The 144,179-nt window shown below is 36.2% G+C and overlaps 4 protein-coding genes and 1 long non-coding RNA gene across 10 annotated transcripts; 2 read left to right on the top strand and 3 right to left on the bottom strand.

The window, feature by feature from the left end:
• Window positions 1-50,333: 50,333 nt before the first annotated feature.
• On the bottom strand, window positions 50,334-58,085 carry LOC127956879 (F-box only protein 8-like). 2 transcript variants are annotated; one of them, XM_052555137.1, is made up of 6 exons: window positions 57,871-58,085; window positions 55,286-55,634; window positions 54,315-54,441; window positions 53,642-53,760; window positions 53,147-53,343; window positions 50,334-52,119 (listed from the first exon to the last, which is right to left on the bottom strand). In XM_052555137.1, exons 2-6 carry the CDS (start codon window positions 55,624-55,626, stop codon window positions 51,932-51,934), a joined length of 972 nt encoding a protein of 323 aa, XP_052411097.1. In that variant the 5' UTR covers window positions 55,627-55,634; window positions 57,871-58,085; the 3' UTR covers window positions 50,334-51,931. The 2 variants fall into 2 exon arrangements, with proteins under 2 accessions (XP_052411097.1, XP_052411096.1); XM_052555136.1 differs by lacking the exon at window positions 57,871-58,085 and adding an exon at window positions 57,681-57,793.
• A 420-nt stretch (window positions 58,086-58,505) lies between these two features.
• On the top strand, window positions 58,506-63,444 carry LOC127956878 (centrosomal protein of 44 kDa). Of its 2 annotated transcripts, XM_052555135.1 has the most exons (11): window positions 58,506-58,636; window positions 58,810-58,900; window positions 59,660-59,807; window positions 61,115-61,261; window positions 61,541-61,639; window positions 61,724-61,897; window positions 62,093-62,305; window positions 62,708-62,768; window positions 62,863-62,957; window positions 63,047-63,081; window positions 63,197-63,444. In XM_052555135.1, exons 2-11 carry the CDS (start codon window positions 58,812-58,814, stop codon window positions 63,243-63,245), a joined length of 1,110 nt encoding a protein of 369 aa, XP_052411095.1. In that variant the 5' UTR covers window positions 58,506-58,636; window positions 58,810-58,811; the 3' UTR covers window positions 63,246-63,444. The 2 variants fall into 2 exon arrangements, with proteins under 2 accessions (XP_052411095.1, XP_052411094.1); XM_052555134.1 differs by having other exon boundaries at window positions 58,516-58,900.
• Window positions 63,445-72,527: 9,083 nt separating this feature from the next.
• LOC127956137 (15-hydroxyprostaglandin dehydrogenase [NAD(+)]-like) lies at window positions 72,528-79,942 on the bottom strand. Of its 2 annotated transcripts, none has more exons than XR_008153501.1 (7): window positions 79,822-79,942; window positions 79,494-79,617; window positions 78,801-78,907; window positions 78,264-78,360; window positions 74,202-74,278; window positions 73,805-74,003; window positions 72,528-73,130 (listed from the first exon to the last, which is right to left on the bottom strand). XR_008153501.1 is itself a non-coding variant. In XM_052553870.1 (7 exons), exons 1-7 carry the CDS (start codon window positions 79,912-79,914, stop codon window positions 73,007-73,009), a joined length of 786 nt encoding a protein of 261 aa, XP_052409830.1. In that variant the 5' UTR covers window positions 79,915-79,942; the 3' UTR covers window positions 72,530-73,006. The 2 variants fall into 2 exon arrangements, 1 of the variants encoding a protein (XP_052409830.1); XM_052553870.1 differs by having other exon boundaries at window positions 72,530-73,130; window positions 73,805-73,968.
• Window positions 79,943-81,175: 1,233 nt separating this feature from the next.
• Window positions 81,176-138,961, bottom strand: LOC127956206 (glycine receptor subunit alpha-3-like). Its single transcript, XM_052553995.1, has 9 exons — window positions 138,578-138,961; window positions 116,748-116,872; window positions 115,968-116,035; window positions 104,114-104,337; window positions 102,934-103,016; window positions 101,266-101,403; window positions 85,283-85,497; window positions 84,680-84,829; window positions 81,176-82,392 (listed from the first exon to the last, which is right to left on the bottom strand). The coding sequence occupies exons 1-9, from the start codon at window positions 138,646-138,648 to the stop codon at window positions 82,117-82,119; spliced, it is 1,350 nt and encodes a 449-aa protein (XP_052409955.1). The 5' UTR covers window positions 138,649-138,961; the 3' UTR covers window positions 81,176-82,116.
• LOC127956207 (uncharacterized) lies at window positions 88,309-91,699 on the top strand. 3 transcript variants are annotated; one of them, XR_008153511.1, is made up of 6 exons: window positions 88,309-88,463; window positions 89,139-89,238; window positions 90,253-90,368; window positions 90,512-90,596; window positions 91,103-91,230; window positions 91,351-91,699. It is a non-coding gene; the product is annotated as an uncharacterized LOC127956207 (long non-coding RNA). The 3 variants fall into 3 exon arrangements; XR_008153512.1 differs by having other exon boundaries at window positions 91,086-91,230; XR_008153513.1 differs by having other exon boundaries at window positions 89,139-89,564.
• Window positions 138,962-144,179: the final 5,218 nt, after the last annotated feature.

Genomic DNA, 144,179 nt, shown 5'->3' with positions numbered 1-144,179 from the left:
TGAGATTATATAATTAGTCATTGTGAATTATTTGAAATTGTTGCACTCATGATTTTAAAAATGTGTTTGATGTTTTGGTTTTATGAATCCCACTTATCTTTCAGACCGCTTCAGTGTCCCAAACATTTGCTGTGTTTACATCTGAATCCCTTTTTCCAGGATTTGATCCAACTACATGTACGGGGACTGCTTGGTCAGAGCCGAAAAGGGGAAAGATATATTTTTTGTTTTGCCACAAATCATAAAAGTTCGAGAAGGCTCAGGATGTGGAACTGAAAAGACAAGCTCCAGACTCTGATTATTTTAGTGTTGTCACCACAGTAAAGGAATGTGCTGCTGAACTTTTAAGATAACAATAGATGTCTCATAAATAAGTGTTTTAACAGGGTAGCGGAATGTAAAATCCTTCTTATTTGAGAAATAAATAAAGGAGCTTTCATAGATGCATAAAAATATATTTATTGTATAAATTCTCTTGAGTAACAGGTCTTAAAGTAAAATATTTTAATGTTAATACAAAATGATAGAATCTTTTAATATCACATTATTTGAAAATGAGCAGATGGTGCATACTACCCTGATTAATGAGACTTTTAAATATATTTAATATAGTCCACAATGCTCACAGAGTATGCAATTATAGGTGTAAGTGAACTTGTAATTGCACAGGCTTAATTTTGTCTTTATCCATGGCACATGTGGGAAACATTGATTTAGGACTTGGTGTTCCTCAAACACAATTTGGATTTATTTAAGAGCATCTTAGTTCTTAAGTTCTGGAAAATCAAAAAACATGACTTGGCCTTTAAGAATGTAGTAAAGTTTTTATCACAGCAGAAACCTCTCCCAGTTGAAACAATCCCTGAAATCTAGTCAAACCAATATGCCAAGAGTTTTTATTGCTGACTTTGCATCTAAGAGCATTTTTTAACTCCGTAATCATTGTAGGTACTAGAGGTAGAGTAAACGGTTTTATGTTAATATGTTTTGCTTATCTTATTAAATAATATATATTTTTTATTGTTGTTAAGGTAATAATTTACAACTAGCATCATTTCAGTGGAATTGGTTCAGTGAAATGTAAAAACTATAGACCATTTATTTTATTTTAAACCCTCACAATTGGTTGGTACTTTCGCAGGGATCTGCCATATTATATAATATTTTTGAAACCATACTTAAGAATTATTTTACAACTTTACTTATTTTGTGAGCTTATATTTTATTTATTAACTTAACTTATTTTACTTCCTTATAAATACCAAAGAATGATTTTAACTAGTTATTTTGGAAAGCTTGAATGTTTAATCTTGGTAATAACTGATTTATTTATTTTTTTCTCAAATCATGTTTTCTGTCCTCTGTAATAACTGTCAGCATAAATGTACTGGCTCTTGTTAGGCAGAAATGTCCTGTTGGAACCTCTCATATAAGAATTCTCCCTTCCCCTTTTTGGCGATGAGCAGATAATTCCTTTTGCTGATGATGCCTTAGGATGCTCCTATCAAGGATGTTAGCAGTTCAATTACCAGAGCCTCTCCCTCTGTACATGTTTACGTTCACATGGAAGTTCATGGAGCCATTTGAAAAATGTCAGACAGATAAACCAGTACGCTACATTCTGGCATAGTGTGAGAGCCCTAGCCAACATGTCAAATTTGTAAACAAGGCGGCCCATCTTTTGAGGATGAAGAGGGAGTACATTTCCCTCTTTCTTTGTCTCGCTCTGTGAATGAACTTTTCTCCTTTCCTTGGAGGGCTGGAGTCATCTCCAGCAAGCCTCTGGATGTAGATTTCTTTCTATCTGGGAGATGGATGGATGGCCATTCATGATAACTGATAAGCTTTTATTTCTTTGGAAGTTTTAGAGGTTAGGGAGGCAAACGTGACCTCTTGAATCTCTCACACACACACACACACACACAAACACACAGAAAAGTTTGAGGTGCTTGAAATGATTTCAAAATCTGTGAAAGTTATTTTGTCCCTTTTTGGGTTTGCACTATAATGTGCCGTTCACTTGTTGAACTCAAGTTTCTTAAGGGCCTACTTGTCTGAAGTAGTTAATTTAGGCAACGGTGGTTTTGTAGGCAAACATAAATTCTTATGTGATATGCACTATTTTCGGCTCATTAAGGACTTATTCTGGATTAGTTGTAGAGGTTTGATAGAACTGGCTGGAAAAACAGCTAAGAGAGCATTGCAATAGAGCACTGGCTAGTATATCTTGGACAGAACAAGAGCTTGAACAAGGAGTGTATAGCATTTTCTGATAATCAAGGGTCTGATGTTTTATTAGGCAAATCTGCAGGACCAGGCAGCTCTAACAATATGGCCTCTCATCATTAATTCTGCTGCAAAAGAGCATTGTTGCTAGTTGGGTGTTCTTTATTTGGCTGCCAAAAGATGAAATGAAGATTTTCACAACTCTAGGCAGGATGTATTGCTCATCTGTAGCAAGAGCAAGAAATAGACTCGGGCACTTTTCAAATGCTGCTTTAAACCTTGGCGCCCCTTGATTTATTAAAACTTCTGTTCTTAGAACACTGTCCAGTATGAGCCAAGAGGCCCATATAGATACATTTATAATGTGCTTGTTATATACAGCAGTGATTCATATCACGGTATATGCAGTCCTTTAGGTGAATGTATGTCAACCTCATTGGGTGAATGGCGAAAAATGGCACAGAGAATTCCAAGCCCCAAAAATCAAAGGCTCATTCAAGGTGCAGTCCTACTGCCTCTTTCTCTGGAGCCGGTCAATCTCTATGAGTGCAGGGATCCAAATGTTGTTGTTTGCCCAGGCCGAGAGGCAGTCATTTTTGTCTTGCAGGAGCAGTTTTATGATGACTTTATTTCTAATGACTTATTTGGTGGGGGTTTATAGAGGAGCGGTCGGCAGAAAGAGGAAATTAATTAGCCTCTGCACAGATGGCTTTTAAGGCAAAAGACTGCATGACAAATGTTCCCTGCCCTCCAGACCCCAAGCCTCAGTATAACAAATTGAAAACGACGATGAAAAAACAGTAACAGGACACTGACTTCACAGTGCCATTGTATCTCGCGTCTCGCTACACAACATAAATATATATAGTAATAGTAAAAACTGGAGCCTTTAATCTTTAAATACCCCAGCCCTCCACCCCCTACTGACTTAGTGTAGTTGTGTCGATATGTGTCAAGTCTGCCTCATGCTGAGAGAAATAGTGAGCAAGCTCAGGAAGTTACTTACAAGATTCTTCTATGGTGCTTTCGACGGTTTCGTATAGAAGGAGTTCTTGTCCAGGTTCATAAATTCAATGGTAATGTTTCATGTGATGTTGACACGGCCACTACGAGCTTGGAGATAAAATTCATGTATTTCTATGGAGCCTTCCCTTGGAGGAGAGGTTTGAGCCTGGGGCTGTGTCCGCCGGCTGGTTCTCATTTAGAATAGTGATGGAATCCTCAAACCTAACAGGTTCGGCAAAAGTAGCCTAGTGGTTAGAAAGTATGACCCCTAAACCTAGGGTTGTGGGTTCGAGTCCCGGGCCGGCAATATCATGACTTAGGTGCCCTTGAGCAAGGCACTGAACCCCCAACTGCTCCTCGGGCGCCGCAGCATAAATGGCTGCTCACTGCTCCGGGTGTGTGTTCACAGTGTGTCTGTGTGTGTTCACTGCTGTGTGTGTGTGTGTGCACTTCGGATGGGTTAAATGCAGAGCACAAATTCTGAGTATGGCTATGGGCACTATACTTGGCTGAATGTCATGACACTTAAACTTAAAAACCATCCACTGCAAGGTGCAGTCACCATTTACATGGACTTAAAATGTTTGATTTCTTTAAGACTTTTTTAAAACAGTTCAGTTCTGATATTGGAGGGCCAATGTCCTGCACATTTGAGCTCCAACCAACCCCAAAAAAGTCTGAAAGTTTCTAGAAATCCTGAAAAACTTGGTTCCCTGATTCAAGTTTGTTTGATTAGAATTCAAACTAACCTCCGTGGGATAGTGGCCTTCCAGGCACAGGATTTGACACCCTTGTCAAGGTAATGCTTGTCTGAGTGAAATCATACAAGTCCAATATTTGGTGACAGACTAACATGACTGATGTTGATCTCACTACAATTGTCCTTCACTTTTCAATTATGATGAAAGATTGGTTGACAATGTGGGGACCGCCCTTCCCAGACTGTGCGGTATAAACCCACAGGCCACTTCACAGAAGCATCCAAACACTGCAAATCATTAAGATGCCTAAATGTCCTTCATTCACTAGTTTCTTAAGGAATGTTCATCAGCTCTGATGTTGCGGTTCATTTCCCTCCTGCTGGTCTCTGGTGGTGGTCCCAACAGGGTTGTGAGAGTGTTGGATCTGTTCGGGACTGTAATGCTCCACTGCCCAGGAAGAGTCTCTGATAATGGCTCTTGATCTGTGAGGCTGTCTCTGCCTTGTTATCTGGATGAGAGGCCGACTGGAGGCCGTAGACTTATCCTAATGACCCAGTCGCTCCAGAGGGGCCACCCCCTCGCTTTCTCTCTCCCTCTACCTTTTGTGGGTCCTTTCAAACTCTGACTAAGGCTCTTTCCACTTCCAAATTCAGTGTAACCAAGCAAATGATGACATTATGTCAGAAATGGCTTGTTGTTCTTTCTTTAATCTTGTTGTGGATCCCCAGGATCAATCTTTGCCTTCTGTGGTCATTGTAGTATGTGGCTCACCATTTGAGAGTGAAGGAAAGAATAGGTCAAAGACTCACCATATCTTTGCTCTGCACAAGATTTGATGACCATTATTATCGTATCAATGGGCTATCCTTTGGTGCTCAGCAGGGCTACATTTGGGTCTCTAACTCCTGCTGGGACTGTTAGCAGAGTCCTGCTGTTCTGCCACATGCCAGGAAAGCACCATAAACCCATAAACAGACTTTCAAAGGCATTTCTGTGCCCATGACACATGCTCAACCTCAAAAAGGGGACAATGATGGATGAGAAGAGGATAGAGAGGGGTTGAGGAGGGAGAGGGAAGAACGAGGTATTCATTTTGACACGTTGTGATGTGTTAAATAGGCTCCAGTGCTCCTGCTAACTGCTACACAAACACAAGGTGTAATTTTTAACACAGATGCTGTCAAATTAGCCACTTGTCCAAATTAGCACTAAGGCTAGGTAGCATTGCTTAGGCAAATGTTGATTGAGACCCGTCTAAAGCATCAGTGGCCTCATTTACACCCTGACATTTGGTCAGTCAAGTGGCCAGAATCCAAAATATATTGTGATCTGAAACGCATGTAATCAATTTGCATTTGTAATGTGAACACGACAGCTTCCTGGAAGTCCTTCTTACCAGTCAGTCCTCCATTTCCGGTTTTAAACCCTTTCCTGGTTATGTGGGGTCTTACCCTGTAGATCATAATATTTTCCAAATTTTTTTTTGAATATAAATATATTTGCATGTAAATAATTTCTAAAGTGTATGTGTGTGTATTTATATATACATAATAAATATGCATAGTACATACACATATTATGTAAACAAAAACGTATATTTAGGATGCAATTAATCACAATTTGACAGCACCACTTTACAAACACACACACACACATATATATATTTAATATTATAATAATTTTTTTTTTTGGGGGGGTTTTCAGATTTAGCGTACATGTTGAATGGCCCTTTGAACAAAATGTAATAAATATACTGCTTTAAGTATCAACAGAAAAGCATGAACACACATGTACTTGGACACATGTATTTGGACACATGTACTCTATAACTCACAGTGGGATATTTCAGCAGGATTCTAAGGAAACTGAAGGCCTGGATTAAATGACCATCTGACTCCACAGGGTTCCATGTTCAGGCTTGTAGCTCATACTGTTTTCCAACGAACCATAGGTTTTATTATGATTATTACCTGATCTTATTTTTAAATGTGTTCTCTGTTAAGTTAGTTTATTGAACTGCACAATTTCAATTTGTTGCAAAATATTAATCATTTTTTTAAATGCAGAGATAAACTGAATCTGTAATTTGTCTGTAGGTCTTAGGCTGTTTAGTGCAGTGATGGGAAACCATAAAGCCCCTCTTGACTTACACAGCTGCATTACAACTTTATCAGATTGTTCTCATATATATGATACAACATTAAACATGCAATTCCAACATTGTAACACTAAGATATATCTTAATGTGTTACTATATGAAAAATATTATATATATATATATATATATATATATATATATATATATATATATATATATATATATATATATATATATATATATATATATATATATATATATATATATATATAGAGCAAGTCATTCTGATTTTAGGTATGTTAACAGTACAATTACTTTTTGCACGTATTTATTATTATTATTATTATTCAGGATTGTAGTTTAGTCTGTGATTTATATGTTAAGTCTGATAGATTTGCATGCAGATATCTGCAAAATAGAACATTTCAAGTGCATTGTGCATAAATAATACTTTAGTTACAACTTGGTTCATGTTCCACTGTACAAATGGCAAGTCAGCAAAAACACATTAAAGTCACCATATGAGATATGTCAGATTCAGCAGGGCCTGGAGCCAAGAATGTCTAAAGAGTCTTAAGAGCGAAGTTAGATTATTAATTTGAAATTCAAAAGATTATTTATCTAAATGTCTGGCTAAGTATACGGACCATAAATTACTGCAAATTTATCTTAAAATAAATTGTCAGCAGAGATCTTTAACTACATTTATGATGTAATAGTATGGTTGCCACTATAGTAAATCTATCATAACTGTGAATGGGGTTTTGTATAATTTTTGTAATTGTTCATTACTTTGCAGAGTCTAGTATTGTTACATTCTTCTTTAAAGTTGATGCTCAGACCTTGGTTCTCACCTTTGACTAGTCTGGAACATGTGAAGTGTTTCCAGATGTGTATCTTTGCCAACAATCCTGGACCCGGAAGGTTCTATGCTGACATATTGCGAAAGTCCTTGTTATTTTAGGTACAAAACAAGTTTCATTACTAAATATGGGAAAAGGAAAATGCTGGAGCATCATTATAGTGTCACTCAAGGGAACTAAGCAATTTTAGTGTTTAATATATAGGGCTTCAATGAGCATTACCTTATATATTCATTCAACTGAATTCAATGCTCTGTAAGATTTGCAAATATGTCCCAGCATTCATAGGTGTATAAGTCTTTTAGATGATGGCTAGATATTGTGGAGTCTTCTTATGAGCTTTCCCATGGACAAATATAACTAACCCATAACAATATTTTTATTCATTTAATATGTTTTTAACAAACTTTAGGACAAGTCTTGTCCTGATTAGCATCACTGTGAAACAGTGTTTTTTTAATTTTGACAACCAAATTAAGAAGACCCAATTATTTATTGAACTCAGAATGAAATCTAATACTCTTAGACTTGCGGTACTTTACCATGCTCTTGGTAAGGTAAGACCTACTTTATTTTTAACACTGTGCATCCCTTTGCTTAAATAGACTTTTTCAGCAAGAGTGAGGAAGTCTTTCATCGAGGTGCAACATCAACAACATTCCTATAAGTTGGCCTGCTCCACATAGTTCAACATCTCTTGATAAATCACATGCAAGACAGTTCAAGTTAAACTGAGGTGAAAGTTTGGGGTAAATAATCCACGTGAGACACCCTCAAACCCTCCCTTTTTAACTCTTTGTTGACTTGGCAGCCAATGTTTCTGGGCAAAAACATTACTGAACTGAAAGGTTTTCACCATTTCATCCTTTGACTCCTGCTGATTTTATTGAAAAGCATTGCTTTGCATCCAGGAACATCCTTCCAGAATCAAAACATGGTAAACTACTTTTGGACTATTTGAGACTTTTTGTATTATTCTATTTTCGTGAAAAATAGCTACAATGGCGACCACTGCAAACATGATTAGGTACCAGGATGTCTTTCTGAAATGCTCTGTCCCTTTGAGGGCCCCCTGAGGGCAAACAGTGTTCTGCTGGTGGATAGTTAGTCAAACACTCATACATAGTCTATCATAAACACTACACCAATACCTGTCATGCACGCCCATCATTTCCCCCCCGGCTGCTCCATTGTTTATACTACACAATTCTTACATATATTCAAACATTTGCTTTTCAGTAAACACACATGAATAGGCAGAGACCTGAGGCACATTCATTTATAATTTGTCACCTGATATATATGAGTCCATTCAAGTTTTACTTTTCGGTCCTTCTCCTTCTTTCTTTTTTCTCTCTCCATGCGTTATGCTTCATTTTTAAACTCTCAGCCCCATGAGGGGCCTGTATGCTTCAGTTCGCTCGTCACATTCATCCATGCAGTCAGTGAATCAGTGAATGCTGCCATTTGTGGGATTGCACCCAAAACCAAAATTAGCTTTAAAAGCAGTTCAACAAGAAGTAACTACTTATCTGTGTTTAACATGCGTTCAGTTAAATCTATTGGGGGGCATAAACATCCCATTGATAAAAAGTGCTCAGCGGACAGATTGCAAAATAATTAAAGGGAGAGTTTGGTACGGAATGTAAACTTTACAAGGGTCTCCATTTCTGTTTATTTTGAAACAGCTGCGAAGAGCCAGCCCGCCTGCCAAGTGTAAGCAGCTGTTTGTCACTTTCATTTTACCAAAGAGCCACTAGAAACAGAAAATCCACTTCAGCTGTCTGCCGCTCTTTCTTTTTGCTCTCGTCTCGCTTCAGCGCTTGCTTTCTGTCACTCCCTCCACCTTCCGATACAATGGAAAGCTTCTTGCTGGGTACCATTAAATGATTTGTTTTTGTGCTTGACATGCACGACTCTATCCTTTTTACACTTTTGTCTTAAATTTTGGAGCGAAAAAAAAAGATAGAAGCATTAATACACTACAGAGTGTGCAGCAGCAATGGAAGATTTGTTAGCTTTTGGCTCAAGGTCTCAATAAGAAATGAAAATGGATTGCGGGAGAAGTTGAAAAAGCGCAAGAAAGGGGAAAAAAAGGGCTGCAGACCAAATAGTTTCCCTTTCATTTGTAGATGTATCTGGTGCTGTGTGATTCCACAAACTCACACTAATCCCCTAAATGTACTTCTCCACGGACTGTGCCAGCAGGCCATAAATCAGCCCTGCCAAGACAACACGGAACATCGGGGCTCAAATCTGCCGTAACGAGTTATAACTACAGTAAACTAGATAAATCTTGTGGGTGATACAATCTAATCGTGGAGTGTCAGAGGAAACAACCTGGTCCAAAGGGAAGTCAGTCTATAATCTGCAAAGCTCAGTGTGGAACAAAACCGCCTGAGACTGTTTACATACCTGCCCGCTGATTTATTTTTGTATATGACGAGCGGTCCTGTGACTATCACCCGCACATTTTATTACAGCTCTGGAATGTTCAATCTCGGAGGGAACAAGGTTACCGTTTTATCTATTTGTTTCCAAATATGGTCTTTCGCTTTCTTTCAACCCTGTAATCCATCATAACCTTCTTCTAATGGCTTTAGACATGGCTTTTACAAGACAGCGCTCTACAACTCTCAATGCATGCAAGAGCCACTTGGAAATAATTCTTTTTAGTGTTTCTAATTTGGAGCAAACTAGGAATAAGACTTTTCATGTTTTAAAAAGATATATTTTATGCTCACCAAAGCTACATTTATTTGATAAAAAAATAAAAAGAACAATTCAAATGATCAGTCAGCATATTAGAATGATTTCTGAAGGATCACGTGACACTAAAGACTAAAGTAATGATGCTGAAACTCAGTTTTGCATCACAGGAATAAGTTACATTTTAAAATATATTCAAATAGAAATTAGTTATTTTCAATTTTTGTAGATTTTTATTATTATTATTATACAATATTACAGTTTTTACTGTAATTTTGAGCAAATAAAACTTTGGTGAGCTTAAGAGACTACTTAAAAAAAAATAAAAAAAAACATTATTTTTATTTTGTTATATTCCAAACTTTTGACCAGTAGTGTAGATTATTAGTAGTGATGGGTAATGGTTAATTGCGATGAATGTGTACATAATATTTTATATATTGTGTACATAATATATATGTGTGTACTGTGTATTTTTATTATATATATAAATACACACACATGCATGTATATATTTAAGAATATATATTATGTTTATATATTGAATAAATGTGTGTATATATAACAGAAATGATCTGAATATAAATAAATGTAAATACATATAAACATTTTCAAAATATTTACCATATTTGTGTGTCTTTTATGTAGCCATACATCATAAATACACATTGTACACACACATATTACATAAACAAAAATGTTTATCTTGGATGTGATTAATCACGATTAATCATTGCCCAGCACTAATTATTAACATCCTTAGCATCTCATTAAACGATGTATTATCCATTTCTGTAGTGCTTGTGCAAATATTAGTATCATTCTTCAGAGTGTTAAGCTAACATCATCTGCTTCTGCTTCAATTCTCTGAATGTCCCAAATTGCCAATGCTAGCCCTAGCTTACAAACACAAGGCATGCGTACTGTATATGTGGTAAGCTCCAAAGGTCAATCTGTGGTCCTCTAGCTTGCTGGAGCCTTTTAGCCCTCTGCCCTGTCTGAGCACTGAACCCTCCGCTGGGCTGGGTCACAGCGGAGCCAGAGATCTAGTCATCGATCAGCTCTTATCAGCTCACCACTGACAGTTCAGAAGCGCAGCAGAGGGGCTGAGTGAAAGAGCCCTGAGAGAGAGAGGAAGAGAAAGAAAGATTATGCCCTACGCTGTCTGCACTGTCAGCTGCCGGCCTGAGCTGCACTGTCAAGCCAGGGCCTAAGTTATGGGTGCCTCAGGGCTCCCTGATAAGTCTGTAGGGGTCTGGGTAAGACTGAAAGAGGGAGAGATAAGCACTGAGGTATAGCTCTTTCAGAACAGATGACAGGCTCTAGTCTATGATTTTATGTACTTCTTCTAACTTTATTTTAAATAAATTAGAGTTTGAGAGCCTTGCAGAATAATCAGTTGTCTAGGATTTGTACCTACGACGTTGTACTTAAAAACACATTTCCCACACGGTGTTATTATGTAGTATAGTTCATCTGAATGCTGGCCATGGTGTATATAATTAGCCTGTAATGCATCATTATAATTTACATAGAAAGGAAGTGCTGAAAAGCATGATAGTGACAGTACTATAATCTTACACTGAATAACAGAAAATAAGCATATTATTGTTTATGTATATAAGTGTATATATATATATATATAAAGAAAGAAAGAAAAGAAAAACTTGGATCAATGTGAATCATTCAAGATTCTTGAATCAGATCACTGTTTAAACTTCGGATGAAGATGAATCCACTGTTTTCCCTTGACCAATGATAACTACAATGGCTTCACATTGTTTTCTTTACCACTGCATGCATACTAAATAAATGTAATAATACAATGTTAGTAGAATACTTTATGTATGTTTAAGATTTATTGCAGCATTTAAACAATAGATTATACAATGAATGCCCTCATGAATCTTCTGAATACTATTTTTAGGGTGCCTTTCCATCAGTGGCAAGTGTTACCCTTGGTGGTCCTGTCCATCCCCGCCAGCGATATACAGTTCAGGAACAAATCCAATTATTCTCTGACCCTGTCTCAGCAGCAGGCCTGTGCCAGCAGAGCTAATTAGGAGCCAGTGTCCACAATGGGCAGCTCAGACAATTTTGAGTCAGTGGCCTTGCTAGAGAGAATAAGTCATTTGTTTTAAAATGTGCAGGCTTTTTTTGTGGCTGTTTGAATGAGAAGAGATGGAGATGGTTATGGGGGGGGGGGGGGGGGTTGGTTAGTGCCTTTTGTGATGAGGGTTTGCCCACTTGAATCTATGAGTAGATAAGTTATGTGTGGACTGATGGATAGACTTATCACAGGTCTGGTGAGGAGGGACTGATAGGCCAAACAATCAGAATCTCCAAGTGTCTTCCTTTAAAAAAATAAATACAAATAAAATAAAGATAATTACAGAGAAATGGCAAGTAAGTAGAAGTAGAAGTCTGAAGCAGATAGACTGCAATTAGTTTTTCTTGTAAAACATACTCCATTTTTTTACTACTTTAAAAAATCATGTATACAGTGTAAAATTGGCTGCTCAGGAACAATATTTTATCATATTTATTTTCAATATCAGACATAGAACACGTTTCTGAGTACTATTAGGTGAGAAACAATAATGCACTTAAACATATTTACATTTACAAATATAATGTATGGAAATGTAGTGCATTTACATGCATGAAATATATTCTCATATGAAGTAAACCTATTGGACATAGAAAAAAGTTCACATACAAATCTAGTATGCATAATACAGTCATGTACATGTATATCTATACTAAATACATTTTTAAATCACATAAGTAAATACAACAAATAAACAAAAACAATATATAAGAGCAAAAACATAGAAACAAAGATAAAAATATTTTTTATAAGCCTCTATGTTGTTTTAATAAAGTTGCATATTTGAATAAGATATATTGTTGACATATATGGTTGCTACATCTAATACCATGTAATAAAATCGTCATGTAGCTATTATTAACATATATACATATAGTTTATAACTCAACAATCTCCATAGTAAAATTTGTATACCTTCATCTAAACAGAGAATGTACACATGTAAAAATTATATATGGACTTGAAAGGAAACATATCAATATCACTCTTGATTTGGGACAATATATGCCATATACATTACATTCATGTATGGTAGCTACTATACACAAATAAGGAGCAGAATTTAAACTATCATATTCTGTAGAAACCAACTGAGACCTTTCCAAAGACAAGTGGAACGTAGATCTTATCAAAGCTGTTTGTCCTTAATGGATAACACTGCATTCTACTGTTTATAGAGACCCAGGACAACAAGTGGGATGAAGAACAAAGCAAATCATAAAAGATCAGTCTTCCATAGAGAGTCCATTGCAAATCCAAGTACCTCGTTATTCTCTGCCATTCTTAGCCTAGCTCGCTGCTTTGTAGCCCAAGGCTAACTGTAAATCCTAGCTTGTGTATAGACAAGTGCATGTGTCAGTAGACAGATGAGAGAGCTAATCTGCGTTTGAACCTCTTTCCTGGCAGACAGACAGACAGAAACTAGAAAGGATGGCTCCCCTTTGTGAGCTTTGCTGTGATGTGTCAAGTGAAATTTGACCTTTATTCCTTAAATGAGATCCTCCACCCTTTATGATGCCGCAGCCCACATCACACTCTTTATGATGAAAATGAAACTATCACACGTAATACACAACTCAATTACTGTAGAATATCATTGCTTCTGATTGAACATGCCCATTTTGTGTTCAGTTTAAAGTGGCATAGCATTTGTTTTTTAACTGTTTGGCCTGATATAGCTTATTATTGACTGTGAACTACTCTAGATTATCAGAGTGTCTTTGGTTCCCACAGTCGCGACTTTGCAAACCCCTGTCTCTCTCTGACTCGCTCTATTCCTAGACGCCTTAGAGCCAAACAATGCTGAGACAAAGTCCTCAGTGGAGCCAGACTGATAAAGCTATCCACAACTGTCAATCAAATCACTAACAGAGTGATAATGAACACTTTAGCTCTGCCACACCAGCTCCAGTGAACCTCTGTCATTCTCCCACCGACACTCTCTTGTGAGTGCCACTCCTTCTCTTACCTCATTTTCCTCTTGTCATCCATCCCATTCACTGCGTCATGATAGCACACTGGTATCAGACAACAAAAGCAACGAGGACTTGTGGATCATTTTTTGGAATTAGGAATGCCATTCTTTAGAGGCATTATAGACTTAAAGGCCACTTCGTTTGCTGGAGAAGCTGAATGAGTACCGTACATAACAGCTGCTTTGGTATTTGCAAATGATCCGTTGTGTAATCCACATGATGAACCTTCATGTAAACAGTATCTTGAGTGAGATTTACTAGTTTGTGCAGGGCTCAAAAACCAAGATGGAGCCAGTATGTAAGATTTTTGTGTTAGTTGATGGAAATTTTTGCGGTTCACCTGCCTTTTCAATTTAAATTTTACATGTGTTGATCTTATACTTCCACTATAAAAGCTTTTTTTTTTTTTACTCCTTGACTTCAACATTCTGGTGATTTGTCACTTTAATAATGTTATTTAGCTGGATAGCATTTTTCTTTCTTAATTTGCCCGAATTTTTGGTCATACTCTTAAAAGAATCAATCATAATGTGACAAACTTTAAAGCAATCAGTTATCATGTTTTTCAGAAAAAAAAAACAAAGTATTTGCAAATTTATTGTTACATTATTTGTGCACATAATTTCCATCATGATGCAAACCGGGAAAAAATATTTTGTAAAATATATTTAACATAGCCTAAATATAATCTTAATTCTAAACATAATAAATAAAAAAAGGTAAATGGTATTTTAATGTAATTTATTAGCAAAGCTGATTGAAATAAAGTATATATATATAATATATAATATTATTATTATTATTGGTGCTCAATAACACTTCTTATTATTGTACATGCAGATGGAAAAAAAAGAGCACATGAAATATCCTTTGTTTCATGGAATATCTTGTTTCGTAGAATATCTTATTAATGCTTTCCCTTGCAGAAATGAACTCCGTTCTAATTTAAACAGTACTACGTTCTAATTTAAACAGTACTATAACAACTGTCCATTTCCGTTGTGCAGAAATAATGAGTTCCCAAGCTTGCACTGCGTCAGGTCATGGCCTAAATTGACTAACAAAGATCCAGGTCTAATCCAGGTTTGAAAAAGACTAGTCTAATAGCTGAAAGCTGCGCTACTTTGACTTCAGACGAAAGGGACACGCATTCTTCAGAATAGGTCCGGAAGGTCCCGTGTTACCATTAGGGATAATAGCACCCGCACAATTACTGGAGCTGCCATCTTCTTTATATATCACCATCGGACACCCCGCACAATCTCCAAAGACAAGAGCATATTTTGAAAGCAATTAAAGTTAGGGGAAATACTGTGGTTCGCCTCTGCTGACTTGACACTTTGGGGCTGAGTTTGTGCAAGACACACCTGGTGGTCAAACCAAGGCGTCTTTGGTCTCAGAACAGCTTCATAAAGGAAAAATATAAATAATTTTTTTTGGGAGGGGGGTGGATGGGGGGGGGGGGGTGGTTCAACAACAGTTATTTATCAGGATGTCCAAAATGCTCCATACAGCAAACTTCATAAAAACAGCAGTCTGGAATTTCTGCTGAATAACTCTAAATGCTAAATAAAATAAAAAATGAAAGAGCATGGGTTTAACTGTCATGATGGTAAGTTATTTTGGGTGAACTATATCTTTGTCACACAAAATGTGTTGTTTTAGCTTTCAAGATTGATCTCATTGCCATGCACCTTGTGAGAAAAAATACATTTTTTTGCTTTATGAGGAGACTTTTAAAAGGTTTAGATTTTGAGGTTTTGGTTGCGGTTGATAGACATCTTTGCAGATAGCAGAAGAATGTTTCTCTAGTCCTCCTTTCTCACCGCAAGCACACTCATTCACAGCTGTTGTGATTCTAAATGTCTCCCAAATGAGGAATATAAAATATAATACATGGGAGTTTTTTATGAGTTCATGTAAGAAGTATTGCTCATGAAGACTAGCACATTTACATTGGTTGAAAGCCCACTGATAACGTTTGGAGGAGGTTAACGAAAGGATTAGCCATCATTTAAACCTTGTGACCGCGCAGCCATTAGCACAGGACTGAAATCTTAATTATCATAAAGTATTACTGGTAACAGAACACAGACCCAATTGAGACACTAATTGAGAAACATCAATACTTTGGCTCCAAAAATAATGAGAACATATGTTCCTTCCCGATATCTCTGTTGAGTCAAACATCATATCCTGTCTTACTCCCCCAGAGGAACTCGCAGAGGATGGGTTAATCTGCTTATTACAGAGACTTTGTTCTTGAGCATTTATACTCATTTAATAGGAAACCTAGATTCACTGTTAGTGAAATTCACATTGTGAGATATTAAGACTCAATTCTGGAGATAAAAAGTCAATCAAGAAGGTATAACCATCATTCATTCATTGCTTCATTGATTCATTGATTCATTGTTTCAATATTCATTGAATCATTGCTTCATTGCTTCATTGATTCATTGCTTCATTGGTTCATTCAAAGCAGAAAGAGGCTACCATAGTTAAATAGTAAGTGACAGATACATTAGAACTTTCTCCATGTATTTCAAAAACTTAATTGAAAGATTAACTTGTTATGGAAACATTTTGATCCTAGAGTGTCCTTGAGATGGTGATGATCATAGATGATAGAGATGAGTGTTTTACTTAGTAATGGGCTAAGTGCCAGTCATTGGGTCCATTTTAGGGCTAAGTTTGACTATTTCCTATCATTTCTGTCTCTTTTTCTGTGGAAGGTGGCTGATCAGACTTCAGTGAGAGCCTTAAAGAAACCCCATAAAACTGCTTTTATGGATACTTCCCGACCTCATTCCTTCATCTCTTTATTAGAGGAGACAGTGCACCGATTCAAGGCCACATTTTCATTTTAAACAGCAGTCCGCCTAATGGACCCAACAGCAGCAATAACTGTCCTGTGAAAACAAGGCCATGTAGCCCTAAGACACATCACACTTGTTGTAAAAACACATATGTAACTAGATAGCATTGTGTTATTTAACCGCATAGTAAAATTAGCATATTTTTACACAAACTGTTCAGAAAACATCACTTTACAATATAGTTGCATTAATTAAAACGAATGCAATAACTAACAGCAATACATTTGTTACAAAACGTATTCATCTTTGTTAACACAAGTTAATAAAAATACAACTATTCTTTATTTCATGGCAGCTCAGGTCCATAAAATAATATTAAAAGATACAACTTTTGATTTCAATAATGTTAAAAATAACGGCATTGTTAGTTCATAATGTTAACAAAAAGAGCCTTATTGTAAAGTGTTTCAACATTACCAAATGGGTTATATAAATCATAACAGTTATTTTAGGCATGCCATGCTTTTAAAATGAACTAATGAATTACAAATGGGATCTTATCTTGATATGTACCTCTGCCAGCCTTACTAATGATGCCAGCAGCATGAAATCATTTATTTATTTGGGCATGTGAGGAAATCTCTGAACCCTTCAACGTGGCACAATATCATTATCATGTAACATTATTCCAGACAGAACATTATTTTTGATGTGCGTTATCAAAAATTTGAATAAGCATTAGATAATGCGTTCAGACATGACCTCAATGGTAGTTTTTGTCGTGACGTGAAATTACAGGCATTCACTGATTGGTTTAGTTAGTCATTTATTCAGCTCTCCCGTTTTCTCCCGCTCGCTTTCCGCCTCCCCAAAGCCCTACACTCCCACAAAAAATGTTCTATTCATTGTTTCCAGTCCTTGGGAAACAAGGGCGATCTTTAGAGCAAATTATATGGATGCATTCCACCTCATATATTTGTCAGGCATTTCAGCAGTGGAACACTCATTAGGAGAGGCAATAAGGAGCTCTGACAGGCAGCTTCAGTCCACCTCAAAGCACAGTCCATTTACGCAGGCCCTCAGGAGTGCACATATATGCTGCTCCTTAAAAAACACACTCTCGTTACACTCTCCTCACGCCGGTGTGTGTATATTGTGACACATTCGACACAGATGTGTGATTTAGATGAGGTGAGTTTAGGGAGGTGATTGGTATAGTTTGACAAAGGTCAGCAGAGTTGTCTCCGGTGTGTGTTGGTGATTTATTTCGGGAGTACTGTGGTTTGGGTGAGCCGGCCTGAGCTGTGAGAGAAAGACATATTTTTTTGGATAGGAAACTGGTTTTATTGGTTGACGAAACCTCAGACTTCCAGCTGTTTCCGAGCTATGAGTAAAGGCGGACAATGTTACTTCGACTCCGGACAGATTTAGGAGAGACGGAGAAAAGCTGGGAAATGGAAAATGATTTGGCAAATCTACTTGAAGATAAATGCTTTCAGATCCTGTAGGTGTCTCTTTCTTAAGACGTTCGCTCTCCACACTCGTACAGTTTATCTAATCACCTGATTTATAAATAACAGCTGCAATATTTCTGTCAGAATGGCAGGTTCAGCAATTTTTTTTAATACCTCTGATGTAAACATTTCACACACTATTGCGTGTGTAACTGCATATCGACGCCAAAACAAAGACAAAATGGGCCATTTCACATTGCATTCTCCCAATGAGCCATCGAGCTGCATTACAGTTCAAAGGTTTAGACCGTATCATTGAATAAATAAGTCTGAAACAACAGATAAAGCATTGATAGACTAGGGGCCCTCAGTATTTCCACTGGTAAACAAACTCAAGTCACCAGTCCTCGCTCAACTTTTGGTCATATCATGGGAAAAGTTGAGTCAAGCATTGTTTGAGCTTGTTCTGCTATCTCTGTCTTGTTGGTATACAGCAGTCATGTCTATATTCAGTTCAGCTGTCACACTGTTGCCACAGAGGAATATTGTCTGCTTATGTGATTACAACATATCAAAAGGCATGTTATCAGGTTGCTTACCTACTTCAGGAAGAAAAACTGTGTTATCTAACTTCTACTCTGGACATTATTGCAAATTACATAATCTATATAAATTATTCTTAGTTATAAATATAAAGAGTTCATATATGTCATCTGTGTGTGTGTGTGTGTGCGCATGTGTGTGTGACCCTGGACCACAAATCCAGTCTTAGGTGTAAAGATTTCAAAATTGAGATTTATACATCGTCTGAAAGCTGAATAAATAAGCTTTCCATTGATGTATGGTTTGTTAGGATATTTGGCCGATATACAACTATTTGAATATCTGGAATCTGAGGTTGCAAAAAAATAAATAAAATCAAAATATTGAGAGAAACGCCTGTATAGTTGTCCAAATTCAGTTCTTAGCAATGCCTATTACTAATCAAAAATTAAGTTTTTATATATTTATAGTAGGAAATGTACAAAATATTTTCATGGAACATGACCTTTAATTAATATTCTAATCATTTTTGGCATTAAAGAAAAGTCTATCATTTTGACCCATATGATGTATTTTTTGCCTGTTGCTTTAAATATACCCCAGCGACTTAAGACTTGTTTTTTTTGTTGTCCAGGGTGACATGTATGTATGTATGTATGTATGTATGTATGTGTGTGTATATATGTGAGTATATATGTATAAACTATCTTTTTGTGTTCTATTCTTTGAAACACCTGCTCTCCAGGCATTCATGTTTTATTGCTACCAATAGGACATATACATGAAGTGTGTGTTTGTTTGCATCTATGTGAGTCTGAGGTCTCTCCCCTCCTCAGGCAGTGTGTCGGGGAGAAAGTGCTGCTGGTCATCAGCTAATGCTGACATCTGCCCCTTGCCAGCTGACCGCCCTCTGGGACAGAGATCTTAACATGCACCAGCCACACACATACAACCTCTTTCCCTTTCTCTCTCTCTCTCTGTTTATCTCTTGCACCGTGGCTTAGAGCAACAGGTGGCTATGCAACTCTTATTAAATTTAATCTCCTAACCTGTCCTCCTATTTTTTTTCTCTGTGATCTTATCTTTGTTTCTTCTACCGAAAACAAAGAACTAAAAATCAGTACACAAAGGCTAGATGCTTAGATCCACATGTGATTATGGTAACAAAGTTTCAGGCTACGGTGTCTGTAGGCGCGTGCCGAATCAGAGGGTAAAGAGTCCTGGAGCCGACCTTTTCTTGAGCATCCCACGGCCCCTGAGGGCTCCAAGGAGGGGTGGCCTCTGAGCCAAATTAACTTATCTTGTCCATTTGTTTCTCCTAAAACAGATTACAGCGAGGGAGCCCACACTGGATGCACTTGGGCCCCTCACTCACTCCCTGACTGAAGCCCATGGGCGCTTGACCAGCTTTTGTTCATGGTGCATTAACTCTGTCACACATTAGCACTGACCACAGCTAATTGACTGCACTTGAGTCAATTGCTGTATAGAGTCCATATTATCAGCTTTAAAGGGTCTTTAGCTTCAGCTCCCTTTAAACTAACTGTGCTCCTATGGAGTCGCTCTGAAAGCTCCGTGGGAGTAAATATTTTAATGCAGACTTCCAGATTTTGGTCACTATATCAGTTTAGTACAAAAACACAGAAGTGTGGTTTATTTCAGGGAGCTTCCAGAAGTTTTCTTGGATAGCGCTGTTAGGAGAGCAAACAGTTTTGGAAGACTGCTGGCAGGGAATCAGACGTGGGCCTAGGAAAATTGATGAGTGTCAAGGAGCCTGAGCTCCAGCACGCAGACTAAATGGCCATATTTATTAGATGTTACAACAACAAATGGATGCTTATTGCTCTAATGGCCCTGATTTCCTTCTTGTCTCAAGGAAATCCGCAAAGAGCAGATGCACAGTGCCATTAGTAGTCAGTCATCTGACCTCTAAAACATTCAAGTCACTTAGACAAAAACAAACCACAAACTTTCACATAAAGATTTTTGCCTGTTATAGCATGCATATTTATAATTCTTTGTTCATATATATTGCAGTTGTCAATGTAATATGCTAATTTGGTGCAAATGATAAAAAAAATGTGTTAAAATACATCTGAACACAGCAGGATACACAAGCCAAGCATGTCCATCGCACATGTACATAGACAATTTCTAAAATTGTGCAGGTGGAATGCAATGTTTCAGAGTAAATGGTTCAAAACATCTCTAAAATCGAGTGCAAACCAAATGGATTGTTGTGAACTGTAGGTTCAGTTATGGAATTTTTCATTGAAAAAAAAATTGTGAAATTTTTGGTCAATGCATTGACTACTTGTGCAACATTTTCTGCATTGTACTTCTCTTTCAGATAACAATATTCATGCAGTTATTCAAAGGAAGGAAGATTTCTGCTTTCAGGTTTCTACTTTTAAGGGGATACAATACTTAGCACTCAATATAATGCTAACAATTTAAAAATCTGTGCAAACAAAATATATATTGTTATATGATAATATAATGTTGTTGAATTATATTTGGGGGGTTTTCTCAGAAAATATTTTCTGTATTTATGTATGCATTTGTTTCTGCTTGCTTTGACGATAGCAAGTAATTCATTTAATTTAAAAATGCTAAACAATTAACTGCCCTAATTCACACTGTTTTAAACATCCATCCATAGCCAAAGCATCATACAAACATAAAGATTCTTTGAAAGAAGAGTGTGGGTGTTTACATATGTGTTTGCAGATAATGCTTATTAGCCTCTTGCGAGTTTCTCCGTGTTCTATAAACAGCTCAGTGCTATTTAAATCTGGGTGTGACTGAAAAAGCCTCGCAGCACGTTAAAATAGAGGCCATTCAGTGCTGTAATTACTCCCAACAGGAGGGATTGTTTGACAAGGCACAAGCCAGGGGTCAAAGGTCACGCCCTGTCTGCCTCCCTTGTTTGCCAACATGGACACAAGATCACAGCCCGCCAAGGCGCTGGATGTTCTGTCACATTTTGCCTTCTTGCAAACAACAACAACAGCTCTCAGGAACCCTGCGTCATCTGGAAACACAAGTCTCAGACCTCCACATTCTAGTTCTGTCATGAAGTTAATCCTATTTTTGCCATTCTCTTAGTCGGCCTCACTGAATGTGGCTGATTAGTAATTATGATAAAGCGCTTGTTGCCGCGAGCAAATTGAGTCCTGGGAGTCGGCCGTCCAGTCTGTGATTGATCAGTTGTCTGCAATTGGCTGTGTCTCAAACCAGGGGTGTATTTTTAAAGCCGATCACTGGTAAAGAGAAATGTGGCGTGAGGCATGGTGCCTGAGGCCTTAGTCACTGAAAAGAATGTGTGTACCTTTATCTGCTGGTATGCTGACTGTGGAATATGGAATACAAACATGGTCTGATAGATAGCAAAGAAGTAATTATGTAAATGAACAGATGATGGACAGCATCTTCTGCATCTTCTGCATTTCCTTATTACTCTTTTATATATATGTAACAATATTTGGATGCACTTTATTGAGGTGTACTTGTTACAGTAATTATACATTTAAATTACATTAAAACTATATGTACCTACTATGTGGTTAGGGTTAGGAATAGGGTTTGGTTTAGGGTTACTTGCATGTTATGCATAATTTATTGTTATTATAATAGTAAGTATATGCAACATGTGTAACAAGGACGCCTTAAAATAAAGTGTTACCCAATGGGAAGGCAGATTTGTTTTAATTTGAAAACTGGCAGTTCAACTGACCGATTTTTTTATATACTGTATGTTCTTTCCAAATTTAGTGCATTACATAAATTATATATATATATATATATATATATATATATATATATATATATATATATATATATATATATATATATATATATATATATATATATATATATATATATATTGTATTCATACTTGTGTGATTTTGAATGACAATAAAATGCTATACTACTGAAAATTACATTACTTTTTTAAAAACATCCCAGAGATTTGGTTTATGAATCAATTGACTATCAAGAAAACTTTTTCTTTTCTTTCTTTCCATCATTTACTAATGGGGGTTTCAAAGGCAAAATTTATTTAATGAATAGTACAGTAAAACAGTTATATTATTATAATGTAAAAGAACTGTTTTCTATTTAGCACAGTTTCAAAATTCATTTATTCCTGTGATGGCAAAGCTGAATTTTAAGCAACCATTTCTCCTGTCTTCAGTGTCACACGATCCTTCAGAAATCAATCGTTTATGCTGATTTGGTGCTTAAGAAACATTTATTGTTATTATCAATGTCGAAAACATTTGTTTAATATCTTTCTAGAATCCTAGAATTCCAATTTTCTGAATTTGTGATAGTTGAAAGTTTTTGTAAAAATTGAAAAGTTTCTTTACTTTTAAGCAATTCAGTGGATCCTTCCTGAAGATATAATCAGATTTATCTTAAAACAGCAGTTTATTCTTAATAAACCTCACTCTCTATCTGTAAGGTGTGACCTTAGGCAGCCCTACTTTTTCTACATACAAAGAACTTCCATTAACATTTCAACAACTAAATAGTAAAAGAAAGAAAGAAAGAAAGAAAGAAAGAAAGAAAGAAAGAAAAAGCTAATGAAACTATGCATTTTTAGGGGTAGTTTTTGTTATTAGTGAATTTAACACTCTCCAACACAATGGAGCATTGCAGTGTTTGAAGGGTGTAGCTGTTTAACTGAAAGGGCGCTGGCACTAAACCATACACTAGTCTCCTTCAACTCTTTGTGATTTGTTGTTCAAGCTAATCTGTGGTGAAATGTCTGCTACTACCAAAGGGTCAAAATTTGGCTGGTTAGCAAAATCCAGTTAGCCCCTGCTGGTACACATGGGTAGTTTCACCCATTTAACTAAGATATTTTTCCATCGGAATATCTGTATGAGCAACTGCCCTTGAGATGAATGGGAATGCTAATGGATAGCTTTCTTCAGATAGTATATAGCCCTTTAGCTACTAGACTTTCCTGTGAGGAGAAACAGTGAAATGATCTGCTGTATATTTACTGTACCAGTCACTATACTTTCTCAAATTGCATGGACTGGAAATCTTGAAAAAAGTAATATTCCATCAGGTTTTAAAGATCCTGCACACAGCAAAGTTTCTTTTTCTGTCATTGAAAATGTCTGTATATGAAATCTGCTTACAAAAACTCATTAAAAGTGGCGATTTGGGAACTAGGTAACTGCAGCAGATTCTAAACACACATAACCAGAAACAAGTGAGCCGCATTATTTCAAATTGGATGTGCGTCATGAAACCCACAGCAAGCAGTCTATTCAAAAAAAGGGCAACGGCATAATCTGGTTCAGAGTTCAGAGTGAAATTTTGCAGAAATTGATGCACTGCTGTTTCCTAGATTTTGACATGGTGGAGAAATGGTGTTATCTCGCCAAACAATTATTGTAACAGATAGTGGACCTTATTCATAAAGCACAACCAGAACATATAAATTAAATGCTACTTAAATTGTGCCCATATGCATATGTATTTGTATGCATATTACATTTCCATATATGAAATATATTGCCATTGTAAAAACATATAAAACCTGTCAATTGATATTATATTATATTATATTATATTATATTATATTATATTATATTATATTATATTATATTATATTATATTATATTATATTATATATTGCATTTGATGACATATGATTGCAACATATAATACCATAGATATTATTAACATACTGTATGTCTATATCTACCTGGAGAATGTACATATGTGTTAATTTTATGCTGCCTTATAGATAACATGTATAGCATGCATTTCTGAATAGTTACATTCTGCTTCCAATAAGCAATGAAAAATTTTCAGTATAAAAAGGGGGCCCACTTGTAAATCCACAACACCCATCAAATGGACTGCCTGCTGACCTTTGCCCACTGAGCAGCATTTGCGTGCACTGAAGCTTTGGACTACAGGTGAGAAAGCTCTGACCTGTCAGCAGTGTTAGACCCCTCTTCCCTGCGCTCTTCAGGGCGCCAGAGCACATGTGAGGCTGAAGGGAGGAATGTTAACAGTCGTCATTAGTATCTGTGCTTCTGAGGGGGAGAGGGGCCCACCGGCCCCACTGCGAGTATGTCACTGGCTCTCGCCGCTATCTCTGTTTGGGTTTTCCCACGTTATGTCATGCATAGACACGCATGTATGCACGCACACGGAGTCGTGAGAAGCAGGTAGGGATTTTATTTAGTGTTTAGAGTCCATGACTCCAACTGAGATTTATGGTTGCAGCAATGTATAGATTTCACAGGGGGGTCTGTAGTTCATGTTCAGTGTTTAGAAGCCATGCCCTTTAAATTAGTCATTTTAAATTTGATTAAATAGTTCAAAATAAAAAAAAAAGTAGTTCCAATATATTGGATAAATATCCAAAAGCATATATAAACATATTAAGAGTTCAGATGCAAAAGCCTCTAAGTGCCATTTGAAATTTTCATCTAAAATATGGATTTTTATCAGGCTCCTATATTATGTTCAGTTATTTCACTTTAATAGCCTGGAAAAGGACCTGCACATTGCAATTAAAGTAAAATGACTCAACCTTAGCATAGCAGCTTGATAAAAATCCAAATTTTAGATGAACATTTCAGATGGCACTTAGAGGCTTTTGCATCTGAACTCTCAATATATAGTCAGTAAAATGTATTTATCTCTTATATATATATATATATATATATATATTTAGGTGGCCTTGACTACTATTTATTTACATTTAAATTAAACATTTAAAACAATTTGATACAATGCACTTATTGTGTACATACATGGACGTACATACATAAGTTTTTGTCTGTGCACTTAAATTTTTTTTTTAATACCTCTATGTAATTACATCTGTAATTGATTCCTGTAATCTATAATTAGTGTTGAACATCCCTTACAGCTTAGCCCACCCTTAAACCTACCCATATCACCAAACCTGTCTCGAAACTTACCCTTATCCCACCTCAATAACAGCAAAAGTGTTTTGCAATACAATATGAACACAATAAGAACTTTGTGTTAAACTTTATTTTAAGTGTCCAAGGTGGAGTGTAATTACACATTTAAGTACTGAGTAAAATTAATCTACATGTACTTACTGTATAATTAGTGTCAGGTTTGGGTTTTAGCTTGGGGTTGCTTGAATGTAACAATGTATAATTTACTGTTATTACAATAGTAAGTACATGTAACGTGTAACAAGGACACCTCAAAATAAAATGTTTTTTTTTTCTTTTTTTTTTTTTTTATGTAAGTGCATTGTAGTTCAATCCACCTAATATAAAATGGGACCTTATTTATTTATTGAAAAATTTTATTTTTGCAAATTTTATTGAGAAAGGTTAAATGCAACTGCAAAATACATTTCTAATGTTAAAAATTATATTGAAAGTAATGTGTTCATAAAAGAATACTTGGGAAAAATATCACAGTTTACACACAAAATCTAAAGCAGCACACTTTTTAAGCAGTACATTTATTAATTTCTTTCTGAAACATTTCTTAAGCATCTAATCAGCATATTAGAATTATTTTTGAAGGATCGTGTGAGACTAAAGACTGGCGATAGAAATAAATGAAATTGTAAAAAATATATTCAAACAGAAAACCTTTGTAAACTCTAATATTATTTGACGAAATTACATTTTAGGATCAATGAAATACGGCCTAGGTGACCAAAAAAAAAAAAAAAAACTGGTGTTTGTGTCCATATAATCTTCTTCTTTGATCAGCTCTAACACAAATAAATATTAGTTTTGTAGAATTTTGGTTGTGTTTACTGTATAAACTATTCAAACTGCAAATTCCAACCCCACTGCATGTTCACACAAGGGTTTAGAGAGGTATTAACCCTAAAGTGAACACTAACAAACAGAAAATTTGTCTTTATAGTGAACATATTACCCCATTACCCTTTGTGACCACCTTCACGAACAGCACCGTCTTGATTAGCAAATGTGTAACATTCCTTCGAACACTTAATGGACACTTGTGCGGTGAAGTCTGAAACCTGGCTCCCAGTTTGCAACATTAACAGCATGTAGAGTGAATTTATGGTGTGGTACACTGGAGGGTGAGATGGGCTATCCTGGAGGTCAAGCTGACCAGGGCAGATAACACGATCTGATCCAGGGCACCGCAGGCCACTGTCCCCCCCTTCATGGATCTCCAGCCCCATCCGTGGCTCTTTGAAGTACCTGTGATTTAAGGTTATGAGAGTAGGAATCTGGCAAGGCCTCATTGATCTCAGAGCGTATCAGCGGCTGTGACTCTGCCACGCTTTTGTTGTGAGGAGATTGACCTTATTTTCATCTCTCCGTCAACGTCTGATGACCGGACGGTGGATCCAACCTCTGGCATCTGGCTTCTCTGAAGTGATGCTGTAGAGTGAAATACTGAGTGAGCGGGATAAACATTTGCTTTTATGCTGGAGGTGCCGGAATTCGGCAAGCAGAGCTCGGTCATCGAGGAAAGCACATGTGAGCTCTAATGGATGGTTGGTTTGAAGATGATTGCGTGCTTATGTGATGAATAGGATTCTGAAATGGCATGAGATTCCACAAATCCTAATCAGAGACTTTTGAGCAAGAAACCCGCTTGCCAAATTGTGGCAGATCTAGTTACTCCAATCAGGTTATTATGGTGATAAATGTAGAACAAGTAAAGCACTCGCACACGTCAACATTCCTGGCTTGCTTGTTGTTCCAGCACCACTCACAATCCTAAGCGTGTGAGGATGCGTGCCATTGAAAGAAAAATGGCTGCGGTAGTTGTTCTTGTCTAATCCATAAAGCCAAGCTGCTTTGAAATTTAACAAGCAAAAGAATTACAGCTCCCGAATGTCAAGTGGTTTATTTTGTTTTAATGCTACAGGAAGCAGCTGCCATCTACTGTATGTACACAGCTGAGCCTCTATCATCCATACTAAACACTGCATTACATTACATTAGGTCACAGTATAGGAACACTATGATGATCATTCTCTCTTTTTTTCCTCTTTAAAAAAATACAACTTTCTTTGTTTCTTTTTTTGTTTCTTTTTTTTTGCAAAATGTCATGCTGTCCTCTTGTTAAATGACAGCATATATAACAATGTTCTGTTTTTATATGAGTCAGTGGCAACCAGATATGTATAACACTTGTGCAATGTAATCTTTGGTTTCGTATTGCTTTATTATTATACAATTTACAATAAAAGTATACATTTAATAACTCTAGAAATGTCATGTGGTATAACCATCAAGTAAATAAAGCTCAAGCAAATGTAGTCAATGTTTAATTTTCTTGGTAAAATGTTTTGTTTGTTTGTTTGTCTTTAAGGAATTATTAAATCTAAAATATCATGAATTGTCACAGCGGTGTTAAAAATGTCAAAATGATATTTTGTGTATATATATATATATATATATATATATATATATATATATATATATATATATATATATATATATATATATATATATATATATATATATATATATATATATAATTTTTTTTGGACACAGTCGTGAGGGTTTGCAGATGCCCTCTCTGCTTTATGTTGGTTGCACTAGATACATTTAATTTGACAGACAAAAGTTGTATCAATACGCAGTAAATACGTTTTGTTAAAATATTGAAAAAAAGAAATTAGTAGTAGTAGTAAAATAATAAGCCAAAGTAAATAATAATTTCTTTTCTAAAATGTTTTTTTTTTAATTATATAATTAAGACACTCTGTATTGTAGCCCTCTGACATCTTATACTTTATGCACTCCCCTAAAATATGAAAACTTATTATAATACAAAAAAAAAAGAAAAACATTAAAATGGGGATTTTTAGCATATTAAAGGAATTTGTTAAATATTATTATTTTGTTCTTAGTACTGCATGCTTGTACTAGCTATGTTGCAAACACTTGAGCTTTAGACGTTGAGCTCTGTGTTCGCTTTTCCAGGAAGCAGTCTTTAGTTATTGTTGTGACTGGATGTATTAAGCTATCAGGCTTCACAACAGTTCTCTCAGGTAATTGCTTGTTCATAAAATAATTGAATTATGAAGTCACTTACCACACAAAGCTCTGCTAATTCCCCTTCAACTCGGAAATAGTTTAGCTTGTAGCAGCACAGCAGTCTGTCATGGCCTTTGAGAAGTCGCTATTAAAAAAAATGAGTTATAATTGTGGGAAAACATAAACTCTTCGTGACCAGATGATCACAGATGGGGTCTCCATGGCAATATTTCCAAGGAGCTGGAAGTTGATGCAGAAACAAGATTCAGTGTGTTTGCTTTTCTCGAAACGGATTTTCACACTGGTGTCCTTGGTGTCACTTCAATGTTGAGATTCCATTCCATATAATGTGGAAGGCTGCCCTAAAATGATTATATACTGCATATAGCAATATGACTTTCCAGAACAAATATTTTAAAGGACATATTCCCAAGGCCTCAGAGCTTAGAAAGCACTCCACACTGACATGATCTAGCGGTTAAGTTCTGTCACCTTTCAGCAGAGCTCTAACCACTGCAATGCTTGATTTAACTGTCAGTAGCACTTTGCAAATTTGGACCGTTTCACTGGATCCTCCACTGCAAATGTTCTGTTTCATAACAGCACTTCCTAAATCACAGTTGTGAATAGAAGGGCCCGTACCAACCCCTTGTATCTCTCAGTCTCAGATCAAGGTCCGTGATGTTGTTTGAGCTTCTCAAAATTGAGTGTGATTTATATGTCATGGGGAAAAACTGTCGGTTTTTGCAATTTTGACAACGATGACCTTATGAGTGGGGAATGGTGGACTCCAATGGGCCTTTTGGGAGACAAGCTGCTGCTTCATCCAAGACAATGGAGCACTGTACTGCATTTCTTGATTATTGCCTTGGATCGTTTTTAAACGTATTAGGTCACTGTGATGCGGTCGTTTCATATCGCTGCTCTAAAGCTGACCCTCTGATCGGATTCAAATGAATGATCTTTTTAAGATCAAAAGATCATCTGTTTTTCAGAGAAGGATGCTCATGTGAACAATTACATCAACTGTGTAGAATAAAAAATAAAAACACAAACGAATGATGAAAGATCAGCCCCAGGTTATCCACTTATGAGCTCTGACCACATTCCCACAAAATTTCCTTTTGGACTACAACTTTCTAGGATTTTCATTCACATTATTTTTCTTCTGTTTGTCCGTGTCTAATAGTTGAAACATATCTCTCTTGAGTAGTAGTTCTTGGCAGTCGCCACTTACTGGTCTGCATTGGAATGAATTTGGAACAGATTGCAGATTAAACGTGAGGAGGTAATTAGGCCTAAAGAGGAGATAATTTTGCTCCGGCCAGACTCCTGTTGTTTTAAGTCCTTCTGGAAAATGTGGATTTTCCAATGATGGCCATTTAAAGGTGTCACTGTGGAGCCACGGTGAATTAAAGGGAGTCACTACATAGTCTAAACAAGCAATCTTCTCCATGATCAACAGCCTGACAGGATAATAGAGTACAACTGGTCATGTGACAAAGGCTATGGTGACAAAAGACCGGCATCTATCATTTAGACGTCTGCATAGGTGCCCGCTTTTTATCAGCACAGTTTGATTTAAATGAAACAACAGGATAGCAAAAGAAAAGAGAGTGATAAAAAACCCGATGTTAATTTGCTAATATCAAAAACATTTCATGACATATAAAACAATATTTATTTATTTATTTCATAAGAAAGGCTTGGAGTTAATATGACAATTTGAAAAACATTTCATGAAATAATAATAATAATATAATATTTATTTATTTATTTTTATTTATTTATTTAAGTGATAAGCAAGGCTTGAAGTTAATATTCTTATGTATAAAAAAAACATGTCATGAAATAAATGAAAATATATTTTTCATTTATGTATTTATTTTACTTTTTACCTCTATTCTTTTGTACAGGTTTTGCTATTATATTTTACATGAAGTTGTTCTTGTTCTTGTCATAGTCTTTTAACAACGCTAATACAGCATCATTACCTTGATGAACAAAGCGAAAACTACCACAAAAGTTCAAGAGGTTATAAAGGTAAATGATTTCATCTGCCTGGCACAAGCTACGGCAACAAGCACGGGCCAATAGCAGCACAATGAGCCGGTCCATTCCTCTCTGAGGTGAAAACGGCTAGTTAGAGTCCATAATCTCCAGAGACGCCTCCAGCTCGGCCCATTCCCGAACTCCCCCGCCAGCAGCTTTTAAGTGGAACCTTCTGAACATCGAGCCAGCGTTTGCTGGATAGCAGGCAGCTGGACTTTGTCATGCATGACCAGGGACATTCTTGTTAGTGTAGTGTAACCTTTTCTGCACTAACACAGATAACACTGGCACCTAGCTGGGCCCTAATCTGCGTGCAGTGCCCAAGCAAGGGGAGGGAAACCGGGGGCAGCTAAGAGGTGGTGCTTGTGGGGGGGTTCAGTTATTCCAAACAGCAGGCCAGCAGCGGTGGTTTGGGACCCTGGCACCCCCAACGCCGGTGGTGACCTCACCACGCTGAGAAAACAGAATCCCATTCAGGGACATCTACTGCATATCTGCTTGAGATCCTGAAGCCAAACTCCTACTGTAGAACAACAGTGGTGCCGTTCCTCAGCCAAGAGCTTGACATCCGCTTCCCTTGTTTTCCTATCATAGTGCTCAGTTTGTCAATTCGCATCTGCTTTATGCTGTCTCAGAAACCTTGAAAATGCAAACCGGGGTTGTTTTGCGAAAGCTGGCTCGACAGCGTGCAATATAAATGACTTGTAGACACGTTGGCGTAGTCCGTGTATTTAACTCCTCGCCACTCATGCAGATGATCCGCTGGAGGATCAAAGCATCGAGAGGGTTCTCTATCACATCGCTAAAATGTTCATCTAATCTCAATAGTGCTGCAAGGGATTCGCTGTTGGTGTGGAGAGCTTAGCTGCTTCAGGGAGAGGGGCCTTCAGACAGAGAGAGCAAACATGTGTACTCCAGATGCCCAAAAGCCGAGGTGGGTGTGAGCCTCGCTAGTGCTGACAATAATTCGGGGACAGCGGGTGTCAGGCTGAGAGAGGCCTACACCTCATCACCCCCCCCAGCTAATTGATTTCCAAATGAGCCGCGGTATTTCTGCACAGTAATCTTGAAAGGGAGTCATAAAAATGTCCGGGGATACAGGGTGTGCTGCGCTTTTATCTGAAAAGCTAAAATGTCTCTCGCTTTCCTCTCCTCTCTTATTTCTACAACCGCTAGCCTTTCTCTCTTCAAGTCTCATGCTTTTTCCTCTTTAGCTCTATTTACTGTTTCTCTTTACAAGCTAACACACCTGAATTCTTTGCTCGCATTCAGCCCTTCTCTTTAAGAGGGAATGTCTGAGAGGGCAAGAACATCCAAATCAGAACCATATTGGTGCTCTCCGAATAGAAATATGTGTGTGTGTGTGTATAAGAACAAAGTGAGTACACTTGAAGAATTCCAAATCCTAACAGGGTTCCAAAATCAATGATACATTGTTTTTTCCCATTTAGCTGCTGATTAGGTGATAAATCAGTATGGGGTTTGGTGTTGTGACATTGGCCATCAGTCTCCAGCATTTTGTGGTAAATGCAAACCAGGAACTGTGAAAAACGTACCTCTGACATCTTTATCTTTTGTTCGTGTCATCTTTACTGTGAAAATGTACTTTCATTTTATCAAGATGCTTTTTTACGTTTCTTATATATACCTGATAAAAAAAAAATTTTTAGAGTGGGGATACAGCTGTCAGGGTACAGTGGAAATGTGGGAAAAGTTAGGAAACATGATCAAATACCACCTGTGGTGTAAAAAAGAAAAGCGTTTCAGTGTTTCTGCGACTGTTTGAAAAAGGGTCATTTAACACTGTTTGCAAAACTCTTTCCTTCAGTGAATTCCACTGAGTATGAGAAACAGCAATAAAACACTAAAATATAATAAAATGCAAGTCAGCATTATAATAAAGCTGACTCTTTTTTATTATTATTTGGCTGTTGTGTTGGGGGGACATTGCTTAACTTTATTTTTGGGGATCATTTTGGGGTCAAAAATAATATGAAGACAGAACTTTCCCTAATATAAAAGTGTGTGTTGTGTATTTCTATTTATATTATCTTAATATTATATATTTAATATTCTCAAAGTAAGAACATTCGTATTTCCAACAACTTTTGCATTATTTCATAGATTATACATTTTTAAACCTTATGGTCCGTGCCCACACAATATACACAACAATAATATTATTCGATTAAACAACCACAGAATTTAACAATGAATATCAAATAAATATATAACTTGTATAAATGGTATACCTTATAATTTTCACAAAATCAGAATACATATATTTGCAAATTATAATTTTGCACAGTTCTATAAATTTGACATTATAATACAGTGTTTGAAACCGCAGTACATTGGCGTACAGAAATATAAAAAGAGATGTAAACAAAAGTATTCATAAGACTTATTGCCTTAACTAAAGTTAAACATAATTTGTTACAAGCTCTTATGATCTGCCATGGTGTAGAATATCTCAAAGCAAATGTTTCCATGGATTACTCAGATCTGCTGTCCGCACTGTTGGAAAATTTCTACTCTGCAGTATCTTTGGGCAGAGACATTATACCTGGCAGAGCTGACAGCTAACTGACCACTTGTGGCTTTGCTGGCACTTTGCCTCTCTCCCTATTATAGCCATCCAAATGTAAATATTTCCTTAGTTACCTTGCTTGTTGATCTACAGACCATTTCCATATTTATATTGGACTCAAAACATTTATTGGAGACATTGTGAATGGACTAAGGTGTTGTTCCATTAACGGTAGCAAACAGTTTGCACACAACTCCTTTTCCTTTTTTTTTTTTTTTTCTCTCAACAAGGAGCTACTGTTTCCTACCCATAAGTAGCACAGGCATATTGGTAGCAATAGCCAACGTGGGTCAAAATGCTCAATTTTTCTTTTATGCCAAAAATCATAAGGATATTAAGTAAAGATCATGTTCCATGAAGATAATATGTACATTTCCTACCATAAATATATAAAAACTGATTTTTTTTTATTAGTAATATGCATAGCTAAGAACTTCATTTAAAGGCGATTTTCTCAGTATTTAGATTTTTTTTGGCACCCTCAGATTCCATATTTTCAAATAGTTGTATCTCAGCCAGATATAGTCCTATCCTAACATGTCAAATGTGAATGTAAATATTAATTATTCAGCTTTCAGATGATATATAAATCTCAATTTCACAAAATTGACCCTTATGACTGGTTTTGTGTTCCAGGATCACAAATTAAGCAAACAAGCTGCAATAAAAGAGCATTAGTACAAGACAATAGTAGTACTATTAATAAAAGTATTTTATTACTTGTTATTATTTGCAGTCTAGTACTATCGTGTTTTTTCTTCTTTTTTTTTCCTTGAGAACTAGCCCCCCACCCCCCAGACACCACCAAAAAAATAAAAAATAAAAATCTGTCTTCATTCTGTGAACCTTGTTTCCTGTTTGTCTTCATGACACGTAATACACAATCCAGACCAAACGCGCAGTTTAATCAGCAGCTTTCTGGAAACAGAAACAGTTCATCTAATGACTTACATGAAGCACTACGACTACACAAAATTATAATAACTCTGATAATAAGATCAATAAACAATAAGAGATTTGACATTCAAAATATATTAACCTTTTGATGGTTGATGGTTTGCAATGCACAGTTAAATACAGTATGTTTACATTTTCATTTTTAAGATTATAAGAATGAAAAAATACATTTCAAATGTCAATCAAAGCATAAAAAAAAAAAAAAAAAAAAAAATCGGTATTTTAGAGTGTAAATTTTCTTTATCTCTGGACTGATGGTTCCAGAATACGCAGAGCTTGGTGGCTCCTTCTTATCAGAGCCTTGCTGAGCCTATCATCACTTTTAGGAACTACAAGGTGAACTCTGACCTCTGATCCCTCTTTTGACTAAGATATGGATAAGAAACCTAGCTCTCCCAAAACTACTGATAATTGCAAACTTTTAAAAGCACATATTCACAGAACGAGAGGAGTCTGGAAATGTGGAACTTTTGCCTCCTCTTAAAAGTCAAGAAACACATTAGAGTAAATGAAGCAGAATTTTAAGTACAAAGGCATGGATTGCTATTGTATTAGCCAAATGAAGGATTTGAATGAAAAAAAAAAAAAAAAAACATTATGAGATTGGTAAAAGCAACATTATGCCATTGATTCAATAAATCACAGGCAGACCACATCAAACCATGCGGAATGGACAAATAACAAAGTCAGCTAAGACACTATGTCTGTTTCACATTACGATTAATCGTTGCGTATACAATATAACCATGTTATCAACTCTCCCTCTCCTGTTCCAAGAACAACCATACACGCTGGCATCAATTACCCATCCCAAAATTCGGTTAGCTCTTCTTTTCATAAAGCCAAAACAAAAGCCAATGGCTATATGCAGAACCACAGTGGGGCCGAGGCTAAACGGATTAGCACCGGGGCTGCTGGGTATCTGGTGAGTGTCAGCGGTTGCCTGGCCAGGGTTTGATTTTGCGAGCGTGTGTTCGTTGGACTGGCTTTGGACATCCTCTCTCAGTCCCGAGGCTTCATTCACTGGTCTGTTGTTTTGCGGAGCCAGTTTTGAAATCGGGTTAGGGTGACAGGGAGAGAATTCAAGCATTTGCTCGCTGATTTGATTTAGCGAGGGCAATCAGTCGGGCAGTTTCTCTGATTTATAGCTTCCTGCTTCCCTTTTGCTCCTCACGTTGCCCTCTCACATACTGTATCATGCTGCTAGTGGAAGAGGGCACTCATACTGACCAAAACATACACGCTCGGCTACTTATCAGTGGTCACTTAAACACTGGGTCAGAGCTAAATGTATTTATTTAAAGATGAAGAAATGCTTCCCACACAGCAGTTAGGGAAATCCTCAATGGCTTTCTGGCAGTCGGCATGCAAGACTTTTCGACTCAACAATATCATTTATTTCTGGCTCAGCAGTTGCGAGGCTGGATAATGGCGGTCTTTGACAGTGCCACCCGCAGACTGAGAGGGACAGTGGAGATGAAAGCTGGCATGCTGCTAACCTTTGTGTTACAGAGAGATGATTCTCCTAATTGCTTGTGACTGCACGAACTGCTCTGAAGACGATTGCAGTGCGGACAGTGTTATTAGGGTGTGCCCGATGCCTGTGTGCCCACACACACAGAGCTGTACAAAAGGCCTTCAGAGCTGCAGAAACCAGAGCGGCCATTGTGTAGAACCGCTATGCTTTACACATGGAAACATGGAGCCTAGAAACAGTTTCCAAGGTTTTCAGTGATTGCATATTTTTCCCACAGATACCACAGCATTGCTAACTCCAGTGTTCTCTCTCTCTCTCTCTCTCCCTCTCTCTCTTTTTTTAAATCATGGAAATTGCTTATATTTATTATGATAATAATACTATCTATATTTTATATAGTGCAGTGATAAAATTAATCATTGAGGCTGTAGGTATAAGATTTGTATTATATAATCACTTATATGAATATTAATTTAGTGTTTTTTTTTCTTTTAGTCATATATTGAACTTATTATCTTGAGTAATCTAGAGGCTTTGCAGATGTTTGTTAAAATTTGTGTGTGTTTAAATTACATTATATATATATATATATATATATATATATATATATATATATATACATATATATATATATATATATATATATGTATATATATATATATATATATATATATATACATACATATATATATATATATATATATATACATATATATATATATATATATATATATATATATATATATATATATATATATATATATATATATATATATATATATATATATATAAATATATTATATTTTCTGATAGATTTGTGTTGATGCAGTGAACCATTTAAACATTTGATGTAATCAAGAAAATAATAATAATTGAAGTCATGTCTACTTTAATATTAACACAGTAAGTTATTACATTGTATATGTTCACCTATGAACATGGCCAAGAAGTGATATATCATTAATGATTAATATAATCATAAGGTGTTTGAGAGCTGTGCTTTAATATTTTAAAAAAAAGCAAAGAATGAAACAATGAAAATGTAGAAATCCTGCTCTATAATCAAAATGACTACTTATTAACCAATTTATTTATTTTTCCTCATTATTGTGTAGCCATTACAGAATTACACATTTTAAATAATTATTAAATATTATAAAATTGTGGCCATATTGATAGAAGAAATCTCATTTTGTTCAGTAAATATAATAAAATACTAACCTGTAATTAGTGTTGAATTTTCTTTGCTAGTTATTATATGGTTTCTGGCAGAGAACTAGTTGTTAAAATGTTAATGTTTTAATTAAAGTAACATTACACCCCAAAATTACAATTATTTTGATCATTTACTCATCCTGTATTTTTGTCCATACAGTGGAAGTCAATGCTCAACAAAATTTTTGATTACCAACTTTCTTCAAAATATCTTATTTTCAATGTTCCACAAAAGAAGTAAACTCATATGAGTTTGGAATGAGTTTAGGATATATAAATGATGACAAAATTAGCATTTTTTTGGTGAACTATAGCTTTAATGTGTTGATCATTTTATGTCTGAATTCAGTTAACACACTTAATAATTATTTCTGCATTATTACCCGTGAGAATTCAATTAGACGGTAACCTGTTCAGTGTTACTCATAGGCATACGAGCAATGGGTGGCCCAGTTACGGCCCATTAAGAGCCTCTTATTTCCATCCACAGCTGTCCCCAGCCCAGCCTGCTGTCCGAAGTCCAGCCACCTATCTACCAGCTGGCCTTCGGTGCCACTAAAGCCTCTGGTTTTAGGGTATGTGGCATAAAGGCATCAGCGCAAAAGCCTAATCACGTTAACATCCACAACCAGACGCTCCGTTCATTTGACTAATCAAAGAGAACGGCTCGTTCAGAAAGAAGAGAGCACTGTATGAGGTACTTCCTATCTCTTTTTCTTATCTGTTCAATCCCTGTACAGCACCTATGCAGCATGCACTTAATGTGGTCTGGACTTTCTCATTAGCTTCCACATGTTACCTGAAATGCTCTGCAGTGGGGGAAGGTTTGCATCGCATATAGTGATGGTTTTCTAAAGGCAATGGGTAAAAAAAAAAAAACACTCCATAGAAGGTATTGTTAATTTTATTAATGTCGATTCTCTAAAAACAACTGAATGCTAAAAATAAAGTCATTTACAAGCATATGCATTTTTAATCACATTAATTCATATATAATACGACAGATTTAATCTTCATTTAAGTAAACATTTAAAAGTTAAAAGCAATAAATTTTAACATTAACATGAGCATGTTCTTTCTGTGTTTATTTTAATGTATTCTACATTGTGTTTTTGCAGAGATCAAGTTGATTTATTACATTTCTGAAAAGTCCATATCTACTTTGTGTTTTTATCAGTGCTTCAGTATTATTTATTGTGCCTATATTATTTTAAGTCAGTGTAAAAAGAATGAAAACAAAATCTAAATTACTATTATTGTTACAAAATAATCAGTCTTAGCAGAACATAATATGATATAAAATAATAAATAAATTAATTATTTCCCATAATTTCATTAATCAGTTTTGCAGCATGGACACCATTCCAACATCATCAGCACTTATCAGAGACTTTCCAGCAGGAGCCATTTCTGCACAGAGCGAAGATTGGCCCTATCCTGGTGGTGAACGATGTCTATAATGTTAAGCACAACAAATGACAAAACCATCCAGGCGCGCACATCAGTGTAGGGGTCAGGGAAGGTAAGGAAAAAGAGGCCCCCGTGACATATCTACTGTGGGAAACGGGCTGCAGAGATAACCGAGCTTTAGTGTTTCATCTCTGCTTCGTCCCATACACATTATCACTGACCTTTCACCCTGCAATAAGAAAGGCTATGTAACCCAGAGTAACACGCAGCCGTAAATCTCTCTATTCAGAGCTGTAAAAAATGCAGAATATTCAAATGATGTGAAATGTCGAACAGGAAAGAATAATAAAAAAAATAAAACTTAATTTGCCTTTGTCCCACTTAGCAAAAGTACTGTTAAAATGGAGAAGCCATGCAGCCACAGGAAATCCTACATAACTGCTTACATACACACCAAACAGCGATAACGGAAAAATGTGATAACTAGATTGTTTTAGTTGTTGGCCTAATGAGTCAGTTTTCCATGAGAAATTATCCCACAGTGAGACAGGGACGTCTCTTAATTGGTACATACACAATAAGAGCATGAAGTACATTTATAATTGACACGGTAGCACTTTATTTTACAGTCTTGTTCCTCATGTCCATAATATGCACTTATTGTAGTAATTACAATAACTATGTAATAGCTAGGTACTAACCCTGAACCTACTCCTAAACCCCATGTAGTTACCTTGTATTACCAGAACTTTCTTAGATAAATTCACTGTAATTACACTATAAGTACCTGTTAGTACACGTACTGAAAAATAAAGTGCAACCATTGACTCTTTGCATATCATGATTGCCAGTAAATAGATATATCACTTATGCCTACATAATAGTATTTTAGGAATATTCAGTAATATTTTATTGTTTATTTGTGTGACTTTTGCTAATTTTTGACTTTAGTTTCTTTTTGAAATTTAAAGCATAAAAACAGGAATAGAAATGTAATTGTATTTTTAGAAAAGGTGGGTTTGCCGTGATGCCATAGAAGAACCATTCCCCAAAGAACCTTCCCATAAAGCATACACACCACACAACGATAAAGGAAAAATAAAATAGCGAGATTAATTTTGTTCTGGGTCTAATCAGATTCATTCCTTTTTCCATGCTTTTTTATGTTTTAAGTTTCTTATAAGTGCAAATGTTGGAATACTGTCTATGCAGCAAAAACCAATAACCAAAATTATGTGGGAAAACTTTAATTTTCATTATATGTAGTTTATTTAAAACATAGCCTGCAATAGGTTCCAGTTTATTTTTTTTTTTTTGCAATGATACCATAGAAATCAATTTTTGTTCCCCAAGAACTTTTCATTGAACAGTTCTTAAAAGTACTTTAGTGTGAAGAATATTTTAATAATCTAAATATGCTTTTCCACTATAAATAATTTTCTGTGTAATGGAAAATTACATTATTATAAAATTACCATTTTGGGGTGAACTATCCATTTAAATACAAACATTAATTAGGTTTTAAGCTTTAAAAGTCAAAGCTGGGACATAAATTTGTAATACACAAAACATACTAGCTTTATTATTCCAAAGGCAGGTAAAAATGTCCTGGCCTCACTTGTTCTAATGCTTGGATGGGTTTTATTTCAGCTAATGAGGTGTGAAGCCTTACCCTGAGTGTGTGTGTGTGGTGCTGCCCATAAACCAAAAGTGAGAAACAGCTTGTTTGGTAGGAATTAGGGGTTTACGTTTCCCTTTTTCCACTCACTGAATGGTTGTCCGTCTTTACATTTTATGCATTAATTTGAATTACTGATGGTTTTTCAAATATACTATTACAGTTTTGTGTATACGTTATGTTAAGCACATCAAAACAAATTAGAATGGAATTAGAATTTTGTGAGTCAAGTTGATGAAATGATTTCATAACCATCTTGCTTTCTGAAGCTTCTCTTTAGCATGTCTATTTTAAGAACGTATCACTCTTAGTGGTTGATTAGTTGCTTGGGCCTCTCTTATTGTCATCTCATGCCTGTCTGTGTCTCGCAGACATGGGGCCCCTTAGCAATGCAGCCATTAACTAAGGTCATTACAGAGAGAGGCTTTGTCATTAAGACCACAAGGCTTCCCATGAGTCATGCTAATGACTTTTTGCATTTGTAGTTTTATTCTGCATATTCTCCTTCACTATTGATTTCCTCAAGGGTTTAGGCAAATTTGAAGTGAACATGGTATCACCTTCAAGTGTCTAGAGAGGTGTCTGGGTCAATGTCATCCTCTCAGACAAACATCTTTTTAGTGGCTCTTTGAATAAAGCATGGCTATTGTTCCGCATTGACAGCACATACTTGGACCTGTCAGTCAAAGTGTCACGAAGGGCATATTGACGAACGCAGAGGTTGCGTTATCGCTGAGAGTAATAAATCTGATGCCGTTTAATGCAGTGCATTTCAAGTATTTTAACAGCTATGTAATCGGTGTGACAGAAACTGCCAGAGCTGTTATGACATGGGAAAGTTGCCTTACCACCCAGGTGCTAACACCCTTTTGAGCAGCTCTGCTTAGCATTGGCGTCTCCTCCAAAGCTTTCAACAGCACTGTTACTCAGTGGTGCTTTACAGACTCGCAAAGACCTCTGGGAGATGTAGTCTTTTGGAAACCCTCATAAGAATCCTGCTTGTACAACATTTTCCTGTTGTGTTCGGAGCTTTGCCTTGAGCACAATCACAGGCTGGAAAACATAACAGATTCCTCACGTTCATTGTAGCCGGGCTGGTAAATGCAAGCCGCCATCTGTTTTTTTTCAGTGAATGCCAAAAGTAACCCAAGGGGATGGGCGAAGCCAGTGATTGGGTCGGCACCCTGTTGCTTCAGAGGCCTGGTCTCTGTATCAAACAACGCCATGCTGGAGGAAAGACCCATGGCACAGGGGATACTGTTGTGGAGGCAGTGACCTGGATGTGTGTCAGTAGGGAGTGTGGTTTATCTCCTCTCTATTTGTCATTTGTTCTTTTCCTTTTTCTATCACTCCTCCCCCATTTCAAAAGGGCAGTTTTGCTTCCCTGCTCTACGCCTTCTTGTTTTCCCTCTGTTTTTCCATGAAATCACTCGTCTGTCACTAGATCCTGGCCATCGAACGCAATTCAATTGTCTCAAAGGACGTCGCACAATGAGTTCCTTGTCCTCTTTGATGCTTTTGTCTCGAATGAGACCTGGAACAAAAGCCGCGGTGCCTTTAAGCATGTTTAGCCTCTGTTTGTTTTATTTTAGTCTGAATTGAAAGTTGACCCGAGTCTCATTCGTATCACAGTGCGCCATAAAAAAGCCTCATGGACTCCCGGATTTACAACTCACCGTTTTCCTTCAGGGCTTTGGAGGCCATATTATACCTGACTCGACTGATCCCCCCAACCCCAAAAAAACTGAATCCGATGCATTCTAAGCCACTATAGGCGGTCAAGGCCCATAAAAGCCTAACAGTCTCTGCTGTGGCTGTTGGTGGTCTTCCTTGTTCCTTGGCCTTTAGATGGCAGAAGGGGCCTTTTTGACTCTGTGTGTGTGTGTGTGTGTGTACGTCTTTTGCAGGGACGTCTGTGAGAAAAACATCAAAAGGCAACATAATCCAGGTACAGGGATTCACTTTTAACTTTTCAGCAGCTAGTGTCTGAAGCAGCTATAAAACTGTGGCCAGTGGAATGAGAAACGTGATTGATGCTGAGCACAGCTTGATTACTATGAGATTTATCTGCCTGTTTATAATATAGGGGTTTGGTCAGTACTGATATTCACTCAGGGTTGGATCTTCATAATTTAGCTAGTTATTCACACACACTGGTGTGTGGATTGAAACACAGGATTCTGAGAGCCAACCATAGATACATTAAGGTGGTTTATACTGTAAAAATAAAGAATGCTTAGGTTAGCATTCAGTGGATTGTTGCCATCTCTTCATTTCCTTTTTGAATTTTAATTAACTTTACTTTTTTTTTTTTTTTTTTTTTTTCGTTTGGCAGTTGTACATTGTACAGTTTAAAGAGGCGGGGGAACACAGCCTTCATGTGGCCACCTGGGTTCTTCTCAAGTCTAACCCACTCGCAGAACACCCTTAAAGGTCTGGGTTATTAAGAGAGTTTCTTTGGGACAGTTTTTTCCTGTAAGTATACAAATCTAGTTGGAAAAGACATACAGAGGGAGCTGTGAGGGGAAGTGAAAGAGTACACTTTGGGGGCTTCTCGGGCTCTGTCATAATCTTTATTGCATGATGTGATAGAAAATGAATGTTTCTGGATCATTGAGATTGACATGAGCTTACAGTTTAAGGGTGTATGACTGCATAACATCCAATTTTATTTTTCTCTTTCAGTGTCATTCACATGCATGTGGTTTTATGGTGACCTGCTTTTATTTTGAACCTAAAGGGATGTTAAAGACGGCGCTTGAAAGCCTTCCACTAAACCACACGGTTGAAGGGTTTTTTATCTCCACCTAGTGGTTTAAAGGGTTAAATGCTACTGGTGAACGCTTAGCCGTGAACATCCTCAGTGATCCATTACTGCATGAATGCATGCGCTTGAAACTGCTTTTGTTTACGGCCATATTTCAAAACAATATTTACACCGATACAATACTGAAAGCAACAATATATGTATAAGGTATTATATAAGGTTTTCCAATAAATTAGAAAATTTAATTTAACGTAAAATCATAAATCTGATGCAAGAGGACAGTCGGCTATTTATGAGGGAGCGTTGGTGTCATTTTAATTGTAACGGTATAAAATCTAATTGTAAATGCATTTTTTCTACTCCTTAAGTAACAAGTGAATGTTATTTTCTGTTTCTACGTTAACATTTTCTATTCATAATTAATAAATATTAAAATAAATAGTTATAGCGCTCGATTAAAGCTTCGAAATTTGAGAAAATGTTTTAATATCAATTTTGTAAAATGAATAATTGTTATCAGTGCAGGTTATTTTAACAGTTATACAGTACAAAGCGTGCAATATATTTAAATAAAGAGAAGATTACTTTCCAAGACACGGGATTTATGAATAGGCCTATATGTGTTTTTTTTTTCTACCCAAATTTACGGACTATCCGAAACCAAATACATATAAAGTGCATCGACATTATTTACATAATTTTCGATAATGTGCTGTTATTATATTTTCATTTGTCCTGGTTTTGGTCTTTTTTGTTCTACCTTTTTAAAAAATGCACGCGCACATTGCACATTCCTGAAAACAATAAAATTATTTTTAAATCAATTTGTAAAAAAAGAGAAGAAAGAAAGAAAGAAAAAGAAAAGGAAAGAAAGTTTTTACAATCACTTGATTTAATTATTTTCATTTAATTCTCACGATACGATATGTTAACATTTTTGTATGAAAATGAATGTTGCCTATGTTAGTTTTTAGCCCTTTAAACACTTTTTTTTATTATTTGTTTGTTTTAATCTAACGTTTGTCATTGGCCGTCTGTGCATGGCATTATCGGTGATTACGGAATGATCTTGTAGTCTAGTCTTCATATTTGGTGATAAATGTTTTAGACAAGCCACTCTTGACATTCTTACTCAATATCCTCGATGAAGCCATAAAGGAGAGAGCTGGAGCTACAGCAGAATCTGTTCTTTCTCAGTGCACATTTGAGTCACTCTGACTGCACAATGATGGATACCCACTCCAAACTTCTTCCCTTCACATTGCGTCCCGAATATAGATTTACAGGTGCAGCCTGCAAAAAGTAATGGAAATAGTACCATTTCGCTTTTTTTATTTTTATTATTATTATTATTATTATTATTATTATTACGAGCAGTTAACTATTATTCACCCCAAAATGTATCTGTAAACAATTCATAACATAAATTAATAATGTATTGAGTAAAGTAAATGAGCGACTTAATTTGTAATTGTTTTTCGTAGCAACTTTTTCTATTGGTTTGTAATGTTTAAAGCATTTTTATGTAAAAACGAAATGAAGACTTAACGCCCAACACTAGGCTATAACTTCACACATTAATGTAGACTAATCTTTTATGTCAGTTTAAGGATAAACACCATGACAAAATTTCGTTCTCAAGTAGGCCTATTCAACACATCACATTATTATTACTGTATTTATTTTGAATAGGATGACAGTAATCATGATCAAACGTGAAAGAGAAATGGCTTGAGCCATGTGTCCTATTGGCGCTCTGTCCTCTGAAGTCAGTATGAAATGTGCTTTCCGTGTATAATGCACACATACCTCTTGAGTTTTATGAACTTGGTTTCTTTTTTTTACAACGTAGTAATGTGTGAAAATGGGGAGGGTTCATAGTCAATTAAGACTAGAAGCAAATCTCCACAGCGTTGCACCGAAGAACTCTATGAGGAAGAAGATGATGCTAATAATAAGAAGAAGAAGAAGAAGACAAACCATACAATCGCACTTAAATTAAACTGTCAAAGTGAAATCAGTGCGCTGATATTAGCAGATGAGATAAGCATAATTATGATCATCAACATGATGAGAAAATTGGATAGGCTATTAAATTAAATCCTTATTAGAATCAGCTACAACGCTAAAGACTGAGATGGAGCAGATAAAATAGTAAACAATGATGCATCTGCAGAAGTCACGTTGCGCAATATTTATGGTCAAAAAGAAATAGGCTAAATAGGCTATCACATATCGACAGGCATGCAGCTAAGTTATGTGCAAAACAATGTAACTGTGGCGATTTTCCAAACAGTGGAGTTGCAAATGTAGTATGTTTCTCCAGCAGTGTTGCCACCAGAGATCAAACAGTTTGACACTGGCACAATGAGTGCTGCTCACAAAGGGGATCCGAGTGCTGGGTTGGGTGCTGGCTGGGGAAATGTTATGATCTTGTAATTACGGGTCTTGGACAGATGCATTATCCAGGCTCAGCGTTGGAGCCACTGGATATTATTGTAGCCAGAGAGCCGGAGGGCCAGACACCTACCATCGGTGAAAGGGGCTGACCTTGCTGGCCCTGCACTACGGCTTTTGCGCCATATTGCACATTTACGCACGAGGGTTTTCCAAGTTCACCGGCGTTGTTGATTAACAGGCCAGCTTTGAGGTGAGATGATGTCTGCATTCTCCAAACGAGTTCCCAACAATACACACGCGGTGAGGTCATGCTGATCTATAGGTCATGGGTCACTGGAACGGAATTATCAACCCGTTTTGTTTTATGTTGTTTTATCTGTCTGTAGAGGAACGACCTACATTACTATTCCATTTTCTTTCTTTCTTTCTTTCTTTCTTTCTTTCTTTCTTTCTTTCTTTCTTTCTTTCTTTCTTTTCAGTTATTATAGTAGTGATTGATTAAAAACATCAGTTAATTGCAAATGCTCTAATTTTGGCTATATGTTGTTGTTGGATTAATAGGCAGATATAATAGGCAATAGTATAGCTACTGCAAGTCTTAACACCAATTATGAAAATGTTTAAAAGTTTGCGCATGAGTCTTGTGGTAAACAAATCTACTTCAAAATAGTGAATATAGGCATCACCTTAAATATAGTAAAAAATGAAGCAATTAAACAAATACGCAATTAACAACTAAATGCGCGGCCATACAGCTGTCCAAAATCATACAGTTTACGTCAGGGGCTTTACAGAACAAAGCCCTAAAGATATTACATAAGAGAAAGAGTTATGAGAATGAATTTGTGAACGTTTCTTCATTTTAAATAGCTGATCCTTACACTGCCGGACATCTTGTTAATTCCGTGCAGATAACGGAGCTAGCCATATTAATTCAAATCCAAGAGACAGCATGAAGCAGTTGAGCAGTGGATGGTTAAACCATGGGCTATATAAAATGTCATGCTCTACGTGAATGTTTTCCATCGGCTTCGGGGTCCTGGAATAACTCTTTTCTTAATCCCACAAGTGTCCGACACCGGCAAACGTCAAGCGTCATCTATGGCATGATGTGACAGTGGACAGCCCCTGTCAAAGAGATACGCTTCATGCATAAACAAACCGTAAAACATACCTCTGCGATCATGGCCTCGGTGATATTTAAAATGGGCTTCAATAACTCTACTTGCTTGTGAAGAGCGCTTGCCTGTGTCTCACATGAAAAGCTCACCTCAGACAGGTAAAGAAACAGCTCTCAGGAGCACAAGCTCACAGCTGTGGCACACCTGTGGAGAACTGCATGGACAGAGTTCGTGAAGGCCGTTTATAGCGTGAGTGATAGAAGACTCTGTAAGCATCACGGACCTGAGACAGGCAACACGCTCAGCTCGTTTAGGAAGCTCATATCATCTCCACTGTTCTGATCTTATAAGGTGCGCTCATAAACAAGACGAATTTTGATCAAAGGAACACGACTTTAATACCCATATGAGATAGTCCTACCCTTTGATACTGCATTTATATAAGCGCAAAAGACTGCAAATGCGCTGTTTTGGAGATTTACCTATTATTTTATGCTAATTAAAAAAAATAAAAATAAAAATACAAATAAATATATTGCACCATTTCTATCACATAGCATACTCTTTTTCTCTGCATATTTATTTATTTGGACTATTTGTTTGTTAAGGCTATATACTGATTCATTTATTTTGAAAATGAGGATATCTAGAGTCATTTCTGTAAGGTCTATTTCAATCATGCATTTTGCAAAAGGAAATGATGCAGTTCCAGGCGCGTCCATCATCAGCACCACATTGATTTCATACTGGCCTAAATTCCTGCATCCAAATGAGCATGACTATGAAAACATGGAGTAGGCTAAGGCATTTTATTAAGCTAAAACAGGTAGACAGTATACTGTAGGCCTATATTAAATTCTTATGAATTTCAAAAGCGTTACCATATGCTGAAAACAAATGAACAAAATCATCTTAAGCCAGCCTAAGGTAGTTTACTGGTTTTAGCAGGTTTAAATTAGTCTCACAGCGTAGCAAAACTGGACAAACAACCTTGCAACGCTTATTCAGCACGTTTCTTAGTTTAACGGGCTTAAAAGTGACCTAAAACCAGCCCACAGACCAGTGAGGTGGGGAGACCAGCAAAACAGTTTTGACTAGTAACCTTTAAAAATAAAGTAGACTAATGAATCGCATTGTCTCAGGCATAATGTATGACTAAGGAAGCCAATTAATCTAAATAATCACTCACTCAGATATTCTTGATTATTGAGTACAGAAACCTATAGGCTACATTGCGTTTGAGGCGGTGGTCGCCGGGTGATGGTGGGGTTGGTTTTCAGGAAACAATTAGAAACAGGGGCACTCCCGTCCTCAGGACAAGGTCTGGGTTATACCTGCATTATAGAGGAGGACACATAGAAAGAGGACCAGCCTAAACAACCTGCCGTCATCTCACAGAACAGCTATACCCCATATCAATATTTGTATTTGCGTACACTATAGAACTCACACAGGTGTAGCCTACTGGCAAACTGCGACATCATCCAGAATGCAGTAGCGCATCCACAAGATCGTTTTTTCTCCCCGGCAAAAAAGCGTTTGAAATCAAATTCGTTTATTCGAAACTAATTTAGACGATATCCAGGTTAAATCAGGGCACAAAACTGGGAAAAGAAAGCGAGAGGAAGGGGGGAAAAAACAGACACACTCCTTGTGACCTTGTCTCCATTGGATCTGCATCAACGGCCCTGCCTTTCAACACAGACCAAAAAAAAAAAAAAAAAAAAAATCCAATTTATCGACTTCAAAGAGAGCAGATCGAACTAGCCTCTTCCATTGCACCGACAATAAACGTTAATATTAAACTAAAACCAAAAATCCAATTACTCAAGACATTTGCTATAAAAGCGGAGACCTTTGGGCTTGCAATTGTGGTTCCTTTTTTTTTTTTTTTTTGAGCATCTTGACGTTTGGCATCTGCTTGGCATTCATGCCGACGAACGAATTGCGTGAGAGAAACACTATTAAAATGCACCAAAGCACTTTCCCAGCAGAACCAGCATTTCCAAAATAATAATAGCAGAACATTCATGATCTGTTATTCTTCTTAATGTTGCGCAGATCAGCTCCTGCTTCCGATATTATTTTATAGGCCCATCTATATAACAATTCTCGGATGACTCTTTATATCATTTATTTAGATTTGATTTCTTTCTTTTGTGTAGGCCTATAAAATATATACATATTAGCATATTATTATTATTATTGACGTAGCCTATTTAAATAGCCTAGTTTAACAAGGCCACGGTTACCATTTCTCCGTCATCCCAGAAGTGTCAAAATCACAAGGTCTTTGTATTTTCTCCACGGTGTCAGGTAGACCAGACGCAATTTCAGGCGTCAGAGAGGCTCGCGCAGTTTTTGAGACAGTATTGATGGAATGCAGTCATAGCGAAGGCAAGGACTTCATCAATCATGCCAAATTATAGCCCAAACTCTTCCATTAGACCTGAGAAACATAACGTCACCACAGATAAACAACATTTTAACGGACGAGCCTTTGATAAATCCATGGACAAAATCGAAAAAGCATGTAGGTTATATAGCTATTTGCAAAAATAACGAATGAATTTTGAATGAATAAATCTTTTATTGTTTTCACTATTTAACTTGATGATTACATATTCAAGGTCAAGTATCATGAATCATTTAGTTTGTTTTATTATAAGAAGTAAGGGGAAGTGGTCACAATTTTTACACCAATGAATAGGCCTATATTTGTCAGAATAGGTTTATTTTTAAAGGTAATTTATGGGTGTATACCTAAAAGTTTTGGCTAAAAAAATAAATAAATAAAAATAAAACAACAGATTCTGTTCTTTTAAACAACAACTTGTTTTTCTCCCAATCGTAATGGCATAAATGTGTAGGCTATTTAAAACGCATTTTATATCCTTGCATTCAGTTTAGTCTTATAATATAGCAGCAAATATATCATACATATACACACACACACACACACACACACACACACACACACACACACCATACCTGTCAAGTATCCCGTTTTGGCCGGGAAAGTCACGTATTTTACCCTTCTTTCCCGCCGTCCTCCCGTATTAGTATTTTCCCGTAAATCTCCCGTATTTTTATTTATTTTATTTTTTTACCTGCGTTATTAATAAAATAATAATAATAAAAACATTCCCAATCTGAGCTCTGTCACTAGTCTCGCGATAACTCCCACCTGTAGTAGCCTGTCGCGAGGGGTGTGTGAGGTCAGGTGACATGAGTTATAACGTGGGAAAAACAACAACAACAAAAGAAAAAACAGAGACGGATGATGGATGCTACAATAGAGAGTGAAGGCACACCTGCCAAAAAACCAAAACCCATGTGTAAATACCGTGATAAATGGGACAGCGAATTTACTTTTTTAAAGAATGCAAAGTCTGCAACAAATTGGTACAACAACTCACTAAAAGAGTAAAAGAAAAGTTATGTGAAATGAAAAGAAAACCTGTTAAAGAAAAGCAATATGAAATGAAAAGAATGTGTGGAATTAAAATAAAATGTAAATGTAAAGACAAGCAATGTTAAATTAACAGAAAATATGCAAATAAGCCTTTAAATAAATGCTCTTCATATATACCCTTTTGTGTTTTAATTTGGGCTATAACACCTGTCTTAAAATGTAAGGGATACTGGAGCTTTGTTGGGGTGGTGGGACTGCTCGCAATGGGCGCTGGAAAATTTCCCTTATTTTCAAATCCAAAACTTGACAGGTATGACACACACACACACACACACACACACACACACACACACACACACACACACATATATATATATATATATATATATATATATATATATATATATGTACTGTATATTTAAGCTAAAATATAATAAACGAACATGTCTTAATAATCATATACTCTTTTGTTTCAAGTTCAAATTGGACTAAAACGACAATTATCTTATGTCGATGCCTTTCCTATGCAAAATAATCTAGGAATAGTCTAAATTAATAAAGTAGCTACATAAATGGCCTCTCATACAGATTAAATAAAGGTAGTCGCGTAATTTATTTACCTAGTTGCAATTTACGGAAAAGCATTCTTAACTTAACTGGGCATTTATATTATACAGAATATATTCCACTCAGTGAAAATAAAAGTAATATTTAAACGTTTTTATGCTAAGGATCAGACACGTGACTATGCAAACAGCGCTTTGCAAAGTTTTATTTATTTTTTTGATACAATCTATAAGTGCATTAGTCCAGTGTTATCATTCTGAAATTAATATTAAACAAATCTTTTCTGCAATTTAACTACAGTTAAGTAGATTTGTTTAAACAGAATTGCATTTGCTGGATACATACCTACTCAATGCAGAGCATAGTAAAAATAAAGATAAAAAAATCAGAAACAGATGAGCTGTAAAAGGTTATTAAAAATACAGTTACTTCAGCACTGGATAACAATGGTCAGGATTATGTAGTTATTGGTATGACATTTCACAAATAAATGCATTTTAGTTTTCTGAGTGGTTGAGTGCTCATAGCATCATGACATGATAAATATGCCAAAAAAGTGCAAAAGGACAGAATTCACTCTTTTAATTCAGAGAAAAAACAACTCTTAGTTAAAATACTCCAAAATAAAATTTTATGTTTATAAATCTCTATACTTCAATATATACATTATGTGCAAATAAAATGGCTGACATTAAATTAAACTATGCAGAGTGTGTGAAAAATGAATTTACATTATTGTGTATATATTTAATATTTAATCCTCACTATTGGCACCCAATTGTAGTAAGTCAGAATAAAAGAAAAATACCCACATTTATGAACTTAGAGTAAATATATAATTAAAAGACAAGATGTCCTATGAATTATTAGAGAAAAAGGAAATTTCTCTGGCTGAACATACTCAAATGTTTATATGAAATGGATAGCTAATTTCTTTTGCATTTGTGTGTATATCATTTATATATGATTGGAAAACGGTCTAACAGAATGTGATGCAAAAAAAAAAAAAAAAAGAACATCAACAACCTGTAGCAAAGGAAGATGACAAAAGGTACCAAACCTATGAAAGATATGTAGTAAAAATTCAGTGCATACAATGTCTCACAGGGTTTTACTCTTCTCAAGGAAGAGGAGTCATAAGTGACAATGCACCAACACAAAGCCCCCTAAAACAAGTGTGTACACACAGAATTAAAAAAAAAAAAAAAAATGCTTTTGTTCATTATCAATATTATAGGTTTACTGTTTTAGTCAGTCAATGATATTACAGTGACCGTAGACTGAATGTCTTAGACTTGCCTGAATTTTGTAGATATGGCAAAAAACCTGACATTCATTTGATAAGCACGAGAGGTTTACAAATTAGAATGAGAAAAAAAAAGAAAAAAAAGGAAGAAAACAAGATGTCTTTGTATATATGACGCAAGCCCAATAATGTCTACATTCAGTTTTAACTGAATTCATAGCTTATCTCATATATCTTCATGTACATGGTTTTGCATGTTTAATCGGTTTGTAATAGAGAAACCTAGTGGCTACCATTGCTAGCCTCCCAACAACTGACTCGCTTATGCAGCTTCTTCAGATTGTGGCTGTCCTCCACTCCTTTGCAATGCAGCCGATCGTATCAAGAGCTTCATTCATAAGAGTTTAAAGTTTAAAATGACCTGCAGGGTTCCCACAGTGTTTCTTCCAGCTTCAAGCAGAATCCTTCCTAGTGCGGTCGCTAATGTTCGGCGTGCCAGCAGTCTCTCTAACGTGTCAAGCGCTGTAGTGCCTAGGCCGCCACATGGCCGATCAGATAGATGTTGTCATAGAGGTGCCCTACAAAGTCCTCGCTGATGTTCTGAGCAGCCCGCCGTGTATTTCGGATAAACTCCCTCTTGGACATCTTGTTCTTTACGTGAGGGCTGGTCAGGTCGATGGAGAGAAGGATCAGGGAGTAGCACAGCACGTACACTGCATCTGCAAAACCAGAAGAGAGAGGTGTGCTGTTTATAACGTTCAGCACAGTTAACATTGTAACCCCTTCATTAAAAAAAATGCCTGCATTACGCAGAAACATCTTTAATAAAGATGAAAATAGAATGAAGCTGGATGTATATGGATGACATTTTCCGAAATTTTTTAACCGCCAATTTATAAAGGATCCATCTATCACTGAGTTAATTATCACAAAGCAGTTGCTCATCTGTGCATATAAGAATATTAATGCATATTGTGATTTGTCCATTTATCTTTACATTTACAAGTTTGCACATGCTCTTTAGTTGCTGTACTTTTCACTTCAGTTTTTCCCTTTATAAATCCCAAATTACTCCTCACTTTTGACGTAGGATGGAATTTAAGATCAAATTTAGTTGTATGTGCGTTATATATATTATGTCCCTGCTTGGCATTCTTCAGAGAATTTATCCATAATGTCTAATATCATTAATGCCTTTAATATTACGTAGAGAATCTAAAGGTCAAAAAAATCTTGACTTGAAGTGCGAGTTCTGTCAGTAATTTATAATAAATCTTCATGCTTGTACAGTAGCACACACACACTACAAGTCACATGTTATTGCAGAAGGTAACTGTGATTGGTTGATCTCAAAGCAGGGTCGTCTTTTGCTAACACTTTAAGCCAGCAGGCTTTGCTCGGCTTTAGAAACAAACGACGGTGTAAATACAAGGACTTCTCACATGTTGCTCTGAACAAAGATGAGATCACGCAGATCTGCAGCTATTTAATTATGGTTGACAAATCAATACACTACAATACTAATCCTGCAATCTGTTACTATGTATGTACCAATAGTAGAACCAGTATTTCAGCTTTCATTTTCTCTTAAGGCAAAATCAGTGTACGTCACTTCTGATCTGCTGACTCACCTGACAACAAGCAAAGCAAATCACAGTGTTCTTGATGTCACAGTTACACACTAGATCACTCTGTAGTATAAGTGCCAGTCTGGGATCTTGTATGACCGTGTTGTACTTCACTTACCAGGACTTAAGCCCGCATCCCGCACCAGAGTGGGGTTACAGGCACAGAAACGATGAGAAAACTTAGTGATGAGGGTCTCCAGGTACTCGCCCCTCTCCTCCGGCGCATGAATGTGTCTGAAGAAGTCTCTCAGTGCATTAGGGAGGAACTGGTTACTAAAGTTATGAAGTTTGACAAGCTCATCCAAGACATCTCGCCTGCAAACACAGTAGTTTTGGTTGCACTTTATTTTACATTACGTGTACTTGCATGTACTTATAGTGTACTTACAGTGTATATATATATATATATCCAAGAAAGTTCTGGTAATACAAGGTAACTACATGGGGTAGGGTTAGGTTTAGGGGTAGGTTCAGGGTTAGTACCTAGTTATTACATAGTTATTGTAATTACTATAATAAGTACCTAGTATGTAAATGAGGAACAGGACTGTAAACTAAAGTGAATTAAGTTCTACATTAATAAAATACATTAATGGTATACATTTAAACAAACCGTTCATCGAGATAAATCCGCAGCATCTTCCAATTCAGCATTCTGGTATAGAATATAAACTTGGCAATTTCCTTCGGGTGGTCCACAAGAATACCTCTGGACATGAAGTAACTGATACCCTGAATGAAAGAACCCACATAAAACAGGGTGTGGGGATTAGGAGGAAAAAGAGAAGGAGGGGGCATGCTTTTTTACCAGACACCGCGATTTGGTCCGGAGCAAGGCTATCGCATGTCCTTTAAGTGGACAGCTAAAGCTTTGCTAATCTAACCTAAGACACGAGCGAGGGGGAGCCAAGACATACGAATGCATCTCTGAACAGAAATGATGTTTTAAGAGCAGCTTGCATGAGAGAAAAGCCATCCATTTCGTTTTGATCCGGGTTGTGGTCTAAAAGCCTATGTCATGCACCATTATTCATTCTAGGTGAGCTTGTAAAAATTATATCTTTAGTCTGCAGTATGAGCATTTCTGGGTCATGTGGGAATTTACAGGGTGGAGGAGGAAACCGTCATATTAATCATAGCTAGCTGGTCAGAATTGTATTTCCAAAGCACGTTGTGGCTATGATCATTTCTCTGTTTATTGCCCATTTAAACATTAAACGGTTTGCCCTCTAATTAATGAGACGTTATTGTGGCGAGGCAGAACAAAAGCTTGTATTTTTTTGTACCTCTTGCGGGTTGGCGTTGAAGGTTAGACTTCCTTCATCTAATTCCAAGTAGAGTTTTCTGTATGAAAATCCAGATGGAAGCCTTCGGTTGTATATGGAACAGTGACCCCAAGTGGACTTGCACAGGCTAGAGGGCAGACAGAGAAAAACAAGAGATTGAATTGGACAAATGCTTATACACTTTCTATAGTAGTGAATATTTGAAAAATAGGTCATATGTTTTTAAAAGAATTTATGTATTGATTTATTGAATAGCTGGACATCTAAAAGCATAAATAATTCATATCATTTACTTTGCATAAAATCCATTGAAACCTTACACACTTTAATTTAAAGTTTAGAATATATTTTTGTTCTTACACTAACCAAAGCTGCATTTATTTAATTATGAATTTTTTTTTTGAAACTGTGATACATTAATATTCAAAAGTTCAATAAGGGAAAAAAAAAAAACATTCTTTTATTATTTATAAGTAAAAATATAGACATTTATAATGCTATAAAATATTCCTGTTTCAAATAAATGCTGCTCTTTTGAATTTTCCAAGCTTCAAGGAATCCTGAAAAAAATATTTATTTCGACCTATTATTAAGAATTAAAAAAAAAGAAAAAAAATTGTACTAATAATAACATTAATAATATTAATTCAGCAGCATTGGAATGGTTTATGAATGATCATGTAATACTGAATATTTTAATACAAATAATTTATTAAAACAGAAAACATTTATTTAATTTGCCATGATATTTCACATTGGTGTTTTACTGTACTTTTATTAAATAAATCCTTATTAAATGGAGCCTTGGTGAGCATAAAATATTAATATCAAAAACATTATTATTCTACACTTTTCACAGGTAGTTTGTGTTTCTTGTCTCCCTTATGTAGTTTTCCCTTAATTATTATTTAAAAAATATATATTTCAATAAATACTCAAGATTTTATATGGAAGCTAAACCCCTCACTAACCCCTGCCACAGGTACTCATCATTCCCCAAGTCCTGCCACACGCAGGAGGCCAGGCACAGGTCGGTAGCATTCAGGTAGGAGAGGATAGTGATGCTGAGTTCGGGCGGCAGCATCTCAAGATCGATGAAGCCCTGCTCCTCTCTGCCCTTGCGGACGCGCAGCAGGTAGCTGATGTCGGCGCCGGGCACCTGGCACTGCGGTGTGCGGTGCTGCTGCAGCGGCTCAGCCAGCGGGGACCCCATCCTCTGGCCCTGCTCTCCGTCCCGCTGGAGGAAGCACTGTTCACTGTACTGCTGCTGCAGCTGCTGGTTCCTCACCACCCTCCACAGACCTTGACCCATCTGCAGATCTAAAAAGGTTACATTTGAGTGAAATTCACTATACATACATACATCTGGCTTCAGCCCTCAATGCATTAAAATAGTATACTATAATAGTAGTTTGTGTGTAGCTTGAGAAAAAATGTGGCATGTATTTAAATAAGCATTTACAGAACACTTAAAGAGGTCAAAACTCAAAAGTTTGGAATATTAGATTTTTTTTTACTTTTTTTGGAAAGAAGTCTCTTTTGTTCACCAATGCTGCATTTAATCAAAAATACAGTAAAACAGTAATATTGTGAAATATTATTACAGTTTAAAATAACTGTCTTTCTATTTTAACACATTTTAAACGTCAAATTTTAATTTGAATTGAGAATCCTTCAGAAATCATTCTTATATTCTACCATTATCAGTTATTGGTGTTCAATGATAGTTTTTATTATTATCAATTTAGTATGCTTTAAATGCTATAAAAAATGTCTTTACTGTCACTTTTAACCTATTTACTTATTTTTTCTTAAACCAATCTTATATACCCCAAACTGTGGAATGGTAGTGCATGATGGTTTCAAAAATATATTAAGCAGCAAAAACTGTTTTCATCATTGATAATAAAAAGAAATGTTTCTTGGGCAGCACAACAGCATATTAGAATGATTTCAAAAGGATCATGTGACCCTAAAGACTGGACTAATGTCTGCTGAAAATTCAGCTTTGCCATCAAAAGAATACATTTTAAAATAAAATATTCCAAAAGTATTCCAAACTTTTGACCAGAAGTCTAAATACAATGTTTTTAAAATGTACATTTCTATTTCAAATGGATTAAATAGAGTTCCAGCATTACTGCTGATCTGGGTACTGACTACTGATGTGATCTCAGCCATATGAGACATCTGATATGGACAGGCCAGTCTGCTTTTATTTCTTGTATTGCTGAAAGCATTTGTATATCATATCATCTCTTTTTTTAGCATTTATTTATAATAGTAATATTACAGTAATGCTTTGTGTCTAAAGCCTTTTATCTCTCTGCCTTCTGTAAAACTAAACCAGAGTAATCCAGAGACCTCAAGCTCTCAGCACTTTATTCTTGATTTAGATCATTTCAGTTGGGTCCCTGAATCCTTACCTCATCAGAACAAAACAGCCTCTAGGAAACTGTTTTCAGTGCTAGTGTGCAGTAGTAAGCTAGGAAATAAAAGCCCTGATGGCAGGTTTATCTCCACTGCAGTAGCACTAATCCTCTCTTGGAGATATGCATTAAGCCTTTTTATGTGGCGTCCAAGGACCTTCCTTTCTAAAACATGATTCTATTTATGAGAAGCATTGTTGTTCTTGTCTCTAATGGCCTCTTGAATGCTCTCTGGTTGCTCTCCTTGTCGCAGAGTATCTAGCATGACAGGCTTTCTTATATGAAATTGACATATACATGCATGGGTCTGACGTAATGCTACTGCACCTGCTCTCTGGCATTCTGTAGGAGGAGCTTGGAAATTCTTAAACCTGCTAAAATCATGGACTGGAAATCTGAACAAGGTCAATTAACTCTTACAAGCAATTTGCCTCTGCTTTGCCTAAGAGCAGGAACAGCTCTTAAATCTTACAAAAAAAAAAAAAAAAAAAGAAAAGCTTATAATGGTCATTTTTGAACTTTCTGTTGTTGTTGTTATGTTTCTATTAAAAGTGAAAGTGAACAGGTCTGGCAACCCCATGCATGTTCTAATTCTGGTACTCTTGACAAAAAACTGTTTACTGTAAATAGAAGAGCAAGATATAGCACACAATCCTATTCACAGTATCTGAAAAAAAAAAGTTTGTTATGCAAAAAGGACTTGGAACGTAATATAAACTCTGACCTACATTTTTGCCTTTATTTGCATATCAGTAGCCTTTCAGATTTCAGTCCTAACAAAGAAGAGCTCATCTGACACATTACTCAAGTATAAAACATAAACTTAAGCTCTAAGACGTTATATATTAAATAAACATTTCTTATTTAGAGCTTCAGACTACTAAACTTGTGAGTTGTAGTGACTGGCACACACAAATTGAGGTTTTCTACAGCTTACATTTTCTTAGCAAAAGGTCTTCCATCATGTTTGGCTGAAGCACAAAGTCCCGCCTCTCTCTAAAACGATTGGTTGAAATGCCAATTTGACACATAAACTCGAACTCTGATTAGATGTCGCGCAAAGTCACGCATGGAACGCTACTGTTTTAATTTTCGTAGCGTCAATGGCTCAAAGCAGCACCACCCACCTCTGTGTGTGTGTGAGAAATACTTCTACCGCCGCCGCGACGAAATAACTTGCTGATCTGCCACTGTCTCACGGATGAAATCGTCGCAGTCATTTAACAGGAGCCCAGGACAGACATCATGACAGCTCCGACGCCGCAGATCGAGGTGAGACAATCCTGTGACACTCACTATCATTCATCAGTTCACTCACTCCTCCTCCTCCTGTCTCTAGCTCCGCCTCCTTCCACTCTGGCCAGACTGACGTCCATAGACTGACGTCTCTTGTTATTGGTGGAAGTGACGCAAATCTCTCAGAGTAAACCAACCACAGGTACGCATACATGCACTTTCGATTGCAAGTTTTTTTTTTTTTCATGTTTGTCAAATTCGTATGCTTATTTAAAACAAAAGAAAGTTAAATAAAATAAATTGCAAAAATATATAAAATAAAATCCAAAATAAAGACACTGACTGAACCAAGTAATTATCAAATCAGCCAAATAAATATATAAATCAGGATTTATTAAATACGTTAATTAATGAAATAAATACATTAGTAAATAAACATTTTCATTAAGTTACAAATTACCAAATTTGTAAACACGTGCTTTAAATTTAACACAAAACCCATTAAAGGGAAAATATCTAAAAGACGTAATCAAAGGCATGAATGTGTAGAAGTGAAACGCTGGGTTGAACCGCATAGAAACCTATCACAACAATACCGAATATTTCAGCGGCAAAAACAAAAGGAAATTAAAAGTTCACTATAAAACTCAGCCATCGGTAAGACACAGAATTGTTATTAACGAAAATCGAGTGCGACATATAATGAAGTAAAACAAAAGATGTACAGCATGCCAATATCGTTTTTATACATGGTCAATGAATGGTTAAAATGACAGCGGTACATATTACTAAAATATAATTCTTGATGAAATCCATCCTGAAAACGACAGAGATGTCCACTGGTGATCTGAAGGGATGTCTGAGAAAGCTGGAAGCGTCTCTCCGTTCTCTGAAGTATCCCAGAGAAGTGGACTATCAAAGGTATTTAATATGATGAATGTTAAAGGAATAGTGCTACCACAAATATCAGTTCTCTCATTATTAGCTGGAATCTAATAGTAAAATGTGACCACGGGGACAAATCCTAGATTTTGAGTAGATCCAAATCTCCTTCATTAAACAGGACTCAATCAAGGCTTCATGAATTCATAGCTCTTCTGAATGTCTGTTTCATATGCAGTCAGCGGAGACAATATATGTGGGATGTTATTCATTAGACACCAACGTCCCCAGCTCCAACCTCACTTTTTTTTTTGGCCTAGGCTTTAAACATCTTGACTCGTATAAACATCCAAAATGGGGCTCTGCCAGTGTTTCATGTCCACATTTTGTTTTGAAGTTTGGAAAGTTAAAGACTTGTCCAGAGCCTCTCCAGTGCTGAGATATCTTGTAAACAGGCTTTACAAAAACCAGCTCCGTTTCTCCACCAGGAACCCAAGCTGCACATCAGATGCTCGGTGAAGAGGTTTTGATGTGAGATGCATCAAACACAACATGCTTCTCAGAAAGACAGATCCATTTGGCTTGTATGTGCTGGAGATGATCCAGAAATATGACTTAATTTGTCTCCAGCACGACACTCAAAATAGCTTGCAGACAATTTCGAGAGTGTTATTTTGTGCTGTCGTGTTATAAATAACTTTTATATTTGATTTAAAACCTTTATGTGGTGTTGATTTTGTGATTTAATGTGTGGTTTGTCAGTGCTTCGTAATTTGATGTTGGGTTTTATGCTTCCAGACTGGCTGTGGGAGATCCATCAGCTTGTCTTCCTATTGTGAGCTTCGCCTTCACGTCCTTTTCCCCCTCACTCACCGAGCGCCTGGTTGATTATGGCGTGGAACTAACTGGATTGAATGATTTACGATTTATTGAGAATGTTTACAAGGTGCATTGCATTACCTTATATACCACTATATATTATTTTTGACTGTGTGGCTTGTTATGTGTTATACGTCCTTTTAACTGAACTTTGACTTAAATAATTTGAACACAAATTTAAGCCAAAAATGTATTTATTTAATTATTTATTTATTTATGTCCGGCAGATCACAAGAACATATTTTAAAGAATGTTGGTAACCGAACAGTTTTGGTGTCCATTAAAAAAAAAAAAAAAAAAAAAAAAGAAGTTAATTTTATATTCCACAGAAAAAGAAATAAAGAGACTTATGTAACTATCCCTTTAAAATATATCAATCCAATTCATGGTTTAGGGTCCGAGTTATTGGATAATGTTTATTTGAAATCAACTACAGATTTTTATTACAGACTTTTATAAACTGTTTGTAATTTCTTTCAAGAGCTAGTGGTTTTAAGGAGTTGGTTGTTTTAAATGGATCAAAGTGGTTGTAGTCATTAATAATGCTTTTCACTCCGCCTTTAATGAGGTGGATTTCTATTTAAAAAAGCAATTTCACATGTAATTAAATTTACAAAGCCAGTCTTTGTGTTGCCTTTTTTATTGGCACTGTCCCTGATCTGGGAGGTTCTCGCCCCACATCAGAAATGCAGGTCTCTCCAGAGCTCTGTGATTCACAGCATCTGTAGCTCTGTTCTCCAGCAAAGCATTCAGATGTTCAACTGGCAGCTCTTCTTCACCAAGTCTTGAGTAATTACAATTCTCTGCTCATGTCTCTTTCCTGCTGTGAGAGAAAAAAAAAAGGAGGCTGGCCTTCATGTTGGTCCAAGTCATGTGATCTCAGATTTACTCCAAGCCGATTCTGTACATTTAGCCGTGGGAATGAAAGTTCTGCTCTGTCTTTCGGCACTTCCTCCTGTTCGCTGACCTTTCGTGCAGTTCTAAAAGAGATCTGGCCTTCGTCTCATGATAATGTGCAGCTCACGTGAAATATTCTGGGGGGAATTAGTGCTTCCATCATATTACCTTGAGGACCCTGTTGGCATTTAACAGGAAAGCGGTGTTTGGCAGTTTTGTCATATTTTTCCACTCGTCATTTTCCCTTTGCACTACAGCTCACTGTTTACATCTGGCTTATCCCTGTGATTAGTCTTGGTGGTTCCTCTGGAGTACCTCCTGAACCAGAAATTCTACAAATCAAAAATTGTAACCCACTTAGGGGATAACGTCCTTCCAATTCTTCTAATACATTAAACCCCTTAAATAAACCATTTATTTTATCACTGTTTTTTTTGTTGTATCTGCATCTTCATGGGAAAATCTCTTCATATGTAGGTCTTGCGAGATGTTTTCAGTTATAAGCCACTGTTAACCAAACAGCAGTTTCTTCAGTTTGGCTTTGCTGAGAGGAAAGTCATCATTCTCTGTGATATCATTGGCCTCGTTCTCAACAAACACAAAGAACTCACTAAAGAGAGCAAGGTATCTGAGAGATTTACCCACACACAGTTTTTCTTATACAGAGATATGATCAATAATTGACCTATATTAGTTTGTTAGTTCGATTGATTGTTTGTTTGATATGGTTTATTTTAATTCTTAGTCTTTTTTTTAATCTATTTAGATATAATATTGCAATTATATAATATAATTTATTGGTTATCGGCCATTTTGTAATACAAATAATGTATTATCATCTTATTATATAATATAATATCATATTGCATAAGTAGACTCATTGTGTGTTCTGTTGTCTTACAGCATGTTAGTAAACCAAAGAGAAGGCCTCAGTTTAAGAGCTGCACTAAAAATGAGATGTCTTCTGCTGAGAGTGCATCACTGGAGTTATCAGCCCTGACAGTAAGCAATTTGATAATAATAATGATTATTATTATCATTATTATTATTATTATTATTATTATAGCTGTTTCCCTTCCTTTTTAGGTCTCTCGGAAGCAGCCACTGGTAGAAAAGCATCTTGGCAGCAGCTCAGCACCAGCTCCTCAGAAACTCCTCAGATGCTCCTCAGAAGAGCATCTACAGCAGGGCGAGGAAACAGAAAAGAGGGGCTTAGACTGCGAGCGTTTTGAGGACTCCTCTCAGACTGCAGATTCAATTGTGAGAACGTGCATCCTGCAACACATTTACACAGAGGAAGGGGAACAACTAGTCAAGCATCCATTATTATGATTATTTTTTATTTAGCCATTTCATGTTAGAACTCCACAATTTCTCAAAATTCCAATTCCTTCTCTTTTTTTTTATAGTTTTGAACTTGTCAAATCCAATCTAATGCACATGCTGTCTTGTTAGGAGTGTGTGTTCGAGAGCAGGCTGAGGGGTGTAGAATCAGGTCTTCTGGAGAGTGTTGGCAGACTGGAGCAGCGGTTGGCCCTTATGGAACACAGGATACATGCTCTGGAGAAAAGCTTGGCTGGCAAGATTATCATCGAGAGCAGCCAGTGGGAGAACTTGGAGAGTCGCGTGCTGCTGCTGGAGACCAGGCAGGCATTGACCTCAGCACAGGTACAGGAGTGTAACATCTGTTTGGAGGCTTGGAACTGTAAATTATAATTTCTACTGCAATTGTGACACAATTCTGCTTTCTCCCAAAACTCACTTTGATGATCAAGCTTGCGTTACGTGATGAAAAGCAGTGACATTCTCCAGCGCAGATACACATGCACTAGCAAAGCTCTCACATGTGTTAGTTTAAAAAATGGGTAATTCATTTGGAAAGTGCAGGTTTTTAGGAAGACTGCAAACTGTTTAAAGGTCAAATAAATCCTTATGGTTCATGAGCGTGTTATTTTAGGATTTGTTTTAATGTTAAGTTGACATTTGCAGAAGTACTGAATATATGAGTTAATGTGTTTTTTGGTGCTTACAAAAAGTTTTCAAAGTTTTTACAAAGTTCTACTTCTGTAGGATCTAACTTCAGGAGATGGTGTCCTCAACACAGACAATGGTAGATTCAAAGAGGACACAGGTACGTTGAAACCTTTTAGCCCTAAAATTGCATTACATTCCTTAAATCTAAAATAGTTTGATTAATTTTTTCCCCATTTGTATCCGTGTTAAAGTATCTGCGAGTGGTGTTTCAACTGTGATTCATCCACCATCTGACATCAGTGATAATGGACGCACTCCAGCTAGTTCTTCTCCGACCGCTCCCCAGGTGACCATCCATCCATCCATCCACCAAATTTTCAAGATTAGTTTGTTTCACAATATTTTTTTTTATTATTATTATTTTCTGTTTCTTAGAATTTTAAAGAAAGGCTGGACAGAATAGTTCACATGTAAGTGGTATTTTTATATCAATAGCATTTCTCTTGAAGGGTTGTGTTTTGGGTGTCATTTAGACAAAGGATTGCACATCAATACTTTGTTGTTGTTTTTTCTGTCCCATTTCAGGATGAAGGATACATCTAAAATTCTGCAAAACATAGAACCCACAATGTAAATGTAATCTTTTCCCAGAGAAATGTGTATTTAAGGACTAAAATCTGTCATTTAAAAAACTGACAAATTCTCATATTGTACTAAAATTAGTGTAGCAAAGACTTTCTGATAAACAGACCAAAACTGTAATTCATTAAATGTATTGCCCAATACCATATGGTGGCAAGTGTATTTCAAATAAATCGAATAGATACTTTTTATTAGTCTTCACTGGTTCTTGTGCGTCTCATGACAAAAAATATTAGTGCTGCATGTGGCACCTTATTTGCTTGTGAAGTTTCAGAAGTGGCAGATTGAGGTAAAACTGCTACAGTTCAGCCTGTTCCAAACATAAAATTTGTTTATCATTATTAATACATTTGTCAATTTGGGAATTGTATGGGAAAAAGCTGTGTGAAGGGTTCCACTGGGGGAAAAAAAACATCGTAGAAGACGTGAGGGTGAGTAAATGCCTTTTTTTTTTTTTTTTGGATTCATCAGTGTTTTAATATGCCCTCCCACTGATTCTGCAGGTGTATTAACATAAGTGTCTTGTCCTCTAGATGTCACTGCTACCCATGTAAAACCTAATGGTAAATTACTTTATGGCGCCCTCTGAAGTCAGTTTTCTGTATTGCACCCAGTCCTGAATGCTGCATCAGTCCAGTGCCACACAACAGATGTGCAGTCACTTGAATATTAAAGTAAAATGTGTAATCACTGGATGATGTCTTTTCTTTCTTTAGCACATGCTCCAAAATAGAGAAATAATTCTGAAGTTAAGGTAGAAATCCATCCGTCCCTCCTGTCCAGTTATGACACACTTGTGTATGTAATTGGGATACTACAATCATTTCAAAATTCCCAAATGCCCCCCCCCACCACCATTTAGGTGCTATGCTGGGTTTATTCAGATGTATATAAATTTTAAATAAATTTAAATAAATGTAAATAAATTTTGAAACAGTGCTTTGTTTGTTTAAGCATCCTGAATAGTTTATGGCATAGGCTTTACCAGTGGCTTGAGTTTTGGATGTGACTCTGTGTTTGGGAAACTTAATGATTTTTTTTCTGTTTGCTGTTTTGGTAGCACAGAATGGTTTCACCCGAGAAACCATCTCCAGTACTCATCCAGCACCATTTTCCTTCTACCTGGAGTTAAATGTAGTACTTTAGGCGACAGTGATCACAGCAAGGGATTGGAAAGGGAATTACAGTGAATTTCCAACTTATGGGTCGCTGTTAGCAGAATTCAAGAATCCTCGACTCCTGATATAGGACAAACTTGCAATGTATTTGCATGTCTGAGGTCAAGTGACCTTTTGGATGGTCTCTTGGTGTTGGTCGTCATTGTTCAAGATATAACATTTATCAGATTTCAATTTGTGTAAAAAAACAACAACTTGAGACCTGGCTTTGACCTAGCAATGTCTCAAAACAAGACATCAGGGGTCTGACTTGTTGGTCTCACAGGACAGCTTTACTCTTCTCACATTTCATTTTCGGTACGAGGCAATGATGTAAAACTGTTTTTCATCAGTGGATTTTCTCTCTGCAGTTGACAACACCGAGAGGGTCACTGACCTCTGTTCGCTCTTCCAGACGTTCCCTTCAGTGCCCTATGTACTACAGAGACTATGAGAATCACTCTGAGATCAATTAGACATAAAGCATTCATGGAGAGGAAAAGAAAGGTCAGATGACCTCTGTAATTATGTTGAAGGAGAGTGTGTGCATGTGTTTGTGTGGCTGGTCAACAGAGAATGCCTGTGACTGTCTTGTATGTATGTTTGGTGTGAGTGTGAGTGTGAGTGTATTGAATAGGAGTCAGAGAGAGAGAGATGCTCAGACAGATTGTTTGGGAACTTACCCGAAGGGGCTGAACATTGTCTCCACTAGACACAGGGTGTTGCTGATGTCTGTATATGGGTCAGTGATGTAGTTTTAGTATTATTAGTGAGAAATATATATAAAAATTCTATTTTCTAAATTGTTATATATATTTTATTTTTAAATGTCACAAAAATTTTCACTTAATATATAAATGTAAACTCTGCGAGCTAAAGTCAATCTTAATAAGTTATATATATTTATGTGTGTGTGTGTGTGTGTGTATATATTATATATATATATATATATATATATATATATATATATATATATATATATATATATATATATATATATATATATATATAGTGTGTGGGGGGGGGGGGGTGTACATATATATGTGTATATGTATAAAATGTTTTAATATCTGAAAACTTTTAAATTCAGACATTTCCAAGAACTTGGCAGACAACTACATGTTAAAAAGTTTTGTTCCTATATGTCTTTGACTCATATCCTGACCTTGCTACATAACATCATAACTTGGGCCCCAGAAACCCCCTGTGGAATCAACAGGCCTCTGGCAGGGGCCAGATGTGAATTGGAAACTTTGCTTTGCTCTCTTTGACACTGCATGCAGGTTTTCTCAGTAGTTGCATCTTGTGGGACTAGACGTTACAGTTGTTTGTTTATTTTATTTGTGTATTTATGTGCTTTTTAATGAGTTTATACAGAGAATTAAAGAAATCTGGATTTGTTGAATTGAAGAGCCACTTTGTAGCAAGTTAATTAGATATATTAGAAATACATTTAGAGTTTATTTTTTCCTCTGGTTTCTGTACGTTTCTTCACCTGCTGTTCAAAAGTTTAGGGTCGTTTTGTTTTCTTTTTAAGAAATTATTATTCAGCAAAGACGCATCAAATTGCTGAAAAAAGTGACAATTAATACATTTATAATGTTAGGAATGAGATATAATTTTTCTAATATATTCTGAAAAATTATTTTGAACATTCTATTCAGCTAAGAATCCTGAAGAAACCGTATCACAGTTCCCATAAAAATATTAAATGGCTCAACTGTTTTCAACATAGATGATAATAAGAATATTTCTTGAGCAGCAAATCAGCATATTAGAATGATTTCTCCAGATTCATGTAGGCCTACTGAAGACTGGAGTAATGGCTGGAGTAAATAGCATTTTAAAATATTCAAATAGAAAAGTTATTTAATTTGTAATAATATAAAAAAATATGCTTTTACAGCCTTGATCATAAAACGTTTCTTTTATAAAAAGCTTCTTTCAAAAGCATTAAAACCCCTAACTTTTGTGAGACTAGAACACATAATCTCATAATTTTATTTTATTAGGCTCATCAAATCTCCATTCATTCCATCAGCTTCTGGAGTCAGTTTGTTTAGTCTAAACTTAAGAGCACAGGTACAGGAAGCACACCTAATCTGAAATCCGCTCAGCCACTTTGACATGAAAGCTGAATTAAGAGAAAATAAAGTGTCCCACAATGTTCAGTACAATTAGTCTTTTAAACTAGGACGTTTGCTTTACTTTTCGACTGTAACTGGATCGTCTGGAGCTGGACCATGATGTAATGTGTTGCACTGATGGTTCTTAGATTGCAATAATAATCCTGCACAGGTCTTTATTTAAAAAAAAGGAGAGAGTGAGTGAAAGATGAGAACAGGGGTCCATTCATAATGACTGTGTCATTAAGTTTTGTTGATTGGCTGTTGAACGCACGTCTCTGTTGCTCTCCGCTGCTGCTGTAATCCCCTGCTCTCATTAATCATTGTCCCGAAAGAGGGGTGGGGGAGATGAGAGAAACGACTTGAAGTGAGTGAGAGGGAACACTTTTTGCATTCCTCCTCTGTCTTAAAGCGTGTATGTTTATGCAAGCTCCACTCATTCCATTCCACCGGCCTGGCCATTCCAGATCCCTCCACATTAGGTTCATTTTCTCTCCTAATTAGCAGGACCTCATGCATGTCTATGAACTCTTTACCTTCCTGATTAGTTTGTCGCGGCCATGCAGGCATCTGCACCTCTTGAGCAGAACAAGGCTAATTGAGCTAATCGCTCAAGTTAATGAGCATATTTTAAAGGTTGGAGGGCATAAGCAAACGAGATGAAGAGAGTGAAATGAGAAAGAGATATAATTAGAATCACGGATGAGTTTACTTATTATGTCCTTGACTTTCAGCTATAATAAAGCTGTATTTTGGTCAATCTGATTTTTTTTTTTTAAAGCTACAGTTAACAAGGAACATTCTTATAACTTTCAAGGTTCTCTCAAAGCCATGAAAAAAGAAAGTTGTTCCAGTAAAATCAATAAAATATTTGATCAAAGTTATCTAATCTTTAAGTGTTCTCAAAGGTTAGCGCAAAATACATCATTCATTAAAGTTATTTCATGAAATGTTTTAGTTGGACATTCGTCTAACATTTATGTTATACTGCCACTTGTTTCATTCAAAAATATTGTTCCCATATTATATGCAAAATGATAAAATGCAAAGTTCCCTTTACGTTTAATATAACATTCACTTAACCAAGAAAAACATTGTTCAGAGAACAGTCAAAAATAACATTTTCAGAATTTAATGAGAACATTAGCAGAAAATTCTTAGAACATGTTTTATATTTATAGAGTATTTATTGTGAGACACTTTCAGTTTAAATGTAGAATATTTGCAAGAACATTTACGATATTAAGCACATCAAGCTAATTGCTTTACATGTTTATGTTGCCTTATGGGCTAAATATTTGTTCTCTGGGAGGCTCTTTTGCTAACCCCTTAAATTGGCGTTCATTGTATTTCATAGTTTTGTTCCGAAAAGAATTTCCTCCAAGTCACTTGATTACAAATTTACACCACTCTCAATGCTTATTTTCTTTGCCAATAGGAGGCGAGTTATTATCCTTGGCCAGCCGCCAAGACCTCATTGCCTGCCAGTCAAAACAGTTTTCACATGCTCATGGGAAGCCCTACAATAACATCTTATCATTAGAAACGAGCACATAGGCAAGTATTTGGGCCACTTGGATCCCCTGATGTAAAATAAACATAGGGGTTCTCGGTAAACCTGTGAGCTGATTGAGTCTCAAGCCCTTAACAACAGCAGTGGGAATGTACACAGTTGCTCTCCATATACGGCTCATTCTGTACAAGTCGTCTTTCAGATGTCAAGTCTTTGTCTTCAGTTTTAAGGTCTAGATCAACTCAAAATGCCCTGTTCAGATGTCAGGCTGCTCATGCAGCATTTGGCAATGTCTACAGACACAATCCCAAGAGACTGTCCATGTTGTGTTTACATTGAAGATTTCTCCTGTATGCACTACTGGAACTGGCAGAAAATAGAATATTGTGTTTGATTTTCCCACCATAGTCCGTAAAGAATATATGAACTAAACACCTCTTGCTTATCTTAGATTTGTCTGCCTTTCAGCCAACAATAATGGAATGTTTGCACATTTCCTCTTCCCTCTGACAAGGGACGACACTTTTGGGTCATCTAGATTGTTGCCTCTTTAGAAATCATTTATATGTTCGTTCAGCTACTTGCAGAGTAATAGAAATTGTCTGAAGAAAGTAAAAGTATGTGTAAATATGAAAGTGAATATGAAAATACTGAAATGCTAATCGGGAAAAAAAGCATATATTTTAATATAAATAAAAATAATAAGTATTACAACAACGATTGTTGGCTTTATGGTGAATCGCTTTTTGTGTACAGGTAAGTCACTTTGGATAATTTAATCTGCTAAATGCATAAAGGTATAGAAAAATGCATAAATGTATGTATATATACAAGTATATATGTGTGTAAATATATATATATATATATATATATATATATATATATATATATATATATAGCAAATATAGAAATATATATATAGAGAGAGAGAAATACACAACAATTCTGTAGCCAAGTTTATTTATTGTTTATTTATTTGCTAAATAGTATTTCATTCTTGAAATTAAAACACACTACTTCATCGACATGCAAAACTTACTGTATCAATCTGAGACCAAACTTTTTCCCAGGAAGAGATTTAAAGTTGCAATACTTTGCTAAGGACTGAGGCATGCTTGCTACTGAAATTGAAGAGAGTTTTTTGCTTAATGCGGAGCACCTTTAACCCTTGAATGATTCAAAATTAGTAGTTAACTGGCTCTTATTATATTGCTTTTCTGATCCTTGCCTGTCCCACATATTGCTTCATACTGTTTCTAGATGCTTCTAGTGACAGCTGAACTAGAAACCTCTATTAACTGGGCGGGTGACGTACAAGGGAGTGAGACATCCCAGAGACTGTGCAGGCCGGCCTGACATTTCGTGTGCCATTTAATCTTAGGGGAAGGGATGTCTCTTATCACAGCTTTTAGCTTTCCTTTGTTGCAAATACTCAAGTCTATTTTTGTTTTACCTCAATTTTTATACATTTTGTCAAGGGCAGATTTGGATTTGGAAACTCAAGAGACCTGTCAGATATTTAATTGTTGCAAATACTCAAGTCTGTTTTTGTTTTACCTCCGTTTTAATAGATTTGGTCAAGGTCAGATTTAGATTTGGAAACTAAAAAGGCCTGTACGACATTTAATTCAGACCAGGGCCAACTTAACCTGAAAACAAAGATTCTTAAAAAAAACAAAAACAAAAACAAAAAACAATGTGAAGCATTGTGACTCATTTCAATTGCTATCTCTCCAGATATATATATGTGGTTTCAGGCCAAAGACCTTGAGGTAATCGCCCCATTGGCCCACAATCTAACATGTCCTCCTGTGTGACAGTTGTTTGTAGTAACAATGTTTAAAAACACTTAACAAAGCACTGTCCAGATGTACTCCGTATGACGCAACAGCTGCATCGTAGTGTATATGAATTAGACATCGTTATAACAAGATTTACTATATTTTTTTATTATTATTTTTTTTTTTTTTACTGAATATTTGCTTTGGACTTAACTAGCAATTTATTTTGCTTTTCTAACATGTTTTTTTTTTTATGAAAAAATAAATAGAAACGAGCTGGGAGCTTATGTTTCTGAAAATAACCGAATGGTTCTTCGTCCATAAATCACTAAGGCATCTGGGAAGTGTTTTCAAGAGCAGATCCTTTTGAGCATGATCTTAAACACACACTAAAAAAGTCATATCTGTATCTGTCACTCTCTGTATTTGAATTATGTATGACTTACAGTATGAAAGTGAAAGTATATAAGTTACTAAATGACATTGTTTAGTTTTTGACGTAACAGACATCTCATTTGTCCTGAGGGGGGCGCCAATAAACTATCAACATACTGTCAGAGAGACAATTTTTATTTGTGTAAAATGACTCGCATAATCCTGTATTACTAGGTTGTGTCAGTGATTACACTTGTCATCCAAAATAACGGACAGAGCCACATAATTCACACTCTCAATCACTGTTTAATTAGAATGATATGATAATAATTAATTAATGTATTTATTTATAGTAATAAGAATAATGTGTCCAAGACAGGATTAGACCAAATGTATGTTATATCTGCTGATCTTCTACTTTAAAAATTGTATTTGTGATGAAAAACTAAACATTGGCTGGGATCACACACAAACTGCCAGAGACACAAGGAAACACTCAACCTCTCTCCTTTCTCAAGACTATTACTCATGGAGCAGGTCCAAAAGACTCCGCTGAAACTTCCAGTGGAAGAACTTTTCTGTTGCTTTCTAGCAAATCTGTCTGATTGCACATTGATTGCCAAAATGAACATGAGTTATATGCGCAAGGGTCAAGAAATGACCAATGCTTTGGGCAAAATACCAGTGAAAGCTCTGCAGGCACTGTAATGAACTGTCTGACATGTGTGTGTATTCACTGTCTCTGCTAATATAAAGTGATCTTTCATTGGGGGGAAAGTAAAATAATATCTGAAGATACACATGAAGGAAACAATAGAAGATTGTAATTGAATCAAAATGTTTGGTTGATAGACAATACAAAGCTGTGTAATCTTTAAAATGTTTTTGAGTAGAGCATTTATTTATTTTAGAACATTGCTAATTGTAGAGCATCGTTGTTGTCTTTTTTTTTTTTAACAGCTGTAACTGCCCAGAAATCTTTTTCAGTTAAGTTGATTTACCACATAAATGCAGAAACAGCCTCCGAATCAACAGCCAATTCTAATATAGCCTCGCCATGAAATAGTTTTTGACAAACAACGAGGCATGTCATGCAACACACTCTTCATTTCGTGTCACAGCTTCCTGCCTACAATGAGCTAAGTGAGCTGCATATCTTTCAGTGACTTATCAAAGCTTTCTCATCTGTTTAACCTGTACTCAAACCCCACCCAAGCTTCCTCAGGGCCTTCTGTGTGACCGTAATGACCTGACTCATCTGGTCTCCTCTCACTTCAGTTTTCTCTCCCCATTTCCCTTGTTGAGAAGACCAGCAGACTATGTATACGATAAGTTCACAGAGATACTTCTGTAGGTTAACATGAATTTATCATGAATGAACATATGTTAACTTGTTATGGTAACTTGTAACAACTTAATGTTATGGTAAACAGAAATGAACATTAACAAGTGGTAAAAAAGTGGTGCATTTTGTGTGTGTGTATTGCATTGCTAGAATTATTACATACTGCAACAGTGTTACTTTAAAAGTGATGACAACACATTAGTGGTTCAGTTGTTGCTTTTGCAAAGACTGTTTGTATAATCTGTAAGCATGCACTTCCTTCAAGGATTCTTCAGATGTAGATAGAAAGCTCTGACTATCAAACAGTCATCATTCAAACGACGCCTTCCAAGTCCTCATAGACTTTCATATCTTTATCTGCTGTCATATCAAAGCAGAGACACATCCCTGTGATGTTTCATCAAAGGAATTTTGTAAAGTCACAGTGTAAAAAGTGAAATTCTGGATACTCCGAGAACTGTTATTGTCAAATTGAACCCCTATAACCCATCTAGGGGACTTGTATAGTTTATTTACGTATAACTCGACTTTAGTGTAGACTTTGTGATTGTACTGATGAACATTTTTAAAACAGATACTGTAAGCCATGTTTTGATTGACCAAGATGACTTTGGATGCATTTGGATGAAAAAACTTGTATACTTAGTATATATCTAGCAACATAACTTGTTATATTTCACAGCTGGAAATAGAAAGATTTTACCCATAGCACTAAAATGTGAAAGCAAAGCACAGGTTATTAATTTCTGGTAATGTGGTAAGTGTAGGCAATTGTGCAGATTCCTGGACAACTGCATTGACGTAAACACAGCTGCCAGGTGACACTTGTTTCTGGATTTGCATTCTGTGTGTCTTTTAATGTAGACATGAACACTATATATAGCAGCCTGGTCTCAAAATCTGCAAGACTACGGATTTGGGATCCGTTTCAGGTAAAACACAGCCTACGCCATACACATATAGAAAACATTTTCTTTGTATTTTTAGAAGTTTATTGGTTGATTTCTACATAAGGTATACATAATAAAAGATACTCTCTTTGCCACAAAGATATATATCTAAAATATTATACAAAAACTATACAAAAAAATGAATCATTGATATATATTGAGGTACAATTGACTTGAAAACAATAACTGAATTATTAATAAATATGATTATCTTTTCTCAAAACCATTTACAGTAGCAGTTTACAGCATTCAAATTAATGTTCAAGGGCATGACAAAAAAAAAAAAAGAGGCCCGAATACCAGTATGCAGTCCTTTTTGGTTTTCAAAACTCAAATGATAGATAGGAAAACCTATACCGTCCCTTTTTATTTCTTAAATGCGCCATAGGTTTGTGTCTTAAACTTGCGGTTTGAGGTGCCTGCACTAGACTTCAATCAAATAAATGTTCCGATGAAGAACGGAGAGGAGAGAAAAAAGACGAACATGTTTGATGAAGGCATCGCTCTCAAGCTGAGAGAGGTTCATAGGTGTGGAAGTGAATGCCTTTAGAACAGGTGATCTTCATCACGGCTCCGTTTAGGCTTTCATCTGTTATCATTCGCAGCATTCCTTCTGCAATCAGAGATGGTCTGTAGACATAAACACAGACACAACACAATCATATTTCACATTTCTTTGTCACTGTCGCATGTTAAATCAGCAATTTTCAGTAAAGAATGTGGATTAAAGTAAACAAGGCGATTCGTTTTTGCATTTTATAATCAAATTTAAAATCTTATCTTTTCTATGTCCTTGTTGACATTTTTTTACTTCAAATTATTCATCCCTCAAGTGTCTACAGAGTGTTTGAGGAAGACATAAATGTTTTATTGAAAAAAAAAAAAAAAAACTCCACCGTGACCAACAGAATAGTGCGAGTAAAAAAAGAGTCAGTAATACTGTAGATGATTTGTTGGGGTGGAGGAGGTTGATTTGATTCAACTTTATGTGCATGTCAAAAATCTTAGCAAAGCAAAACATATGGTTTAATCCACCTTTAATCAATGGGTGGTGCAGCATGAATGTCTAAATCTTCCAGTAAAGGCAAGTTTAAAGGTTTACAAGCAGTTCATCCACTGATTATTTACTTGCAGCTGTAAAAGTCTGGACTGGAAACAGTTTTTGGCCATTTTCTAAAAAACTGTTTTGGTCTCTGCCCAAGCAAAACTGTTTATTCAATGGAATGAATATAACAAACAAAGCTAAACTACTTAGACAAAATCTAATACAGAAGAAACTGGTGGTTCAGCAGAACTCTGCTTACTTTAGAACACCATACTTGTCCATCCGTTGCTTGAATTCATCTTTGTACTTGACAAACTTGCCCATTGTTTCCTCGTGCTCCACAGTGCGAAGGAGTTGGGTGTCCACGAAGGCTGGGCACAGTGTGTTGATCCTCACTCCATAATTGCCCTGTTCAGATGCGTCCTGCCGACAACAAAACGTGTCCAAACACGGTCAGCCTAAATTACACACACAGCGCAAAGAATGCGTCAACACACAGGGGTGAGAGATCCTATCTGTGAGCAAACATAACTACTCTCTTCGAGGGAAAAAGCTGGGATGTGCTGGAATGTACCATGTTTCGGTGAACAGATTTACATATGGTTCCGGTAAACTTTGCCTATGGTAAACTGGTGAGACAGGATTGATGTACTCACTGCAATGGCTCTGGAAAATCCAATCACCCCATGCTTTGTTGCTGTGTATACTGGCTGGTGAGGAGAATGCAGAAAAGCTAGGAGGAAACAAAATGAATACTAATTCCAAAAAGAACATGTCAAATGTACATTCGTATACCTAGTTTTTCCACTATAATGTAAAATGCAATTTTTTTAATGAACCTTAAAGTATGAATTTTAAGCTCCAAAAATGTAGCATTCTGAAACCATGTGGTAGATTTGAGTTTGAAGCAGGCCAAATTTAAGAAATAGTGATTTCAGAAGAAATCTTCTGCTCCAGTGAGCTGTCAACTTCAACCAAATCATCAGTCGGTGAACTGAAATCGAGAAGCAGATCAGTGTATACATTTTTTTTTTTGGATCGGTTGCTTTTTTTTTAGTCCACAAATCTGTTCTTCTCCTTGACATCACAGTTCTCAAGTTACAGCTCACTGAAGGAGAAGATTATTAGGCAATAACTACAAAAATTCCAATGTGTTCCTTGTATGAATCATTTTTTAAATGGAAAGAGCTGCATGAAGATTCTGCAGAATATCTCATTTTTTGTTACACAAATGAAAAAAGTCAGACATATTTTGGAACAAAATTAGTTCATGAGATTATTATTCCAGTTGACTGAATGAAGGGTTTTGTAACCAGGGCTGCAATACTAGAGTCTGTTATTTGAAAGAGCAAGGTTTTCATCTCATTGAGACTGTAGCAAAACAAAGCCTGTGAATGATTTCCAATACCTTCGTCATGGAAAAATCTCTGGATCTTCCAAGGCTGAGGATTTCTTTTTTAATTCACGCATGAAAATCCTAATGGCTCTTGAGTCTGTTTAAAGCTCTTTGGAAACATAAAGAGCTGAGAACAATTTCCTAAACTAATGTTTTAAACTTTATAGGGCAGTTTGGTGCTTTTTGGACCTATATAAAAATATACAAATAAAACTTTATGTGAAAAAGTCATCTGCATTTTCCCCCATTGTCTTTTTATACATATATATATATATATATATATATATATATATATATATATATATATATATATGTGTGTGTGTGTGTGTGTGTGTGTGTGTGTGTGTGTGTGTGTGTGTGTATATATGTATATGTATATATAGGTATATATATATGTATATTGAATTTATCATTTATCTTATGTTGAAGGTTATTGAAAAGTCAGATGGAACAATGTTTCCTTTAGCGTTCAGGCTTTGTTATAATAAACAACATTTACAAGCTGCACCAAACCTAGGCAGCCAAGGACGGCAGGGGCAAATAACTGAGACAGTATTTACAATTAAACAGTTCTTGTGTGTTCTGGATGAACAAATCTAAGCATAATATTAATGCACATGCAGTGGATAACCCAATTTTGCATAAAAGAAGGCTCTGTTTCCCATTCTGGCTGTATTAACATCTTGAAGAGAGTCATCAAGCTTTCTTGACTGTAAACATTTTAATTAAGGGGTAAGATCATCATAAGAACTAAACCAAACATTGAGGTCATCCTAAAAAGATGTTTCCATTTAGCATGGTTAGGTATTTCTGCATAAATCCACCAACTTTCTCCCATTATGCTCAAAAACTACAGTAGGTCCTAGACACAAAATTACTTTTGTAGACTGCTTTGTGTTTCTGTTGTATGTAATAGTTTATAGACAAATTAAGATGATATAATTTAGATTTTATTTATAATGTACATGAGGTCTGTTTTATTTATAATTTATAACACCTGACTCAGGTCAGCCTGGTTAATTTTTCCACAATTTGTGATAGTTGCTCACGGCAATAATGAAAAAAAGTTCAGATACAATAAATAGTTATTTTCAATAAGAAATTAGTTATTCGATTATTTTAAAGTTTCTGCTAAATATTTGTATGTGTTTATCATTAATACTGATTCAGTGCTGTCAGAGGTGAAGGAGACTGAATCGGGTCCATATTTTAACTTAGTCTTAAAGGAACAGTTCACTCAAAAACGAAAATGTACTCACCTTCAGGTCATCCGAAATGTAGATGAGTTTGCTCATCAGAACCGATTTGGAATAATTCAGCATTACATCACTTGCTCTCTAATTAATCTTCTGCAGTGAATGGGTGCCATCAGAATGAGAGTCAAAACAGCTGGTAAAAACATAATAGTCATCCAGTAACCCATATTACTACAGTCCATCAATTAATATCTTGTGAAGTGAAAAGCAAAACCCCCCCAAAAAATAACATAAATTGATTGAGACATTTAACTTTAAACTGGTGCTTCTGACCAAAATATCACTCCAAAAACCATAATAATGCTTCCTCCAGTGGCAAAGTACATCCTTATCCATATTTCTCTCCTGATTTAGATAAGACAATGTTTTTACTGGAGAAAGCAATATTATGGATAGGATGCATATTTTAGTCAGAAGCATCAGTTTGAAGTAAAAAAAAAAAAGTATGCTTATTATAATAAAAAAAAAAACATTTTACTTCACAAAACATTAACTGATGGACTGGAGTGGTGTGGATTACTTGTGGATTATTAGATGTTTAAACTCTATTAAACTCTATTAAATGTTCTGACGGCACCCATTGACTGCAGAGGATCCACTGGTAAGCAAGTGATGTATTGCTAAATTTATCAAAAACTGTTCTGATGAAGAAACAAACTCATTTACATATCGGATGGCCTGAGGGCATGTACAAGCCCATTTTCATTTTAGGTGAATCATTGCTTTAATGTTTTTCTTTAATTAATCCAGTGTACTGTGTGGTTTAACAAACACAATATCAAACTTTCTGCTTAGAGGAGATGGCAATGCAAGAAAAAGAATGTTTCCTCAACAAAATTCCAAGCAAATCAATCTCCAGATACAGTAAAAGAAATTAAGCTCCATTAATGTAGGCAACAATGTGAGAGTTGTTCCAATCACAAAGAGGGATAATCACCTGTGTTACATTAGTTACAGAAACCTGAGAGGCAGTGAGGGAAATAAACCATCCTTAATCCCATCTCTTATTTGGTAAGGAAAAAACCAAGTCTAGAAACCTGTCTGGAGTGTGTTGGGGGTTATAACAAGTTCACTGTCAACCAGGCACAATTCATCATCCAGACCGTACACACAAACTGTATATATACAAAATAATATTCATATCTTCAAAACAGTGGCCAGAATCAGTTTACCTATGTCCCAACTGCTAAGTGGCACCAAAACACAGGCACTTGATGACAGATGTGTAAGCTGATAATAGTTTTGCTGCTGATTTATGATTCCATTGCTTTTTTTGGCAACTTTTGGGGTGCTTAAGTATAAAGCTGGTGATATTTTTCAGTGGGAACTTGGCTTTGCTGGGCTTTTGTTTGAATAGTCACTGAGGAAAATAAAGATCTGGTTTTAAAATATGAAAGTATGGTATAGGGTGAACAGACCTAATCTTTCTTATCATAGCTTTCTAAATTGCCACAAATGTCTGGGATATGGCTTTGCTTTCCTGTTGTCTTCTTGACTTGACTTTTTCAAGGTATTGACTTGATAGTTTGACCAATAGCATGCAGGCATGCTACAACAAAACAAACTGAATTTTTAAAAGCAGATACTTTTGTAGGTTAACATGTCTATATTGTGAAAGCTGTTGTGAAACTGCTATTGTTATTTTCATTATGGTCTTTGTGCTCATTTAAACTGAATTCTTATAAAAGAAAAAGGTGTGTACAAATGACCTGTCTTGCAATGTGTTCTAATTCATTTGCATCTTAATTATCAAGCAAGTGAATCATCAAGTAAAGGCACAGTATTTATCATGCAATTTATTACATTTTGGCATAATAACAGTGCATGTGTCATTTTTCACCAGTAGGTACAGATCCTTGGCAACAGAGACAACAGCAGCCCTTTTAACCAGGTCAGATATGTTTGCTTTAGTGTGTGTAAATATTTGACTCACTCTATAGTTTGCTATTAACCAAAAAGTACTGTTATGTAATCTTCTTAAGAACAATACTCTCTACAGGCTATAGGCTAACTTTTTCAAAACATGCACATATGTAAGACGCATGAAAAAGTGATCAGTATCTTACCTGCCATAGATGAAACGTTGATGATAACCCCTCCATCTTTTCCATACTCTTTACTCATGTGTTCTAGTGCTAAATATGTCCCCTGTATGACAGATGTCTGAGGAAGACAACAGTTGAGTGAAACTGCTAGCACATAGTGAACAGATGTTTTCTATGAGAGTGAGATTATGTTGACATTGATCGGCTATTATGAACAAACACGTTATTATACTGCATCATGTCCATTATGAAATCACTCTGCAAAGCATAATTTATTTAAAAGATCTGTAGATTATTTCATACAGTGCACATGTAAGTGCCATACAATGGTGTTCCTTCAACTTCATGCACTATTGTGAAATCTTTTGGACTGGAAGCAGGGGGTGGAGTATTTTTATTGAATTTGTAACTCCTATCCTGAAGTGTAGTTGAATGTTGTGTCCTAAAGCACCAAACTTCGTCCACTCTTTGCATATATATGTCCAGTGATATGAGGTTGAGTTGAAATGCAAGAGTCTCTTACAGGTTGGATTTCAAGCATAATGATTTTTAACTCACCAAATTTACTTCAATGGTCTTTTCCCAGTTCTTCTCATTGTTGATTCCAGCATTATTGATGACAATATCCAACCGACCAAACTTCTCTACTGTGTTTTGAAAGGCATCTAATGAAAGAAATCACAGCAGGGTTTTCATTTATATTCATAAATAGCAATGTTTTAATAGTGGCACATTTAACGCTGTGTATTTAAACCAAATGAGCAGTCCAGCTAGTCAGTTCACCTAGGTTTAGAAACACAGCCAAGTGTCAGTCTGCATGTGCCCTCAACTGACTTGCAGCTGCAGCATTCCACAAAGAAACATTTAATTAAACTCTTGGGTAAGTGTGTCTTAAGAAACAAGTTTAACAGGAATGAACATTCACCCTTCCCTTCACAACTGACCCATAAACTCCTGTCTTGGAGAAATAAAGCAACCTAACAAAAGGCTACACATTTAGTGTTAAAACTTCAAAAAAAAACAGTAACATTCCTCAGTGATGACCTGAGGGCCTATGAATGTCTAGTATGAACTTATTAACTTCCCAAACAATGAGACATTGTTGAGGAATAAGATGCGCTGCACATACAGGTGCGCAGTATAAAGTGGATAATTGTTTCGTTCTATAAGAAAGTCAAACTGTGCAAGTCTAGACGAGATATTATAAATTTCCTAACTAAAAGGATTAGTTAAAAAAAAAAAAAGTTTTACCTCTAAGTTTCCCAGAGTCAGTCACGTCACATTGGATAAAAATACAATTATCCTCTCCAAACTGGCCATCTAGATCGCTTTTACATTCCTCTCCCACAGATTGGTTCAGGTCTACCAGTGCAACCTGAATTGTCAAAAAGTAAATTAATAACGTAATGCTAAAACAATTTATTAAACGAAGACGCTACGATGCATGATGAAATAAAAAAATATTCGCCCCAAGCAGGCAACTGAACTAATCATAAAGACGTTTTGCACAAGTTTTCGCAACAGTTAATTGGATAAATCCGCGAAGTCCATTTTAAAAAGAATTTTAACAAAGCGAAACCTTCGCCCCGTTCTCCAGGAGATGTTCCACCCCGGCTCTTCCGATGCCTTGCGCGCCGCCGGTGACCAGAGCCACTTTCCCGTGGAGACTCATGCTGCTCACCGCCGAGCGCGCCGTGCAATGCTTTATGTAGGCGTACAGTCAGAAGGGGGCGTGTAGATAAGTACTACAGTAAACACAGACGGCCTAGTGTCGTTTTACAAACTGACATTTACACCAAAGAGATGATTACTAACAATTTTCGTGTGCGTTCAGTGCCCTCGGCGACAGTCGAACATACAAGTACACACATGTGGAGAGGGTAAAATGAACGCACCTAAATGAGCAACAGACAACGGATGCTTTTATAAACATCTTTATTTTTTCCGTCTTTCTCAGAGGGCTCTTCAGTAAACATATGAAAAGAACTTTACACTTTACATTATGTTAACGCAGCCAATTTAAAATAAACACAAACGTATTTTGTGTTGCAAAACTGTAATACATTTCGTTAGTATTATAACTGTTCCGTTATCTATATATACTTGTGTAACACGGACACTATAAAGTGTGGCCAGAAGTATTTACAGATGTACACAGAAGAACTAAAATTGCAGCGAGAACATTGACTGCTGGTCCAGTTCATACTGAAAATGAAGTACAACAGACTTGAGTTCATGCATAACATTTAATAATGTTTGTACAAAATAAATTACAAATGCTCTTGCATTATACTGTAAATTTCCATGAACTTCTTGTGTCCTCTCCATGATGCATGTATGTGCCAAATGCTGATGTCAGATAGCGTTCAAAACACGGCAGCACTGCTCTATTTACTCTTAGGAATGTGTGAGACTAGATATGCTTTGATCATTTGTATGGCACAGGTTTTCAGCAGATACTTCTGAAAAGAACAGACATTCAAAAAAAAAAAAAAAAAAAAAAACGTCTAAGAGAGTCTGGTCTTGAACAGTGTTTATATGTGAACAGCTTATTCGGAATTTCGACTAAACAAATATTGATAACATTGTTAAATACCTATTCCAACACATTTTCCCATTTCTCCAATACGTGTTTTTAAATATATTTGCAATGCCTTGGGGATATCTTCAGAAGCAGAATTAGATATTGTTCTCTTGTAATATAATTTATTAACGTCCATTCAGAATTCAAAGTTATACAATCACCATACATGCAATTAGATTAGTTTTAAACCACTCAAATTATGTTCATAATTATGAATCTCATTTACATTTTTTGCATTACTATATATATATATATATATATATATATATATATATATATATATATATATATATATATATATATATATATTTAGTCTGAGGACTTGTCTCAGAAAACACATTGACTGCAACATTGTCCCAACAAGCCCTCCTTGAATTAATTTCTTCATTCATGAATTTGCAACACATGTGTGACATTATTCACTCCCAGCCGCATTATATTGTAGTGGCATCATTAGTTTGAAGTGACTGGCAATGGTTTTCAAACAATAATGCTTTTGTTCGAGAAAAACTTGAAGAATGGTTTCAATTTCTTCATGTTAACTGGCAGTACGCTACCCATTAAAGTTTAAAAAAATGTGTTTCCTTGAAGCAGTTAATGTTAAGGTGTTCATATAGGCTAGCTGTAAACACAATTGCCTTCTTTGCTGGTTCGGGGTCATTCTTGAGATTTAACTCAGAATGTTTTTGGCCTGGATGCTGGTTTCTACTAGAGCTGGTCAACAATCAGGTTGGGACAAAATGTTCGGGGACACATTATGCTGACCAAATGCTAATAAAAACTAGGTAACTCTTCCTTATAAAATAATCAACATTAGTAGTTTGTGTTTGGATATTTGTATAATATACATTTCTGCTCTTGCACTCTTGCCATTTTTCAATAGCTGTATATCAAAAATACAACACAGAACATTGGCAGTAAAGCTGTAAGACAACGGAGTCAACAAAACCAGTGCAAGACACACACATCTGCATCTGTCACTACTAGGGGCTGTAGTCAGTATCGGACTGTGCTTCTGTGTTAAACAGGTGTGTAGAAGTGCTGACCACTTTTGTTTTGCGGGACAGGTGTGTCAGAGGCCCTACGGATACCTATCCATTGCATAGTGAGTGCAGTGTCTTCGAATGGGTGTATAACATAAACAATTTATTGAAATTAACCACCGGTCCTAGACATCACAGTTTTTCATAGTCATTTTAGCATAGATCCTGGCAAGAAACATCAGCATTCATTGATGCAGCTTTGCTATTTACTACTGTACCTCCCAAGGTGCAACATGCCATGCTCCATCTATGGCTTGTGCACGTCCTCGTGACGTAGGATTTTGTAAAGGACCCAATAGAAAATATTGAAAAAAAGAAAGGCCAGTGGGAATCCGGCACGGGACACAGTGTCGATCTTCTTGGCTCGGTCGATGAAGAGTTTTCTCATCTCCTCATGACTCTTGCCGGCAGTGAGGGCTGGGTCAGAGGGTGTTGTGGCCGTATTATTAGCAGCTTTGGGCACGGCTCCGTCTTTCCCTGCATTGGGCGTGAAGCTCAACCGGCTCTCCCGCACTTCCTCCTCCTTAGAAAAAGGAAAGGATACAGAAAGAGAAGCAATCAAGACTCTAGCACTCCTACATTCACAGAACCTGTTGCTTCCCTTTTAGGAAATTCTGTGATATAAGATAATAACGTGAACAATAAAATACAGCATAAGCACTTAGTTTTTATGATGTCCCTAACATTTGAAATGATTTATGGGGAGTTTCAGCTTTTCTATTGCCTTGTTAGCCAGCAAATGTTAAACCTCAGTCAAACAGCTGAATAAAAAAAAACAAAATAAAAAAAGGCTTGCTTTGCAAAGATAATTCACATTCTCTTCTGTTGTCCACGTGATTTCAGACAAAAAAAATTTTTTGGTATAACTTGAAATCAAACCCATATCAAGCTTTATCACACAAGGCTCTTATGCTCACCAAGAATGCATTTGATCAACAACACAATATTACTATTTGAATATATTGTAAAATGTAATGTATTCCTGTGCTAGCAATGCTACTTTTTTTGCAGCCATCATTCATGTCTTCAGTGTTATATAATCTTTCAGAAATCTTTCTCATAATTTATTTTAATGGCCAATTCTCAATATTAACAAACCAATAACTACAACCTTTGCCTCAATAAACTCAAAATTTACTGCTTATTAATAGTTAGTAAGTTAGTAAGTATTTAAAAGTTATAAAAATTGGGTAGGATTAGGGATGTAGATTATTGTCATACAGAATATGTGCTTTATAAATACTAATAAAGAGCCAATATGTTAATTATAAGTATGCAAATAAGCAGCTAGTTAATAGTGAGAATTGGTCCCAATACTAAAGTGTAAATATAGTCACCTAAATTTATTAGTATGTATTAGTATGTAGAAATTTTCAAAAAAAAAAAAAGTTATTTTATTATAAATTGAGGCTTACTGTAAAGTAAGGTTCTAAAAGTGGAAACAATCATATAACACTTGTATCATATGAATCCATAAGCATATGATTCATAAAATACTCAAATGAATGTTTTAATACTGACATTATGAACGCTACTTATCTGAATGTTAAAATATTGTGACACACTGTTTCAGGACCTGAATGAACATGGACACCTGATAGGGAAGTTGAGTGACTATAATGAAATCATCGGTCGAAGGCATGGACAGAGATGAAGTGCTGTGCTCTCTCTTTACCCCTTCATTGGATTCGTCGAGTTGGCCCATTGATCCATAAACGGGCTCAGCACTGTGTAGGCCATTGATATGATGGAATGACTCGGTAAGCTCCTCATCAAAAGTTTGATCGAAAGTCTTTCAACACAGCAGGGGGATCGAAGAGAGAAGGAAACACAAAGCATGCGAACTAATAAAATATGATGGCCCTCCACATGCAGGATATCATGCAATGTAAATAAATAAATATGAACCAATAAGTGCCATTCAAAAATAATAGTATGGGCATGTAAAAGAAATGAAAATGCATAAAAACAAATGTGTATTATTCTGAAGTCAAGTGTTTTGGTCTCAGAATGCAGCAACCAATATTTTGGCTGTGGCTGTGTCTGAATTTTCAATGTCCTTTGAACTTGTACTGTGTAATTCTGCCTTGAAATAATGGCATGAAATATGTTTGGTTAGTTGTCAGCTGGTCGCCGTGATTTTGCCAAGTAAGGCATGTTCCTGTATCAACATCTTTTGATGATCCTGGATAAACATTATTATCCAAAAATATCGATTTAACCCAATCCCTACCCCTAAACCTAACCCTACCCATAATTTATTCCTATAATCAGAAGGAAGTGATAGCTGATTAACAAGGGTGTAGACGCACCTAACCCTGATTGTAAGCCTAAAACTGATATTTCCTGAAAAGTTTAATCTCAGTTCTGAATGGTGGATTGGAATGTTGTTCCAGGATCAACAAGGATGTACTTGGTGCTTTGCCACAAGGATGCACTGACAACTTCTGTCCTCTAGGAGGCAGTGTTGCATATGTGTAGACCTTACAGGTCTATATTAAACTGTTTTACTGTTAACTGCACTTGTTTATTCTTCTCATTATTTCCCTACAGCAGCTAATGAACCAGAAGTCTCACACACTGACAGAAAATGGCTTACTTCCGTGTTGAAAAATAAGGTGGATAGACCTACAAGAAGTCACTCCTGCAGTCAAGTTGTCTTCTCAAAGCACTTGAATTACTTGTCACTCAGAGTGCGTCAGCACTCATATAAACACTTGCTTCAAAACTTTCTTTACCTTTCAACATTTGACACCTGTCAACACTTGTGTATGACAAAACACAGGGATAGTTTATCTTTTCATAAATACCTTCCCAGACTTCTTCCTTTTCCGTCGGAATCGTAAGAGCTCTTTGTGTTGCCGTGAAACAAAGTTGACCGCAGCATACTCCAACAGCGCAGAAAAGACAAATAACAAGCACACAGCCATCCAGATGTCAATTGCCTTCACGTAAGACACCTGCACGGCAGAAAGACACAAACACATCCATTCTCATATACCTTAGTTAGCCTTTGCCTTTTCATTCCAGCCTGCATAACAACAGCCTAGTCATTTTATTAGGGATCCATCAGACTATTGAACTTATCACAGCTATGAATTAGAGATAATTCTCTGCCAGGTGAAAAAAACTTTTTTTTTTCTTTTCTGGAATGTTTAATTGTGTTACATAACTCAATGTAGCATTTATGAGTTTTTAATATGCAATACACACTGCACGCCAGCTTTCATGCATGGATGCACTTTGCACATTCCACTCTGAGCTGCATTAATAAATAATAACTGAGAATGAATGGCAGAAAAAGAGATGTGCAGAAGTGCTAATAGAACTTACACCATTATACTGACCAGGGATGCAGCATCTTTGTTACAAATGTGAATAAGGCTCTTGCTTTAATACCGTATGCACTCTACCTTAGGTAAAGACGTCCTGGATCCAGAGCTCTGAGTTGTCATTGTGAGCACTGTGGTGATTCCCAGGGCAACACGGGCAGGAGCAGCATCCATGTTGATCCAGAAGGAGACCCAGGACAGGATGACGATGAGCAGGCTGGGAATGTACATCTGGATCAGGTAGTAGCCCATCTGTCTTTCCAGGTGAAAACGTACCTCGATACATGTGAACTTGCCTAGCAGAAAGAAAAGTGGACACAGGGCATATTAAACTATAGATGAGGATTTATGCTTCTAAGTTCTGGTAGGTTTGGTTCTTAACATACATCTTGAAAAACAAAAACCAAAAAGTTTTAGTTCATTTTTTATTTGCATTAATTATTTGCTGTATGCTAAAATTATGATTATACACACACCACTGTTCAAAAGTGCCATAAGATTTTTAAAAAATGTTTTCATAATTTTTCTCTTATGCTCCCCAAGCCTGCATTTATTTGACAAAAATACAATAAAATAAGTTGTTTTTGTTGTTGCATATATGGCTGCACATATGGCTGCCCACTGCTCCAGGTGTGTTCACTGCTGTGTGTGTGTGTGCACTTTGGATGGGTTAAATGGAGAGCACAAATTCTGAGTATGGGTCACCATACTTGGCTGAATGTCACGTCACATTCACTTTCACCTTAAGTCGCCTTTCTGAAAGAACTTCCTGTCACTCGTGGGGAAAGTCGTGGCCTAATGGTTAGAGGGTTAGAGGGTTTGACTCCCAATCGAAGGGTTGTGGGTTCTAGTCTCGGGCTGGACGGAATTGTGGGTGGGGGGAGTGCATGTACAGTTCTCTCTCCACCTTCAATACCACGACTTAGGTGCCCTTGAGCAAGGCATCGAACCCCCAACTGTTCCCCGGGCGCCGCAGCATAAATGGCTGCCCACTGCTCCGGGTGTGTGCTCACAGTGTGTGTGTTCACTGCTCTGTGTGTGTGCATTTCGGATGGGTTAAATGCAGAGCACAAATTCTGAGTATGGGTCACCATACTTGGCTGAATGTCACTTCACTTCACTTCACTTCACTTTGTAAGGCTAATTGCTAAAGCTAGCATAGTCTCTGCCTGTTTTCACTGATGCTGTCTTCACCGGAATGATCATGAATAGGAAAGTGGTAGTTAAAAACTGCATATGAAAGCAATGTGAAGTCAACTGCTTGAATTTGCTGAGCTCATATTCACAAGTGGGACTTGTAATAGCAATGGCACCATGAGACCAGCTGTGTCGAGATTTTTATCGTGGTGTGCTCCCAATCTGTGTAATTCATAACTGCAAATTTATTTTGCACAGTAAAATCAGAGGACTGATTTTTCAAAATGAGTACATTTTCTGCAAAGATAACAGGCTTGTACTAATAATGGAATGTTTATTTGCAAATGCCAGTGCCATTTGCCAGAGCATGAGCTCTTGAAGCTCCACCTTCTTCTGAAGAGGGGGTGGGAGCACCAGCTCATTTGCATTTAAAGTGATAAAAAATAAAATAAAACATTTAAAAAACCCTATGCATTTGGGCTCATACCCTAAAAGTATTTTGTATAAAATATAAAATATTTTGAGCTTCACATGCATACTCTGTGCACATACAGATACGTATTTTACATCTTGTAAAAAGGGTCACCTGTAAAAGTTTTTCTACTTGATTTAACCCATAAAAGTTAGTTTAGTTGGTATAAGATTTAGGCTGATTCAGTGATGTTAATATTTTAGACATGAATCCTTTTTTTACATTACAATGCTGCTCAAATGCAGTTGAAATATCACAAATACCTGTTTTATTCTGAAAATAATGTGTAAATAAGGATGAAACTGGTCAGACATTGCAAAACCAAATCTCCAACAGAAAGTGTGCTCATTTAAAAGAAGATATTTATTTCAGGTGTCGGAGAAGAGGCATTACAGACGGTTACGTTTATATACAAAATCCACATGAAAAGGTAGAGAGCACCTACTTAAAAGGTCTGAGAGCTTTCAGCTGCAGTCTGTCTTTTTTGTTCTCTGCTACTGAGCCTTTTTCTCTTTCAAAACAAATTTCTGCGAGGCTTGTCTTTCCTGAAAAGCAGGGAGACGGCTTTCACTATTTCTGTCTCTTTTGTTCCAAAGTCCCTGGGAGATTTTCACTTGGTAATATTCCACACAGCCCTGCTCTCTAGCTGGAAAAACTTGGAGAAAAATACACTTAAACTCAATAAATGAATGAAACATCTGAAAGCCTATAAAAGTTAGTTTATTTAGAGCCACATAATGTTTGCTTAAACCACATATACATGCAATATTTAATATGTGCCTAAACATGTTGTTGTTAAGATGTTGTGTAAGAGTGTGTTTGAGACTGAAATGTTCCCTCTGGAATGTAACCTTAACACACACAATGACGCAAACACACACTCCTAGTCTCCTCAGAAGTTTGGATGGTTGGAGCTGTCAGCACTGTAGTTGAGGTGACCTGAGAATAAAACCCCTGAGAGACTAACTGAGAGAGGTGAGAGAAACAACAACAGGAGAAAGAGGAAAGGCAAAAGAACAAAAACCAGGAGACAGTCTGTCTTATGGAGCCTGATAGCACCTAACATTCACAGGACAGATGTGGGATGTGCTGCAGGCCCAGGAATCAGCACAGCCCAATAAACCATCCTAGGATATTAGAGAGGAATGTAGACTTATGTAGATTTAATTTACCTCCTCAGTTTCTGAGCTGATTTATACATATATATCAGTGCTGTCCATCGAATAAAACAATTAGCTAATTGATCTCAGATTATTGAATATACTGACATTACATTATAATTGAAAGCTATCAACCATAACTTAAAAAAAATCTTAATATCTGAACTTAATAAAACAATGTTTACATAAACCCATTATAATAAATGTCATATTTACCTGTGTCCTTTAGCAAGGACAAAATATACAACCCATTCTCACTCCAAAGGCGTCAAAAACTGAAGCATGGTCAAGCGCCCCTAGCGTCACTTTTATGACGCCAAATGTGCCTCTCAGCGTCGAATATCGAAGCACTACGACCTTCATTGCTTTCAATGGGAAACTTTTGGCGTCAGAATTCGACACGAGGACATGAGATGTTTATCGCTATGAAATCACGTTCAAGAAGTCTCATTCAGCACACATCGCGATACTTGCTATCAGTTCCACAGTTTGGGTGAGTAGTCGTATATACGCTCTTTTAATGCCTTTTATAAAATGTATTCTGTCTTATTTATTAATCAGATTAGTGCCATATGTTTAATCGCTGTATTATATCGGTCATCCGCGGCTGTCTTTGAGTTTCATTGCGTTTAAATAAATGAACACAGCTGCTAATTAGTCTGATTAAACTCTATCTGTCACGTGACGTGCCATAGACCTTCGATCCGTTTTATATTATTATTAATTTCAGGTTCAATGATGTAAGTTGTATTTGTAGTAAAATCATGGTAATCACGACACTTACAATAGTAATAAATGAAATGTGAAGTTAAAACACAGTAAACAGGACATTAGTAACTGTAGTTTTACTATGGTATATTAATAATCAATACAACAATAACCAAACCAGCTATGTTTGTATCACTGTAAAGTAATCATATGTTCTGTACCATGCTTTTAATACCTTTTAATGTAAATCCAAAAAAAAAAAAAAAAATCAAATTAAAAATAAATAATAAAATATGTATTTTTCCATTTTGCAGTTCATTCATATCAGTTTATATTTATATATATATTTATATATATTTATTATATCTAAATATTTTGCTAACAGATCATTATTAACATTCTGTATATAATTCAATTTTATTTACTCTCCCCTTTTTATTATTTTTATTTTTATTTTTAGCTGAAAAGACGTAAAGGCAGTCAGCCCAGTGGTGTTTCTGGAGAGGGATTCCTTCAGAAATGGAGAAGACAGAAAGCTGCGGAGGCAGATATTTGCAGCAGTAAGTCTGTGATAGTTTGTCCCTTTTATCAAACATTCCTGCTGTTATAATTTGTACAGCATTTGTTGTTTCTTAAACTGTTGCACTGTCCAAATACCCACACTTGCCATCTTTGCACTTGACCACTTGATTACTTATTTGAAGTCTTTCCTGTATTTGGCCTAGTGTTCAAGTGAGCATGATGACCACAAGTGTGTGTCGAACTTTTCATGACCTGATGACTGTGTTTCCCAATCCTGATCCTGGAGAACCCCAGCACTGCACGGTTTTGGTGTCTCTCTTATCTGCCTTGGAGTCTTCACTGATGAGCTGATGAGTTGAATCAGGTGTGTTTGATCAGGGAGACATCTCAAATGTGCAGTGTTGGGGTTCTCCAGGACCAGGATTGGGAGCCACTGCCTTATGGGACACTTATGTGTTTACAGAGATTTTTAATATCTAATTATCAATATTTCACATACTGTACATTGGACAGCTTTCCATGACCTCTTGTGAGATCTCGGCAAAAAGTCTGACGATTTATTCCAAAACATGATGCATGATGGGATACACTAAGCTTTGTATAGCTCTCCGGAGCATTACTGGAGAGGTTTAGTGTGTGTTAAGGACGCTGTGCTTTGGCATTATTAAGACCGGGGACAGTCTCGTTCACACACTGTCACGTACACACACTCTCAAGTGGCCAAGACTGCAAGTGTGGGTATCTGGACAGGGTCAAAGTCTTAAAAATGATCCCTAAACACGGTCGCACATCATAGTCTTAATAATCCAGTTTAACACTTGTATGATATTGTACAAGCCCCAGGACGGTCTCATCTGACACTATCAAAAGAATTCATATGACTATAGCTTGTTATTAATTACTTGTATTCAATAATGGATGCATTTAACATTTAATTATACAGCATCTTTACAGAGGTGTAATGTACAAGTTGCACGTACTTAATAATATTTTCTTCTTTCTGTCTTACAGGATTTTTTGCAGATAATCCTAATGCTGTTCTTCTTTTTCAGGTCTAAAATATCAAGCTCAACAGCTCACTCAAGAGCCAACCCTCACAAACCTTCCTAAAAACTAAAAGAGCTATTACTGAGTCTCAGCGAATCTTGCCATGATCAGCTCTTCCCAGGTACATTTGTTTAGAATATTTTTTTTAATCAACATTTACTCATCAAATGCTCTGGTCTGAATCTTACTTTAAATTAACTTAATTATGTTTAATGAGCAATATTAATTGCACACAGAGTAAGTAGAGATTATCTTGTTTCACAGAAGAGAAGGAAGACCAAGGAAATGATTTGCTCTGGATGAGAAATGAAGATGGCCATCTTATGCTCAAACAAACAGAAGTCCTCTGGTATGTGAGTGTTGAAGCAATGCTGTGTTATACAACATTTTATGATGATCTCTCACAGAACTGGTCATGTCAGCCTTGATTTCTTTTTTTACTATTACCATTACAGCATGTTAGCAAAGTGTGACTGGACATTTTATGTTTTTAAAAACACACCACCTGTTTTAAGAGTAGACAAGTATCATGAAATTGGTTTAGCTGATATAAACACCAATTGACATTATTTAATTGTTTTGTAAATGTTATGTTATAAATTGTGAATTGATAGTTGATTGGTTTGAAGCCAGGCCTTACACTGCACAGACTAAAACACATTTGTGAGAGAAGTCATTAGCTCTGGAGAAAGACTCTAAAGGAAGAAAACACATTTACTGCAACAATAGATGAATTCTAGAGTCTCTGAGAAGTACACATGCTAATGCAGTCTCATGAGCAAGACCTTTGCCTCTGTAACTTTTTCTTAATTCTTGCAGAATGACATATTTATTGCAGTATTTTAATTTGTACAGATGATCTCATCAGCCAAATGAGGGGTTTTGACCAAGTGATGCTCTTGAAAGGAGTGAAAGAAGAGGATGTGGTAAATTCTCTTCAGAGAAAAAGCTTCTCAAAAGGTCTCAAAACAGCTTGAAGAATGGTAAGTGTACAGTACTTCAAGGGTCATAGTTGCTCACACTGCTAAAATCACACAGAACATAAGCTGAGCTCTCTGTCCATTAAACAACTTCATCTGGATTGCTTGTTTCACTTTGACCAGGTCTGGGATCTTAGGACTGAGAGATCCTCTGGCTGAGAAAAAGCTACACCACATCAGTGCTGGATATCAACCACAAACTGTTTCCAGACACGAGAGAAGAAGAACACGATGGGGAGATGAAACCAGTTTAGATGTGATGATGGGAATCATTATTTTCTGGAACAGTATCACATGTCTTATATGTATCACATGATCTGTATCACAGTTGACTGAATGGGACTGTGTGACTTTTAAGGACATTTCATCACTCATCTGTGTGAACTGATTTATATATAAGGTTAATGTATTTTTGATGATAATTATTTTCATTGAATCTTATTTGTCTTGATGCTACTTTATCAACTTTATAGTCTATGCTTCAATAAAATGAAAATGGTGAATATTGTGTTCTGAAGATTCTTGGTAAATACATAATTTTACTAGGTAGGCTCATATGTGTTTATTTTAGACTTGGAAAAACAACATATTAATTATTGGGATTATTTTTTATTTAAGACATAAATATTTTCGATCGGATTAATAACATCTGGGACATCAGTACACCAGAAAGTAATTTTTTTATATTTTAGTAACATTTAGCACATTTTTTAGTGAAATAAAGGGAGTTACGAGATTAATTATTCTGCATTACAAGATGGTGCCATGGGCTTTATTGTTACAAACACTTGAGGGATAACTGAGAATGTAGCAGGAATGATCAACGTGGATCTTGTACTGCATTAAAACCAAGAGCAGGCACATTACTGATGTCCAGCACCTGAGGAGCAAGATACTGGGGTGAGGAGGACATTTTTACACTGATTTTTGCTAAATAGTTATATATATATATATATATATAAATTAATATTCTTAGCACTGCATGAATTTGTCCTTGTGTAATAGTGAAGTATCACAATGTGTATACATTGTCCTTGATTACTGCTTTACAGGTGGGGAATAGATAAAGGCAAGTTGTTGCAGGTTCATCCATTATATTTCTTGCCATTTACTTCAAAAATCAAATAAATAATCTATTATTTTCATTATTAAATAATTTATTTCTAATTTTTCAATGTTTCATCAGATGGCCTCACAATGTCCTGTCAAAAGGTATAATAACCATGATGAATAGAATAGAAAACAGAGGACTGTGAAAACTGTCAGATATAAATGTGACTCAGCTCAGTTTGTTGTCCATGATGAGGAGAATACATATATGTAGGTTTTACTGCCCTTCTACCGCCAGGGGCCCAGTAGCACCCCCCGGAAGAGCCCAAAACTGTACAATTCAAATGGCTGTAAATCAGAGTCCAATTAACATATCAAAGAGAAAATGGGCAGGATTATTACTTATGCTATGCTGATAAAATAATGTTGAGCTCAGTTTTCAGAAATAAATGGAAAGCTGACATAAAGGCATTTTAAATATTGCTCACTGTAAAATACCACATTTCAGCCTGCCTCTCAAATATATCATAGAGGTTTGCACAATAAACATATTTAGATATCCAGTTTTCCTTAAAATAAATAATTTATTTCGTTTCGTTAATAAAAAGTTTTAAACTACATTACCCCCAAGCCTCCGTCGTTCTATCTATGGAAAGGCAACACTAGGGGGCTGTTTTTTGTAGTTCATTGAAGTTATGCTTAGGGTTAGGATTAGGATCTCGCTAAAGATGTAATTTTTCTCAAGATAGCAACACTTCATTGTTGACTTAATATATTACTAATGTGATGATAGCAGCAAAACATACTTTTTAACATGATGCGCTGTTTAATATGGGTTAAAAGATAGTCCAACCACAGACTGTCCTGAAAATTCATAGCCAATGACATCAAAGCTGAGCAGTAGCGTCACACTTCCTTATCCATTTATGACAGATGTCTTTCGTTTTTCGGCTGAAGGGATAGATTCGGTTAACAATAGATTAAGCTTGCTACTTATTAGATTCTGTTTTATTAACGTCTTCACCTTCCTCCGTTGTTCAGCTTGACAAACATTGGGCAATATTGATGTGCACATGCCCAGCAGTCGCAGTTGTATCCAACAGACAGATTCCTCTATTATAAATATAAGACACATTTTTAAGATTTGTATTTTTTTTTGACCAAAGACAAATATATTTACTAATCAAATGACGTGCTTCTAAAATTTACATTGTATATTACATTGTTTTTTAAATGTCATATGTCATATGTGTTTTAAAGTTAAAATTGTTCACATTTGTGTTTCTGTGATTTACCATTCTCTACCATTTGAACTCTAGGAATAAAAACTGAAATTATAAATGAATGAATGAACAAATAAATACATAAAGCATAATAAACATGCATATTTTTGTAAGGATCTTCCATTATTTATTTATATGTCAAACTCATTTAAAGACAACATGCCCAAATTACTACACTGCATCCTCTGTCACCAAGCTCGTTTTTGCCACCATAAAGAATAAAAAGGCAGTTATGTTGTAAACATTAACTATTTTCAGTATGCAAATGAAAATGCTTTTATTAAAAAACAAAACAGTAAATACAGTATGTCTTTCAGAGAACACTGGAAAAAGTGTTGTGACCAAAATGTTATACAACACAATGTAAATGTTTCAAACTCACAAAAAAACACCATGAAGACATGCATGTCAAGTGTGCAATATATTTTTAATATGGAGCGCTATTTTTAACTATTGTTTTCATCACTGGTTCTGTAATGTATTCATTATGAGCTTATAATTAAAACAAAGTTACATCTTCTGCAAAAATCAAACCACTGCAAAGTCTAATCACTGATCCAGGGACCATATCTGTGTGTGTGGGTGACAAAGAGTTAATGAGGTGAGTCCTTGTGCATGATGGAGAATTACAGCGTTATCCTCAAACAATCCTGTAAGACAGAAAGGAAGGAAATATTAAATTACATTCAACTTATACATTACACTGTGTTTTGTTTAGACCATAAAAGCAGCCTCTGTAAAGATGCTGTATAATTAAATGTTAAATGCATGCATTATTGAATACAAGTAATTAATAGCAAGCTATAGTCATATGAATTCTTTTGATAGTGTCAGATGAGACCGTCCTGGGGCTTGTACAATATCATACAAGTGTTAAACTGGATTATTAAGACTATGATGTGCGACCGTGTTTAGGGATCATTTTTAAGACTTTGACCCTGTCCAGATACCCACACTTGCAGTCTTGGCCACTTGAGAGTGTGTGTACGTGACAGTGTGTGAACGAGACTGTCCCCGGTCTTAATAATGCCAAAGCACAGCGTCCTTAACACACACTAAACCTCTCCAGTAATGCTCCGGAGAGCTATACAAAGCTTAGTGTATCCCATCATGCATCATATTTTGGAATAAATCGTCAGACTTTTTGCCGAGATCTCACAAGAGGTCATGGAAAGCTGTCCAATGTACAGTATGTGAAATATTGATAATTAGATATTAAAAATCTCTGTAAACACATAAGTGTCCCATAAGGCAGTGGCTCCCAATCCTGGTCCTGGAGAACCCCAACACTGCACATTTGAGATGTCTCCCTGATCAAACACACCTGATTCAACTCATCAGCTCATCAGTGAAGACTCCAAGGCAGATAAGAGAGACACCAAAACCGTGCAGTGCTGGGGTTCTCCAGGATCAGGATTGGGAAACACAGTCATCAGGTCATGAAAAGTTCGACACACACTTGTGGTCATCATGCTCACTCGAACACTAGGCCAAATACAGGAAAGACTTCAAATAAGTAATCAAGTGGTCAAGTGCAAAGATGGCAAGTGTGGGTATTTGGACAGTGCAACAGTTTAAGAAACAACAAATGCTGTACAAATTATAACAGCAGGAATGTTTGATAAAAGGGACAAACTATCACAGACTTACTGCTGCAAATATCTGCCTCCGCAGCTTTCTGTCTTCTCCATTTCTGAAGGAATCCCTCTCCAGAAAACCACTGGGCTGACTGCCTTTACGTCTTTTCAGCTAAAAATAAAAATAAAAATAATAAAATGGGGAGAGTAAATAAAATTGAATTATATAAAGAATGTTAATAATGATCTGTTAGCAAAATATTTAGATATAATAAATATATATAAATATATATATAAATATAAACTGATATGAATGAACTGCAAAATGGAAAAATGCATGTTTTATTATTTATTTTTAATTTGATTCTTTTTTTTTTTTTTTGGATTTACATTAAAAGGTATTAAAAGCATGGTACAGAACATATGATTACTGTGATATCTGTCATATAAAAGCACATAAAAACACTAACATTACAGTGATACAAAAATAGCTGGTTTGGTGATTATTGTATTGTTGTATTGATTATTAATATACCATAGTAAAACTACAGTTACTAATGTCCTGTTTACTGTGTTTTAACTTCACATTTCATTTATTACTATTGTAAGTGTCGTGATTACCATGATTTTACTACAAATACAACTTGCATCATTGATCCTGAAATTAATAATAATATAAAACGGATTGAAGGTCTATGGCACGTCAGGTGACAGATAGAGTTTAATCAGACTAATTAGCAGCTGTGTTCATTTATTTAAACGCAATGAAACTCAAAGACAGCCGCGGATGACCGATATAATACAGCGATTAAACATATGGCACTAATCTGATTAATAAATAAGACAGAATACATTTTATAAAAGGCATTAAAAGAGCGTATATACGACTACTCACCCAAACTGTGGAACTGATAGCAAGTATCGCGATGTGTGCTGAATGAGACTTCTTGAACGTGATTTCATAGCGATAAACATCTCATGTCCTCGTATCGAATTCTGACGCCAAAAGTTTCCCATTGAAAGCAATGAAGGTCGTAGTGCTTCGATATTCGACGCCGAGAGGCACATTTGGCGTCATAAAAGTGACGCTAGGGGCGCTTGACCATGCTTCAGTTTTTGACGCCTTTGGAGTGAGAATGGGTTGAAATATACAGAAATTTTATAAAGTTATCAAACACTAAATTTTCCATTAAATATAGATAAAATCTTAAAACTACAAAATTTTATTTTGTTCTTTGATGAAGAGACATCACAACAGCTGGGTTATTTTGTTATTTGGGTGCTATTACTTTAAGAGCAGCCGCTACTGAATTTAACGTGGAGCTGACATGCAAGCTCTTAATTTAATTTGTGCTTTAATATGAAATGATAAAGGCTACAGTGCATGCCACCGTATTTGTGCATTATTAGTCCTGTCAAACGATTAATTGCAATTTATCGCATCCAAAATGAAAGTTTTGTTTGCACATATATATTTATTATTTATATAAATATTCACAAATGCATGTATATATTTCAGAGAAAAATATTATTTTTGTATATTAAGTGTATTTTATATAATCTCACTTATAGAAATATATACATTTAAATGCATGCAAATGTTTTCAAAATATATACATGCACAAGTTTGTGCTAGATCCCACTTTTATAGCTGTCAATGAATTTCACAATATGTATACATAGGGGCTTTTATCAAAAGGGACTTTTTTTTTTTTTTTTTTAAACAAAATTATTTTTGGAGCTTGGCAGAGATTAATTTTTAGTGCACTGCTTAATTTACACACTTAGGAAACCCAAAGGATCCTCCATCTTTTCACTGGCAGGCTTGTTCTGCAGTAGATCAGGGATGAAAACCCACTGTGACATCACTAAAGCTGTGCCATGTGGTTATTTCACATCCCTCATGACTCAACTGACAGAAGATGCGGGAGCTCTGAGAAAATGTATGAGTGTGCACAACTACATGACAGAGCAGGAAGTCTTGTGTGGCAGAGGAGGAAATGTGTGGGCAATCATGCAGAAGGCCCTGCATCCATCCTGTCACACTAGAGAGGGGAGATCACATTTAAAGAAGTGTTAATGAACCGAGGATGAAAGTAAAATGTCATTGTGTTGTTTAAAGGATAATGCGATTTTTAGCATGCATTCTTACCCTTTGGTATAAAAACCTCAAGGTCATCGAGGGCTGGTTGTATGAGTAATAAGATTAGGCCTAAGGGTAACATTTTTTTTTTTTTTTTTTTTTTTTTTTGCATGAAAGAGAGTTTGATCATTATTCTACTTGCTTATCTGACAGATCCCAGACTTATTTTGCAATGTGCAACACCAGCATATAAAAAGTGTAGTATATTTTCATAATGTGACAGACTGACAAATCCATGGTCTGTCAGTGAATTGAAAGATGTTGAGTATTGAATTATTGATTCCTTTCTATATGAATGTAACAGAGGTATGGTGGTTTTCAAGCAGAGATGCCTGTGGCCAATATGCTAAGAGATTGACATATTGTATACTGGACAGTGTGAGTGAATACCTCTTAAATGCATTCAAACAATCAAATTGAACTACTCGGTTTCATTGTACTGTACAAACCAAACTGAGCCAGCATCCTATTACAGTTGTAATCCCACAAAATGCAAATGTACTACATTGAATTATTTGCATCATACTGTAGTGGACTACCCCTTTTAGTGCATAAATTATAGTATTACTACAGTAATGTATTCTTTGCTACATATATTTGCAGACGAGAGTGGCTTTTTGTCTCGAGGGATCCTTGCTCTTATGTTCGCTCCACCAAGGAATACTGACTCAGAAAGGTGGCCTGAAATAGGTGTTACACCTCTGATGAAAAATATTGTGGGGCACTACTGAAGCCAGAGACAGAGCCACTGTACTTGATAGAAAGTCAATTATTTTGTCAGTTTTGTCAAAAAAGAAAAAAGAAAATGGGTTTGACTTCAGTAGAAGGTAATTGCTTTGGACGTTATACTCATGATGCAAGTAAAATAAAACAGTATGAATGACATTTATAATAATAATGATTTTCATGTGAGTTCATAGCTCTAAACTGCATAGCACATAATGCACATGGTTGAATCCTTTTATTTTTATTTTTTTATATAATAAAAACACCTCCTTTCACACCTCCTAAGGCAAATGGTTTCTCTTGTTTCTTCTTGACAAGAAAAAGCATATTTAATCTATATGCATATAAAATATATTATTGCTCTCTGCTGAATACATACAAAAAGCATGTTATCCATAAACTAAATGAATCTGAATCCCTTTAAAGCTCTTGATATTTGCTAGGAGCTTTGCAGTTGTCTTACCTTTTAATTGGATGCTCATCTCTCAACCCAATCAATATCAATATGCCTTTGTGCATCAATATTGATTCAATTACTAAATGAGTCCAGGGAATAATATAATCGACATGTAGCTCCCTATAGATACATACAGTGCCCTGAACACAACTGCGAACAGAGATCCTGTCAAAAAAAAAAGAAACCTTTGAATCTTATGTATTGTCACCAATCCCACTCTCTATTTCTTTTATACTTTTCCCCCTGCGGTTTTCCATTTCTCCTGGCTCTCAAGTCATTTACGGGTGGTCTCTCTCTCATTTTGTCCTTATACTCTGTGGACAATCGTTTGAGGCAACCTGACCTTGACCCACCAGCATCTGTCATTCATCCTGTCAGAAAGTCCCTCTGAGGCAAAACACACAGGGAGGTAAAAGCACACACCTCTTCACCAGGGATTGTGTGTCCATACAGTATGACTTCTGATATGTGCACTATCGATATGACTGATAATATCAGGTTTAAAAGCAAGAAGGCAAAGGCAAAGAGTAGGGTACAACATGTGCCATTCACTGAACCTAAAATGTAGAATTGCAGAAAAAAATATACGTTATATTGAAGATTAATTGAGCAACATATTTTGCGTGAAAATAAATAATTCAAGTTGTATATTTTGTTTAAAAATCGTATAAATGTATGAGGAGGCAAGGAGGGGGGTGGCTTTTACCCCACACAAGGGGCAAAAGGCTCACCAGCATGGGGTAAAAGGTACACAATATTGATACTAATACTTTAGCTAAAATAATGTTAAAATGTTCAGCTAAAGTTAGTTTTTTTCAATAACTATGTCATTAAAATGTTAATATAAAAAAATACATTTTAAAATACAGAAACAAAATTGTTTTAAAGATTCTGAAAGTAATGAAGGAGATTCAGTAATAATTGAATATATATATTTACAGTAATTATATTTTATTACATGATATGATTAATATCATGTTTTAAATATGATAGTTTCATTCTAAATATGGTGTAACATGGTCTAAACATAAACTCTAATATGGACACCCAACATTATATATGATATTTACCATCTTAATCTAACCATGTCATGTCAACAAATAGAAAAGTCAGCAATCCGTTAATTTTCATATTAATTACTGTGCACCTTAAGCCCCAACAGCAAGGGCACTTTTTACCCCAAATACAATAATTTTACAATATTCTTTAGTTATTTAAAAAAAACTGTTGCTTTAATAATGAAAATCATAAAGACATTTTCTCAAAATATATGCATTACTTCTAGTGGTTCTCATTTGCTACTTAAATCTACATTTTAAACATTTTCAAAAACATCAAATATTAGATCAAGTAATCACAGAATCAACTTTGCGCTGCTGTGCGCGATCGCGTCACTGATCAGACAAAAATACACGGGCATCTTGAAAAGCGGATGTTTTGGAAACTGCCACGCCTCGTTTTTGTGCCATCTAGTGGTTTAGATGAATATAATATCAAATGCGCCTTTTACCCCGGGGCTCCTTTAGCCCCGTTGAACCCTACTCACCAGGTCACCAATTAATTCAATTATATCTGACAAGGCTTATGAGAGCTTATGAGCACAGTAGATAAGTACAATTCTGCAATGCACTGACATGGTTCTTGACCGAAGGCATGTAGAAACCTCATCTCGATTTAGTTTGTTTTTCGAAATCTTTCCTCAGTTACTCTCAGAAGTCTCATTGCCAGTGTTTTGGCCAGTTTTTCCAATATCATGCATGTTTTGAAGATAACTTTTTCTAAATATAATTTGTGTGTGTACTTCAAGGCTACTAAGCTAAATGTGATACATAAAATTCTGGGCATTGTATAACTACATTTTTTTTTCACTTTAGGTCTCAGACACTGAACACTCACTGACAGTATTTTCCTCTCTCACACCGTTGATGTTTAAGTGTCAACCGTGATAAGGCCAGTGCACCGTGGATACATTATTGAGACACCACGAGATGCGATGACAACCTTTTTCAATAATCATCTGATAAAAGCTGTTCTTTTGCATCCCATTAAGACAAGACTGCTAGAACATTCTCCTGGATTTTTTTTTTTTTTGTCTCTTCTCCTTCCTCGCAGTGGTCTTCTGTTCTTCTAAATTAGTGATTCTCAACTGGTGGCCATAACAAATTGGGCCACGTCTGGACTGATAGAGCGGTAGAGAAGAGCAATGATAAATGCAAATAATGAAATGCTATAATGCTGTATAATCATGCTTGCTTAGTACAGCACGATAAGAGGAAAAAACACTATACATATAATCAGTCAAAGACTATACATCCAGTTGATTTTGGAGGAAATTCATCTGTCATATGGTTGAAGCTAGCCAGATGGCAACATGGACAGGTTCATGATATTCCCTCATCCTTAAAAACCATGAACAAGACTGTGCAATTTGTTTTGCTTTGTGAATTAATGCCTTCTGAAAGCATGAAATAATTCAAATTCAATTTACATGTGGAATAGACCAATGGTTCTAATCTCTCTGCACATTTTGTATGTCTTCTTGATTTTAATGCACTTGATTCAGATCATCAGCTCAATAGAGCAATAGCAATAGAGAGTGCAAGCATGTCCGATAAGAGGTATACAGGTATACAAAATTTGCAGAGCACCCAGGACCGACGTTGAGAACCACTGGATTATAATTTAGTTAAAGTTAATTTCCTTATTCAGTCTGAATCATGTACATTTTATGATGTTGCGGATCATTTGGAGTTTCTATCAGTCTATTAAAATTGTATTATATGGCAATGTTATGCAAATTACCTGTGTTGTAGTGCTTGGTGCAGTATCTCAAATCAGAATCATCCTTGAGGATGAACTGTGGGAGTGTCAAACCTTCGGCAAACTGTACAGGTCCCTTCTCTTGCCACTCAAAGATCAGGTCATTCATTGTGTAACCAACTAGGAGAAAAACATATATTTGTTAGTTTTTACATGCTGTTTTGAGTATTACTATTTCATAATGGAGAGGTTAATGTTGTATAATTAGCCCTTTTCGTATTCTGCAAATATTGCAACATCTTGCACTTTCATTAAAGGATTCTTTCACATACATATTCTGTCATTAATTACTTGCATTCAACCTCATCCCAAACTTGCATGCACTAAATCTTCATAAATATTCATTTTGTGTTTTGTAAACAACATATGAAAAATGTGTAGTTTTCGGATGAACCCAAAAGACTTTAGCAGCCTTTTGTCTCACAAGGGACAAAGATTAAGTAAATATTCCTTTAGTTAAACCATTCTGATGGTTTAATTTAAGAATTAGTTTTTTTTTTTTTTTTTTAATAAAAATGCAGATATATCCGAGGCCAAATGAGAGGGCTGTTCCAGAAGGCTAGAACATTACAAAACAATTTACTACTTTTCAGATAGATATAAGCAATAGATTCAGAGGCATCTAATGAACAGTGACTTCAGATTCACAGTTTATATTCAAAAGGCAATGATGTGATTTTTTTTTTTTAATACACATGTATGTAAAAAGAAACCAGCTTATTGTGTTTTTCTTTCCATTGTTGATTTAAACTATGACCATACAACCATAAAGCATGTTTACTGCAGAACATAGTAAAAAGGCACACAGCTTCAACATGAAGATAAAAACATATCACAACGCATTAAGCAGTTCACCAGCACAATATCCTCAGGGTTGCAACTGCACCGGAAAATGTATGGTGTGATGTTGAAATGGCGGATATAATTATCTCTGTTTCTTCATATAGCTCTGGTGTCACTTGCTTCTCTTGGTGGCACCACTTTACCAGAGGGAAGGTGAGTATGCTCATTCTATTCTATTCTATTCTACTGAATAAGCTTACTATTCCCAACAGAGATGATCTCTTCAATTTAACATTGTTGTCTATTATCAAGAGCCTCTCAGTGAGCAACTCTCTTAATGACATGAACATGGCCACTCTAAAACATGTAGTTATGAAGACAGATTCCCCATAACATGGGGCCTTTCTTTAAAAGCCTCAACCCCAGCTTAGAGCAATAGTCATGGGGGAGACTGATTTAGCTGTGGCATGATTTTAAATCAATAGAAAGCTCTTGGAATAATATACCAAACACTTTGACCACTAGTTGTACATGTCTTGGCATTCAGCACTTCGTCTGTAGAGAGCACTCTGTGCCTATGTGTCCTTAAGTTACTGTCTAGAATGGTGTATAATTTCTCCATGATGATTTTAAGGATGTCTTCAGGGCCTTGCCCATCCATAATGACATAATTTTTTATGATCCTGCCAGGTGAATGCCAGTGCCGAACACACTTTACATCAAATCTGCTATTTACCTCATCGTAGCTACCGGCTGAAGTTATATTATGAAATGAGAAACAGTGTCTGCTTTCTACAAATCTGAACGAGGGGTGGGGGTGTTACATAACAAGCTCTTGATGAGAGGAGGTCAAACGAGATTACTCACAACTCTCCAGCTGCATTATGCACGTCTGCACATCCATGGGGAAATTCTTCAGATCCATCGGACACGAGAGTGTCAGAGTCAGTCTAAAAATTGAAACGGGAAAAGGCATAGATTTTAAAAATTATACTCACACCTCTTGTTTTTAATATGTGACCCTGGACCACAAAAACCAGTCATAAGATTTATATATCATCTGAAAGCTGAATAATTAAGATTTCCATTGATGTATGGTTTGTTAGGATAGAACAATATTTGGCCTAGATACAACTATTTTAATATCTGAAATCTGAGGGTGCATAAAAAATTACTAATAAAAATTCAGTTTTGATTAAGTTTTGAAATTTACTAAATATCATCATGGAATTAATTTTTAATTTAAATTTTTTGGCATAAAAGAAAAATCTATACTTTTGACCCATACAGTGTATTTTTGGATATTGCTACAAATATACCACAGCAACTTAAGACAGTTTTTGTGGTCCAGGGTCACATATGTGCTTTTCCAAGTGTAAAACATTTTAAGGCAATTTATATGCACAAAAAATGTAAATGGAATTCCATCTACATTCTCTGAATGAGTAATCTGTAAATCCACAACTCAGACAAAGAAGGGAATCAAAGTTGAGGGCTGGTGGGATTTAAGTGGTGGGATTTCAGAACGGGGCCACTAAAGCATAGTAGAGACAAGTCTGACAGCCGCAGATTGGCCATGTTTTAATTACACTCCTTCTCCCTCAGGGTGCCACGTGGATTTCAGTTAGAGTGAATCCTCTGTCATCTCACATCTGCACAGCTTTCCTTCATATCTCCTCAAAAGCCTGACATGATTTACCCCTCACTATTAACTCCAGCACTTTCCTTCTATCCTATGCTGCCACAGTGATATTGACTTCCTATGGCTTCGCTGCATTGATTGATGTTGATTGACACTGTGTTCATCCTGGCATTTGTTGAGGGGTTAGTTGCATTTTAGAGTTTGAAGGTATGACTCTAATGACTCAAGTCTGCATCAGCTGAGACATTTGATTACTAGGATGGTGGATTATTATTGACATTTTCAGGAGCTAGTACGCAGCAGCTGTTTTCATAGACCATGACCCTATACCTACTCAAATGTATGTGTCAAAAGTCAGTCAGCTGCTGCTTACTGTAACTATTTTGATTGGTGCTGAAGTCTCACCTGATTGAATAGAGGACATTTCCATTCTTGAAAATTCTCAAGAGCTTGTTGTCAGTGGTGACCTCGTGGAAGTGCGCTCCCTTCTCATTGGCGAAGAACAGATCAGGCTTCCAAATGGAGTCTAACATCGAGGGATCCAGGTCCAGGGAGTCGTCTGGGTACTCGCTGTAAGCTAGCCGAGGGTCGTTCCATTGCTGCCGGAGAAATATGTTCACTCTGTAATCCTAAGAATAAATGCTTAACATCAGTCAAGGCAAATAGCACAGGAGATGTACAACAGGCCTCTGTCAGTTTTAAATCAGATAGAATGAGTCTTTTCACGTACAAGCATGCACAGCCAACACAAGTGAAATAGAAATGAGCATCATTGCTTAAATATATGGTACATTAAAATGCTGTGTGAGATTTTCATATATTCAATCAATGCACTGCTGTCTACTTTTGTTGTGTTTCACAGCTGTAAATACATTAAATCAGTGGCTATCAACCCTTATGTTGCTACATAATGTTCGTTCTGACAGGGTTGCAATCAAGAGAGAAAAACACTGCTAAATGCAAATAATAAAATGAAGCCAACTGTGAGAGTATGATAGCAAACAAATATGAGGTAGGATAAAATGTTACCCAGATATTTTTTCTTTTATTTTTGCCTGATATTAAATACACTTGATAAAAGCTGTTCAAATTAGGCATAAGACAACATGGACAGGTTGCATATACCCTCTTCTGAAAACCATGAGCAAAATCCCTCAAAGGCAAAGCAAATATGACCCCTATCTCATTAAATGTGGGTGACAAGTTTAAGAAGCATTACTTTAAATAAATATATTTTAGACATACTGTAATAAGGTGGGTAATCATTATGAGGTTGTGACGGGCCATGGAGTTAAGCCAGCTGTTACCTTGCCAACAGTTATATAAGGTAAAATGGAAATGCTTTTTGTTTAACAAAGTTGATGCCTACAAAAGAAATCCAGTCATTGGGCATGTAGAGACGCAATCATCAATGAGATCTGTTCTTGCCTGTTGTACACTCCATCGTACTCTTACGTTTGCCTTGAGACAAATTCAAAAACAACAAACGTCTTAAATGTGGTTCTTAAATTTACAGCTCACAGTCCATATTAAATTAAAGTTCTGTGGATAAAATGTGACACAGTTTTATGCCATAATATATGCCGTAATGTTTTTGCCTAGAAGCCTGGCAGAACTGCATGAGTAAAGAAGAAAGAACCTCAGTGAACCTCAACAATAAGCTAGGAGACAGATTTACCATAATCTGAAACTAATAAAAGCTTAAATAAATGTTAAAAATGCATCCGAGGAGAGATTGAAACTTCTGCTTTCTTTACAACAACAGCTCTTTCATTCAGAAGTTTAAGAATATACTATGTATAATCAGACTGAATTTGCCTGAAAGCAACAAAGACAAGCAGCCACTAATAATGAATGGAAGGTGACAGCGCGTGGGTGATATAATTTGTTAGGCAGCAAGGCGGATGTAGAACAGGGCGGTTTTCATATCTTATCTGTGTCTTTCTAAAGCACTCGAAGAACTTCATTAGAAAGTCTGTGCGTCAGAGTGCATGAGTGGTGGTATATTGATATGGAGTTTCACGTGGGAAACCAGCGTAACACGGTTAGTGACTAAGCAAACCTCAACTGTGTCAGTTCCCCTTTGTCAACATTCAAACAACATCTCAAGGCAGAGGACGTCGTGTTTAGCAGAAACAAAAAAAAAAAGAAGTCAAAGCATTAGTTTTCTGCTCCACTTCTTTAAACATCTTACTATGGTGGTTTGTTGACAGGAACATAGCTGACGCTCCAAATTACAGATCACCGAATTGGCCAACATCTCAGCTGATGAAGCATGGCTTACTTTCATTATAGATGTCACACCATTGCTTTGTCAATCTCTTGGTTGCTTTGTCATCAACTTAGCGGCTAATTCTGTCCTCTGCACATTTCTTTGCAGTCGGTGTGGTGAAGCTTGAAAGAACCTGTGTATCGCATCTGCGATTGCTCAACCAACTGCAGGCCTTCACTGGCTCCATGGCAATCTCCACACATCTGCTGTGTAATTGCCTACTCAAGCGGGACTCTTTGGCATTAAGGGGGAATCTGTGCCCGTGCCAACAAGTCAATGATTAATCACATCTCCATATGTCTGTGGCTTCTGTGCAGTCAGATAGTCCGGTCAATACATTCACCGCTTTGGTAGTGACTATTGAAACATTGAACCTGCATGTTGTCAGCATAACCACTGGCAACTCTACTCCTGTATGTTGTCAGCATTTGCCAAAATGAGCAATGGTGAATAAAATCTGTGCCATTTGCAAGTAAAAATCACTTTCCGCACTCTTCATTGTGTAGATGGAATTTTTGTGCATTGATTAAATGGCAAATTACACCATCGTAACTCTACTTTACGAAGCCGCAGATAATCTTGAGATTATCTTTCTTATCAGTTGGTGTACAGAACTGGGCTGATCAGATCTTTATATGTTGGATTTCCAGCACATGGACAGGCAGATGTGTCAGGATTTTCAAAGTCCATAGAATCATCATACTGTATGTAGATGTGTTCAACAACAACACCTTAAATGATGTTTTGAAACTGCAGCTACTTGTAGTTAGACCTTAACAACCTTATAATCAGACTATAGAGGAATAGTGGATTGAAAAAGTGGAATGAGGAGGATAATACATGAGAAAATTACTCCTTTTCAGGTTAGAAATGTTTGGTAATTTAGTCGCACATTTCCTTCAAGTGTTTAGATGTTCCTGTCCTTTGATTTCCTTAATTTTAGAGAAAGTGGCACATTAATGTTAGCTGTCTGGGAACTGAGGTTTGTCCAGAATGATGTTCTGTTAATGCAGTGTCCTTTGTTCCGGGATGTAAGGATTATCCCATGACCCTAATGCAGAGGGAAGGTGATCTCCAAAGGCCAGATGGTTAAGGGCAGGAAATCTAGGAAGGGTTAGCATAATCCATATGTGACATGGGTAACCATAGAGAGAATTCCCATACATGGCCTTTTACCCTCTTATTCACCCTTAAACCTAGCCTGGACAACAAATCTTAGGGATATTGTTTATTACTGCACACTGATGCTCTCCTTGATGTGATGTGTTAAAATTTGTATTGTTTAACTGTAAGTTGAAAACATATCTAGATGTTCATTCAGTTCTTGAAAATATACTTTCTTTATAGTCTTAAACAATGTGTTTTTAAGATGACCTGATGTTAACATCAGTGGGGTAAATGAAAAACATTAATTGATTTGACCAGTAACTTTGAATGAAAAATCTTTAGAAAAATTATTTTAAGTCTTCAATGCTATTTTTTTTTTGTATACTGTATATATTTTGGTTTCGTACACTTTACAAAAGTTACTATTACCAATTTGTATAAACATGAATTATATACAGTATACAAAGAGGTGCATTCAAGCTAGTGTCTATATGAGTCTGTAAGTATGATTTCATACACTGTAATATGCTCTGCTCTCCTCCCTGCTTACCTTGGTGGTGAGATACATAGCAGACTGTCATCAAGTGGTGCCCGCAGAACAACACAGTTTTCATATCATGGAACTGATGCTGATGGTATTGAAATTATGCATCCAAGTGATGATATCACGGATCATTATCTAGTCTTGTGTAAACTTAATATAGCTTAAACTGTAAATTCTACTCCTTGTAAAACCATCACTTCTACCACAAAAGACTGCTTTGTAACTAATCTTCCTAATTTATCTCAATTCCTTAGCACATCCAAAAACTCAGAACAACCTGAACTCATGTAACAGAAACCATGGACTCTCTCTTGTCTAACAAGAGAGAAAGTTGCTTATTTATGCCTAAAGGGATAGTTCACCCAAAAATCAAAATTATGTCATTAATAACTTACACTCATGCCATTCCAAACCCGTGAGACCTCCGTTTATCTTCGGAAAACAGTTTAAGATATTTTAGATTTAGTCCGAGAGCTCTCAGTCGCTCCATTGAAACTGTGTGCACAGTATACTGTCCAAGTCCAGAAAGGTAAGAAAAACATCATCAAAGTAGTCCATATGACATCAGAGGGTCAGTTAGAGTTTTTTATAAATGCAGTCCATTTACCATTTACATCGAGCGCAAAAGAACTGGTGAACCGTTTTCTTCAACCGGTTTATTGAAATGAACTGTCCCAAAGAACTACTGGTGAGCCGAAAACCGATGCAACCGGTTTTTGACTCATGAACGAGTCAGTCTTTTGTTCGTTATCTGGCTCGGCTCTGTGTTCATCTTCAGTTCTCTCTTCACAGCAGTTCAGTCAGTGTACTGTTTAAGTAAATGAATCAGTCCTGGATATTGGTTTGTTTTAACCCTCTGGAGTCTAAGGGTATTTTTGGGGCCTTGAGAAGTTTTGTCATGCCCTGACATTTGTGCTTTTTTCAGTTTCTTATAAATATCTAAATGGGTAAAGTCTAATATCACTGTAATCAGCACAAACTGGGCTATAATAATATGTGAAATGCATGCATGTACATGATTGTATTTTTGAGAAAAAAAATGTTATGCATGGTTAGTGAAAAACTAAAAATGTTAAATCACTTGAATAAGGCAATAAAACACATACATAACATTGGTTGCCGGAAAAGTTGAGAACTGGAGCTTGTAGCCTAGAATTTTTCTTTCTGAATGATGTGAAAATCATCTTGTTTACTCACTCACAGAAAACAATATATTGATTTAAATTTTCTAAAACACTTTTTGTTGGTAAAAGTCATATGCGAGTAGGCGTCAACTACCATGAATATCATTGTGATTTACACCTGAGAAGACAAAGGCCTGCATAATGAGCTGCATAATGAGCCTCTCATTCAACTGTGCCACTCTGAGGGAAGACTTACAAGAAAGAATGTGAGAACAAAATAAAAGTATATAATTTTATGTTTGTAGTTTATTAAGAATATATTTAATTATCCCAGAACATAATTTAATATCCACTTGGGGGAGCAGTTAAACAGTTTATTAGGAACAATCAAAGCTGACTTTCAAATTTTTTGGCATCCTTACTCCAGTCACACAATCCTTCAGAAATCCTTTTAACAATCTTATTTTCTACCAAATAAACCCCATTTATTATCATCATCATTATTATTATTATTATTATTATTAATGTTGAAAAGAGCTGATAATATTTTTTAGGTTTTTTAGGGGGAATAAATCGAAAGAACTGCATTATTTTTACATTTGTTAGAGTTATCTCTATTTGTCCCATTTATATTATTTACATCAAGCTTTTGAATGGTATAGTATTGTATATTGTTATTGAAACTTCATAATGTTTCACTTGATTATACATTTAGTCAGGAATTATAGTTTGGAAAAAGTCTTTGGAAAAAGTCTAACTAGTAAAATGTTTACACGTTATGTGAAAACTAGTACAAATAAATAAAAAGAGACTTACTCATGTTTATGATCTCTGCTGAATAAAGTGCTTCATTCTTTTTTCTGAGGAAATCCATTTCTCAAATCCTCAACCACATCACATCTTTTTGGGGTGAATTATGTCTTAGTCCTCTCATCGCGAAGCAAACAGTAAAATAAAATAAAAACTTGAAGAATAGTCTGGCTGCTTTTTCTTCTGTGTGGGTGTATTCAAGCCGCGCGCTTCAGTTTGAATCTGAATAGCGCGTTAAGCGCGGGGGCGTGGTCACATTAGATATAATGAGCGGAGATATGAAAAACAGACATCGCGTTGTTTTCATATGGATTACTTTATCTCAGAATATTTGTTTTCGGCAGCACTTGTTTAGTTTAAAAGTAGACATTCCAGGCTTTCTATAGATATCTCTCTCATGTCTCTTCGTTGAGTATTCACGGAGTTACAGTTCATTTTAATGAAATGTTTGTACATGACGATCAGCGGAGACAAAGACTGTAGACAGCGCACCTTGTTTGTTATCTTTATTTTATAAGTGCACAAAGGTTTTTTGTTATTATGTCTGTATCCAAAAAAAACTAGACCCTTTACAGATTCGATTGATGTATTGCTCTTATCTGTACGATTAAAACTGAGAGTGTAATTTAAGTTCTTTTCGGGGTTATCAGGTGAAAATGACTCAAAACGCATATATGCGTTAATCGACTCGAAAGGGTTAACTCAGAGGGATTGTCAGCCACATTAAAAAAAGTTAACAGCTAAAGTCATTTGTGGATTAATGCATATTGGAGACGCGAACAGTTTAAAACGATTCAGTTCTGAACAGGATATCACAAACTGCTTTTGTTTGTCTCACGGATTTGGAACGACATGAGGGTAAGTTATTAATGACATAATTTAGATTTTTGGGTGAACTATCCCTTTAAGGAAGATTAAGGAAAATAGCCTAACACCAAGGTATAATGAGCACATTCGCACCCTAAAGAGAGCAGCCCCAAAAATGGAGCACAGCTGGAGGAAAACAAAACTAGCATCGCATTGCTTGGCGGGAAAGACTTGCGGTATTTCATATTGCTTGGCAGGAAAGTACCCTATCCTACACAAAAGCATTAACTGATAGATCTGATTACTTCTCTTTTAGAAGATAATAAACATAACCTCAGGTATTTATTCAATAGAGTGGCTAAATTAATGAAAAATAAAACATTAACAGGTGTTGACATTTCCCAACATCAGTAATGACTCATTATTAGAGATCTGTATTTGAGATAAAATTGTAACCAAGCAGTCAACTACAGTATCACATCAGACAGTGCACTCTAAATGCGTTGAGGAACAGTTCCACTCATTCTCTACTTTAGGAGATGAAGAATTGTATAAACTTGTTAAATCATCTAAACCATACCCTATTCCATTTAAGCTCCTAAAAGAGGTACTTCCAGAAGTCATAGATCTCTGTCTGACTTTTATTAATCTGGCATTGTCATTAGGATATGTCCCTAAAACCTGCAAACTGACTGTTATTAAGCCTTTCACAAAAAATAAAAATAAATAAAAAATAAAAACAATTAGACCCAAAGAACTAGTTAATTACAGACCAATATCGAATCTTCCTTTTCTGTCCAAGTTACTAGAAAAGGCAGTATACTCACAAATATTCTTTCTTGGAGAAAAATTATATCTGTGAGGATTTCCAGTCAGGAATTAGACCATATCATAGTATTGAGTCTGCTCTGCTTAGAATTAGAAATGACCTGGTCTTATCATCTGATCATGGTTGTATCTCTCTATTAGTGCTATTGGATCTTGGTGCTGTGTTCAGCACTATTGACCACATAATTTTCTTGAATAGAATGGAAAACTTTGTTGGCATTAATGAAAGTGCATTAGCATGGTTCAAATCATACTTATATGACTGTCATCAATTCGTTGCAGTGAATGAATAGGTATCATATTGATTACAAGTGCAGATCACAAGTGGAGTACATCAAGGCTCAGTACTAGGGCCGTTACTTTTCACGCTTTACATGTTACCCTTGGGAGACATCACCAGGAAGCACGGTGTTAGTTTTCACTGTTATGCTGATGATACTCTATATTTGATGCTCTATATTTCTTTGCAGCACAGAGAAACATACCAATTTGAAAATTTATGGAATGCAATATAATAAAAACCTAAAAATAAAACCTGGATGAGGAGTAATTTCTTACAGATAAATTATGAAAAGAGAGAGGTGTTAATTATAGGACCTAGAAACTCTGGATGTAATAACCTAGAATGCTGTCTAAGACTTGATGGTTACTCTGTCAATTCCTCACCATCAGTTAGGAACCTAGGTGTGCTATTTTATAGCAATCTTTTCTTTGAAAGCCACATTTCTAGCATTTGTAAAACTGCGTTTTTCCATCTCAAAAATATATCTAAATAATGACATATGCTCTCAATGTCAAATGCAGAGATGATAATTCATGCGTTGACCTTAAGGTTAGATAATTGTAATGCTTTATTGGGTGGTTGTTCTGCACAATCCAAAATGCAGCAGCTAGAGTTCTTACTAGAACCAGGAAGTATGACCATATTAGCCTGGTTCTGTCAACACTGCACTGGCTCCATATCAAACATCGTACAGATTTTAAAATCTTGATTGTTACTTAGAAAGCCCTGAATTGTTTAGCACCTCAGTATTTGAATGAGCTCTTATTGCACTATAGTCCTCCACGTCCGCTACATTCTCAAAACTCATGGCAATTTGATAATACCTAGAATATCAAAATCAACTGTGTTTGGCAGATCCTTTTCCTGTTTAGCACCCAAACTTTGGTATAACCTACAGTCCCTAACATTGTTCGGGAGGCTGACACACTCTGTCAGTTTAAATCTATATTAAAAACCCATCTCTTTAACCTGGCTTACACATTACACACTAACACATTTCTAATATTCAAATGTGTTAAATGATTTTTAAGCTGCATTCATTAGGAAAACCGGAACCAGGAACACTTCCCATAACACACGTTGTACTAATTACATTGTTAGAAGAATGGCATCTATGCTAATTTTAGTCTGTTTTCTCTCTCTTGTTCTGAGGTCACCGTAGCCACCAGAACCAGTCTGTATACAGATCAGATGGTGGATCAGCACCTTGAGAGGACCTCTACAGCCTTGAATGTCAGCAGGGACCAGGGAAACTATGAGCCCCAGAAACAGATCCACAATCAAGACCTTGTCTTCTAGACAGCCACATGGACAAGACCACAGGAAACAGATGATTCTTATGCACAATCTGACTTTGCTGCAGCCTGGAATTGAACGGCTGGTTTCATCTGGCCAGAGGAGAACTGGCCCCCCAACTGAGCTTGAGCTTTTTTTCCATTCTGTCACGGATGGAATTTTGGTTCTTTGCCGCTGTCACTTCTGGCTTGCTTACTTGGGGACACTTAATTACCAGCAATATTGTCGACTTGATTGCACATATCCTATTTAAACTGAACTCAGCTAGGTGATGACATCACTGAATTGAATGATGAACTGCCTTTTTGCTTATTGACACATTATTTTGCTATTTAATGCTGTTCAGTTGCTTTGTCACAATCTGAATTGCTAAAAGTGCTATATAAAAAAGTGACTTGACTTTGCTTTTAAAATAAATTTTTCAATAGCTTAATGAATCCTGACCAAAAAAATGTGTCATGCCAATGAAGTGTATCACATGGAGAAATTATTTCTCAAAGCCCATCTGTACCCTGGATCAGTGAACAGTGGTTGATTTGAGTAAATGACAAGAGACTTGTACCCTGCTTAAAGGAAGGAATATTTATGAACAGAAGTCCACTCAGAGTGAGGAAAAAGCTTTGGCAAAAGCACAGTCTCTTCAGACATAATTACTTCAGAGTGAGTGTGCCATCTCACAGCGCATAACTTATTCAGAGCAAGCTGAGGGATGAAGGCGACAAGGCACTCTCAGTGAGTATGTGTGTGTGTGTGTGTGATGAGCATTTATGTTCACAGACATTTATGTTGGGACACTTGTGTAGATAAGCTAAAAGCACATCTCCTTCTTTCTATGTGTAGTTCTGGGTGGAAATGGGGTGTAGTCCCAAATGAGTGTTTGTTTGGCTGTCTGCAGAGTAAAAGTGATCAAACATCAAAAAGAAAAATAAATAAATAATTCGCAACATGCACAGTGTTCCATTGCTAAGCACACCAGACGCCTTTTTAAATTCAGTCGTGGTGGCATATAATGGACAAACAAGATCCCTGTAGGGGTGAACTGCACAAGTAAGAACAATAACTGCTTTCTGCCTCTCACTTGATCACTGATTGCCTGGAGATTTCAAGATATGGCTACCCGAATACAAGCAACACAAGCCCCATATATCCGAGGGTGGGATGCTTTCTTCTGCATGAACTATTATCTGAACCATTCTCCCTTTTCTTTTCCTGATGTAATTCATCCCAAGGGTTGTTGTTAACACATACTGTTGTCTCCAGTTCTTCTCAACTATTTGTCTTGAAATTCTTGAAAATAAAAATGTTATAATCTAATAAATATAAAAAATATATAAATATCATAAGAACTGCTATATATTCAAATTGATTAGTACTATTTAAACCGTTGTCTGCAAAAGGCCAGGTTAGTCCAGGTTGTAAATTGGCACAATTTTTGTTTTAATGATATTAACCTTATATATATATATCACATCATTTGATATATTCGTAAACATTTTGTAAACAAAATGTATAAATTCACACTTAAATTAAGCTCATGTTTTTTAAACAAAATTTTTAAAGGATTTATTTATTTATTCCTGACATGCATTCATAATTTGTTTGTGTGTGTGTGTGTGTGTGTGTGTGTGCTCTTGTTTTGTGACATATCATGACACAACTCTGTATAATGACATGGGTATGACACAGGTATTACAAGGAGATATAACCCATGTCCCCATTTTTCAAAATGCTTATAAGGATACAGGATGAGTTTTTTTTTTTTTTGAGAAAGTAAAAATGTCCTGTGAGGGTTAGGGTTAGGTGTAGGGTTGGTGAAGGGCCATAGAATATACAGTTTGTACAGTATAAAAACCTTTACGCCTATGGGATGTCCCCACTTTTCACAAAAACAAACGTGTGTGTGTGTGTGTGTGTGTATATATATATATATCAAAATCTAAAAAATATTAGAAATAAAACTGTTCTGTAATTTTATCCCTCTGATTTGAACACTGTTTAAATGGATGGGTTGGTTTATTTTAAGATAAGTATTACATTTGGAATTCTTTTCAAAGATTTATTGCATAAAAGGTTGCAGCATTGAGCATTGTAGCCAGTAACAGCAATGTCTACACTCTGATGAATGCGCATTATAACTAACACAGTGCAAATACAATGTCAAGAAGAGAATCACTGAGCTGTGTACAGCATCATCGATGATAACATGTTTTGGTGAGGGTGCAGAATGCAGTCAGTACTTTACGACTGACAGCTCCAGTGATTATTTTTGCTCACTTTCTGTATATAATTTAATCACAATTTAAACAACAGCTGATTTCCATGCTAACATGAGGAGTAGTGTGAAGCTGACCGTTTAGACACTGTCTAAATATACTGATGCATAAATGGCAATAAATGAATGTCTGACTATATAAGTCCTTACATTTCAAAAGTCACTGATCACAGAATAGGCTTTACATTTAACACCCTTACATGTTGTTGCATTTTTGTGGGGTCCATATCTTTCTGTAAAGGTCTATTTGCAAAAATCTGCTTTGAATTGCGGCTAGTTTAGCAAAGAATCCACAGCGTAACTGTATAACTGGTTCTATGTCTGACTTCAGAAAAGAATGCTACTTTAACAAATCACTGTTTTAAATTAAACAGTTAACTGAAATTAATACAGATAGCTTACTGCATTTGCTTTTTAGCAAACATGAAGACAAAATAACATTTTAGGATACTGAAAGCTCAAGTTAATTGCAGACTTTAAGGCAGACATGAAAGATGAAAGTGGTCTAAATGGGTCCAAAGGGTCTAAGACCCTCACAACTTTGTCTCACAAAATGGCTTCCTAGAAGCCTAGTGACGCAAGCAAGTTAGCACCCTTTATGACTTTCAGCCAGTGGACTTCCTAACAGTCTCCTACAGTCTTTCTTGCAATCTGGATTTAGATGTAATACGACATGCATGCTAGCAGAAACCCTCCCTCAATACAAAACACACAATTTTGTGTGTGTGCTATATACTGTTTCCATTAAGTCTGACCTGTGAATTTTAATGACATACTATTTAGTGCATTAATTACTCCCCGTGGAAACAATCAACACAGTGCTAATATAATAGCTAAGATTTATATTAGGTAAACACTGCTGTGGGGCATTTGTGCATGAAAACACATGCATCATTGCTGGATTAGGAACACATACCATAGTTGTCTCTGCAATGGAGCCAAAACTGTTAATGAATATGTTGCATGATACATTCACGGGCGGACCTGTGGAGAGAAGAGTGAAATCAGTCATAATAGAGTACAGTCTCTGCAAAGATACTTTCTATTAGACTCACCGGTTCATCATTATATATGTGTGAGTACACATGAGCTAGTTAATACTTGTCTGCTGTAATATAACACATTTTTATTATTATTAAGATATTAATAAAATGTTTATTTTGTTGAGATTACAACAAAATCAGTTTAAGACCAAACGAGAAATGAGAATAATACTGCATGGCCTCGTAATGGTTCATTAATGGAGAAGGAAAAGTTACTTTACTTGATATTTATGAATAAGTGGCTTCTGTAAATGAGCTTCCGAGGGGAAGTCCTTTGCCAGCTTAATAATTTAAGAATGCTCGGACTGATTTATAGTTTGAGATGGTTTGGGTTCATGGCCGTTCTGTAACAGCAAAATGAATGAATGTTTTCAGGGTCATGGCAGAAATGTCTAGAGGCAGCTGGAACCAGGAGATGTGCAGCATTATTACATAATCATTTCATAGCATGAAACTGAATATAGTGTCACATCTGCATTAGCTTTGTACCGTATAAAATATGAATCTTATAGACACCACTGATCACTGTAACAAAAGGTTTTAAAGACATCAAAAACAGGAAGTGGTGGTAAATAACCATTAAAGAAAGCACAGTGTATTCCTTCAAGGAGGAATAGAGCAAAATGCAAAGAGAAAGGACCTGTTTGTACTACCTTTAAAGTTGGGCCTAATTCTGGCATCGTAACCTGAGGTTCTTCCCATGAGCTTGTCAAGGAAGTCAGAGGGTGATGATGCTTTTTCTCCTTGAGGGTTTTCTGGTTTTTTTGATGCTACCAAACTGAGGAATAAGAAGAGAGTGAGATAAAAATTGGGGGCAGATTTGTGCAAATCTACAAATGTAAGAGGCAATACTAATGTCATCTGACATCAAATATTCAGGTTTTCCATTTGGGGCATTAGACAAGGCTGTAGAATAAGCAGCTTTTGTTCACTCCAACATATTAGGAGTGAGAATATAGATATATTTAGGTCTGTACATTCAGATTTGAAACAGATGCCCATGCATGTGACTTACTGTCTTTAATGCTACTAGTATAATACCCAGCAGAAGTGACATAGATATTATTAGAGTAGTATTTCGTCACAATATATGAAATGTCATACATGTTATATACTTTTCTGTGCTGACCTATTGCATTAATGATCATACATGGCTATATGCAACATAAACAGTTGGTGTGCAAGTAAAGCTGTTGAACTCCCAAAGAGAAAACTTAATATTGTGATACACAAAGGAAAACTTTGCTGCCATATTTCCTTTTAGTAATGACTGAAAGACAATCATTTTGTCAGGCATTATTTCTCTTGATAAGGAGTAAAAGGAAGTTCTGTTGGCAGCAGCAGATGAGGGATAATTTATGTCTTGTTTATTAGTGTTGAGATGTGCTATTCTTTGTGTTTAGCATTTGTGTATAGGTTGGATTTTTGCAGTTGCACTTCTCTGTTACTCAACGAGAAATTCAAATAAGGCATGCAGTGATACTCCATGGCTAGGTCTAAGGAAACTACCTACAAATGCTTGCCAGTAAATTTTATTTTAAGGAGGATGTGGGAAGGACACTTCATTGATCTGTTTGGTTTAATGAAAACACAAGGCATATTTTCAGGGATTTGTGGATGTGACATTTGATTTAACACTTGATTTCATCTTTTTTCCTTTTTTTGTTTTGTCTTAATTAATCAGGAGTGAGATGCTCACCTAGGAAGGGGAGAAGGATGTGAACAAATATTCACGAGGAACATCGAACATTTAAACCTCTTTATTTTTGATCATAGATTGCTGCATAAGGATAATGCAGACAATCAGAAAGATATACTTGTGATGTTTTGTTTTCATATTTTTATGAAAGGTTCTAAGATTGCAAGGTAAGCTAATAATACGCCCCTTTTAATCATTAACTAAACTTAGCCATATTGAATTCATGCACATTGCTGAAAGAACATGACAATGACGAGAATATATTGTTTAAAACTTACCTAAATGTTAAATGTATTATGTTTCTCGATTGTTGCAAAGCATTGAGCCATATTCCTTTCTACTCCCTCTCTACTCACTTTCCTGCTCATTGTATACCTAGTTTATGGTGGGGATATTAATCATAAAATTCAATGTGGTAAAATACATTTAAAAAATCTATGTGAATGAAAATTGTAAAAAAAAATATGTATAATAAAAATATTATTATTCATAATAAAAATGTATAAATAAATATTTTAAATATGCTTTAAAAAATGAATAGAACACATATAACATTTATGAATTTATTCATCTAGTGTGCTTCTGTTCAGTGTGTTAACGTAATGTCAGTGTGCTGAACTGAGCATTGAACCATGATCTGCCTTCATATAGTGTAATCTGTGACATTTCAGCCAGTCGTGTATCAAGTAATATGACAAGATTGCTTCTACAGAAATGCTTGTTACTGGCTACTGAAGCACTCATTACGTTTCTGATGAACATAGGTCAGAGGTCAGGCAGTAAGATTAGGATTAAAAGCATGTGACACAAAATTACTGACACTCGCTGCTCCATCCCACAAAATCATCTTGTGAGATGAGCACACAAACACACACATATCCATCCACACGCATTCACAACTCAGATGCTGCTTTGCTCAGCACAGATCAGCTTTGCTCACTGCTGTTGACACTGACATTCCTCTGAGTTATTCTCCGCTGGTTTCCTCTTTCTCATTTTGCTATTGCTTTGAGTTCTGTTGTTTCAAAGCTTTGAGACTGAGTAAATCTAGACCAGTTTAGAACAAAGCAGAAATTAATTAATCTTGAGGGGGCTCTAGAGTTTATTTGGTTGAAGCAGCATAGAGAATGAAGATGGTTTGCTCTCTATCTCTATTTTAAAGCCAACTGCAGAGAATAATCATAGTCTGCAGTCAACAAGGAAGACCACCTTTGACACCTTTCCACATCTGTGGTCAGTATACTGGATTTTGTTAAACAATTTTCTATTTGCACTTCATAAACAATGGATTTCCCACTCCATCTGAAGCCTTAATAATCTAGTTTGTTTACTTGTCTGATTCCCAGTAGAGAAATTAATTATAAAAAAAGGAATGAGTAGAAAGCCTGTGACACATTTCAACAAGGTTGTGGGTTATATTCGAAACTAAAGGCCATAACACACCAAGTGGGGACAAGCATAGGCATTTTATGGCAAAAGATTTGACCCCCTCCCCCCCCCAAACCAAATAGTTGATATTTTTATATAATATATTATATCTTATATATAACCTGCAAAACATTTGTTCATCTCTTAGAACACACATTAAAGGTGCTGTAGGGAACTTTTGTAAAAAAAAAAAAATTTTTTTTACATATTTATTAAACCTGTCATTATGTCCTGACAGTAGAATACGAGACAGATAATCTGTGAAAAAAATCAAGCCCCTCTGGCTCCTCCCAGTGGTCATATTGCCATTTGCAGAAACTCCATCGCTCCTGGTAAAAAATAACCAATCAGAGCTGAGGTCCGTAACATTGTTTGTGTTCAAAATGTAGAAAAATGTATATAATAAGCAAGTACACCATGAATCCATTTTCCAAACCGTGTTTTTGGCTTGTCCTGAATCACTAGGGTGCACCTATAATAAGTGTTTATATTCGGACCATTTTAGATTGCTTCGGGGGCACCGCGGCGGAGTATCCCAGTACCTTTGTGATTCTTCATAGACATAAACAGAGAGAAGTAGTTCCGGCTACGATGTTCTTCCGCAAGATGCAAGCAGTTCTGTTTATTAACCGCTAGAGCGTCAAAAGTTCCCTACCGCAGCTTTAAGATATTTTTGATGAAATATGAGAGCTTCATGACCGTGCATGGACAGTAATGCAACTGACACGTTCAAGGCCAGAAAGGTAATAATGACATCGTTATAATAGTGCATGTGAAATCTATGGTTCAACCTTAATTTTATGAAGCTAAGAGAATACTTTTTGTGTACACAAAATTAATTTATATATTTAAAAAAAATTCTTCTGTGTCAGTCTGGTGTCACATGGACTATTTTGTGATGTCCTTACTATGTTTCTGGGCCTTGAACGTGGTAGTTGCGTTCCTGTCGATGCAGGGTCAGAAAACTCATGGATCAAAATATTTGTGTTCAAAAGATGCACAAGTCTTACAGGTTTAGAATGACACAAAGGTGAATAATTAATGACCACATTTTCATTTCTTGATTTAAATTATTTAAATCCTGTAAATAAATAAAAAACGACAAGCCAACTGACCACGTTAAATCACTATTGGAGCAATCCTTGGGAGAGATCATTCTGGCTTTTCAGCTTAGCAAACGAGTGCATGAAAAGAAAAAAAACTAAAGTGAGCAGACAACAAAGTCAAAGAGGGCACATACAGAAGGATCTTTTAAAAATGTCTTGGAATTTCAGTAAGCAACTATTTTTGACTGCTATGAAGAAAGTGAAGACTATCTGACCGACATTATTCATATTTAGAATTGTAAACTAGCATCACTTTGTTTACAGTCTGAATATCTGCAGTCTGGTTTTCCCGTTTTGAATGAAAAATACAGATTACTGCCACCTGCTGGTATGGATATTATTTCCTCTCAGGCAGCTGCAGAACCTCCATGCTAGTTGGCCACTGGCTATGTGTTTGCGGTGTGTTCAAGCGCAAACTTTTTGGCCCAGACACAGGCAACAACAGAGTCGGCTTTTGTTACACAAGTTCTTTGATGTCAGTTTGGTGTGGAATGGCCTTAACCAACACTGATGTTGCTTCTGAAACTGACAGCAAATTCTGCATCTGTGTAAAAGCCTCTGGCTATAAGCATTGTGTGTCTTGGTGGTGGGCCTTCCTGACTATGCAGAATTGTGAAGTCAAGAGTGCACATCCCACCTTTGCTCCCAGGAGCACTAGGTAAACTGCAAACCTCCAATTACCAAGCTCCTTCTCAGCAGAAAGAACCAAGCTTCCAGCAACATTCTCTCTCTCTCTCTCTCTCTCTCTCTCTCTTGCTCGCTCTCTCTGCCCGAAACCCTGGTCTAGGCAGAAACATCCCTACCAGAGAAAGCCATCAGCCATGGATTTGCTCTTGCAACCCCTGGAAGGAGTCACCTCTGGGTCCAAGTGTCTAACTGGTTTCCAGCAGTCCTAAATATATTGTCCTTGACACTTCACATTCCCTCCCACCAATACCAACAGAGGCCTTGAGACAGTTACCATGGAAACCACAGGCCAATGAAGCATCAATGGTGGTCAAAAGAGCGAGACAGTCACAGAGGATGCTCATGTTGGAGCCGATCGAAGGGGATTGAGGAGATGGCGGGAATGTGCATGTGTGCAGGCAGAACTGAGAATACTGACATCCAATACACAGATTGCAATCTATCTCAGTGCACTGGCAAATCAGTGGCAAAAATAGCATATGGTTAAAGTCCCCATGAAATCAATCTTTTTTTTAAGGAATACTGTAGTGTTTATTATAAATAATGTATCCATGCACTTCATTATTTTTTTAATATTCATATGCCCTCGCAATCTTTAATAAAAAACATTAATTAATCTCCCCTACCCCTCGAAACGACTCATCTTCTCTTCTGGTCACGAGCTATGGCACAAGAGTGTAGCTAAATGCTGGGATAAATAATAGAGGGAAAAACTGAAGCTGATGCTTCACTTGATAGAAATCAATGCATTGACCAGTACTGACGCAAGCCATGGGGCGTACACTACCTTTAATAACTGAAAGGATATCAGGATATTACCAAAACATTACTATTAGTAACGCAATGCCCCAACTACAAACGATCCAATCAATTCCAGAAGGACAAAATCAAGTCCCGCCCTCTCATTTTAGATGCCGTTTCATTCAGATAGATGTCACAGAAGAGAAATAAAAGACAATCTCTACTTCCGTTTCACAGCTACTTTAAAGTTAACTAAGAGTTCACACAGGCCGTCTCTCTCTCTCTCTCTCTCTCTCTCTCTCTCTCTCACACACACACACACACACATGCATAACCGCCTCTGTGGTATCTTTTGTTGTACTGTATATATTTAAAATTACAAATTTCAAACTGTAAAACAGAAAGTTCTGTTATCACTAGAATATCACACCTCTAGAAAAAGCTCTCAGCAAATCAGATTTGAGAACCAGAAATTGCTGTTTCTATTAATGTGACTTTCTGCTGTATCACTTTTAAAGTGTCCATCAGTACATTTTAAGATTGACTTTGGCACTTTTAAATTTACAAAAAAATAAAAAATAAAATAAATAATAATAATAATAATAATAATAATAGTGATAATAATAATAATAATAATAATAATAATAGTGATAATAAAATAAATAAACAGCTGCATCTGGGAAAAATTCACCAGAAACAAATACAATATAAATAGTGACAGTAATTTTGCCATTATAGCATGGCATATTGGTGCCTGTATTTTAGAACTTAACATGTAATAAGTACATTAAATAATGTTGATGTACCAGTATACTTCTTATCCTCTTATTCAAAGATTGCTGGCGGCCCCAGATTTTCATACATTTAATATAATATTTTATAGTGTAAATTTGACTGTGTGTGTGGATGTTGTATTCAATGATAATCTTTTCTTTCAAACTTTCATTAAGCATGAGCCCGATGGCCAGTATCATATTATCAGAGTATGACAGACTATTGAAATAATGGTTAAAAAAAACAAAAAACATTAAAAGGATAAAAGAAGGTTCAGAATGACAGATAAGTTGAGAGAAGGACAGGGCAGTACTTCAGAGATATTGGGAGAGGAAGTGGAAGGCAAGGATATTTGAAGAAAGGAACTGAAGAAAGACTGATGAAGCATATCAATGATAGATAGAAACAGGATGGCTAAGACAATTAACTGAAAACATCTGCCCACAGTTCAGTCATTATAAAAGAAGAGTTATAGCTTCACCTTTACAGTGTGACAGTTCTGAGTTAATCAAAAGCACTTACAATTCACACACGGTTCAATTCACATTCAGTCCCAGTCAAGAATAAATGCCAGCAGACACCCTCTGCTCAAATTCACACGCAACATTTATCCACATAGATTGTATCTGAAATATGTATGTTGCTTATTGATTATCTTTGTTAATACTTTAATAATGTTCAATTACACAAATTACTGCAGAATGATGAAATTGCTTTCATTTGCCACACACATTTATCATTGTTTGTGCGATGCTTATTCACTGACACAACACAAATGCATCAGCATCTTTACTTGAATATTAATTACAGACAAACACATTTATACTGTATATGTATTTAATTAGATATATGTACATATGTAAAAAATAAAAATAAAATAAAATAAAATAAAATAATGCTATTAATGCACACCAAAGCTGTGTATATTTGATCAAAAACACAGTAGAAACAACAGTAATATTGTAAAAATATTATTACAGTTTAAAATAACTTTTCTTTTTTAAATATTTTAAAATGTAAATTATTCCCTCGATGGCAAAACTGTATTTTCCTTTAGAAATCATTCTAACATTGAAAACGGTGGTATTATTAATATTATCATTATTATTATTATTATTATTATTATTATTATTATTATTATTATTATTATTATTATTATTATTATTATTATTATTATTTGTGTGTGTGTGTGTGTGTGTGTGTGAACAATGATGCATGATTATTTTTAGATTCAATCATGATTAGAAAGAATAGCATTTATGTAAACAAAATAAATGTATTTACTGTAAATATCGTAACACATCAAAAAAAATTTCATTACATAAACAAACCTTAAACCACTGATGACAAACTTTTAAACACACACACACACACACACACACACACACACTGATTGCTTTAAACGTTTGCTGATTTTCATTTTAGTTTTAGAACACCATGCATCACAATAACTATACAACCATTTTCTACATATCTTCCATCTCATTATTCCTAGCAAGTCTGTGAAATGCATCCAGTTAGTATTAGGAGAGTATAGCTGCATTTTTGTTGTCACCCCCTGTAGGCTTCAGTCTCATTGGGTTGTCATTGCTGTGGGACAAACAACCCTCTCCCCCACCCCTCATCTGCCTCCCTTAACGTGAATCCACAGCTAAACTGCTGGATTGGTGTGACCTGTCCTGTCAGCATGGTGTTCGCTGTGTTGTCTTGCTCTGCTAATGCGAAGAGGCTGGACACAGTTTGGCTCCTTTGTTTTCTAGAGGTTTACCTTCTCTAAATGTTGCCCAATGTCATTTTAGTGTTGTATACCGTGTCAGATCCTGATAGAACTCGTGTTGTTTGGCTCATAGGCATGCTTCAGCCTGAGGTGTGCTGGACTTGTTATTGTGCCTTTCCTTATTAGGTGCTAGTAATTTTTAATGTAAATGAGTAATGGAGTTAATGTGTACGGGAAAGTGTTGGCACCCTGTCATACACAATTTCACTCTGTAATAGTAAGCTTTGGTTTGTCATTTAGTGTTATTGGATAAGTATTACTGTGACAGCTGCTATTCATCTACATAAAAATCCAGTGGCATCAGCCAGCTGCAATAATACCTCACTCAGAGTCACATCCTCACCATGGAGGCAAACCTAATAAAATTAATAATAACAATATTTAAAAAATAAATTGAATTGACATGGATGTGATTTTTCTGTTTTAAACTGATTTCAGCATTTTCCAAACTGAGGAATATGTCACTGAAAACTGAAACTGCAACATGGCAACACAACCATGTTCCCAACTTTATAATAAGAATTGTTTATATAGCTTCGTCAACAGGAGATAAGCTTTAAGGTCTCCCTCTGTTTTCCTCCAAAATAAAAATTCTGCGCAAAGAAATTAAAACAGCCATACATATTAGTATTTTAATTTTACTGATGTTCTGTAAATTATATATATATTTTTATTATTATTAATACAAAAAACTTATGTTTTATTGTGTAACACAATAGTATGAATATGTATTTAAATAAAGAGAGTGTGCAGCCAGATGAATATATTATAAATTAACAAAATGTGTGAAAATCGCAAAAAAAGGTTTTTAATTCTGTCTGTAATCTGTGCCAGTGCTTTAAACAAATGCCCCAAAGAACACCTCAGTGCCCCCTTTTAAAAACATTGTTTCCAGCACCCCCCAATGATCTCAGAACATTGTAATCTGTTTATTGCAGGAAGAAAACACATTTCTCACTTTATATGAAAAAACATTTTTAAAATAATCTGGTTTCTTATTAATCCATCTGAGAAAGATAGGTTACAATTGGTAGCTATGTTGACTTCAAGCAATAGTGGTTACTAGAAGGTCTCTTGTTTGCGTTTGCTAGAATTTTAATTTTGTTAATCTGTAATGACAAAAACTATTGTTGAGATGTACCATTGCCTCCAAACAAGGGAAGCAATTTCACCCAAATAGCAGTTATCTTTACTACCAATTTTGTGGTTGACCACACATAGACACACATGAGCACACCCTTTTGATTATTTTGGAAAGGGTTTGCATGCCTAATATCAAAGAGCATCGGGGGAGGGGAGGGCCTCTGACCGCTTCCAGTCTTGATCCAATTTACCCCAAAATTTCAACTAATCACTTGACAAACCAGAGTGCTTGTATCTCCAAGGAATTTCTCTAAGGAAATAAGTTGCAAATGGCAGATAACGTGTTTCTGCTTTTCCATAAAAGTGTAATGTTGGATGAGCCACTTCTTTTGCATCATTTCTTGTGTAAATCCCTCTGAATTTTCCAAAAGATTTTCCTTAATTAATATTTTACACTTTAAATAAACAGTTAATTTGATAGGATGGACAAAGCCTTTCAGTCATTCACAACGACAGTATTCCGGGCAGGAGTTGTTAGAAAATCAATGCAATATCTACATAATATATTCACCACAATTCATTAATGGGCTGCATCACTAGGTATTTAAATCACTAGAATGACTGGAATGGTACATGCTTAGAAGAAAAGGTTCTATATAGAACCTAACAATGGTTCCCATCATGGGATCATTTTATGGATTAGATTTTTTTTATTATGTTTTAATTAAACAACTCAAATAGCCAAAGTAAATGGGTACTTGGGTATATTCCACCATCACCACCATTGGTGACACTGGCAGTGAGTATCCAAGCATGGTTTGAGAAAGTACTTTTTTGTGAAGATGTGTATTTAAGATGAGCCAGAAGATGTACAGTATGAGCTAAAACTTGCAAAAGAAAATGGTCTGCCATACCCTAACACCATCTCTACACAGGATGCATCAAAGCGCACTTTTTATATGGTTTGTCAACTTGCTGGTAGCACAAGCCAGTGGAGCGTGGGAAAGAGAATGTTGCATCCGTTTTTGTAGCGCTCGCACTCAGATACTGAATGACTAAATATAATCAGGATCTGTGTGCTTTGTCACGACTTTCACACCCGATGTAGTAGTGTAGTTAGTGTAAGCCGCAAGTTAACACCAATACTACCACTTCTAAACTATCATCTCCATAGCTTTAGTACAGCTGCTCGATTCCCTTGAAAACAACAGCAAACATTTAGAAATGATAAAGCAAAGTATGCTTTTTCTTGTTTAGAAAAATGTATATGAATGCTTTTTGTTTGCTGATTGGTTATGGTTGGTTTGAATGCCAAATTTCAAGATTCAACTAAAAATAAAGGCTTATTTATATCCGCTTGTCTGTTGTTTTCCTTGGGAACTAATAATGCTATTTCAAGTCCAATCAAATATATATACATATATATATATTTTATCATTTATATACTATTGTGGGCTGTAATATTTGGGATAAAATACATGCTTTTAAAGTAGGCCTAGGTTTTATATCACAAATAAAATAAAGCCTATAATATATACCACCATTTGCTGTTGGCATTAATTGTGCTTGTGATGAAGCGGTAGTGAAGTGTTCTTGGAGCAACTGATAACTATGATGCTCCGACTTTCAAAAAAATCTACTGCTCGCTCCAGTCAAAAATCATGCCACTCCACTCACTCTGCAAGGAACGGAAGAACAAACTTAAATCTCTTCTGTAAAAATGCCCCTATTTTTTTTAAATTTGGGCAACAACATCTCCAAATATGTAACAATGAAGATCACCAACATGCTTAAAAACTCATTTTCAAATAATTTGTTTTAAAAATGTATTTCACTGTCATTTCACTTTTGTTTTCAGCAATTTAACGGATCCTTGAATTAAAGTAATTTCTTTTAAAAGGTAATGCTTATTTGCCACTGCTTAGCCTATTATTATCACTAATGCTGCTATTTTTATATATATTTCAAAAGAACAGTACTAAAATATATACATTTGTAACATTATGCATTTGATAAATTTAATGATGAATAAATCAGTTTTATCAACCCCAATTTTTTAACGCTAGTCCATATCTGTTATTGTATGAACATTCACATTCTTTACAGGTATCTGTCAAAACCGGGCCTTTCTTCTAGTAACACACACAAAGCATTATTTCACCCTCCCCCACTTCTGCTCTCTAACTATAATGAATGTAACATGAAAGTGCTTCCAAAAATCTCCCATGGAGCCAGTGCAGAGAGGCATGTGAGGGCAGAGATTATCAATTTATCAGGGATCAGATAGCCACCAGATTATTCTCTGGATGGATGGTGCCCATCACAAACACTGAATATAATTCCAGTCAGGCAGAACATGATCTCTAGACTAAGCAAGTAGGAGAGCGGACAGTTTGCCAGTGACAGTGTTAGAGTGTAACTACCTGAAGCTCTATCTGTCCGTCCATCCTTCCATTGGACTAGCTGTTAACCTCATCACGATTGTTTGCTCATTCAATAACCCTCCGTTTGGTCAAAAATGAGTCTGTAATTGAATTTTAAATGATTACCATATGGTTATATACTTAAAAGAAAAATGGCTCTTTAAATAACTTTACTTTAGCTAGCTACTTAAAATTATTATGAGTAGCTTCAAGCTTGGCATGCTACAGTTTCAAAGCAGCTGCCAAATTTAGAAGACTGTCCTATTTTTCCCAGAGCCACCCTGTGGAGTCTGGGTTTATCGAAATACAAAAAATCCTGTTTTTAGAGCTAAACAGGTGTGAAAGCTCCCTTCTGCGTTTGTCCTCTGGGAGCTCCTCAGCAGGAGAGATCTACTGGATGCTATCAGTCAAAATCAGTGTTGCCAGATTGGAAATGTCCCAGTATCGTACCAGAAGTTCAAAATTAACGTATTTGGAAGAAAATTATCGTACACGAGTCAAGAGTTATTTATCTATTGTAAACCAACAACATTTTGACATGACCTGCAAATTACCACAATAGATAACTAGGCGTATGGTTGGACGGAAGTAGTGCGACAAAATACTATCCCATTATTTTCAGTGATTGTCTGCTTCGCGGCGCATATTGACATATTAAAATGATTTTTAACACTTGCTTTGTCGAGTCCAGTGAAGAAGGAATTTAGCTGTTGCTGCATGGTGCAGTTAACTCCACATCTAAATTGCTGTCATCGGTATCCTACATAGTGCTCATTGGCTTTAAAGCAGGGCACTCTCCTGCATTCTTAACACACCCTCAGGTGCACACGAACGCATTTAGAGTGTCTGTAATAAGCCGATTTCGTGTATGAGTAAAGAAGCCATATGACTGCAACTACCATCATTTACATTTTCATAAAATTTTGAAATTATCGTACATTACGGGATTTTTTATTATTATTGATCGTACATCGTACAGATGTAAAAATTATCATACAAATATGATAATTATCACACGTCTGGCATCACTGGTCAGAATCAAAATGTTACATATCTGATTACGTGACAGAAATGCCCTTTCCCTTTTTACCCAGCACAGACATGGCAATTGTTAGATGCAACACTTAACTTGTGCCAATGAGAAGTTTACGTTGACAGTGAAGGTTTTCTGTGCTTTTGTGCATCAGTGTTTTTCTTTCAGATCTAGGTCCAAACCAGTTATCTATCTTATCATTATGTAACAAGTACTAATACACAAGGTGATTCTCAACATGCTTTCAGTCTTTAGCCCTTTTGTCTTTTTTTGAATGGACTTTGTTGTTTAGTAAAGATAAGTCCATAAACAGCTGTTATTCAGATTGAAACAATGAGTAATTGCATAAAGTCTTCACTCCTCTGTGTATTTTTTTTTTATACACCACTAACTGAAATGACCAGAGTCCCCTGAGATCCTCTGTCTCACTCTCCATATTTCATGTAAGATTCTCATTTCCTTTTCAGTCAGATATATCTAATACACTGACTGCATAAATCACTCGCTTTCTAGAACACTGAATTTTCATTTGCCTGATGTTCGAGGTATGGCTGATGCACATTGTCTCCAACAGTCACTATATTAAGGTCTACATGATTTCTGTTTCTCTGCAACCCAACCTCTGATCTTTGCCCTTAGCTGCACTTCCAACAGCATTCCACTAGTATCATAGAATGCCAGCCACGGACTGAAGATCTGAAAAGACTGCTGATGAGATTTATAAGATACATTGAGAACAAAGAGAACGATGAGTTCAGGTATACCTGCTGAATAAATATTGTAGCTATTTTATCAAAACCTTCAGAGCGTGATTCCTGACATGAAGGCATCTATGAATACATTTCCAAAAGGTAGGCAAGTATTCAAATGCTGCCTCCTAAGATACGCTATTTTGGTTAAATCCAGGCAGCACTGCATGTATTATTTACTGAGAATGTAGTCAGAAAATTGTGAATAAAAATAATGATTAGAAAACTATTGTACTAGAATTTACCATATTGTGCTCATTTGTGATTTGCAGCACAGTTCCCCTCTGGTGATGGAGGATGGTCTCATCTAGACAAACTTGCATTACATTTTACACACACATACACTTAATATTCTGTTGCCATCACTAACAATGGCCTGATGATCTGTAGCACAAAAGATGGACTGAGGATACACAGTGCATCAATACTTGGATCGATGCAACCACAGATGTAGAGCTCTGCTAAGATCTGCACCTTTCATCTCCTCTTCATATGTGTGGTAATGTAATATCCTTTATGTGCACACACCAGCGCACACATAACCGACAGATATAATTTCAGCAAAAACATATCCCCATACATTTTAGGCTGCTAAATCCAGTCTATGTCTACTATGGGAAAAAGTCGTACACTTGGACAAAAACGTATTTAATTTAATAAAAAAATTGCATCTAATGTATGATATAATTACTTTCGTGATTTTTTAGGTTTTTTTCTTTTATTAATTTTCATTTACTCACCCTCTGGCCATCCATGGGTGCTGTCGAAACGAGAGTCCAAACAGCTAATAAAAACATCACAATAATAACTGTTTGAGCTCTCATTTTGACCCATTCACTGCAGAGGATCCATTGGTGTGCATGTAATTCTAAATTTCTCTAAATCTGTTGTCAAAAACAACAAAATCACCTACATTTTCAGCAAATTAACATTTTTGGGTAAGCTGTTCCTTAAAAAATAATTATTTATTAAAAATGGCCCACAAAATCCATCCCCTTTAGCTACTTGATAATAATATAATGAAAAACTGGATCAGGGACCAATGTAAAACTCTATTTAATATAATAAAAAATATAAAAATATATAAAAGTGTGTTGCACTTTATTTTACAGTACGTGTACTAACATGTACTTATAGTGTACTTACAGTGTATTTATCTACGAAAGTTCTGGTAACACTAGGTACAGTAACTACATGGGGTAGGGTTAGGTTTAGGGGTAAGTTCAGGGTTAGTACCTAGTTATTACATAGTTATTGTAATTACTATAAGAAGTACATAGTATGTACATGAGGAACAGGACTGTAAAATAAAGTGCTACCAAAATATGTTCCTCCACCAGCTGAAACAACTTGAAATGACAAAGTTATAATGATTTGTGTTTGTCAGGTCTTTCTAATAAAGGACCTAGTGGGTGTTTATTAACAAATCTTAATAAAAATATGCTGATGTCTGATTGCTATTTAAATATAACCACAGCAAAAGTAACAAAAATATGTTGGGCTTGACTGTATATCAGGACAGCCACAGTGGCTCAGTCTCTAATCTGCTCAGGCTGGTGTAGATATATACACAATTCACCATTCACTGTATGTGGATTTGGCTTCAGCTGCTAGCATTGCATCACTGTGGAACGAGATTTCAAAACTTGTCCCTGAAATTGCTCAGTGGTTTTCAAACCTACAGCATGTTCCAAAGCCAAGAATAGCTTTTATAAAATTAACACACATCTGTACTTTTAGTTTTCCAAACATTCTTACAAGATACACTTCACCCAGGTTAGTCTTTGTATTGTCAGGCCAAGTGGAAACATGAAACAAGTTAAGTGGACAGGAAAGAGCTCTCCTGCAAGCCCAGAGAGATATTTTTATTGATGTAGTAGATGCAGCTTTACTAAGCATGAGCTGAGAAAAACAGGAACTCGCACTCCACTGTATGTGACAGCAGTGACACTGATGTCTGACAGAGGTTCGTGCTTCACGCATCAACTGTCACACTGGCAGCTTAAATGTCACAGTTATAGCTTATTTTCGCCACCATATGCAAACCGTGACCAGCACGTGTGGCTTCATGAGGAATCATACAGAGAGTTTTATATACAGTATGTTTATTTATTTATTTTATTTTTATTTTTTACCAAAATAGTACACTACCACTCAAATTTTTGGAATAAGATCTTTTTATAGACGTAAATACATTGATACAGCAATAATGAAGCCTTAAATTAATCAAAAGTTCAAATAAACGTTGTTCTCTTTACCTTTCTATTCATCAAATAATCATAAAAAAAAACAAAAAAACATTGATAAAGCATGGATGATTTTGAAGGATTGTGTGACACTGAAGACTTTCAAAAATTCAGCTGTGAAAATTCAGGAATAAATTAAGTTTTTAAGTATATTAAAATAGAAAACAGTTAAGTAACAATTATTATTATTATTATTATTAGTAGTAGTAGTAGTATTATTATTATCAGTAAATACAGCCTTGGTGAAATAGGATAGGATAGATACTTTATTAATCCCCACAGCCAAAACATAAACCATAGAGATGGTAAGATAGTTTTCAAAAACTTATTCAAACTTTGGAAAAATAGCACACTTTAATAGGCTTCAATATAAGTTTTTAATAATTTCATGTCAAAATTTGCTCTTTTTGTTTCAACCTAGCATTTACTTAGATCTTACTCTGTGACATTTTCCTCATACAGAAAACCTTTATGAAAACTTGAACATTTTTAAGCTGCTTAAAGAGGCCTCCCTCTGTTCTGTGTCTTTCTCTGGACTTCAAAAACTCTGATGAAAGTATTCAAGAGAAACGGCGCTGGCAGAATAACTCAAAGCGCAATCAATGCTTTGTGACAAAATCTTATCAATAATTCAACAGGAGCTACCTAATCTGCCTTTTACAATACACAAAACTGGCACAAGAGGCAGAGGAGTGAAACAGGCTCAAAGAAAAAGACTAAAATACCCCTTGAAGGCAAAGAAAATAAAGCATTAGAGCTTTTAGAACCCAAGTGGTTTGTTAAGGAACGAGAGCCAGAGGGTAAGACCGGCCAATTGGTCTTAATGCACATGGTGAAAGGTACACTGGCAGAAAACAGAAACTATGAGGAGCTCTTCCCACTGGGGGTGAGCCGTTCTCATCTACTAGAACATTCCGCTCCAGTGAGTGGTCCAGCAGATGAAAATGAAAGTGAGAGCAGCGCAAAATGTGAACAAACATCTGGCTTTACATTGTGCATGTTTGTGTGCATTTTGCATTATCTTCAGTTATCAAGAGATGCTCTTGTTAACATTTTATATGTCAGAAATTTTAATTTTGTGTGTGTGCATTATACACTGACTGGCCACTTTATTAAGTATACCTTGCTAGTAAAAGGTTGGACCCCCTTTTGCCTTCAGAATGGTCTTAATTCTTCGTGTTATAGATGCAACAAGGTCATCAGAGATTTTGGTCCATATTGACATGATAGCATCATGCAGCTGCTGCAGATTTGTCGGCTGCACATCCATGATGAGAATCTCCCCTTCCACCATATCCCAAAGCTGCTGCATTGGATTGAGATCTGGTTACTGTGGAAGTAAAGTGAGACTTTGTTGTTGTTGTTGAGTAAAGCCATCAGAAGATTGGTACGCTCTAGACATAAAGGGATTGACATGGTCAGCAACAATACTCAGGTAGGCTGTGGCATTTAAACAATGCTCAATTGGTACTAAGGGGCCCAAAGTATGACAATAAAATATCCTCACACCATTACACCACCACCACCAGCCTAAATTGTCAAAACTAGGCAGGATGCTTTCATGTTCTTTTAAACCAAATTCGGACCCTATCATCTGAATGTCGCAGCAGAAATCAAGACTCATCAGACCAGGCAAAGTTTTTCCAATCTTCTATTGTCCAATTTTGGTGAGCCTGTGCGAACTGTAGCCTCTTTTTCCTGTTCTTAGCTGACAGAAGTGGCCCCCGGTGTGGTCTTCTGCTGCTGTAGACCATCTGCTTCAGGGTTCGACTTGTTTTGCATTCAGAGATGGTATTTTGCATACCTTGGTTGTAACGAGTGGTTATTTGAGTTACTGTTGCCTTTCTATAATCTCTAACCAGTCTACCCATCCTCATCTGACCTCTGACATCAACAAGGCATTTTCATCCACACAACTGCCGCTCACTGGATATTTTATCTTTTTCGGACCATTATCTGTAAACCCTAGAGATGGTCGTGCGTGAAAAACCCAGTAGATCAGCATTTTTTGTAATACTCAGACCAGCACGTCTGGCACAACAACCATTCCACGTTCAAAGTCATTTAAATCCCCTCTCTTCCCCATTCTGATGCTCGGTTTGAACTTCAGCAAGTTGTCATCACCACATCTAGATGCACGAGTTGCTGCCATGTGATTGGCTGATTAGCAATCAATTGAACAGGTGTATCTAATAAAGTGGCCAGTGAGTGTGTAAACCGTATTGTACCAAATATAAGACAATGTTTTTTTCTTGGAAATACATTTGAAAAAACACGTTCGTCTTATATTCAGAGTCTAGACTTTGACATGTCAATAATACACCCACAAGAATAGGTGGCACCAAAAACGCATAAAACAGGTGTGCCATGAAATACGTCATAAAATGTGTGTTGTAAAGATAGAGACAGAAAAAGAATTGCTTTTTTTTAGCGGCATGAGCCGTGTCTGTCATTAGCCCGATGGGACCAAACTTTCTCTGTAAGTTAAAACGTAAGACAGTACTCAGATTTGAAGACTACAATAAGACTTCACTTCTACTGTTAATAAAATGTTGGTAGGCTACTATGAGATGGATGGACTAAATGTTATATAATTCAAATGGCCTACCTGTTATTTTTATGGTATATCAAAAATGTATATTTTTAAATGTAATTATTGTTGGCACATTCTACCAGTAGGCTATTTACCATACTTTCAAAACAAAAATTAAAATAGGAAAAATATGCAATATGAAAATAATTTAAGAAAAAATGTGTTTTACAGAGAGAGAGAGAGAGAGAGAGAGAGAGAGAGAGAGAGAGAGAGAAAAAAAAACATTTGGGTCCAAAAGCCTTTTTCCAAAAGGTTCATCTGAACAAAGGGGGGTCGTCTTATAACCAGGGTCATCTTATATTCAATACGGGTCAATACGGTATATATTGTTCAGATGCAAAACCCTCTAAATGCCACCTGAAATTTTCCTCTAACATTAGACATTTTCTCAGGCTCCTATGTTTATGTTCAGTTATTTCACTCTAAAGTGAAAAAAAAAAAACTATTTATTGCCATTAAAGTGAAATTACTGAACCTACACATGGGAGCCTGAGAATAATGCTTATAATAATGTTTTAGAATACATTTTCAAAGTTAATAAAGTTAATAAAGCAACTCAGGCTCATTGGAAAAAACATGCCTCGATCAACATTTTCCAAAGAAAAGTCATTTGACTTCTCATTTAGAAACATGCAAGAAACAACATGATATACAGTATTTTTTTGCAAAAAACATCACCACATGCATGTATTTTTTCCTGAGACTGGGTTGCAACAAAACATTGTAATTTCCATCCATTTAATATTATAGGTAATTCAAATACGTATTTAGACTCATCACACTTTAAAATAATGATTTACATCTGGATATTTTTGGTGGGTGAAGTGTGAGACTCAGCAACAGCATGTCTTTCTCTTGGAGCAGATGACAGAGTGACGCATAGTGACCTACACTGTCTTTGGTCCAGTGCTGATATTAGTCTGTCCTTGTCTAGTCAAGTTATTTGAGTTGGCAGAACTGCTGCCACAAAATGTCCCTAATAAAAACAACAGAGCTGACAAAACAATCTCTGTACTTTTAAATTCTTTATGCATGCAGGATTTCCTCACTCTGAATGAATACTTATCATAGAATCAAAGCTTACCACAGCTTTTTTTTATTATTATTATTATACGTAGCTGTATATAATTAAATCCAATGATTATTATTAGATACTGTAATAAATAATGAATAATGTTTGAAACCAACATTTGAATAAAGAACAATAATTGAACTTTTACTCATAACCTTATAGTTACTGAAATATAGCTCTTGTGACATCTTACCCATATGACAGCTAACCCCCGTTGCCCTTATTTGGGTTCCTAAAGCTATTGAGAAATCAGATTAGTCATCCTTGAAGCCACCAACAAGTTAACAACTGTGACAATATTCAATGTCCAACAAAACAGGGTATGACAGAAAGACTCTGGGGCACTAAACAGGCCATTTTGATCCTTTATGTTCTTAAAGAAAACAACACATTCAAATCCATGTCAGCCCAGAGGCACGTAATGACTAGCTAGTATGGAGCAGATGCATGTAAACCTGTGCTGAGTGGTGTAGGGTATGAACACAATGCCTTACAGTCCCGTATTCCATTATCCTTTCTGAGAATAAACTGACAGCTGAGATATCTGTCTGTACTCATTCTCACTATGTGAATGCCTAAACGCGTGAGCGCTGGGGCCGTTTGTTTGATGGTGGTTGAGTGTATATGCTATGTGGCTTTGGGAGTATAAAAATTAATGTCATTTTTCTTTTCTTTTCTTTTCTTTTCTTTTCTTTTCTTTTCTTTTTTTTCTTTTCTTTGTGTGTGTGTGTGTGTGGGGGGGGGGGGTGGGGTGGGGGTGGGGGGTGAAGCGATTGGTCATAAAAATTCTCAATGTGTAAAATATGTTCTCCATGTGTGAACTTGCAGCCTTACACTTACTGTTACTGAATTATCTCTATGGTTGTTTTGCCTTAGGTTGTTATTATAGTATAACTACTAATATAATTAAAAATGGAATAAAAATAAATATGTTACAGACATACTACTACTACTACTACCAATGATAATAAATAACCAAAATGACTGAAACTTTAACTGAATAAAAACAGAAAATATGAAAGATAAATGGTAGGTTGTTCCATATGTAACTAAAAATAAGGAATTAAATTACTTCATATATTTTTTTCTACATGAAAAAAGAAAATCTTTAAAGGAACAAGTAGTAGAATATAGTCCTGATTCCTACTGTATATATGATTTATTATATATTCAATAACAAAACCTTGTACTGTACCTTGGGTTTTAAAATTAAAATGGTCAGATTAATATTCAGGAAACAGTGAAAATTATATTACAGTATGTAAATGTGGTGGACCAATGTAAATAACAATATTAATTATGGCCCACAGTTTGCTTAATCGAGCAAATTTTGATAACTGTATTATTTCTTAGAAAACAAGCTTTTTAGTCTATCGACATCCTACAACTGCTGTTGACTGATAAAGAACCAAAACATCCCTCATTAAATTATCAGCATTTTGAAAGAGTATCTTAATTAATTATTTTGTGCTAAGAGGATTTATGGTACACCAAAGTCTGTACATAATACATTGTATATAATGGTGGGTATTTTTATGCAAGCATTTCGATTCAAGCAGATCAAAGAATGTAAATCATCAAAGAAAATTACAAATGTGCTTGGCCAGGACGCAAATCACTATTAACACATTAATGAGAATGAAGATTCTATCAGCGATGAAAATCAGAGAGAGTCGAGGAGACATTTCCACAGTCTACAGAGCTTGCAGATAAAATATTTGCACCACGATATAAGCGCATTGAGAGGAATCTCAGATGACTACCCCTAAACACCTTGTTTGCTGACACTGCACCTGTTGCATGGTATCAATAAGAGATACTCCTTTTCAACCTCCTCTGCTAAACTATTCTCTGTCCATAAAGACTTTGCCATCTCTGAATATCAATCTTATTGGTGAGAAGCTCTTATAAAAAGTTATTTACAACATAACACATTCTAAGTTAGATCTGAAGGTTTAATGTTTTTCTGTACACTGTAATTCATTCTGAATTGTGGAATGAGCCATATCCTGCTTTTATTTGAAAACGATATCCTAAGTAATGGCTTTAGGTAAAAAAACTCTCCCTCAAGGAACAGTGAATGGCAACCAATACAAAGGCGACACAGACAGTGCCAACTTATCAATAATGCAAGGCGTTAGGCTTGCTTGGGCCCAAGGATCGTCAACAAATGAAACATTAAAAATTCATAGCATCATCAGCTAAAAGAATTGTGAGGATTCAGTGCAGTTCAAAGGGAACCATAACTCTCATCTGAGCCAATTTCATAGTTCAGAGCTACTTGTAACTCTGGGCTGAAGAGTGCTGGAAAAAAAAGAGTATAGCAGAGTCAAAATAATCACCCAAACTAAGAGATTTGTGACTGTGCTTGAATGAATGTCAGTCAGGATTCATATGAAGGTAAAGTTTCACTGGGATGTACTATCAAGAGTCCAAAAAAAAAAAAAAAAAAAAACATAATCGTTAAATCATACTGAAAGATCCATTTGCTCCTTGCAAACCATTTATTTCTATATGAAGAAGGAGATAATTACTGATCAAGTACCTATGAAATTTTCTTAACTTTGCAGCATTTTCTATTTTGTTTTCCATTTCCATTAGTATGTTCACATTTCTGACATTATAGGGGAAAAAAGCATCATGTACATTAATCCAAAACAGCATAAATCAGAATCACAAAAATGACGAAAAGTCAATTTTATTTCAGAAATTATTGCTTTTCATAATTATTCCTAAGCTTTAAATGAACTTGGCAAGATATCACCTGTTACACTGAGAAAAAGCTGCTTAAAAACTTTACCTGCCATCAGTAACTAAAATAAACAGTGGTGACACAATAACTATTAATTATAACATAGCCTTCTGTAGTCATAAATTAACATGAAGTAAAATATTCACAAGCAAAATAATATAATCTGACTCTCAAATGAGTCTGTGTAGCATAGGCTTTCGATACTTTCAACCTCCACAGCTCGTGACGATCAGCTAAAAAAAATCCCGACACAAAACTGTAAATAAAAAAACTCTCCGTTCATTACTCTTTCCTACGCCAGGAAACATATTTACTCTTACCTCGACATAATTCCTATTTGCCATGCAACGAATCCCCAGACAGCCACAGAACGCAGCCTTTTCCGAGTCATCTCAAGGCTTGATTGGCATAGACATACAGTCCTCCGTGAATGCCTGTGCTCTCTTCAGCACCTTTGGCTTCTTGACTTCAGGACCCTGGACAGCGTTCCAGCTGTTCTTCCTTCACCCCTGTGCACTGCAGGTTTGTTACGCACGGCAATCGCAAAATAATTCCTCATAATCTTATGAAGCTAAACGGCAAACATAAAACTCTTCCCTCGTAGCGACACTGGACGAGATGAAGTGCTGTTTGAAAGCGTGCGGCAGCTGAAGAGATTCTTGACTTATTCAGACATCTCTGAAGAGACCGCCCCACACAGCGCGCCTGACTGACAGTGCGCTTCTCTCTCACTGTGCAACGCTTACTTACTATTACAGAGAACTGATTTTGAATACTTCCCCTTTCACAGCTGCTTACTCACGTGATTAATACTATGTTACGGGATTATTAAAGCTGCTATATATAGCTATATAAGCATACATTTTTTTGTGTGTGTGGGGGGGGGGGGGTGCAAAATCATTTTTTTTTAAACACTTGTAACTGTATTAAAAAATAAGTAATTATATAAAAAGAAATTGCATAGTAATCAGTGTTTAATAAATAATAACCCATTTCAGTTTTGATTATGGCTAATATTCAGTGTATCATGACATGGAGTTATATTTAATATTTGTGGGTAACAATACACTCATTGCAGTCTAACTGTATCAGTAAGCAATGACGAAACTAAGCGCAATGTAACTTGTGAGTCATACATGATGGCACATGCTCGAACACATGCTGATTCCCTTGGTGCTGGAACGTGCCCGTTCCAATCTGGCAGAGGGGCCCTATGTTGTATTTAGGTATATAGGCCTAACGCAGCAAGCTATTGCCTGTTTGTGATTTACCCATGAAATCATTGTTGTATTACAGTGAGTGACAGTGTCTGGCATGGGCTGCCGTAGGCAGAGTCTATGGCACAGCTGAGACCGGGTGCATCTGCGCAGCGTGTGTGTGTGTGCATGTGTGTGCCCACTCCTATTTATTGTGCCACGTTGACCCTGTTCCCAGCTTTTTTTGCCATTGCTCTGGAATCAGGCGATAAGCTCAAATGCTCTCTGTTGCCAAAGTGTGGCATCAGGGAGCTTGGGTCTGCTTTTTTACTTTTCATTCATCCTCTTCTTTAAGAGTTACTTTTATAACAGACACCACAGACTAGGGCTAAATAATTATGTCCAGTCTTGCATATAATTGTCTCTTGATTCACTATAAATAACTTGTTGTCTGCCAACTTATTGGAAAAGCTTTATAGTAAAGTGTTCCCATTCTTTGTGGCCTAGTGGTTATAGAGTTTGACTCCTAACCCTAGGTTTGTAGGTTTGAATCTCGGCCCTGCAATACCATGACTTAGATACCCTTAAAGGGGGGGTGAAATGCTATTTCATGCATACTGAGTTTTTTACACTGTTAAAGAGTTGGATTCCCATGCTAAACATGGACAAAGTTTCAAAAATTAAGTTGTACGTTTGAAGGAGTATTTTTGTTCCAAAAATACTCTTTCCGGTTTGTCACAAGTTTCAGAAAGTTTTTTTCGAGTATGGCTCTGTGTGACGTTAGATGGAGCAGAATTTCCTTATATGGGTCCTAAGGGCGCGTCTGTTGCGTCGCGAAATGTCACAAAAGGAGTGTGTTTTTGGTTGCCAGGGCAAGACAACCCTGCACAGATTACCAAAGAAAAAACAGCATTAAGGGACCAGTGGATGGAGTTTATTTTTACAGAGCATCAACGGAGTTGTGCAAGTGTTTGTTCCCTGCATTTCGAAGATGCTTGTTTTACAAACAAGGCCCAGTTTGACGACGGATTTGCGTATCGTTTATTTCTTAAGGATGATGCAATCCCAACGAAATGGGGTCACGATCGTGTGTTGGAACCACAGGCGGTGAGTAAAACTGCGTAAAATATCTCTGCCTCCTTGTTAGTGCGTCCCCCTCCCATCGGAGACCAGGGTTTGAGCCCCGCTCGGAGCGAGTCGTTGCTGCTGCTGCTCTCGTTCAGTTTCAGCCTCGGGATCTGATTCTGGATCATAAATATACGCTGAATCTGACTGTTAGCCATGGTTTGTTTTGGATGATGTTGTTTCCCTCACGGTCACAGCTTCCAAACGCTCTCAACGCAAAAGCCTACTGGCGCTCCTGATTCTTTAGCTCCGCCAACACGTCACGCCTCCAGTCGGTCGTGTTTTTCCGGGAAAAATCGGTACAGACTATCTTTCTCTTATGAATATAATAAAACTAAAGACTTTTTGGAGTTTTGAAGGATGCAGTACTACTCTATAGGTACTCAAGATTAACAGGATATTGAGTGAAAACGAGCATTTCACCCCCCCTTTAAGCAAGGCACCGAACAACCAAAAATCCCCTGACGCTGCAGAATTAATGGCTGCCCACTGTTCATGGTTTGTGTGTGTGCACTTTGGATGGGTAAAATGCAGAGCATGAATTCTGAGTATGGGTCACCATACTTGGCGGAATGGCATGTCTCTTTATTAAATGGAATTGATTTGGAGAAATTTTGCATTATAGTACTCGCTCATCAATGGATCATATATACAGTATATACTGGAGTACTTATAGTTATAGGATTTGAACACATCATTTTTTTTTTTAGTGGTAGATTAGCTGTTGATTGATTGTAGCTGAAGAGTGAGCAGTCAGGCACTGTGTGGGTGGGAGAAGGGCAGATGGATGAGAAGAGCAATGATAATAGCTTAATGTGTACACTGTCAATTAGAAAGGCCACCCTGTTTAGCCCTTAGATAATTTCCCCTGCCCTCCTTGAAAGAACACTTCTGCAATTAAAAGAACTGTTAGAGTTAGAGCTCTTTTGTTGACTAATTATTATCAGATACTAAAGTAGCCTGCAGTATTTGCTTACCCGAGAAAAGGAAAAGTGTTATTTACAAATTTGCTTTGTAAAATATTCTACTTTGTGCACTTATTCTACTTTCTACTTATGTTTCAAAATGAAAATTATTTTTGTGTGTTTTCCAATGGGGCAAACAACATCCCACCATATTGTAAATTAATAAAATGTAAAATGTTAATAAAATTACATAATTAAATAAATGCAGTTGAATGAAAATTTGAAATAGATGGGTTTTGGTTAAGGTTAAATAATGTGTGTCCTACTCAGTGTCATTTTAGGTTCATTTATATACTAGTATAGTATTTATTAATATTTTGGTTTATGTTATTTTACTTCAGTTAAGTCTTATTTTGTTACAAGTAAAAAAAAAAAATGTTTATAAATGTGTGGATAAAGATATATTCACAATGAACAGGTTCACTTTGCTTCTCTGGCAATGAACCACCAATGAGCAGTGTGGCATATTGCAACACCCGCTCTGTACAGTAGGTGCTCATCACATTATAATGCAAATGCATTTATTTGTCAACCAAAGAGACGTGTGGCATTTACTGAATCAGTTCTATATGGAGAGATTATTGCACTGTATTGACTGGCGAAAAGACGAATTGCTCAATTACGGGTGTTGTGGCGAGTCATTATAAATCTCGATCCAGCACACTGCATATTAAAGGCCCTTATTTGGAAGCCACAGACACTTTGGTGCGCAGTTTAGTCTCAAGAGACTGCCATTGCTAGAAAAATTCTCAAATTGCTTCTCATTATAAGAGCATTTATGAGTTAAAAAAATGATTTAGAACCAAATCAAAATACGTTTGTGAAATTATGTTGTAATTTTTTTTTTTTTTAATGGGGTTATTTTAATTACCTTGAACTACTGGAAGCTCAAACCTGTAAGGTCCAATTCATGAACTCTTGTAGTTTTGAGCAAGAAGCTTAACCCTACATTGCACCAGGGGAACTGTCCACCATAATTTGTATACTATAAGTCACTTTGGCGCAATGCCTCAGCTAAAGTGCTTCTTACTAGTGCACAATACACCCATTTCATACAAATAATGAGTTCATAAATCTGCATAAATAAAGCAGCAACCTTTTTATTTTGGGTATGTCATCTGTCTCCATACCGAAAATGGGGGATAATAGAGAAGGGGCTAAATCAAATTAAATATACGATGAAAGTGGGACACCATTTCTGTCCACCTGCAATGTCTCACATCTTCCCCCTGTATCCACATTACAAATGCACTTTGCTCATGTGAAATACACAATCTTAGTCATGACCAAGGCAGACCACATCATATTAAACACTTTGCCTGAATGCTAAATGAAGTATCTTCTCAGAGCTAATGGTTTAGTTACTTCCAGCCAATGAGCTGCATGGCACTTATTAAATGGGTCACACCAGCAATTAAAAGTTCCAATCTGTCTAGTGGATCCATCAGAAAGGGACTTTAGCCATGACTGCAGTAATAGTTCTGAGCAGATGATTAGAAATACACTCTGCTGTGGCACATTTAGATGTTAACAAAGCCTTAGTAATCAGTGTTGAAGACAGCTGGATTCTGACTCAATCTTAAACCAATAATGCCTTCTCTTACTGGTAAAATGTAACATGTTCATGCCAACAGCTGTTAATCTTACATTTGTTTGGTCAAGAGGAATGTGGGTAGGAAGGTAAGTACATTAAACGACATGCTACAAGCTTCAAAGCTTTGCTTTGAAATGTGACTTTATTAAAACCTTCTGCAAATAAAATTATGTAAAATTCCAAAATGTTTACTTTCACAACTGATATTTTTCACTTTCTTGAGAACTTTTGTGATTTTGTGCTTCCCTGTGTTTTATTATGGGGCCTAACGGCACATAGAACATTTCCTTCCAGTTGAGAAAGTCTTTACGCTTCATTCAGCTGCCTGAGCTCCATTGAGGTTTACGATGGTCACAGAATTCCTGAAAAACATATGTCCAGTCAATGCACTGACTCAAATTGGTGATGCTTGCTGAAACCATGAGGTTGTTCTAGCAGTGGAGATGTTGCACCAAAATGAGGGCAAATTAATGATGCAATGCCCAGAGAGCCGCATTAAATGACATGTTTAATTCAGCTGTCTTCCAATGGATGCTAATCCCTTTATTCTCTATTCATGTAAATCTTTCCCTGGACACCATGGCTTTTCTAACACCCGACACGGCCACAGTTTAATGAAGTACAGATAACAGTTGTATTTTGCATGATCACCAGGATGCATAAGGACCATGAAGACTCTTCTAATCATTTGCTAACTACAAGGAATTAGAGAAATGTCAATCAAGCAACATCTGTCTCTAAAATTCGGGGGTGGGGGGTGGTGGTTGTGCACGTCTAATAAACCATATGTTCAGTGGAATTTTCACAGAAACAAAAATGGTGCACGTCTAACAAACCATATGTTCAGTGGAATTTTCACAGCATGTACAAAATTATGTTTACTAAGTGCAAGTAATGTTATAATTCTTTAATAATCTTAAAATTATTTAATACAAAAAAGTTTGTTATTTTAAAACACTTGCTTTTTGTCCTCAGTTAGAATAGAGTTGGATTCCTTGGAGTGCAGAGTTGGCCAAACACTTGATTACACACATTATGACGT

The sequence above is a fragment of the Carassius gibelio genome, chromosome B4 (genome assembly GCF_023724105.1).
Source record: "Carassius gibelio isolate Cgi1373 ecotype wild population from Czech Republic chromosome B4, carGib1.2-hapl.c, whole genome shotgun sequence".
NCBI lineage: Eukaryota > Metazoa > Chordata > Actinopteri > Cypriniformes > Cyprinidae > Carassius > Carassius gibelio.
Note: the sequence above shows the minus strand (reverse complement) of the source record. Positions and strands in the feature narration are given on the sequence as shown.

Bases quoted from the DNA above. Each gene is read 5' to 3' on its own strand.
- LOC127956878 (XM_052555134.1), top strand. From the start codon at position 58,785: ATGAAATCCATCCTGAAAACGACAGAGATGTCCACTGGTGATCTGAAG. The intron at 58,901-59,659 runs GTATTTAATATG...TTATGCTTCCAG, and splicing joins AGAGAAGTGGACTATCAAAG to ACTGGCTGTGGGAGATCCAT. The intron at 61,262-61,540 runs GTATCTGAGAGA...GTTGTCTTACAG, and splicing joins AACTCACTAAAGAGAGCAAG to CATGTTAGTAAACCAAAGAG.
- LOC127956137 (XM_052553870.1), bottom strand. From the start codon at position 79,914: ATGAGTCTCCACGGGAAAGTGGCTCTGGTCACCGGCGGCGCGCAAGGC. The intron at 78,361-78,800 runs GTGAGTTAAAAA...TGTCTTCCTCAG, and splicing joins AGACCATTGAAGTAAATTTG to ACATCTGTCATACAGGGGAC. The intron at 74,279-78,263 runs GTAAGATACTGA...GTTTCCTCCTAG, and splicing joins CAACGTTTCATCTATGGCAG to CTTTTCTGCATTCTCCTCAC.
- LOC127956879 (XM_052555136.1), bottom strand. From the start codon at position 57,774: ATGTGTCAAATTGGCATTTCAACCAATCGTTTTAGAGAGAGGCGGGAC. The intron at 55,635-57,680 runs GTAAGCTGTAGA...TAACCTTTTTAG, and splicing joins AGACCTTTTGCTAAGAAAAT to ATCTGCAGATGGGTCAAGGT. The intron at 52,120-53,146 runs GTAAGTGAAGTA...CTGGTTTTGCAG, and splicing joins GGATGCGGGCTTAAGTCCTG to ATGCAGTGTACGTGCTGTGC.
- LOC127956206 (XM_052553995.1), bottom strand. From the start codon at position 138,648: ATGACTCGGAAAAGGCTGCGTTCTGTGGCTGTCTGGGGATTCGTTGCA. The intron at 116,873-138,577 runs GTAAGAGTAAAT...CTTATTCCTCAG, and splicing joins CAAATAGGAATTATGTCGAG to TTTGGTAGCATCAAAAAAAC. The intron at 101,404-102,933 runs GTGAGTAATCTC...TTTTTCTCCTAG, and splicing joins CATAATGCAGCTGGAGAGTT to TTGGTTACACAATGAATGAC.